The sequence below is a fragment of the Ranitomeya variabilis genome, chromosome 1, assembly GCF_051348905.1.
Source record: "Ranitomeya variabilis isolate aRanVar5 chromosome 1, aRanVar5.hap1, whole genome shotgun sequence".
Taxonomy (NCBI): Eukaryota; Metazoa; Chordata; class Amphibia; order Anura; family Dendrobatidae; genus Ranitomeya; species Ranitomeya variabilis.
The window spans coordinates 268226673-268370851 of NC_135232.1; the positions used below are offsets into that span (position 1 = coordinate 268226673).

The 144179-nt window shown below is 45.2% G+C and overlaps 1 protein-coding gene and 2 long non-coding RNA genes across 3 annotated transcripts; all 3 read left to right on the forward strand.

Annotated features, from left to right (window-relative positions):
* Positions 1 to 67789: 67789 nt before the first annotated feature.
* On the forward strand, positions 67790 to 84056 carry LOC143814697 (glutathione S-transferase theta-1-like). The gene is made up of 5 exons (XM_077293467.1): positions 67790 to 68031; positions 75496 to 75583; positions 81456 to 81606; positions 82675 to 82851; positions 83736 to 84056. The coding sequence occupies exons 1-5, from the start codon at positions 67917 to 67919 to the stop codon at positions 83931 to 83933; spliced, it is 729 nt and encodes a 242-aa protein (XP_077149582.1). The 5' UTR covers positions 67790 to 67916; the 3' UTR covers positions 83934 to 84056.
* An 18866-nt stretch (positions 84057 to 102922) lies between these two features.
* LOC143793919 (uncharacterized) lies at positions 102923 to 115137 on the forward strand. Its single transcript, XR_013220334.1, has 4 exons — positions 102923 to 104705; positions 114675 to 114777; positions 114849 to 114957; positions 115029 to 115137. It is a non-coding gene; the product is annotated as an uncharacterized LOC143793919 (long non-coding RNA).
* Positions 115138 to 115214: 77 nt separating this feature from the next.
* LOC143793921 (uncharacterized) lies at positions 115215 to 117554 on the forward strand. The gene is made up of 7 exons (XR_013220335.1): positions 115215 to 115317; positions 115389 to 115502; positions 115588 to 115662; positions 115784 to 115861; positions 115944 to 116158; positions 116240 to 116399; positions 116512 to 117554. It is a non-coding gene; the product is annotated as an uncharacterized LOC143793921 (long non-coding RNA).
* The last annotated feature ends 26625 nt before the right edge of the window (positions 117555 to 144179 follow it).

A 144179-nucleotide genomic window follows, 5' to 3' on the forward strand; every position in this document is an offset into this window, starting at 1 on the left:
TGACATGGCGTCCAATCTCAATTCCAGCCAATTCTACATTGAAAAAGTAAAACAACACTCCTTCTCTTCCAAGCTCTGCGGTGCGCCCAAACAGTGATTTACCCCCACATATGGGGTATCGACGTACTCAGGAGAAATTGCACAACAACTTTTGTGGTCTAATTTCTCCTGTTACCCTTGTGAAAATAAAAATTTGGGGGCAAAAAGATCATTTTTGTAGAAAAAATGAGATTTTTTATTTTCACGGCTCTACGTTATAAACTTCTGTGAAGCACTTGGGGGTTCAAAGTACTCACCACACATCTAGATAAGTTCCTTAAGGGGTCTAGTTTCCAAAATGGTGTCACTTGGGGGTTTCCACTGTTTAGGCACATTAGGGGCTCTCCAAACGCGACATGGCGTCCGATCTCAATTCCAGCCAATTCTGCATTGAAACAGTCAAACGGTGCTCCTTCACTTCCAAGCTCTGCGGTGCGCCCAAACAGTGGTTTACCTGCACATATGGGGTATCGGCGTACTCAGGAAAAATTGCATAACAAAATTTGTGGTTAAATTTCTGTTTTTACACTTGTGAAAATTAAAAAAAATGGTTCTGAAGTAAAATGTTTGCAAAAAAAAGTTAAATGTTCATTTTTTTCTTCCACATTGTTTCAGTTCCTGTGAAGTACGTAAAGGGTTAATAAACTTATTGAATGTGGTTTTGAGCAGCTTGAGGGGTGCAGTTTTTAGAATGGTGTCACACTTGGTTATTTTCTATCATATAGACCCCTCAAAATGACTTCAAAGGTGATGTGGTCCCTAAAAAAAACATGGTGTTGTAAAAATGAGAAATTGCTGGTCAACTTTTAACCCTTATAACTCCCTAACAAAAAAAAAATTGTTTCCAAAATTGTGCTGATGTAAAGTAGACATGTGGGAAATGTTATTTATGAACTATTTTTTGTGACATATCTCTCTGATTTAAGGGCATAAAAATACAAAGTTTGAAAATTGCAAAATTTTAAAAATTTTCACCATATTTCCATTTTTTTCATAAATATTCGCAAGTAATATCGAAGAAATGTTACCACTAACTTGAAGTACAATATGTCACGAAAAAACAATCTCAGAATCAGCGGGATCCGATAAAGCATTCCAGAGTTATAACCTCTTAAAGTGACACTGGTCAGAATTGTAAAAATTGGCTCGGTCATTAAGTACCAAATTGGCTCTGTCACTAAGGGGTTAAATACTCCTACCTACTTTTTACTAACTTACTAAAGCACTTTTTTTGGTTTTGTAACCTCATTGAGCTTTGAACTTCATAGCTAGGTGTATGCAATCATGAGAAAAGCTACTTAAAGTGGCCACTTGCAAGTTGTTCTCCTGTTTGAATCTCCTCTGAAGAGTGGCATCATGGGCTCCTCAAAACAACTGTCAAATGATCTGAAAACAAAGATTATTCAACATAGTTGTTCAGGGGAAGGATACAAAAAGCTGTCTCAGAGATTTAACCTGTCAATTTCCACTGTGAGGAACATAGTAAGGAAATGGAAGAACACAGGTACAGTTCTTGTTAAGGGCAGAAGTGGCAGGCCAAGAAAAACATCAGAAAGGCAGAGAAGAAGAATGGTGAGATCAGTCAAGGACAATCCTCAGACCATCTCCAGAGAGCTGCAGCATCAACTTGCTGCAGATGGTGTCACTGTGCATCGGTCAACTATACAACGCACTGTGTTTTTTGCCGCCATGCATAACGCCTTTTTGTATTACCAAACAACTCAATATAGGTTTCATGAGTCCACAGGACCTTCTTCCAAAAAGAAATTGGCTGCTCCAAATGTGATTTTGCATACCTCAGCCAACTCTGTTTGTGGCGTGCTTGCAGAAATGGCTTCTTTCGCATCACTCTCCCATACAGCTTCTCCTTGTGCAAAGTGCATTGTATAGTTGACCGATGCACAATGACACCATCTGCAGCAAGTTGATGCTGCAGATCTCTGGAGGTGGCCTGATGATTGTCCTTGACTGATCTCACCATTCTTCTTCTCTGCCTTTCTGATGTTTTTCTTGGCCTGCCACTTCTGACCTTAACAAGAACTGTACCTGTGTTCTTCCATTTCTTTACTATGTTCCTCACAGTGGAAATTGACAGGTTAAACCTCTGAAACAGCTTTTTGTATCCTTCCCCTGAACAACTATGTTGAATAATCTTTGTTTTCAGATCATTTGACAGTTGTTTTGAGGAGCCCATGATGCCACTCTTCGGAGGAGATTCAAACAGGAGAACAACTTGCAAGTGGCCACTTTAAGTAGCTTTTCTCATGATGGCATACACTTAGCTATGAAGTTCAAAGCTCAATGAAGTTACAAAACCAAAAAAAGTGCTTTAGTAAGTCAGTAAAAAGTAGGTAGGAGTATTTAAAACAAGAAAATGATAAGGGTGCCCATACTTATGCACCTGTCAAATTTTGTTTGAATGCAGATTGCACATTTTCTGTTGGTACAATAAACCTCATTTCAAGGCAGAAACATTACTGTGCCCAACAGTTATTAGATATATGAAACTGAAATAGCTGTTGCAAAAAAAACAATTTTTATAAAACATTAAGCTTAAGATTAATAGGGGTGCCCAAACTTTTTCATATGACTGTAAGTAGGGAAAAAAACACCCGTCTCTTTGTATAGGTACACTTAACTGTGCGAGACAAAATCTTAAAAGAAAGAAAGAAATCAGATTGTATGATTTTTACATAATTAATTTGCATTTTATTGCATGAAATAATAAGAATTTGATACTATAGAAAAACAGAAACCTTTGTTTGCAATGACAGAGGTCAGCCATTTCCTGTAATTCTTGAACAACTTTGGACCCACTGCACCAGGGTTTTTGGCCCACTTCTCCATACAGATCTTCTCCAGATCTTTCAGGTTTCAGGGCTGTCGCTGGCCATCATTTATTTTAGGCTACCTCCAAAGATTTTCTATTGGGTTCAGGTCTGGAGACTGGCTAGGCCACTCAAGGCCTTAGAAATTTGTGTTACTAATCCACTCCTTAGTTTCCCTGGCTGTGTGTTTCGGGTCATTGTCATGCCAAAAGACCTAACATCGACACATCTTCAGTCCTCTTATTGAGTCAAGAAGGTTGTTGGCAAAATCTCGCGATAGATGACCCTATCCATCCTTTCAATAGGGTGCAGTCATCCTATTCCCTTCACAGAAAAGTACTCCCAAATTGTGATGTTTCCCCAACCATGCATCATGCTTGGGACAGTTTATTGGTGTTGTACTCCTTCTTCCTCCAAGCATGGCAAGTGGACTTGATACCAAAAAGTTCTATTTTGGTCTCGTATGACCACATGACCTTCTCCCATGCCTCCTTGGATCATCCAGATAATCATCAGCAAACTTCAACCGGGCCTAGACATGTGCTGGCGTGAGCAGGGGGAATCTTCCGTGCTCTGCAGGATTTTAATCCACAACGGCGTATTGTGTTACTAACGGTAATGTTTTAGAATGTGGTCCCAGCTGTCTTCAGATAATTGACTAATTCCTCCCATGTAGTTCTGGGCTGATTCTTGACCTTTCTCAGAATCATCCTTACCCAACGAGGGCAAGATCTTGTATGGAGTTTCAGACCAAGGAAGACTGGCCGCAGGGCCAAACTGGCTATCTGGCAAATGCCAGAAGGGCCTGTTTAGTCATGAGCCTCCTTGCCTGCTTTGTTGTTAACATCGGTGTTCTCAATACATCTGTACTGTTAAAGGCTGAGTCACACATAACGATATCGTTAACGATATCATTGCAACGTCACGCTTTTGGTGACGTAGCAACGATCCCGCTAACGATCTCGTTATGTGTGACAGCGACCAACGATCAGGCCCCTGCTGGGAGATCGTTGGTCGATGGGAATGATCAGGACCTTTTTTTGGTCGCTGATCACCCGCTGTCATCGCTGCTTTCGGCAGGAGCGCTGCTAATATGCACGCGCTCCGGCCGAGAGCTTTCCTGCACTGACTGTGTCAGCGCCGGCCGTAAAGCAGAGCACAGCGGTGACGCTGTTACTGCCGGCGCTGACACATTCAGTGCAGGGAAGCTCTCGGCAGCAGCACATGCATATTAGCAGCGCTCCTGCCGAAAGCAGTTTTAACCCTGTGGACGCCGGCGGGGGACGTGACAGACATCAGAATGTGAGTATGTACTGTTTTTTTTTTTTACTTTTACAATGGTAACCAGGGTAAATATCGGGTTACTAAGTGCGGCCTTGCATTTAGTAACCCGATGTTTACCCTGGTTACCCGGGTGCTGCAGGGGGACTTCGGCATCGTTGAAGATAGTTTCAATGATGCCGAAGTCGTTCCCCTGATCGTTGGTCGCTGGAGAGAGCTGTCTGTCTGACAGCTCCCCAGCGACCACACAACGACTTACCAACGATCACGGCCAGGTCGTATTGTTGGCCATGATCGTTGGTAAGTCGTTTAGTGTAACAGTACCTTACGAGCTGTGACGAAGCACAAAGTCGCTGACTCCATCACTTACCCCAGCAGGCCACTGGTATCATTGGAAATATTGGTCTTGTAGTAAATCTTGCTTTCCTCCATCCAGGGTAATATTAGTAATATATCCCATATGGTGCTTGGGGACAAGGACAGCATGGGCCTGTGTGATTTCAATGCCAGGGCTGAATTTCGTACCCAGTCCGTACCTGATTGGCAGTCATCTTGTGTTTCTTCCATTTTCCAATAATTGTGCCAAACTGCTTGCCTATTGTACTGTTGCCCATCCCAGCTTTGTGCAGGTCTACAATTTTGTCCCTGATGTCCTTAGACATTTCTTTGGTCTTGGCCATGGTGGAGAGGTTGGAGCCTGACTGATTGTATGGACAGGTGTCTTTTATACAAGTAACGAGTTGAACGGGTGCAATTAATACAGGTAATGAGTGCAGAGTAGGAGGGTTTGTGAGTAGGAGGGTTTTTTTGTGACAGCCAGAATTCTTGCTAGGTGGTAGGTGATCAAATACTTATTTCATGCAATAAAATGCAATTATTTTAAAATCATACAATGCGATTTTCTGTTTTTTTATTTTTAGATTCTGTGTCTCACAATTGAAGTGTACCTAAAAATTACAGACTTCTCCATTCTTTGTAGGTGGGAAAACTTGCAACAACCCATCTAATCCACACAGGCAAATAAATCAAATCATAGATGTCCATAAAATAAGTTATGTAATAATGAGAAATGACACTGGGAAAAATTATTGAACATGCTTACTGAAATGTTATTAATACTTCTTATAAAAGTTTTTGTTCGTGCTGACAGCTTTAAGACACGTCCTGTATGGAGAAACTAGTTGCATGTATTGCTCAGGTGTGATTTTGTCCCATTCTTCCACTTAAATCCTAAATGTTCTGTGGGCTCCATCTATGAGCTCTGAGCAATAGTTCCTTCATGTTTTATTTGGTTCGGGCTAGGTGATTGGCTTGGCCAGCTGCAGCAGCTTTATTTTCTTTGTCAGAAACAAATTAAGTTTCCTTGGCTGTGTGTTTGGGATCATTGTCTTGCTGAAATGCCCACTCTCAATTTTTATCGTAATCCTCGTAGATGGCAGCAGATTTTTGCCTCAGTACACTTGTCTATTCATTCTTCCTTCAGTTCCATGAAGTTTGCATATGGCTGCTTAACACCCGCAGGGCCGTATTTGCCACTAGGCACTTGAGGGCACGTGCCTAAGGTGGGACAATGCAGGGGGCGGCACCTGAGCAAGGTTTTGTTTTTTTTAATTTAAGTCCTGCGTCACCTCCCGACCGACCGCCGCCCGCCTGCCTCCCACCCACCCTCCTTGAAGACGTCATACTCACCCTGCTCCAGCGATGCCTGGTCTCAGCGTCTGCAGCTCGTCCTGAGTGAGCGGTCACGTGGTACCGCTCATTAAGGTCATGAATATGCGCATATTTATGACCTTAATGAGCGGTATCACATGACCGCTCACTCAGGAAGAAGGTGCTGTGCCGGGAGTCGGGACAGAGCGAGAGGGATGTCGGCGCGGTGTGGGAAAGGTGAGTATAGGGGACGGGGGGATGAAGGAGGACAGTAAGCCACGCCATGCAAGATGGGAGCGGGGGGGGGTTGAGAGCTGAGCCATGCGTACAGGGGGGTGGAATATGAGCCATGCGTACAGGGGTGGGAATATGAGCCATGCATACAGGGGGGAATATGAGCCATGCATACATGGGGGGGATTTGAGCCATGAATACAGGAGGGGGAATATGAGCCATGCATACAGGAGGGGGAATATGAGCCATGCATACAGGGGGGAATATGAGCCATGCATACAGGAGGGGGGATATGAGCCATGCATACAGGAGGGGGAATATGACTCATGCATACAGGTGGGGGAATAGGAGCCATGCATGCAGGGGGGGAATATGAGCCACGCATACAGGAGGGGGAATATGAGCCACGCATACAGGAGGGGGAATATGAGCCACGCATACGGGGGGGAATATGAGCCACGCATACAGGGGGGGATATGAGCCACGCATACAGGAGGGGGAATATGAGCCATGCATACAGGGGGGGAATATGAGCCATGCATATGGGATGGGAGGGAGATGAGCCATGCATACAGGAGGGGGGTCATTATACAGTATGGAGCATCATGTGGGATCATTATACAGTATGGAGAACTGTGTGGCCATTATACAGTATGGAGCATCATGTGTGGCCATTATGCAGTATTGAGCATCATGTGGGATCATTATACAGTATGGAGAACTGTGTGTGGCCATTATACAGTATGGAGCATCATGTGTGGCTGTTATACAGTATGGAGCATCATGTGTGGCCATTATACAGTATTGAGCATCATGTGGGATCATTATACAGTATGGAGAACTGAGTGTGGCCATTATACATTATGGAGCATCATGTGTGGCCATTATACACTATGGAGCATCATGTGTGGCCATTATACAGTATGGAGAACTGTGTGGCCATTATACAGTATGGAGCATCATGTGTGGCCATTATGCAGTATTGAGCATCATGTGGGATCATTATACAGTATGGAGAACTGTGTGTGGCCATTATACAGTATGGAGCATCATGTGTGGCTGTTATACAGTATGGAGCATCATGTGTGGCCATTATACAGTATTGAGCATCATGTGGGATCATTATACAGTATGGAGAACTGAGTGTGGCCATTATACATTATGGAGCATCATGTGTGGCCATTATACACTATGGAGCATCATGTGTGGCCATTATACAGTATGGAGAACTGTGTGTGGCCATTATACAGTATGGAGCATCATGTGTGGTGGTCGTTATACAGCATTGAGCATCACGAAGGGCCATTATACAGTATGGAGCATCATGTGTGGCCATTATACAGTATTGAGCATCATGTGGGATCATTATACAGTATGGAGAACTGTGTGTGGCCATTATACAGTATGGAGCATCATGTGTGGCCATTATACAGTATTGAGCATCATGTGTGGCCATTATACAGTATGGAGCACTGTGTGTGGCCATTATACAGTATTCAGCATCATGTGTGGCCATTATACAGTATGGAGCACTGTGTGTGGCCGTTATACAGTATTGAGCATCATGTAGGGCCATTATACAGTATGGAGCATCATGTGTGGCCACTATACACTATGGAGCATCATGTGTGGCCATTATACAGTATGGAGCACTGTGTGGCCATATTTTTTTGTTTATAATTATTGTATATGATACAGTGTAATGAGCAGTGCTAATTGGCTGTGGTTGGGACGTGGATATGGGTGTGACTAGTTGTGAAATGGGTGTGGTCAGAGGCGTGGCCTAAAATTTGCCACGGCGCACTACGCGCGCCACAAACTTTATACCTCTTTCCCTTCAAAAGTTGGGAGGAATGGTACCGCATTTGCCAGATCACGGCAAGTGCCGCAAATCCCATAGGGAATGAATGAGGCCGAACGCAGTGTTGCCGTAAGTGATCCGTTACACGGCAGATGCAGAAAAACTGCCGTATCTGCTGCAAAAGGCGACTTTCACATCAGCGATTCTTGCCAAAGTCACTGCCAATAGTGTCATACTCACCAAAGGGGGAGGCAGCACTAAAAGTGCGTAGGGCAGCAGAAACTCTAAATACGGCCCTGAACACCCGGAGCTTTTTTCGGTTTTACGTCTTTGTTTTTCGCTCCCCTTTTTCCCAGAGCCATAACTTTTATTTTTCCGTCAATATGGCCATGTGAGGGCTTGTTTTTTGCGGGACTCGTACTTTTGAACGACACCACTGGTTTTACCATGTCGTGTACTAGAAAACAGGAACAAAGTGTGTTGAAATAAAAGTGCACAATCTTACACTTGTTTTTTGTTTGGCTTTTTTACTAACTTCACTAAATGCTAAAACTGACCTGCCTTTATGATTCTTCAGGTCATTACTAGTTCTTAGACACCAAACATGTACAGGTTCTTTTTTATCTAAGTGGTGAAAAAAATTCCAAACTTTGTTTAACAAAAAATAGAATTATTCTTACCGTTAATTCGGTTTCTAGTAGCCCACCACGACAGCACACCTGGAGGATGTTACCCCTTTCCTAATAGGGACAGGAAATGACAAGAGGTTAAATAACCCCTCCCTCATCCTCCCCTCAGTGTTATTATAAAGGACCACAGGAGAATGAATGCTTCAAATTATATTTATTCTTTTCAGAACGTATATTAAGCAAAGGGAGGGATTACTCCTGCTGTCGTGGTGGGTTACTAGAAACCGAATTAACGGTAAGAATAATTCTATTTTCTCTAGTAACCCCCCACGACAGCACACCTGGAGCAGTACCCAAGAGTAATTATTAGGGAGGGACTACAGCACTAAGGACTTTTTCTCCGAAGGCTAAGTCTTCTTTTGACATCAGGTCAAGCCTGTAATGTTTGGAGAACGTATGGACCGAGGACCACGTAGCCGCTCTGCAAATTTGCTCGATGGAAGCACTGGCTTTCTCGGCCCAGGAGACAGCTGTTGCTCTAGTAGAATGGGCTGTGAGCTTTCCTGGTGGTGGAAGGCCTTGAATTTGATAAGCCTCCAGGATTGCTCGTTTGATCCAATTTGCAATTGTGGATCTGGAAGTCTTCTTCCCTTTATTCTGGCCGAGAAGATGAATAAACAGATTTTGATCTTTCCTAAACTTCTCTGATGCATGAAGATAATAGAGTACCATTCTTCGAACATCCAAGGTATGGAAATGTTCCTCTTCCTCATTCTTTGGTTCTTGATAGAAAGATGGAAGAATTATCTCCTGCGATTTGTGGAAATCGGAGACTACCTTTGGGAGAAAGGATGGGTCTAATCGCAGGATAAGCCTGTCCTGAAGAATCTTCATGTAGGGCTCATTGATTGATAGGGCTTGTAGTTCACCCACTCTTCTGGCTGTTGTTATGGCTACTAGGAAGGTGGTCTTCCAAGCGAGTTTATCCATGGTTATGGAAGATAAGGGTTCAAACGGTGGCAGTGTAAGTCCTTTCAGGACTATATTCAGGTCCCAGGATGGAACTATATTTATGGGTCTTGGAGATATGCGGGATGCCGCCGTCATGAATCTTCTTACCCATCTATGTTCAGCTAAAGACTGGTCAAAATAAGAGCTCAAGGCTGCTACTTGTACCTTGAGGGTGCTGGGTCTGAGACCCTTCTCTAGCCCATCTTGTAGAAAATCCAGGATCTTGGCTAGGTTTGGCTTATCTGGGTTAGGTTGTTCAGGAGCACACCATGTGATGAACGTCTTCCAGATCTTATGGTAAATAGAATTAGTAACCGTTTTGCGGCTTTTTTGTAATGTTTTAATTACCCTCTTTGATAGTCCTCTAGTTCTCAAAATTGAGAATTCAGAAGCCAGGCATTTAGGTGTAGCCTCTTGGGATCTGGATGCAGTATTGGCCCCTGGTAGAGAAGGTCTTTGACCGGTGGAAGTGCTATTGGCCCATCTATCTTTAGACTGATGAGGGCCCCGAACCAACCTCTTTTGGGCCAAAGTGGAGCCACTAGGATCACCTTGAGTTTTTCTGCCCTTATTTTCTGCAGGACTTTTGGTAGGACTGGCAATGGCGGGAAAGCGTATGCTAGCGTGAATGTCCATGGCTGGACCAATGCGTCCACAGCTAACCCCGGATTCATCGGATCTAGCGAGAAGAACTGGTCTACCTTTGTGTTCTGGCTGTTTGCGAACAAGTCCACTTCTGGCTGACCCCATCTTTTGACTAGTATCTGAAAGACTTCTGGGTTTAGGCTCCATTCTCCTGGATGGACCTCTGTTCTGCTCAAGAAGTCGGCTTGTACGTTTATCTCCCCTTTTATATGTAGGGCGGATATGGAGAGAACATGTTCTTCGGCCCACGAAAATATTCTTGCTGATATTGTCTTTAGATCTTCGTGTCTTGTACTTCCCTGGTGGCGAAGGTGGGCAACTGTTGTCATGTTGTCTGAGTATATTTTTATGTGGGAATTTTGTACAAGAATTACCGCTGTTTTGAGGACTTCTTCCACTGCCTTTAGCTCTTTGAAATTTGAGGATTTTTGTGCTATTTCGGCTGACCAGGATCCCTGGAATATGTGCTGGTCTACCGTGGCTCCCCAACCTTTTCCACTGGCATCTACTGTTATGGTCACTGCTGGGACCTGCAACCAGGGAACTCCTCTTATTAGGTTCTCTTTTTGTAGCCACCATGTTAATGAGGACTTTACATGCGGTGGTATCCGGATCTTTTTGTCTAGAGAACCTGGGGATCCGTCCCAGCTTGACAGAATAAATGTCTGAAGTATCCTGGTGTGGGCTTGAGCCCATGCCACCATCTGGATGCAAGATGTCATGGTACCTAGAACCGACATGGCCCATCTTAGAGATACACACTTCTTGTCCCGTAATGTTCTTATCTTTGATGTAAGCAGGGACCGTTTTTGTTCGGGTAAGAAAGAGGTTTGTCTGTGGGAGTCTAATAAGACCCCTAAAAAGATCTTTGTTGTGGACGGAACCATATCCGATTTTTTGGGGTTTATCACCCAACCCAGGGATGACAGGATCTGGACTGTTGTCTGAAGGTGTTCCTGTAGAATTGGAACCGTGGGGCCCACTACCAAGAGGTCGTCGAGGTATGGGATTATGCATATCTGCCGACTTCTGATGTACGCCATCACCTCGGACATGACCTTTGTAAAGATCCTTGGAGCTGCTGATAGTCCGAATGGGAGGACATTGAACTGGAAGTGGTCTATAACTTCTCCCCTGGTGACTGCAAACCTTAGGAATTTCCGATAGGTTGGATGGACTGGGACGTGGTAATATGCGTCCTGTAAATCGATGGTTGCCATGACGAAGTCTTGCCCTATTAAGGGTACTGTTGATCTGATGGACTCCATTCTGAATCTTCTGTAGGTTACATATTGATTCAGCGGTTTCAGATTGATTATCATCCGATGGGTTCCGTTTGGTTTCCTTATCAGAAATAGGCTGGAATAATGGCCCTTGTTTCTTTCGTCTTTTGGGACTGGGGAGATCACATTGTTGATTAAGAGATCTTCTATCCCAGTTATCAGGGTGGACTGTAGCTTTGGTGTTGATAACGTTGTAGTTTTCATTCTTTTTTGGGGGTATGATGTAAACTCTATTTTCATCCCCTCTTTGACCAATTTTAAGGTCCACTGATCCACCCCGATCTTTTGCCAGACTGGGAGGAAGTTCGAAATCCGACCCCCCACTATGACGGCGTCATTGCTTTCTCTGGTTTTGGGGTTGTGAAAGAAAAAGATTCCTGTCTTTCCCTCCTTTCGGATAGCTCCAGCGACCTGTTTTACCCTTTCCTCTGTATTGAGGGGTATGCTCCTGCTGAGCGCGGAAGGGTTTTTTCCTAGGGTTTCTAGGTTCTGGTAAGGTCTTTTTCTTGTCTGAAGCCTTTTCCAAAAGATCATCCAAGGCTGGTCCAAACATATACTTTCCTTTAAAAGGAATGGAACACAGCCTCATCTTGGAAGTCATATCCCCAGACCAGGATCTTAGCCAGAGTGCACGCCTTACTGAGTTTGACAGTGCGGATGATCTCGCCGTCACTCTCACGGATTCTGCAGAAGCATCTGCTAAAAAGCCTGTTGCTTTCTGGAAGATAGGCAAGGAGGCCAGAATATCTTCTCTCGGAGTACCTGAGGACAAGTGCTCCTCTAGCTGTCCCAGCCAGCGATGCATCGATCTAGCAACGCAAGTGGATACTGAATTGATGCTCAGTAAAGATGCTGACGTCTCCCACGACTTCCTTAGTAGTCCGTCCATCTTGCGTTCCAGAGGGTCTCTCAGTTGGGAGGCATCCTCGAATGGTAGCGTGGTCTTTTTGGCTACTCTGGCAATCTGGACGTCCACTTTTGGGACTTCTGACCAGCATGACGCTGTTTCGGCATCTACAGGAAATCTGTCTTTAATTTCTGCTGGAGTAGTCAGCTTCTTTTCTGGGGATTCCCACTCGTCCAGAACTAAATCTCGGATGTTTTGGTGAATAGGAAACACCTGACGCTTCCTAGAACGAAGTCCTCCAAACATCTCTTCTTGCACCGAGTGGGCCGTCTTTTCTTCCTCAACCTCCATAGTTTTCCTTACAGCCGTAAGGAGTTCTTCCATATCAGATGAAGAGAAGTAGTATCTTTCTTGCTGGACAGTTTCAGAGTCCAGGGATAATTCACCCTCCTCTGGGGGTTCGTCCGATGTCTCTCCCTGAGAGTCCTCCTGCTCTTCCTCCTGTGGATTAAGTTTTCTTTTCTTAGCCTCAGGAGGGGCACTAGGAGATGGTGTAGGTTGGGAAAGAGTGGCTAGAGATGTTTTAATCTCCTGCTGGATTAAGGTTTTAATCTCATCTATCAGGGATGGCCGTTCCTCGCTGACAATTTTGTCTGTGCATTCTTTGCACAATGATTTTTTATATGAAGAGGACAGCTTCTTCATACAGACTGCGCATTTGCGGGTCATTTTTGTTTTGCTTCCTGATGTGGGTTCCTTGTCCCCCTAAAAAGGAAGGGGAGAAGGAATCATAAGACTACAACCCACATCAGGGAATGGACACCCGGGGCCAGATTACTCACTGGGGCCGGGATGGTGCTGTGTTCTGCAGGTGCAGAGCGCGAGGAAGTAGACATCTCCATAGTCTTCACCACACAGTGGTCCTACCTGCGATGTCTTCCTGTCCAGGGCCTGAATATATAGGCGACCGGACGTAGCACCTGTCCTCCTGCATGAGGACCTCCTCCTCCGGTGTCCGGAAGTACGTGGGGGGAGGACGCCGACGTCTTCCCTGCTATCTGCCTAGCGTTCCTGGCTGGAACGCACGAGGAACTTCCTGATTCAAAGAAGCCGGCGTCTGACGTCATATCCGGCCGCAGACCGGAAGTACCTACACGCGCGCGTGGTACGGAGGAGGAGAAGGGCTGGAGAGCTCCGAGAGGCCTCCAGCCGAAGAACGCCCCAGACCTTACCCGCAGGTGCGGAATGGCGGCGGTGAAGAGTCCCGAGTCAGAGGAGACGGGAGCAGCGACAGGGAATGGACGTAAGTCTGATCCCAGCTGCCCGGCCAGATTATCTGTATACCCCCCGGTGACCGCTGCCGGCACAGTGCACCTGGGATGACCTCTTCATCCCTAGTAGGGACAGGAAAGAACACTGAGGGGAGGATGAGGGAGGGGTTATTTAACCTCTTGTCATTTCCTGTCCCTATTAGGAAAGGGGTAACATCCTCCAGGTGTGCTGTCGTGGGGGGTTACTAGAGAAAAAAAGTGCGCAATTTTCCGATACCATTAGCATCTCCATTTTTCGTGATCTTGGATTGGGTGAGGGCTTATTTTTTGCATGCCAACCTGACGTTTTTATTGATGCCAATTCGACTACTTTCACACATCAGTTTTTTTGCGTCAGGCTCAATCCGGCGAATTTTTGAAAAAACGCATCTGTCGCCGGATCCGTCGCCGGATCCGACTAGCTGATCTGGGGGGGAGACCAGAATGGAAAATGCTACTGAACATGCTCAATTTTAAAAAACGGAATCCGTTGACGAATTCAGTCATTTGACAGATCCGGCGCCATAGACTTCCATTGTAGCAAACGCCGGACACCGCCGGATCTATCGCTGTCCGTTTTTTCGACAGACACAAAAAACGTTACTATGTCCATTTTCTCCGGCCGCTGGAAAACAAATTTTCGACGGATCCAGTGAAAAATTGATGAAACGTGAGGCCATCCGTCGCTAATACAACTCTATGAGAAAAAAAACTATCTGGCGACAACTTTTGCTGGATCCGTTTTTTTCAAAATTCGCCGGATCTTTTGATTGCCTGTTATTGCTTTTTAATGCAATGTTGTGGCGATCCTAAAAATGTAATTCTGACGTTTTGACTTTTTGTTATTAATTGAACAGGCAATTCTGAATGCGGCGATACCAAATATGTATATGTTTGAATTGATTTTTATTTTATTTTGAATGGGGCGAAAGGGGGGTGATTTGAACTTTTTATATTTTTTAAATTTTTTTTATATTTTTAAAAACTTTTTTTTCCACTTATGGCATGCTTCAGTAGTCTCCATGGGAGACTAGAAGTTGCCACAACCCGATCGCCTCTGCTACATAGGGGTCAAGATCAGATTGCCTCTATATAGCAGATTTACTCAATTGCTATGAGCGCCGGCCACTGGGTGGCGCTCGCAGCAAGTCGGCACTGACAACCATAGAGATCTCCAGGAGACCTCCGGTTGTCATGCCAACACACCGGAGACCCACGATCACGTGACGCAGGTCACCAGTGAGCGTATTTCCAGTGTGATTGCCGGAAGCGCTTGTTAAATGCCGCTGTCAGAGTTTGACAGCGGCATTTAACTGGTTAACAGCCGCAGGTGGATCGCGATTCCACCTGCGGCTATTCAGGGGACACGTCAGCTCACCGCCGCAGCCTACATCAAAGGGAGGGAGTGCGACAACAACGTATTATTACACCCAATGTCGTTAAGGGGTTAAAAAAAGCCCAACACCTTGATGTTCCCACCCACAAACTTCACTGTTGGTATCATTTTTTTGGGTGATATACAGTAACTTTTGGCCTCCAAACATATTGTGTATTGTGGCATCTAAATTTTCAATTTTGGTTTCATCTGACCAGACTATATTCTTCCAGTACTTCACAGGCTTGTCTAAATGTTGTTCAGCAAACTTTAAACGTGCATGTTTTTTGTTCAGCAATGGAGTCTTGCGTGGTGAGCGTGCATACAGGCTGTGGAGGTTGAGTGCATTACTTATTATTTAAAATAAAACAATTTTACCTGATGATTTTAGGTCTTTCTGTAGCTCTCCATATGTGTTTCTTGGCTCTTGGACAATTCTTCTGATAATTTTCACATTTCTGTCTGAAATTTTCCGGGGAATACCTGGTCGTGGACGGTTTATAGTCAAATTACATTCTTGAAATTTTCAGATTATGGCCCAAATCGATCTAACTGGGACCTTCAGTAGTTTAGAAATTCTTCTGTAACCAATCAGTATGTTTTTGCAACAATAAGGTTGCAAAGGTCTTGAGACAGCTAACTGGTTTTGCTCTCATCATGATTTCTTGTGTGTCTCCTTGGTAATGAGACATCTTTTTATAGGCCATCAGTTAAACCAGCTGATATTATTTTTCACTAAATGGCAGGATTGCATTCTAATTACTGATAGATTTCAGGTGGTGTCATGACTTTCCATGGCTTTTTGCACTTCTCTTTCTTAATGTGTTCAATACTTTTTTCCCTCTGTCATTTCTCATTATTAATTTCAAAAAGACTGAACACCACCTCCAAACAGAACAAGACAAGTGTGAACAGGTGCAAGCTGAGAAGACCAAGTCAATAAAGCTAAGAAAAAGGCTGCACTCTGATATGCTATAATATACAAACATTGAATACCGTATTTTTCAGATTATAAAACACACCGGACCATAAGACGCACTGAGGTTTTAGAGTAGGAAATTGGCAAAAAAAACTGAAGCAAAAAATGTGGTCAATTCTGTACTTGGTATCCCCTGTCCTGGTATATATGGCCCCTCTCATCCCCACCCTGGGGTCCATGGCCTCCTCATTCCTATCCTGGCATGCATGGGCCCCCATCCTGGTATGCATGGCCCCTCATCCTTATCCTGGTGTACATGTGCCCTCTCATCCCCATCCAGGTGTTCATGGACACTTATCCTGAAATGTATGGACCCCACACCGCCATCCTGGCATGCATGAGCCTTCTCATCCTTATCCTGGAATGCATGGCCCCTCTCATCCCCATCCTGATGTGCATGGCTACTCTCATCCCTATCCTTGTTTGCATGGCCCCATCCTTATCCTGGTATGATTGGCCCCCATTCCCGTCCTGGTATGCATGGCCCCATCAGAAAAAAACATTAAAAAAATTACACTTACCATTCTGCGCTCCCTCGCAGCGTCTTGTTCCGTTGCTAGCATCTGCTTTATGCTTGTGCCAGTAGCTGCTTTATGCTTGTAAGCAGCGCATAGCAGGGACGTCATGTGCTACCTACTAGCCGAGCACAGCTGCTGGAATACTCATTGCTCTGAACGCCGAGACTATGTGCGTGAAGGGCAGTGAGTATTCATTGCTCGCTCTTTAGTAGGGGCAGAGTCAGCCGCCGGCTTCCTGCAGCTGCCGGGTGGTCACTTGTGCCCACTACTTAAGAGAAATGAATATCAACTCATTCCACACCCATGGGCGACACCCATGAAAACTCGCTGCCCTCCATGCACATAGTCCCGGCATGCAGAGCAGTGAATATTCCGAAAGCAGTGCACTGCTTACTAACATAAAATAGCTGCTGGCACAGGAACATGACGCTGCAAGGGAGCGTAGAATGGTAAGTGTAATGTGTTTTTGTTGTTTTTTCATATAACGGTGACGTAAAGAAACAGTTTTGGTTTGAAATACTATCACATAAAACAGCATGTGTATTTCAGGCTTTCAAGAGTTTATTAAGTTCTTTAAAGAAATCCTGACCGCTGATACATGCTGCTCCAACAGCAGTCATGTAACAGAAACTTGCTCTATGATTTTGGCCTGGTATGTTTTAAGTGGCGGCTGGGAACCATGCTGCTTACATGATTGATCCAAAAGGCCAGACCTGAAAGGCTTTTCCCGGCCATGCTCAACTTGAGTGACATGTCTTTTCCCTGTGTGTGTATAGGGAAAGCGCTGCTACTCGAGGACCAGAGCCTGGAGAAGTCACTGGGGATAGGCATCTGTGAATAGTCATCCAAGCGCAATGGTCCCAGAATGGCGCTTACATGTATGTTTCATGCCTCATTCAGGCATCAGTGATTTTTCTTGTATGATAAAAAAAAAAAAACAACGGATTTTCATCTTTATTTTGTAATAGAGTTTTAGCAGAATTTGGTCAGTGTGTCACAGATAGCACACGTATCAAAACCTGCCATTAAACATAACTGATAGAGCCTGTGTCTAAGGCCGGGGACACACAGCGTATAAAAAAACGGTCCGTTTTTCACGGACGAGAATCGCACAAATGTTTCCAAAACAGCGATCCGTGTGCAGTGCGAGGATGCGATTTCCTCGCATCAAATGATCCTTTTGACATCCGTGTGACATCCGTATGGCATCCGTATGCCGAGATCTTCTCGCAAGCTTGCAAAACCGACATCTAATGGATTTATGTGCTCAAATGTTCGTTAAAACATATATACAGTATATATATATATCTATAATATAACGCTGGGAGCGTCACTCTGTCCAAAGCCTTTATAGACTGCGCAGGCGCGACGCTCCTAGCGTTACATTATAGTGTCAGGAAAAAAAATGGCGCCGGAAGGCGCGGACTGCCAGGAGCAGGGGGTCGGGAGCAGGGGGACATCGTCCACATATTTCCGCCCTGATTATGCTGTGGCACTTCATGCCACAGCAATTTATTACGTACGCCATTCCTTTCCGCCGCCATAGCAAGTTGTTCCTTACGCCATTCCTTTCTGGCGCCATTGTCTTGCTCCTCCTGGTGCCGGAATCGGCGCCTGAGCAGTCCGCGCTTTCCGGCGCCATTTTCTTGAAGACACATTGCAGTGTGTCTTCAAGAAAATGGCGCCGGAAAGCGCGGACTGCGCAGGCGCTGATTCCGGCACCAGGAGGACACAGAAAATGGCGGCGGAAATGAATCAGGTAGCGCAAGTAACAAATTGCTGTGCCATGAGGCTGTGGCACTTCATGCCACAGCTATTTGTTACTTACATATGAACTCGAGCGTGGGAACTTTTCCAAGGCTCCAGTTCATGAGGACATCCAGCAGAGGGCGCATCACCGCAACTCAAGGTAACTACAGGTCACCCTGCTTTCCTTTCAGTACCCGGGGTTTACAGGCACGAGCGAGTGCATTGGCGCAGCTCCTGGCTGTAAAATGATTTAACCCCTTCAGATGGATTTACTTCGTGGGACATAACGACAGAAGGTATGGAATATTGTTGTTTGTTTTTTTAACTTTGTTTCAGGACGATGGTCTTCAGGTGGATTAAGAGTCTAATAAAATATTACAACAACCTTTGTCTTTATTTCATTAAAATACTTTGTAATAATGTGTGTGTGTTTTATTAACCATTTAGTACTATTGGATTAATAATGGATAGGTGACATAATTGACGCCTCTCCATTATTAATCTGGCTTAATGTCACCTTACCATAGCAAGGTGACATTAACCCTTCATTACCCCATATCCCACCGCTACACGGGAGTGGGAAGAGAGTGGCCAAGTGCCAGAATTGGCGCATCTTCCAGATGTGCCTTTTCTGGGGTGGCTGGGGGCAGATGTTTGTAGCCAGGGGGGGCCAATAACCATGGACCCTCTCTAGGCTATTAATATCTGCCCTCAGTCACTGGTTTTACCACTCTGGCGGAGAAAATTGCGCGGGAGCCCACGCCAATTTTTTCCGCCATTTAACCCTTTATTTTACACGCTACAGCACCCACATTTTGCACATACACACTACTAACAGTAGTGTGGAATATGCAAAAAAAAAGGGATATGAGATGGTTTACTGTATGTAAACCATGTCTCACATCATGTCGGGTTTGTGAAGGAGAAATGAAAAGCCGGCAATTGAATTGCCGGCTTTTCTCTAACACCGGTGCGTATTTCTCGCAATGCACACGCATGGTCCGTGTGTAATCCGATTTGTTCTCGCACCCATAGACTTGCATTGGCGAGTCTCGGCCGAGATACGCTGACAATCGCAGCATGCTGCGATTTCACTCGGATCCTGAATACGGCGGAGAAAATATCGGATGATGGGAGCTGCACCATAGATCAACATTGGGCCGAGTGCTATGCGATTTTTTATCGCATAGCACTCGTCTGTATTACGGTCTAGTGTGACCCCGGCCTAATACATTCTGCCTGTGGTTCGAGCAGCATGTATCTGCTTTCAGGTTAATGGCTTACTGAGATTAGTAGTCCAAAAAGCACCACAGTATTTCGTTAATTATTCAGTAGGGAAACATGAAATGTACTAAGTGTGGGGTTTTTTTTTTTATATGTTTTGCAGTTTTTCATCTTTTTCTCCCTCCCAACATAACATGTTCTAAGTTTGGTGAAACTTTTCTTGCATGAAAAAAAAAATGAACCAAAAATGCTTGTATTTCTTGTTTAAAAAAAAAAGAGAAAAATCATGAAATTCATTTTTTTTTTTTCAAGCTAAAATAAATGTTGTAGCAAATATGATTCCTAAGGTTATGTGCAAGACTTGAAACTTATTGAACCATCAGAATCGCTGAGATAAAGTCCTCATTGTGTCCCTTGATTCAATTCTAAGAAATCAACAGCTCTGCCCTGAGAACTCTCTGCAGTGCATCATGAAGCTTTGACAATGTACAGTATAGCGCTTTCATTGCAACATGGACTTGTGAAGAAATCAGTAACCAGAAACTTTGTACACCATTTCCTGATTACATAACTGGGAACTGAGCCAAATAACCTTTTCTGTTATATTCTTTCAGGCTCAAACTGCTGATCCAGATAATATTTAACTGCTAGCATTTTTACAGTCAGAGGAGTAACAAGAGACTTATGGGCCCCAGAGCAAAATTTTGGACCTGGGCCCCCATCTTCCATTAGTTATGATGATTAGATGCTTGAGCCCCTGTAACTTTTGCTCGATCCTTTAAAGACAGTTTTCTCCCTTTAACAACCGCCAATACAAATTTTTAACGGCGGCAGTTAAGGATACTTATTCCTCAGCGCCGCTTTTTTAACGGCACTGAGAAATAAGCATATAACGCACCCCAGTGTCGGAAAATCTCCGGGGTCTTGGCCACCTAAGGTATCAGAGACCATGGAGAACATGATCAAGGACGGGTTTTTTACAGTCCCTCTCACGTGATTTCCGTTATTCACCGAAGAATGGGTATATAAAGTATTTAGTCAGCCACCAATTATGCGAGTTCTCCCACTTAAAAAGACGAAAGAGGCCTGTAATTGACATAATATGTAGACCACAACTGTGAGAGTCAAAATGAGGAAACAAATTCAGAAAATCACCTTGTCTGATTTGGCAAGATTTTGCAAATCATGGTTGAAAATAAGTATTTGGTCATTAACCCCTTCATGACCTTGGGATTTTCCGTTTTTCCATGTTCATTTTTTGCTCCCCTTCTTCCCAGAGCCATAACTTTTTTATTTTTCCGTCAATATGGCCATGTGAGGGCTTATTTTTTGCGAAACAAGTTGTACTTTTGAACGACTTCATTGGTTTTAGCATGTCGTGTACTAGAAAACGTGAAAAAAAATTCCAAGTGCGGTGAAATTGCGAAAAAAAGGGCAATCCCACACTTGTTTTTTGATTGGCTTTTTTACTAGGTTCACTAAATGCTAAAGCTGACCTGCCATTATGATTCTCCAGGTCATTACGAGTTCATAGACTCCAAACATGTCTAGGTTCTCTTTTATCTAAGTGGTGAAATAAAATTCCAAACTTTGCTAAAAAAAAAAAATTGCCCCATTTTCTGATAGCCGTAGCGTCTCCATTTTTCATGATCTGCGGTCGGGTGAGGGCTTATTTTTTGCGTGCTGAGCTGGCATTTTAATGATAGCATTTTGGTGCAGATACGTTCTTTTGATCGCCCGTTATTGCATTTTAATGCAATGTCGCGGCGACCAAAAAAAATGTAATTCTGGCGTTTTTAATTTTTTTCTCACTACGCCGTCAAGCGATCAGGTTAATCCTTTTTTTTTATTGATAGATCGGGCGATTCTGTGTAATCACAGAAACCCGGCGCACAGCCATAGAGAAATTACATATAGGGGGTGCATTTAGTAGAAACATAACCATGAAATAAGAAAAAAACACCACTATAATATGAACACCACCCAATAATAGTATAGCAAAAATTCCACTTTATTGGCACACATATTAAAACATAATTAAAATCACCACACTGCTATGATCATCCTGAGTATATAACATGGATCCCAATAAATCTCTATACATAATCTGGTATATAGAAGCACAAATATGCCCAATATATAGATCGGGCGATTCTGAACGCGGCAATACCAAATATGTGTAGGTTTGATTTTTTTTTTTTATTGATTTATTTTGAATTGGGCGAAAGGGGGTGATTTAAACTTTTATATTTTTTTTCACATATTTTTAACTGTTTTATTTTAACTTTTGCCATGCTTCAATAGCCTCCATGGGAGGCTAGAAGCTGGCACCACTCGATCGGCTCTGCTACATAGCAGCGATCATGAGATCGCTGCTATACAGCAGAAATGCAGGTGTGCTATGAGCACCGACCACAGGGGGTGCTCACAGCAGTGCGGCATCAGTAACCATAGAGGTCTCAAGGACCTCTATGGTTACCATTCTGACGCATCGCTGACCCCCGATCATGTGACGGGGGTTGGCGATGCGCTCATTTCCGGCCGCCCGGCCGGAAGCGCCAGCTAAATGCCGCTGTCAGAGTTTGACAGCGGCATTTAACTAGTTAATAGCGGCGGGTGAATCGCGATTTCACCCACCGCTATTGCGGGCACATGTCAGCTGTTCAAAACAGCTGACATGTCCCGCTTTGATGCGGGCTCACCACCGGAGCCCTGCATCAAAGCGCGGTATCTGACCTCGGACGTACTATCCCGTCCGAGGTCAGAAAGAGGTTAACAAGAGTTCATCTCAATATTTTGTTATATACCTTTTGTTGACAATGACAGTGGTCAAACGTTTTCTGCAAGTCTTCACAAGGTTGGCACACACTGTTGGTGGTACTTTGGCCCATTCCTCCATTCAGGTCTCCTCTAGAATAGTGATGTTTTGGGCCTGTTGCTAGGCAACACAGACTTTCAACTCCCTCCAAAGGTTTTCTATGGGGTTGAGATCTGGAGACTGGCCAGACCACTCCAGGACCTTCATATACGTCTTAAGAAGCCACTCCTTCGTTGCCCTGGTGGTGTGCTTCGGATCATTATCATGCTGAAAGACCCATCTACGTTTCATCTTCAATGCCATTGCTGATGGAAGGCGGTTTGAACTCAAAATCTCATGATACATGGCCCCATTCATTCTTTTATGTACACGGATCAGTCGTCCTGGTCCCTTTGCAGAGAAACAGCCCCAAAGCATGATGTTGCCACCCCCATGCTTCACATTAGGTATAGTGTTCTTTGGATGCAACTCAGCATTCTGTCTTCTGCAAACACAACGAGTTTTGTTTCTACCAAACAGTTCTACTTTGGTTTCATCAGACCACATGACATTCTCCCAATACTCTTCTGGGTAATCCAAATGCTCTCTAGCAAGCTTCAGATGGGCCCGGACATGTACTGGCTTAAGCAGGGTTACATGTCTGGCACTGCAGGATCTGAGTCCCCGGCGGCGTAGTGTTTTACTGATGAAGCCTTTGTTAGGGTGGTCCCAGCTCTATGCAGGTAATTCATTAGGTCCCCCTGTGTGGTTCTGGGATTTTTGCTCACTGTTCTCGTGATCATTTTGACCCCACGGGGGAATATTTTGCGTGGAGCCCCAGATGAAGGGAGATTATCAGTTGTCTTGTATGTCTTCCATTTTCTTATTATTGCTCCCACAGTTGATTTCATCACACCAAGCTGCTTGCCTATTGCAGATTCAGTCTTCCCAGCCTGGTGCAGGGCTACAATTTTGATTCTGTTGTCCTTTGACAGCTCATTGGCCATCACCATAGTGGAGTTTGGAGTGTGACTGTTTGAGGTTGTGGACAGGAGTCTTTTATACTGATAACAAGTTCAAACAGGTGCCATTACTACAGGTAATGAGTGGAGGACAGAGGAGCCCCTTAAAGAAGAAGTTACAGGTCTGTGAGAGACATAAATCTTGCATGTTTTTAGGTGACCAAATACTTATTTTCCACCATATTTTGCAAAATAAATCTTGCCAAATCGGACAAGGTGATTTTCTGGATTTGTTTTCTCATTTTGACTCTCATAGTTGTGGTCTACCTTTAATGTCAATTACGGGCCTCTCTTATCTTTTTAAGTGGGAGAACTTACACAATTGGTGGCTGACTAAATACTTTTTTCCCCACTGTACAGTCCCTGTCCAAATTTCCCCCCTATACACAGGTGTGTGAGGATAGGATTGTACTAAGGCCTGATCTAGCCTATCTTCTGTTACACCCGGTCCGGTCCCTGTACCTTCGCGGGGTCCCTGTCGGGACTCCCGCTCTGTGCCGGCTCAACGCTGTCTTGCTACAGCCTCTGCTTCCCCTTCCTCCTCTGCTTCCTGGCACACAGCCAGCAGGTTCTCGGCAGAGTGCTTAGGTCACGCGTGTTCACTTCCGGTCTCTTAAAGAGACAGCACGCATTTTTAAAAAAGTACTTCTTACCAATGGCGTGTTAATGATCACTATTTCTAGCCCCTCCACCATAAGGAGGGTGCCGGAGCAACAAGCATCCTCTGTTGCTAACTTTCGGTTTCTGCTAGCGTGTGCTTCTGTTTCTGAAGTTCTCTGCCAGTGCTCCGCTTACACTGTTTATCTCCACAGACTATCTGCTACACATTACCTGACTTTCCTGGACGACCTCCGATCTGTCTACTCCAGGTCTGCCTCATCCCGCCATTCAGCCATCCGTACCTCTGGACAAAGTCAGTATCGCTGGAACCAGCTTCTATCCATACCCCCACTACCCACCGGTTAGCTCCACGTCATCTGCTAACCCTGCCTGTCCATCTGTCCCGCTGGGACAGCTACCACCCGTGTCCCCCAGGCATTCCATTCTGACCCTGTTCGAGGGGTCTTACCACGGGTGTCTGGGGCTCACGTAGTCACGAGGTTCCACTTTAAACTTCAATAAAAACGAATGTGAACTTCACCATCTGTGCCTCCGTTTCCATTCGTTACATCTTCCCAAAGTGGTTCTTAAAGGGGTTGTCCACTACTTTCAGTTAACCCCCCAATGTATCCCCCCGGGGCCCCTAATGAATTGTGTAAATACCTTCTGTTGCCGTTTTCGCCTGTGAGCGGCGCTGTGGCAGCGGCTGAGTCCGGGTCACGTGACCCCCAGGCTGCAGCCACCGCTAATTTCCGCCAATGTCACGTCAATTTCCAGACCCAGGCTGCCGGTGCCGTGGCGGTGGCCGGTGCATCGGCGGCGGCCAGTGCCGTGGCAGCTGCGGCGGCCAGTGCCGTGGCGGCGGCCGGTGTGTCGTCGTCGTAGGCCGGTGCCGTGGTGGCAGCGGCCGGTGCAACGGCAGGGGTCTGCGCGGTGAAGGTCTGTGCCGAAGGTGCTGGAGTGTGCGGGGGGGGCTGTGCGGTGGTGGTGGCGGCGGCAGCGACTGTGTGCAGGTATCATCCGATGGGACTACAAGTCCCATCGGGCTCTGCCTGCTACAGTGACAGTGAGTGACACATTAGTCAATGAGTAGTAGTCCCATCATCCGGCTAATGTTTTGAATGTAAAAAAAAAAAAAAACCACACATATACAATACATACATAGAACACACATACAGAACATGCACCATACGACATGAAACATGAGACATGCAACATGCTACGACATGTGACAACATGCAACATGTGATGACATGCACCATGCAGCATGCGACGACATGCAACATGTGACAGCATGCAGCATGCGACATGTACCATGCGGCGACATGTGACAACATGCACCATGCGACATGTAGCATGCGACATGTGACATGCATCATGCGACATACAACATGTGACATGCAACATGCGACGACATGCAACATGTGACAGCATGCAACATGTACCATGCGACGACATGCAGCATGCGACATGTGACAACATGCACCATGCGACATGTGACAACATGCGACGACATGTTACATGCGCCATGTGACGACATGCAACATGCGACGACATGCAACATGTGACATCATGCGACATGCACCATGCGACATGTGATGGCATGCGACATTCGACGACATGCAACATGCGACGACATGCACCATGCGATGACATGCAGCATGCGACATGCAACATGTGACATCATGTGACATGCCACATACAGTTCATACATACAGTACATACATACAACATACATACAGACATACAGTACATATAACATAGATTACATACTCACCATCACTTGTCACTTTGTTCCCCGAAGCCAGTGTCACCTGTAAAAAATATTAAAATAATAAACAAACAATATACTCCCTGATCCGCAGAAATCCAATTAAAACGAGTGTCCCACGACGATCTCCCATGGAGAGCAGGAGCATCAGCTGATGCGACTGCTCTCCAGGGGCTCCAGGACTACAATGATGGAAGGTATCCTTCCACAGTGTATTCCTCACAATGTATTCCTACGCAATGTATTCCTGTGAGAAAATAGTCCTTAGTCTAACTTTTGGCATTGCTGTGTGAGAAAGTTCCCACGCAGCTTTTTGCCATAAAGTGAGACCAGTGAACTATAGTAACCTCTCAGTGATGCACTGCAGGAGCCATTGTCTCCTGTCAGTGTGTCACTGAAGGTCCTATAGAGCAGTGACATCACCCGATGTCACTGTTCTTAGGGGAGATCGTCGTGGGACACTCGTTATTAATTGGACTACGGTGGACAGGTAGTATACGGTTTATTATTTTACGTTTTTTGCAGGCGCTGAAGTATGGTAAGTATGGTTAAATGAAGAATATTAAAATACTTTTTTCCTAATGTGTGTGTGTTTTATTAACCCTTTATTACTATTGGATTAATAAAGGATAGGCGTCTCATTGACGCCTCTCCTTTTTTAACCCGGCTTAATGTCACTTTACAATAGCAAGGTGACATTAACCCCTTATTACCCCATATCCCACCGCTACACGGGAGTGGGAAGAGAGGGGCTAAGTGCCGGAATTGTCGCATCTTACAGATGCGCCATTTCTGGGGCGGCTGCGTACTGGTATTTGTAGCCGGGGGGGGGTTAATATCCCTGGCCCCTCTCTAGGCTATGAATATCAGCCCGCAGCTGTCTGCGTAGCCTATCTAGCTATGAAATATAGTGGGACCCCACGTCATTTTTTTGGGGGGTCCCCCTATTTTAATAGCCAGTAAAGGCTACGCAGACAGCTGCGGGCTGATATTCATAGCAGACTGCAAATATTGGCCCCTGGCCGTCGGCTTCCTCCTCTGGCGCAGAAAATTCTGCGGGAGCCCACGCCATTTTTATTTTTTTAACTGAAACATATTGTTCATTAATCCCTTTCTGTGAGCTAACGGAATAGTACTTCAGCTGGCAGTATCCCCACGCTTTGAGGTGGGCTTCGGCGGTGAGCCCACTTCAAAGCCGCAACATGTCAGCTGTTTTCAATGCTACAAAAAAAAAAATGTACGTGATCGCTAAACGGCATAGCGAGAAAAAAAAATCAAAAGCCAAAATTATGTTTTTTTGGTCGCCGCAACATTGCATTAAAAAGCAATAATGGGCGATCAAAAGAACGTATCTGCACAAAAGTCGTATCATTAAAAACGTCAGCTCGGCACGCAAAAAATTAGCCCTCACCCGACCCAATATCTCAGAACATATAGACGCTACGGGTATCGGAAAATGGTGCAATTATTTTATTTCTTTTTAGCAAAGTTTTGAAATTTTTTTTACCACTTAGATAAAAAATAACCTAGACGTGTTTGGTGTCTATGAACTCGTAATGACCTGGAGAATCATAATGGCAGTTTTATGCTGTATGCACACTTTGCAGATTTTGGTGCAGTATTGTCTGCACAAAATCTGCATCTCCTTGCAGAAAACGCAGCTGCGTTTTGGATGCATTTTTTCACTTTTTTTTCATGTTTTTGCGCGGTTTTGATGCGGGTTTTTTGTGTGGTTTTGATGCTGTTCTTGGTGCGGTTTTTGGGGTTGTTTTTGCGCAATTTTGATTCAGTTTTTGCTGCAGTATTTGGTGCGGTTTTTTGCGTGGTTTTAATTCATGTTTTTGATGCTTTTTTATGCAGTTTTTGGTGAAGTTTTGATGCAGTTTTTTGGTGCAGCTTTGATGCAGTATTTGGTGCGGTTTTGATGCAGTTTTTGGTGCGGTTATGATGCAGTTTTTGGTGCAGTTTTTGCACGCTTTTGATGCATTTTTTTATTTTTTGGTGCGGTTTTGGCGTGTTTTTTGTGCGTTTTTGTATGCGTTTTTCAAAGCTAAATAAAGATGTATTATTGAACAAAAAAAAAGATTTGTGATGTCATTTCTGTCCAACGTCCTCTTTTACATTTGTCCAACCCACACTCAATTACACACAGATAGACATATAGATGATAGATGAAATGGATAGACAGAGCTACATATAGATAGATCTATAGATGCATACATCTATCTATTCCTACATCCATCTATAGATATATCTGGATAGATATATCTATTGATAGATGTATGGATAGTGTAGGGTGTGTGTCCTCTGTCCGGATTACATCCGAATTAGCTGCAGATTGGATGCTGCGTACTTGTAGTCCCATTGGATGATCCCCGCACACACCCGAACAGTCTCACACACACCTGAACAGTCCCGCACACACCCGAACAGTCCCGCACAGTGCCGCACGCACCTGAACAGTCCCGCACACACCCAAACAGTCCCGCACAAACCTGAACAGTCCCGCAAAGCGCCGCACACATCCAAATAGTCCCGCACACACCTGAACAGTCCCGCACAGCGCCGCACACATCCGAACAGCCCGCAGACCCCATCCGCACACACATACACTCACACCGTCACTGCCCACACACTTCCCTCCTCCCGAACTGCAGCGTTTCCCGGACCCACATTCGCATCTAAACTGCAGATCTTTTTTACATCTGCGGTTTTGCTGCGGATGTGCCCGACTCAATGAAAGTCTATGGGTGCAGAAATGCTGCAGTTCCGCACAAAAGAAGTGACATGCTGCGGAAAAAAAAAGCTGCGTTTCGGTGCGGCCTTTTCCGCAGCATGTGCACAAGTCTGTGGCTTCCATAGACTTACATTGGTTGTGCACTACACTGCGGATTTGATGCAATTCTGTGCAGCAAAAAACCCTGCAGATCTGCAGTCAAATCCGCAACGTGTGCACACAGCCTTAGCATTTAGTGAACCTAGCAAAAAAGCCAAGCAAAAAACAAGTGTGGGATTGCACTTTTTTTGCAATTTCATCGCACTTTGACTTTTTTTCACATTTTCTGTTACACGACATGGTAAAACCAATGGTGTCGTTCAAAAGTAGAACTTGTCCCGCAAAAGACAAGCCCTCACATGACCTTATTGATGGAAAAATTATGGCTCTGGAAAGAAGGGAAGCGATAAACAAAAAAAGCTCCAGGAAATAGACATAGATATATAGATACATATCTATCTATCTATCTATCTATCTATCTATCTATCTATCTATCTATCTATCTATCTATCTATCTATCCCATATCTATCTATCTATCTAATTTCAAAAAAAGAGGCAGCACTTCATTATTCCAGTGAAGAAATGTGCAGGGTTTAATTTTCCCACATGTTCAGGCAACGTTTCAGCTCGCAATGAGCCTTTCTCAAGCAGTGAGTATGTCCATGTGCTTCATATTTATACATGTCTAAAACATCCTTAATTGTGTCTAATTATATATGCTTTATATGGTGCTTTTTAGATTACATCTCCATAAAGTGCATACATGCAAAAAGCATATGGCCGTCTTTGTGCTACTTAAAATATTTTAAAATATACTATATTTCCTCCTATTTCCTCACGTTGTACAGTACAATATGCATAAAGCTCTTTACTTTACCCTGCGGTAAACTAATGTGCCCTTGCAATTTATGGTACATTGGTGAAACAATGTGTGAATTTATAGTTAGAATGAACCAGCACCGGTACACCATTAGGAAAAAGAGAATGGACCTCCCAGTACCTAAACATTTTACAGAACACAACCATTCTGAAAAAGAGCTCAAGTGTAAGATCATAGATGTAGTGCCTATCCAGAGGAGAGGAGGGAATAGGGAGCAAATTTTAAAGAAAAAAAAACTTATGTGGATCTATGAGCTCAATACCCTCAGACTTAAAGGGTTAAACGTAGATTTCAAGATACATGCTATTGTCTACAAAGAATATGCGTAACTTGTTGATCAGATGATGTGAGGACGCTTTGGTACTGTATTAGAGTTATTATCTATAATAGAATATATCTCTAATTTTTATATTTATATTTCCTCATTTTTTCAGATGCATTGAGGTGGAGCATGAAAGTGTGGAGGACGAATAGGACCTTATGAAATTTCTTTAAATTCTCTTTAACCCCTTAGTGACAGAGCCAATTTGGTACTTAATGACCGAGCCAATTTTTACAATTCTGACCAGTGTCACTTTAAGAGGTTATAACTCTGGAACGCTTTATCGGATCCCACTGATTCTGAGATTGTTTTTTCGTGACATATTGTACTTCAAGTTAGTGGTAACATTTCTTCGATATTACTTGCGATTAGTTATGAAAAAAATGGAAATATGGCGAAAATTTTTAAAATTTTGCAATTTTCAAACTTTGGATTTTTATGCCCTTAAATCAGAGAGATATGTCACAAAAAATAGTTAATAAATAACATTTCCCACATGTCTACTTTACATTAGCACAATTTTGGAAACAATTTTTTTTTTTGTTAGGGAGTTATAAGGGTTAAAAGTTGACCAGCAATTTCTCATTTTTACAACACCATTTTTTTTTAGGGACCACATCTCATTTGAAGTCATTTTGAGGGGTCTATATGATAGAAAATAACCAAGTGTGACACCATTCTAAAAACTGCACCCCTCAAGCTGCTCAAAACCACATTCAAGAAGTTTATTAACCCTTTACGTACTTCACAGGAACTGAAACAATGTGGAAGAAAAAAATGAACATTTAACTTTTTTTTGCAAACATTTTACTTCAGAACCATTTTTTTTCATTTTCACAAGTGTAAAAACAGAAATTTAACCACAAATTTTGTTGTGCAATCTTTCCTGAGTACGCCGATACCCCATATGTGGAGGTAAACCACTGTTTGGGCGCACCGCAGAGCTTGGAAGTGAAGGAGCACCGTTTGACTGTTTCAATGCAGAATTGGCTGGAATTGAGATCAGACGCCATGTCGCGTTTGGAGAGCCCCTAATGTGCCTAAACAGTGGAAACCCCCCACAAGTGATACCATTTTGGAAACTAGACCCCTTAAGGAACTTATCTAGATGTGTGGTGAGCACTTTGAACCCCCAAGTGCTTCACAGAAGTTTATAACGTAGAGCCGTGAAAATAAAAAATCGCATTTGTTTTCACAAAAATGATTTTTTCGCCCACAAATTCTTATTTTCACAAGGGTAACAGGAGAAATTAGACCACAAAAGTTGTTGTGCAATTTCTCCTGAGTACGTCAATACCCCATATGTGGGGGTAAACCACTGTTTGGGCGCACCGCAGAGCTTGGAAGTGAAGGAGCACCGTTTGACTTTTTCAATGCAGAATTGGCTGGAATTGAGATCGGATGCCATGTCGCGTTTGGAGAGCCCCTGATGTGCCTAAACAGTGGAAACCCCCCACAAGTGATACCATTTTGGAAACTAGACCCCTTAAGGAACTTATCTAGATATTTGGTGAGCACTTTGAACCCCCAAGTGCTTCACAGAAGTTTATAACGTAAAGCCGTGAAAATAAAAAATCGCATTTTTTCTACAAAAATGATCTTTTTGCCCCCAAATTTTTATTTTCACAAGGGTAACAGGAGAAATTAGACCACAAAAGTTGTTGTGCAATTTCTCCTGAGTACGTCAATACCCCATATGTGGGGGTAAACCACTGTTTGTGCGCACCGCAGAGCTTGGAAGAGAAGGAGTGTCGTTTTACTTTTTCAATGTAGAATTGGCTGGAATTGAGATCGGACGCCATGTCACGTTTGGAGAGCCGCTGATGTGCCTAAACAGTGGAGACCCCCCACAAATGACACCATTTTGGAAACTAGACCCCTTAAGGAACTTATCTAGATGTGTGGTGAGCACTTTAAACCCCCAGGTGCTTCACAGAAGTTTATAACGTAGAGCCGTGAAAATAAAAAAATCGCATTTTTTCTACAAAAATGATCTTTTTGCCTCCAAATTTTTATTTTACCAAGGGTAACAGGAGAAAATGGACACCAGAAGTTGTTGTACAATTTGTCTTGAGTACGCCGACACCCCGTATGTGGGGGTAAACCACTGTTTGGGTGCATGGCTGAGCTCGGAAGCAAAGGAGCGCCATTTGACTTTTCAATGCAAAATTGACTGGAATTGAGATCGGACGCCATGTCGTGTTTGGAGAGCCCCTGATGTGCCTAAACAGTAGAAACCCCCCAAAAGTGACCCCATTTTGGAAACTAGACCCCCCATGGAACTTATCTAGATGTGTAGTGAGAACTTTGAATGCCCAAGTGCATCACAGAAGTTTATAATGCAGAGTCGTGAAAATAAAAAATATATTTTTTTTAACAATAAAGATTTTTTAGCCCCCAAGTTTTTATTTTCACAAGGGTAACAAGAGAAATTGGACCCCAAAAGTTGTTGTCCAATTTGTCCTGAGTATGCTGGTACCCCATATGTGGGGGTAAACCACTGCTTGGGCGCACGGCAGAGCTCGGAAGGGAAGGAGCGCCATTTTGGAATGCAGACTTTGATAGAATTGTCTGCGGGCGTTATGTTGGGTTTGCAGACCCCTAATGTACCTAACAGTAGAAACTCCCAACAAGTGACCCCATTTTGGAAAATAGACCCCCCAAGGAACTTATCTAGATATGTGGTGAGAACTTTGAATGCCCAAGTGCTTCACAGAAGTTTATAATGCATAGTAGTGAAAATAAAAAATATTTTTTTTTCCCACAAAAAAGATTTTTTTAGCCCCCAAATTTTTATTTTCACAAGGGTAACAAGAGAAATTGGACCCCAAAAGTTGTTGTCCAATTTGTCCTGAGTATGCTGGTACCCAATATGTGGGGGTAAACCACTGTTTGGGCGCACGGCAGAGCTCGGAAGAGAAGGAGCGCCATTTTGGAATTCAGACTTTAATAGAATTGTCTGTGGGTGTTATGTTGCGTTTGCAGAGCCCCTGATGTACCTAAACAGTAGAAACCCCCCACAAGTGACCAAATTTTGGAAACTAGACCCCCTAAGGAACTTATCTAGATATGTGGTGAGAACTTTGAATACTCAAGTGCTTCACAGAAGTTTATAATGCAGAGTAGTGAAAATAAAAAAATATTTTTTTTCCCACAAAAAAGATTTTTAGCCCCCAAGTTTTTATTTTCACAAGGGTAACAGGAGAAATTGGACCCCAAAAGTTGTTGTCCAATTTATCCCGAGTACGCTGATGCCCCATATGTGGGGGTAAACCACTGTTTGGGCGCACGGCAGAGCTCAGAAGGGAGGGAGCACCATTTGACTTTTTTAGCGCAAAATTGGCTGTCGTGTTTGGAGACCCCCCTGATGTACCTAAACAGTGGAAACCCCCAAATTATAACTCCAACCCTAACTCCAACACACCCCTAACCCTAATCTTAACCCGATCCATAATCCTAATCACAACCCTAACGATAATCACAACCCTAACCCCAAAACAGCCCTAATCTCAACCCTAACCATAACCCTAATCAAAACCCTAAATCCAACACACCCCTAACCCTAATCCCAAACGTAACCCTAATCCCAACCCTAATCCAAACCCTAATCCCAACTCTAACCCTAACTTTAGCCCCAACCCTAACCCTAACTTTAGCCCCAACCCTAACCATAACTTTAGCCCCGTCGTCACAAAAAAAGTTCAATGTAACCTTTTTTTTGTACGTCGCGTCCGCCATTTCCGCGCATGCGTGGCCGTAACTCTGCCCCCTCCTCCCCAGGACATAGACTGGGCAGCGGATGCGTTAAAAAACTGCATCCGCTGCCCACGTTGTGCACAATTTTCACAACGTGCGTCGGTACGTCGGGCCGACGCATTGCGATCGCCCCGTACCGACGCAAGTGTGATAGAAGCCTAAGGCTACTTTCACACTAGCGTCGTACTCGGCCCATCGCAGTGTGCCGGGCCGACGTACCGACGCTAGCGTTGTAAGCGCCGCACAACGGGTGCAGCGGATGCTGTTTTTTCAACGCATCCGCTGCCCCATTGTGAGGGGAGGCGAAGTTCCGGCCGCGCATGCGCGGTCGGAAATGGCGGACTTGTCGCACAAAAAAGTTACATGTAGCTTTTTTTGTGCCGACGGTCCGCCAAAGCACGACGCATCCGTCGCATGACGGATGCGACATGTGGCAATCCGTCGCAATGCATCGCTAATGCAAGCCAATGGAGAAAAAACGCATCCTGCAAGCACTTTTGCAGGATGCGTTTTTTCTCCGACGCATTGCGACGGAAGCCAAAAAACGCTAGTGTGAAAGTAGCCTAACCCTAACCCTAGCCCTAACCCTAACCCTAAATTTAGCCCCAACCCTAACCCTAACTCTAGCCCTAACCCTAACCCTAGCCCTAACCCTAACTCTAACCCTAACCCTAACTCTAACCCTAACCCTAATTTTAGCCCCAACTCGTCTTCTCCTGCCGGCCGGCAGATGGCAGCAGATGGCGGGCGCACTGCGCATGCGCCCGCCATAAGGAAACAGCCGGCTGGCAGGAGAAGACAGAAGAGGACCCAGGGACACCGGGTGAGTATGTTAGGGCCCCCGAATCCGAATCCCCCTATTTCTCTGTCCTCTGATGTGTGATCACATCAGAGGACAGAGAAATACAGATCGCTTTTTTTTTTTTTTTTTGCGGTCGCCGGTAAACTGTTAATTACCGGCGATCGCAAAACAGGGGTCGGTGCAAACCGACCCCGATCATGTTCTTTGGGGTCTCGGCTACCCCCGGCAGCCGAGACCCCAAAGATCTTCCGGGTGCCGGGCGGCGGGCGTACTGCGCGTGCGCCCGCCATTTTTTCCCGGAAAAAAGATGGCGGCGCCCATGGGGACCCACGAGGAGCTCCGGGGGAGGTAGGTAAGTATTGGGGGGCTATTGGGGGCCATCGGGGACCCTATTTCTCTGTCCTCCGATGTGCGATCACATCGGAGGACAGAGAAATTAAACGGCACATCGCGTTTTTTTTTTTTTTTGTTGCGACCGCCGGTAAACGGTTAATTACCGGCGATCGCAACTCGGGGGTCGGTAAAAACCCCCCGAATCATGTTCTCTGGGGTCTCGGCTACCCTCGGCAACCGAGACCCCAGAGAAAATCCGACTCTGGGGGGCGCTATTCACTTTTTCCACAGCGCCGTTAATTAACGGCGCTGTGGTTTAAGTACCCTTAGCGGCCGCCGTTAAAAGGCGTATCGGCGGTCGTTAAGGGGTTAAATAAATTAATGCATAGTAATATAAAGCATTGGTGTTTATTTATTAACTAATCCGTATGGAGATGGATAGTGGTTTGATCAAAAAAGAAAAAAACAACTGTATTAGAAAAAAACAGCTGTATTAAGAAACTGTGGTGCCGTCTATATAGACACATTAACATGTGCAAAAATAACCAGGACTAGGGTGTTACTACCTTTTGTGGTTATGGCTGCGGTATATTGACCCGAAAAGGTTAATTGCCGTACCCGAGTACTACAAGACTCCCAGAGACAGCCTGAATAAGGTGCCGTCCGGTGCGTCAGGGTGGGAATCTACACCTAAAATAAGTCCATATGGTACTAATATAACGCACAAGAAGCTCTATATAATGGTATAAACGAGAAGCCACAACAAACATGGCGGTATAGGGATGACGCGCGCATGCGCAAACAGGAAATGCCACACAATCTAGCTGATTGGCCGGCTATCCATCCCATAGTGGTGATGACGTATTGAGACATGCGCAGTAGGCCTAACAAAACGCAGAGAAACTATGATGGCGTCCTCCACACCTAACATGCGTCCGCAGGGTAAAGTAACTAGCTTTATGCATATTGTACTGTACAACGTGAGGAAATAGGAGGAAATATAGTATATTTTAAAATATTTTAAGTAGCACAAAGACGGCCATATACTTTTTGCGCGTATGCACTTTATGGAGATGTAATCTAAAAAGCACCATATAAAGCATATATAATTAGACACAATTAAGGATGTTTTAGACATGTATAAATATGAAGCACATGGGTACACTCACTGCTTGAGAAAGGCTCATTGCGAGCTGAAACGTTGCCTGAACACGTGGGTAAATTAAACCCTGCACATTTCTTCACTGGAATAATGGAGTGCTGCCTCTTTTTTTGAAATTATATGGAATTTGGATGATCGGTGGATTGGTGGTTGTCTGGGGGCCTTGCACCTGAAGATAAGTATCTCTGTGCTGTTCCGTTTTATTCTCTATCTATCTATCTATCTATCTATCTATGTAATGGAGTGTGGGTTGGACAAATGTAAAAGAGGAGGTTGGACAGAAATGACATCACAAATCTTTTTGAAGCTAGAGGAGGGAGATGAGGACGGGGTTGGGGTGTGTTTTGGAGTGGGTGTGGTAGGTTCGTGCTTAGTGGCAGTGCAATGCATCATGGAACTTGTAGTATTAGAGCACAATAACTCAGGAGAAAGGAAGTTGTCGATTAACCCCATGAGAGCTGGATCCAGCACTGAAGATGTGCTGCTACAGCATGATAAAAGGTAATATTGCTAAAATAAAGACAGTGGATGTTTTCAGTGGCACATAATAGCAAGATTTATGAAAAAAAGAAATAGTTATTGTCGTGGACAACTTCTTTAAGTTCTATAGGAGCCAAAAGATTACTCCTTTTGTAGCAATCCTAAGAAACCAGGAGAGGAAAAATTCCATGGCTTAGATGTAAGGAGGTCCCTGTTGGAGTATATGTCCATGACCAATCAGTGGAGGAAGGACCAGTCCCTATTTGTAGCCTTTCAGGGTAGCAGAAATGGATATGGGATATCCAAGGGTACCATTGCCAGATAGATCAGGGAGGCCATTAGTGTATCTTACACTACAAGTGGTGCTCCGATTCCTAATGGAATCAAGGCTCACTCCACCAGAGCCGTGGCAACCTCCTGGGCAGATAAGATCTGTAAGGCTGGTCCCTGGCCTTCACCATCTACTTTCTTTAAGCACTACAGACTTAATCTGAACTCCTCTGCTGACTTGACCTTTGGTAGAAGGGTTCTGCAAGCGGTGGTCCCTCCTTAAGGTATTTCAATTCTCCAGAAATCTCTAGGTATGAGGGGTGTTCATTAAAGATTTCCCCTGACCTACTTCTATTTATCACAGGAGGCTGAAACTGCACATGTGTAATGATATAAGTCTCTATAGGTTACAAGCCAATTTGCAACTCGGAACTGATAACGGTCTTGATTTTACAGGTGCTAAAGTGGTGTGAGGTTTGATAATGACCCCAGTGGAATACTGAGCAGTCATCAAGTTCCTTTACTTGAAAGGCCGCACACTAAAGGACACGTTCGATGAGATGAAAGAGGTTTATGGTGATGATTCTCCATCATATGATGTAGTCAAGAACTGGCACTGTCAATTCAAATGTGGTCGGAAATCAGTGCAAACAGCTCCAAATCCAGGACAACCCCACTCTGCTATTGATAAACACAGCATCCAGCAAGTGGAGGTCGCCATATTGGAAAATCGCCACGTAACCATTTGTCACCTATTCCAAATTGTTAAGATTAGTGGAGGTCCGTGGAAAAAATCATCCAAGACCATCTTCAGATGCATAAGGTATCCGCTCGCTGGGTTCCCCGGCTACTCCCACCTTTCCAGAAGCATGATCTCGGGCTCTATTGACAATGTGCCATGGAAACCAGGAGGACTTTTTCAACAGACTGATCACTCAGGATGAAAGCTGTGTCCATCACTATGATCCTGAGACTAAAGTCCAGTCGATGCAATGGAAGCATCATAACTCACCGCCTCCAAAGAAGGCACGTACCCCATCAGGTAAGGTCATGCTCACAGTATTTTGGGATCAGAACGGAGTAGTATTGATGGATTTCCTAGCAAAGCGTACCATGATCACTGGGGCATACTATTTATGCTTCACTGGTGCAGAAATTGCGGGAGACAATCAAAACCAAGAGACGTCGCATGCTCATCAAAAGTGTCGTCTGCAAGAGAATGCACCTGTTCACAACTCACATGTTGCCCATATGGAAGCATGCGCCTTTGGCTTTGAAATTCGACCGCATCCCCCTTATTCAATCGAACCTGCACCATCGACTTCCACCTCTTTCCAACAATGAAGTTATGTTGAAGGGCAAGCATTTTCCAGATGATGAGACTCTGATTTCCGAAGTCACAACGTGCCTTTTGGAGCAACCTGTTGACATCTACAAGCGAGGTGTTTACAGTTGCTTAAATAGATTAGAGAAGTGTGTGTCCCTAGGTAGCACCTATGTAGAGAAGGACTAATAACTGTGCCAAGTTTCATTGCTCTCAGTCCACAGGAAGTGGGGCACGGGAAATCGTTAATGAACGCCCCTCGTATGCTATCATGGGTGAAACGAAAATACCAAGGTTGCTTACCGCTAAACCTTTTTTCCAGAATCCGTATATTCCCCCCTTTTCTCACCTTAATGAGTATGCACTATAGTTTGTGTGTTTCATGATGTGGTGTTGGTAATATGTGTAAATTAACCCGGTGGTCCACTCATACTCTGTAAGCCAACTGTAGCGCGGGAGAGGAACCGCCCTTTGATTTCAGTAGGTTTCCTGTCCTGGCTGGGCAGATCCCCCTCTCAGGGGTGCTGTCGTGAGTTCTGGAAAAACGGCTAGTGGTAAGTAACCTTGGTGTTTTTGTTTGTTGTTTGTTGAGTATTTTCTGTCATATAGGCCCCTCAGTCACTTCAAATGTGATTGTGTTCCCTAAAAAATGGTTTTGTACATTTTGTTGGAAAAATGAAAAATCATTGGTCAATTTTTTAACGCTATAACTTATTAGCAAAAAAAGTTTCCAAAATTGTGCTGATGTAAAGTAGACATGTGGGAAATGTTATGCCTGAACTATTTTGTGTGACACCACTCTCTGATTTAAGGGCACAAAATTTAAAAGTTTGAAAATTGCTACATTTTCAAAATTTATGCCAAATTTCTGTTTGTTTTTTTTTCAATAAATAAATGCAAGACATATTGAAGAAATGTTACCACTATCATGAAGTACAATATGTCACGAAAAAAAAAAAGTCTCCGGAAACGGTGGGATCCACTGAAGCGTTTCAGAGTTATTTCACATTAATTAACACTGGTCAGAATTGTAAGATTTGGCCATTAAGGTCATTGGCTCATTCTAGGTAAAAATAAATAAATAAATAAATAAAAATAAAAAATTAACATAAGAACATAGATGTGACAGAAAATGCAGCAATAAAATAATTTTCTAAGTAACATTTCTAAATACTATAGTCATAATTACCAAAAATAGAAATGATCTCCTACATATTGTTACTGAATAAAATCCACCAGATCACAACCAATATACCAACAAATAAAAGGGATAAATACCACCAAATAATGGCTGAATTTAGCCATCTTCCTGTTAAAGGGGTGTTCTCAAGTTCGGAAACCAACGATACTGCATATAAGAGGCAAATACCGCCACACTCTGACCAGAACATTGTGTCATATCTATAAGGGTATATGCACACGTTCAGGAATTAGCAGCGCTTTGGATGCAGCGCCATCCACTATGCTGTAACATCTGGACTCTGTGGGTTGGACAGTGCGCAAGGACGTAGCGTCCAACCCGCAGCGTTTACTGATCGTGTGCACCAGGGCCGTTTCTTCAACAGGGCGGGCAGGGCGGCCACACGGGGCGCCGTGGGGCCGGGGGGCGCAGGAGAGGCCTCGGGCCCCGGTGGTCCCCTGCCCGCTGCTGCTGCTGTTTAAGGGCTGTCAGGGGCGCGGATGCCGCGCTCAGTGCTGAGCGCGGGCGCGCCCTGCCCGAACTCAGCTGCAAATCTGACAGCTGAGCGGTCAGATCATCGCCTCGCGTCGCCGCGCCCCCCCCCCCGCACCGCACATAATGGTTGCGGCCACCTCGGCGCCGCCACTCACCCATACCTCCCAACCGTCCCGATTTCAGCGGGACAGTCCCGCTTTGGCACCGGGGTCCCGCTGTCCCGCTTCGGGCATTTAAAATCCCGAATTTGCGGCCGCCGGTGAAGCCCCGCCCACTTCCGGGACGTAGAGAGAGCCTGTTTTTTTTTTTTTTTATATAAAAGCTGCCTCCTGACCGCCCGCGCAACACCCCCCCCCCTCCCGCCCCCTGTGCGGCGCTGCCACGCTGAAGGAGAGAGCCTGCAGCAATCAAGAAGAAAGGTCAGCGATTCACTACCTCTGGCTGTGTGTGCACGGAGCTCCGGCTTCTGCTCTTAGCTGCTATCCCGGCAGAGAAGGAGAGACGGGGGAGGTGCCGGGATAGTGCAGAGCTGTGAGCAGGAGACTGAAGACTTCAGCAGAGAGCTGCACATGGACATCAGCCGCCCCTGCATCACAGAGGAGATTGTGTGTGTGTGATGGCTGCGTGTGTGTGTGTGTGATGGCTGGGTGTGTGTGTGTGATGGCTGTGTGTGTGTGATGGCTGCGTGTGTGTGTGTGTGATGGCTGCGTGTGTGTGATGGCTGCGTGTGTGTGTGTGATGGCTGTGTGTGTGTGATGGCTGCGTGTGTGTGTGTGTGATGGCTGCGTGTGTGTGTGTGTGATGGCTGCGTGTGTGTGTGTGATGGCTGCGTGTGTGTGTGATGGCTGCGTGTGTGTGTGTGATGGCTGCGTGTGTGTGTGTGATGGCTGCGTGTGTGTGTGATGGCTGCATGTGTGATGGCTGCGCGTGTGTGTGTGTGTGTGATGGCTGCGTGTGTGTGTGTGATGGCTGTGTGTGTGATGGCTGCGTGTGTGTGTGATGGCTGCGTGTGTGTGTGTGATGGCTGCGTGTGTGTGATGGCTGCGTGTGTGTGATGGCTGCGTGTGTGTGATGGCTGCGTGTGTGTGATGGCTGCGTGTGTGTGTGATGGCTGTGTGTGTGTGATGGCTGCGTGTGTGTGATGGCTGTGTGTGTGTGATGGCTGTGTGTGTGTGATGGCTGTGTGTGTGTGATGGCTGTGTGTGTGTGATGGCTGTGTGTGTGTGATGGCTGCGTGTGTGTGATGGCTGCGTGTGTGTGTGATGGCTGCGTGTGTGTGTGTGTGTGATGGCTGCGTGTGTGATGTCTGCGTGTGTGTGTGATGGCTGCATGTGTGTGTGATGGCTGCGTGTGTGTGTGTGTGTGATGGCTGCGTGTGTGTGTGTGATGGCTGCGTGTGTGTGTGTGTGATGGCTGCGTGTGTGTGTGTGTGATGGCTGCGTGTGTGTGTGATGGCTGCGTGTGTGATGCATTTGTGTCAAAGCTGCATGTGTTTGTGAGCTGCGTGCGTGTGAGCTGCGTGCCTGTGTGTGAGCTGCGTGCCTGTATGTCATTATACAGTATGGAGCATCATGTGTGGTCATTATACAATATGGAGCATCATGTGCGGTCATTATACAGTATGGAGCATCATGTGCGGTCATTATACAGTATGGAGCATTATGTGTGGCCATTATACAGTATGGAGCATCATGTGCGGTCATTATACAGTATGGAGCATCATGTGCGGTCATTATACAATATGGAGCATCATGTGCGCTCATTGTACAGTATGGAGCATCATGTGCGGTCATTATACAGTATGGAGCATCATGTGCGGTCATTATACAGTATGGAGCATCATGTGTGGCCATTATACAGTATGGAGCATCATGTGCGGCCATTATACAGTATGGAGCATCATGTGTGGCCATTATACAGTATGGAGCATCATGTGCGGCCATTATACAGTATGGAGCATCATGTGCGGTCATTATACAGTCTGGAGCATCATGTGCGGTCATTATACAGTCTGGAGCATCATGTGCGGTCATTATACAGTCTGGAGCATCATGTGCGGTCATTATACAGTCTGGAGCATCATGTGCGGTCATTATACAGTCTGGAGCATCATGTGCGGTCATTATACAGTCTGGAGCATCATGTGCGGTCATTATACAGTATGGAGCATCATTTGCGGTCATACAGTATGGAGCATCATGTGCGGTCATTATACAGTATGGAGCATCATGTGCGGTCATTATACAGTATGGAGCATCATGTGGGGTCATTATACAGTCTGGAGCATCATGTGCGGTCATTATACAGTCTGGAGCATCATGTGCGGTCATTATACAGTATGGAGCATCATTTGCGGTCATACAGTATGGAGCATCATGTGTGTTCATTATACAGTATGGAGCATCATGTGCGGCCATTATACAGTATGGAGCATCATGTGGGGTCATTATACAGTATGGAGCATCATGTGCGGTCATTATACAGTATGGAGCATCATGTGCGGTCATACAGTATGGAGCATCATGTGTGTTCATTATACAGTATGGAGCATCATGTGTGGCCATTATACAGTATGGAGCGTCATGTGTGTTCATTATACAGTATGGAGCATCATGTGTGGCCATTATACAGTATGGGGCACTGTGTGGCCATATTTTTTTGTTTATAATTATTGTATATGAAACAGTGTGATCGGCAGTGCTAAATGGGTGTGGTTGGGATGTGGATATGGGTGTGACTAATTATGAATGGGTGTGGTCAGAGGCGTGGCCTAAAATTTGCCGCGGCGCGCAGAGCGCGCCGCAAACTTTGTCCCTCTTTCCCATCTTCAAAAGTTGGGAGGTATGACTCACCTCCGCTCCGCGCTGGATGAACAGCGAGAATGAACAGCCAGGATGAGGCAGCTCGGCCACTCCCACACTGATAGCAGGGGCGCCGCGCTCTCGGCTGAGCACGGGCGCTCCCTGAGACAGTGATCAAAGAGCTAAGCACACACACTATCACTGTCAGACTAGGCTGCCTGGCTGTTGCCAATTTCAATGCTGGACAGGACAGGCTGCAGTCTAGTCTGACAGTGGTAGCAGTATAGCAAAAATGCCCACCCCCTGCCTATGGATTAGTCCTTCCCTTCCCAGCAGCCCCATTTAGCAGTCTGAGCGCGCTCAGACTCAGAGGGCAGAGGGCACTGACACACTGAACAGGTGAGGGGGTCTGAGGGATGGGATGGGTTGGGCTAGCCTTTTTTTTTGGATGGGGACCCCCACACCTGCCCCCCCCCCAACCACCCTTGGGGCATGCTGATTTGGCATGCCCCACAGCATGAAACCCGGGAGGGGGCCCAGCTGACTTACCTCATCTTTGGCAGTCTGGTGGCATCCTCACCCAGGCGAGAAGTGTTGGAAAGAGTTATGGCAGTAACTGTATACCTGGCAACCAATAATTTAGCTTTTCGAGGATCGTCAAATACATTGTTTACACCAAATAATGGACATTTCCTTGGGCTTATAGAGCTTCTTGGAAAATTTGAACCAGTAATGAGAGATCATTTAAAACGAATTACTTCCCAGGAAATCCATACACATTACTGTGGAAATTTAATTCAAAATGAAATTATCTGCTTGATGGCCTCTCAGGTGAAGAAATGTATTCTAGAAAAAGCCAAAAGATCTAAGTATTTTTCAATAATGTTGGACTGCACACAAGATGCAGGTCACACTGAACAGTTGTCATACACCTTAAGATTTGTTGATATAGATGATGATCACGTAGCAATAAAGGAACATTTTATTGGCTATCGTCCTGCTACTGATACATCTGGGGAAAGTCTCGCCAATCTCCTTTTAGAAGAGATTAGTAAATGTGACCTGGAATTAGAAAATGAACTGGCAGAAAAGCTGAATTATTCGGAAGCTATTAATGCTTTTGCAGCGGCTAAATCTAGAAGAGTCAGTTTCTCATAAATCTGCAACCTACAATTTTTAGGATCTGTTTCCAAAATAATTAATAGATATTATTTACCTACAACTTTGTTCTCACCGTTAATAATTAGCATACTTGTCCCTTTTCCCCAAGTTCTATATAAGTTAAAGGCAAATTATAATTTATTAAAAAAAGGGAAGATACAAGCCTGCTCTCTATTTATTACTCAAGCCCACAAAAATAATGTTTATTATTTTCGGTGCCGGGGGGGGGGGGGGGGGGGAGAAATTTCCTACTCTCGCCCTGTGTCATTTTTGGGCTAGAAACTGCCCTGGTGTGCACCTACCCTAAGTCATCCCAAAAATAATTGTGTCACACAGCACCAGTCAAAACAATTGGAGATATTTCATTAGGGCTCATGATTAAGGCTATGTGCACACGTTCAGAAATGTCTGCAGAATTTCCCTGAACAAAACCGGACTTTTTCTGCAGGAAATCCGCTCACGTTTTTATTGTGTTTTTTGCGTGTTTTTTTTCTGGAGCTTCCCAATGCAAAAATGCGCAAAATTAATGAACATGCTGCGTTTTTTTACGGCGAAGCGTTTTTTTCTGCAGAAAACGGCCAAAAAACGCGAAAAATCATGAACGTGTGCTCATAGCCTAAGGCTAGGTTCAGACGGCCATATTCCAGTCAGTGTGCTGTCCTTGTGTTCAACAGACAGCAGACTGGTCTAATAACCTATGTGTCTGTGCGCACCAGTGATTTTTCACACAGGCTGATTGTTCATGTGAAAAGAATGGCAGCATGCACAAGTATGCTGCACCTGTCCACTATGCGACGGGCATGCAGAACCAGTTAATTTTCAAACATTAACTGCCCCATATTTATTTATTTCTTTGGCCAGCCATCTTAGGCGACTTTCACACATCAGGTTTTCACCATCAGATTGAATCCGGCTACTTTTGGAAAAAACGGATCCATTGTAAATTGTCGAAAACTGATGCAACGCATCCGTTTTTTTTTTTTGCCATATCCGACTAGCTGTTATCCGGGCAATAGCTGGTCTGGGGAAGAGGAGAGAGAGTTAGAGAGAGACCTGACTCTCTCTAGAATAGCAAAAATGCTGCTACTGGGCATGCTCAGTTGAAAAAAATGGATTCGGTTGTCGGATTCGTAATTTTACCACCCGTTTTCCGCCGCAACCGGCATTGTCCAGTTTTTCTTCGGACAGAAAAAACATTCCTAGGTATGTTTTCTCCGGTCACCGGAAAATGGATTTTGGATGGATCCGGGAAAAACGGATGAAACGTGAGGCCATCCGGCGCTAATACTAATAAGTCTATGAGGAAAAAAACGGATCTGGCTGCAAATTTTGCTGGATCCGTTTTTCTAACAATGATGGCGACAACCTGATGTGTGAAAGTAGCCTTAATCTGGCACTGTGGGAGAGGGTGGTTGAAGATTCTCACTCCACAACTGCTTACCTGTGTAAACATAAAATATGTTATTGGTCTTTTAGCCACTAGATGGCAGCGGTTTGCAGACTCAGGACTGTCACCTGTATGGCAGTTGGCACACAGGGAGATAACCAGTTTGAGCCGCCCCCAGCAACAGTTGGAAAACTGAAGGATGACTGAGAGTTGCAGGCAGCCATCTAAGTGCAGTTAGAGACAGATGTGACAGGAGCGCAGGAGAGTTAAGAAGAACGGATGTGTGCAGTGTGCTAGGAGCTGGTCAGATTGCTGAGGAAAAGTCAAACTGTTCCGCTGATTCCTGTCAGAGAAGAAGAATCACATTGGGGAGACGACTATGGTTCCACAAAGAGTTGGATTCCACCAAAAGCATTGGCTGTGACGTGAATGGCCTTCTGTTAGCCTGTCAGGCACAAACTGTGCTCCAGGTGACAAAGCCAGGATCCACTCCACAGTCTCCCAGCTAAATGACCATTCGGAAGATTAGGTATCCACTTCTGTGTTCTTTTAATGGGGGGTAAGTCCTGAGCTCAGGCCCCACCACAGGGATCCCGGTGGGTGCATGCACGCAGACTTTAGAGAGAGTTTGGCTCCAAACCTAAATTCTCAGAGACATTGCTTGCTAAGAGGGCGGTGTGAACCTTAGCTAGATATTCCCCTCAGTGGGTGAGCTTGTGTATAGATAGCATAACAGAATTGTAATTTTAGAGAATTGTTAAGTTTGTGAATCTCTGTGCTGCACCGCTGCAGAGGCTGCCTCTTGCACTTATCTAATTACACCCTTGCTCTGGGTAAGGCTACTTTCACACTAGCGTTTTTTGTATTCCGTCGCAATCCGTCGTTTTGGGTAAAAAATGGATCCTGCAAATGTGCCCGCAGGATGCGTTTTTTGCCCATAGACTTGTATTGCCTTTGGATCACTGGATGCGTCAGTATTTGGTGGACCGTCGGCACGAAAAAACGTTCAAGGGAACTTTTTTTGTACTTTGGATCCGCCATTTCCTACCGCGCATTCGCGGCCGGAACTCCGTCCCCTCCTCCCTGGCACTTTACAATGGGCAGCGGATGCATTGAAAAACTGCATCCGCTGCCCACGTTGTGTTGAAATTTCACAACCTGCGTCAGTACGGCGCGCCGACGCTTAGTGATGGACCCGTACCAACGCAAGTGTGAAAGAGGCCTAACTCCCAGTTACCGCATTAGGCAGAATTACAGGGCCTATCAGTTGTGCAGCGCAGGAGTCCTAGCTGATCTGGGCTAGGTGTGTGTGATAGTTAAGGCTAAGCTCACACGTTGTGAATTTCCTGCGGATCCGCAGCATTTTTTTCTACACGGAATCGCTGCAGATCCGCAAGTGATTTACAGTACAATGTAAATCAATGGGGGGGAAAAATGCTGTGCTAATGGTGCGTAAAATTCCGCACTGAAAGCGCAGCAGATTCAAAAAAGGACCATGTCAATTCTTTTTGTGGATCTGCAGCGTTTCTGCACCCATTGACTTGCATTGATTCTGTCAAATCTGCAGCAAAACCGCAGGATCTGTGGTTTTGCTGCGGAGTTGGGTGCAAGAAATGCAGATCGGGAAGGGGAAGTGTGTGTGGTCAGAGACTGTGTGTGCGGGGAAGATGTGCGTTTCTGTGTGTGGGCATTTGTGTGTGTCTGCGGTGGTCTGCGGGGCTGTATGTGTGTGTCTGTGGAGGGCTGCGGGGCTGTGTGTGTCTGTGTTTGGCGATCGTGGGGCTGTGTGTGTGTGGGGCTGTGTGTGCGGGTCTGTATGTAAACAGGCATCGTCCGATAGGACTACTAGTCCCATACGGCTATGCCTCCTACAGTGACAGGTAGCCGGATGATGGGACAGTATAGTCCCATCATCCAGCTACTGTGTTCAAGTGTAAAAAAATAAATAAATAACACATATACACATACAGTACACACATATAGACATACAGTACATGCAACATAGAGCACATACTCACCAATCACCTTGATCCCGAAGCCCTCGATTTTCCTGTAAAAAATATATAAATAATAAACCAACAATATACTCCCTGATCTGCAGAAATCCAATTAATACGAGTGTCCCACGACGATCTCCCGTGGAGGCCTGCAAAATCAGCTGATGTGACCGCTCTCCAGGGGCTCCAGGAAACAATGACGGAAGGTATCCTTCCGCACTGTATCCCTCCACCGCTGTAAGTACACACTGTCACTTGCGGCACTGCTGTATGGGAAAATTCCCACACAGCACTGCCATAAAGTGAGAGCAATGAACTACAGTAACCTCTTCAGTGATGCACGGCAGGAGCCATTGTCTCCTGTCAGTGTGTCACTGGAGGCCTATAGAGCAGTGACATCATACGATGTCACTGTTCTATAGGGGAGATCGTCGTGGGACACTCGTTATTAATTGGACTGCGTTGGACAGGGAGTATATGGTTGGTTTATTATGTTTTTATTTTTTGCAGGCGATCGATGGCATCGCAGGAAATAGGCATGGTTGTAAGTATGGTGAAATTAAGAATATTAAAATACTTTTTTCTGGCCGTGTCTTTTTTTTCAACTGCTTTACTACTATAGGATTAGTAATGGATAGGTGTCTTATTGACGCCTCTCCATTACTAACCGGGCTTAATGTCACCTTACAATACAAAGGTGACATTAACTCCTTATTACCCCATATGCCACCGCTACAGGGCAGTGGGAAGAGAGAAGCTAAGTGCTGGAATTGGCGTATCTTACAGATGTGCCATTTCTGGGGCGGCTGCGGGCTGGTGTTTGTAGCCGGGGGGCCAATATACATGGTCCCCTTCCTAGGCTATGAATATCAGCCCGCAGCTGTCTGCGTATCCTTTCTGGCTATAAAATATAGGGGGACCCCACATCTTTTTTTGGGGTCCCCCTATTTTAATAGCCAGTAAAGGCTACGCAGACAGCTGCGGGCTGATATTCATAGCCTGGGAAGATCCATGGGTATTACCTGCTTCCCAGGCTATAAACATCGGCACCCAGTTGCTGGCTATCCCACTCTGGACTTGAAAATTGTGCGGGCACGTACATTTTTTTTTTTCTATTTTTTTTTTTTTTAAACAGATATTGCGTTTATGGCCGGGGTCACACTTGCGAGAAACTTGCACGAGTCTCGCACCTCAATATCCGGCACTGCCGTCGACACTGGGACTGGAGTGTGTGGCTGCATGAATTTCTATGCAGCTTGAAAGCTCCTGTCCAAGTGCCGAAGGTAGTGCCGGGTATTGAGGTGCGAGACTCGTGCAAGTTTCTCTTAAATTGTGACCTCAGCCTTACGCAGATTTTTTTCTATCTATAGATAAATCTATAGATGTACGCATGACTCCCAAAAAAACCTGCGTGTGCATGCGTTAGTATGCGTTTTTGCATGCGTTTGCATTTTTCAGCGCATGCATTCGAAGATTCAAAGAATTTTGTTAAGTGGCAAATGCTGTTCCAGGAGAATTTCCTTGACAAAAGACACACCCAATGGGCGTGTCTCATGGGGATTCTGTATATATAGACCCCACACAGATGAAATCCTCACCTTTTGCTGCTGAATACAGCTACAAGATGGATCTTGGCATGGAGAGCTTGTATTGTAATCAGTATTTGAAATTGAAATTGGCTTTTGCCTTTGCTGTGGATTGCGAAGAAGAAGAGCAAGATGGAGAAGACGTCATCGTCGCTACTGGCAACACCCCATCGTTGAAGTCCAAGAGAGCCGTGGAGCCAACCACTCGTTGTACACCTAGCTGCATGCAAACCCAGAGAAGTTTTTCCACTACACGAGGATATCTGAGCAGAGCTTTGATGAATTGCTGTAACGTGTGCGAGGATCCATCTCCAGGTAGGACACGCAACTCCGTAGGGCAATTTCTTTTGGTGATCCTGAGGTACGTAATTTTGAAAAATAAACACGTCGTTTGTATTATTGTTAGAAAAGCCGTGTACTGACTTTTTTTCTATTTTCCATTCGTCAGATTCCTGGCTACCAGAGAGACCTTAGGATCTCTACATTTCCAATTCCGGATTGGAATGTCCATCCTTTCTGGGATTGTTGGAGAAACCTGCCGTGCTTTATGTGACGTTCTGCATGCAGAATTCCTCCCCCAACCCACAACTGAACTCTGGATGAAAAATGCATCAAAACTCAATGTAATTTTCCTAACTGTGTGGGGGCTCTGGATGGCTAAGATATTCGGATTCTGAAACCTGGAAGTGGATCTGAGTATTTCAATTACAAAAAATACTTTTTGATTGTGATTGTAGATGTTGAATGTCGATTTGTCAAAGTTGAAGTTGCCTCATTTGGACAAGGAAATGACTCACAGACTTTCAAAAACTGACATGGAACAACGTTTGTATGGTAATTTAAGTTTTCCACCGCCACAACCTCTTCCGAACACAGGACTGCCAATTCTGTTTGTTGTGGTTGGGGATGAGGCATTCAAATGTGTGCCAACCTTGTAAAACCCTACTCAAGTCGGGACCTGAATCACACCAAAAGGGTTTTCAACTGCCGACTGACAAGGGCATGTAGAACTGTGGAGTGTGCCTTTGGTTTACTGGCAAAAAACAATCAATCTAAAAACTGACACAATTGATGATGTGGTCAAAGCGTGTGTTGTTATGCACAATTTCATCATTTTTTTCAAAAGAGCGACTACAACTAGAACTTGACGAACCTGTTGATACCACTTTGCAGGATTACCGTGATCACCCTCTGAGGACTACAGTGGAAGTTGCCCACAAGAGGGACAAGTTTGCTGATTACTTTGTTTCGGATATTGGAAGTCTTGCAAGGCAAGACTATATGGTTTAATACACTTTAATTAAATGTTATATGTTTGCTGACTTACTATGTTATATCTTTGCTGACTTACTATATGTTTGCTGACTTTACTAATAATAAAACATCTCCACTTAAACACCCATTACAACTTGACTCAACAATACAATACACACGTATGTTTTCGCATAAAGAAACAAAGAAAACAGGGATTGTGCAAACAAAATACAAATTTTATTTAACAACAAACAATGGGTTTTATGTTTGGGGTCTGTATGATGGTGATATATTGTGGACCTTGGGGGTATTGAGCTGGGATGATTGGGTAACATTTGATGATGAAGGGGTTACAGGGGAAGGGACAATTGAAGGATAGGATCCTGGATGGGACTGGACACATTGGGAGTAGAAGACACATTAGGAGTTGAACTGTGGGAAGGGATAGACAAATTGGAAGGGGGACAACCAAGGGAAGATAGTGACATATTAGACAACAGAGACATGTTGGGAGGTGAGGGAGGAGGTGGTAGCAGCATATTTGGCCGAGATTTCTTGCTCCTGGTCTTACGGTGCGGCACATAGTCAATAGTTGGAATCCTTCTGAGTTTCTTTGGGCCTCTGTAGCAGTGCGTGGTGCTGGACTGTGAAGTGATGTGGATACTGCTTGCTGCAGGGGTGCTGCACTCGAGCGTGGTGGATGCTGCACTCTGGAGCGTGGTGGATGCTGCTTTTTGCAGGGCTGCTGCACTCTACAGTGTGGTGTAGCTATGAACTGGGGGAACAGGCCAGTGATGCTGTGCTTGGTGATGCTGGTAAAATCCGGCCTGCGGCTAATAGCTTCGGGACAGCTGCTGCTGTAATGCCTGGCTGCAAGCAGCCTGGCAGGCCGGCATGACATTCAGCTGGATTTCAGGCGTAAGTTTTTCCGACACGCCCTGCTCTATTGCTGAAATAAAATGTCTCGCCAGTTTCTGAAGGTTGACTTACAGACGGTCAAGGTGTCTGTGGATATCCTGGAAACGTGTGTTCACCTGATTGAACCCACTGTCCAGTCTATCTCCAATCACCTTTATCCCATCCTGGAAGACCGAGCTTAAGTGAATAAACTCCGCTCTCAGGCCCTCTGCTGCTGACGAGAAGTCTCAACAAAAGCAGTGGCAGAGGGCTGGGAGAGGGGAAAACCTGTCCCCCAGCCTGTGAATCCTGCCCGGTTGCTACATTGCTGGTGGATGATTGGGACTGTTGAGACTGTTAGCTGGTCGATGGGGGGCAGCTCCAACAGAGGAAGATCCGGGTTCTATAGTGCTGCTCCAGGTTTTTCGTGGAAAATAAAAGAAAAACATTACTAAAATTTTTTTAAAAGTTTATAATAGACAACAGAAAAGATACGTTTGCTGAGCAAGCGCAGGCCTCAGAAAAGACCACATATGGTTGTATTTGTACATCGAAAACTTTGGAGCAGCACCACTTTTAACCGCATCTCCTGTCTGATATCCTTATTAAAGCGATCCTTCATCAAACGCCAACAAACTTTTACTCTCTTCACTGTGAAGGGGGAAGAAAAAAAAATTGTCAAAAATGACAGCAACATTTACAGCAAAACAGAGACCACATTGCAATACTTAAAATCCTTTCTGACTTTTGGCCTTGTGTGGTCCCAATCATCCAACAGTGATCTGGCTACTTCTTCCCAGAGTCGTTGAATCAATACTGAGTCGGAATGATTACGATCACGAGGGTCCCACAACACTACACGCTCTTGAACCAGTGGAAAGAGTAGGTCATTGTCAATGACATGTTGACCTTCCTCATGTTGTCGAACCTATAGATCAAATAAAATAAGAAAAAAATTAGTAAGTCATACAGTTTTAAAGATACAAACCTGAAAAATCCAATTACAAGTCTGAGAATGAAAATAATGCTTACACCACATCTTTCCTCAGGAATTTGAACCCGAGGACCCTGGGAAGATTCATTGCCACTTGACTACTCCTGCACTTCCGCACAGGAAGGTTCCTGTAAAGAAAATACATGATTTACCATGTGTAGTAGTATTGCCAGTCAGTCAATACATATCAATTAGTATATCAACTGCAATTACATAATCGGTGTCGTGTCCACCCTGGGAAGCAGTCAGGTCTTCACTGGAGGACATGTTTGAAGAGCAGGCAGCAATCCAGGGTAAACACTTTCGAAAAGAACAGATAAGAAAAATTGAACTTGTAGAGTAGCCAAAGCAAAAAAAAAATTTGACGACCAATACTTACATTACAGACAGCAGTCCAACAGCACATCAGGCAGCACAGCACCGGAACAGCAGCTCAACACGGGGACTGCAGCACAGCAGCAGAAAAGCAGCTCAACACGGGGACAGCAGCACCGCACCAGAAAATAAGCTCCACACAGGGACAGCAGCATTGCACAGTGTACAAGTGAGTGTGAGACTGGGCAGAGCAACTTAGTACACACACTCATACTTACACAGGGCCACAGGAGCAATCTACAACAGGTAATCACGGAAAAGGAATCATCAAGCCAGGCAAGGAGTCCAGGACAGGAAAAACACACAGTCTAGAAGGAACAGAAAACAAAACATAAGTACAGAATGCAGTGAGAGACAGACATACATTTTCAAAGCTTCTAACCCACGCAGCACGCCATGGCTCAGCACCACCCTACATCTCCTCCCTCATATCAGTCTACCACCCTACCCGTGCCCTCCGTTCTGCTAATGATTTGAGGTTAACATCCTAAATAATCAATACCTCCCACTCCCAAGCCTTTTCACGTGCTGCGCCAATTTTTTGGAATGCACTACCCAGGTTAATTCGATTAATCCCGAAAACCCACAGTTTTAGATGTGCACTAAAAATGCATTTCTTCAGACTGGCCTACTGCCTTAACACATTAACCTAACTATCCCTGTGTTGCCCATTCAAAATTTTTACCATAACCAGGTTTTTTGCATCATGCTCTTGTACGCCTGATGCATTTATTAGCCTTCTGTGTCTATACTTTTATGTATTCTGGCTGATAACTGGTTCATGCAACATTACATGAACACCTGATTTCTTACATTATGGCTGGTCCAAACAATGAAAGCAATTACCGTATTTTTCGGACTATAAGACGCACTTTTTTTCCTCCAAATTTGGGAGGAAAGTGTGGGTGCGTCTTATAGTACGGATATAGCATGTGGGGAGGGGGCAGCAGCGAGTGGGATCGCACTGTTATCCCACTTCAGGATGTCCCCGCTGCCCGGAATCAGCTGCTGGGGAAACCACATGGCCCCACTGATTAAGTGCAGTGAATATTTATTAGCTGCTCCCCGCCCACCGATCAGCTGAGCGGTGAGCCGGGAGCAGCAAATGAATACTGCACTTAAGCAGCGACACACAGTTTCCCCAGCACTGATTCCGGGGAGAATCTGTGTGTCCGGGAAAGGAGGAGGCAGCAGCAGGGGCCAGGAGATCGCTGCCTACCTGCCTGTGCTGGACGCTGAGCTGTCTGGTGCACAGGGAGGACCTATGTGATGTCAGAAGTGGGCGGGCTGGAGCATCACATGGCAGCACAGAGCCCTCCCTCTTCTGACATCATCACAGGTCCTTCAGACTCCCACCTAGAATCTGCAGCTTCCTCTTATGTCCTGTGCTGTGGAAAGGCAACAACAACAGGGAGGGCTCTGTGTGTGTGCAGCCATGGGATGCTCCAGCTTTTACCTCACCACAGTGTGGCTGGCTGCCACAATTAAGAGGTCAGTCTTTACAAAACACAATAAAGCACTCTGCCACTCCTTTGGTGAACTATAACTCCCAGCATGTCATAGGATCTGCAGGACATGCTGGGAGTTATAGTTCTCCCATGGGATTTTAAAGCAGCACTCCAGTGTTATTTTGCAGTGCTGGAGTGGTGCTTTCACTATAAGCCCTGTGCCCCCATTCTTAGGGCTCATTTCCACATGCGAGGCACACGTCCATATCTCGCATGTGGAAACCAAGCTGTGGAGCCGGCACTCCAGAGCGGAGCGTGCGGCCGCATAGGAACACATGGAGCTGCACAGCTCCGCTCCAAAGTGCCGGCGCCACAGCTTGGTTTCCACATGCGAGATACGGACGTGTGCCTCGCATGTGGAAATGAGCCCTTATACTCACCCTCCAGCCTCTTCATATCGTACTTCACAGACACCACACTGGTCCCGCAGCTTCCAACATAATAACACACTATTATATATAATAACACCACATATAATAGTATGTTATTTATGTTATTAAATATTTTACCACATTTTTTTTGCTTCAAATATTTTTTTCCCTATTTTCCACCTCTAAAACCTGGGTGCGCCTTATAGTCCGGTGCGTCCTATAGTCCGAAAAATACGGTATTACCATCCACCTTTCATGTCTCCCCATTTCCTTATAGATTGTAAGCTTGCAGGCAGGGCCCTCATTCATCTTAGTATCTGTTGTTTATTGTTATGCTTAATGTCTATTGTCTGTACTATTCACCTCTAAAATGTAAAGTGCTGCGGAATATGTTGGCGCTATAGAAATAAAATTATTATTATAATTGATGCAGTGGAGGCACTGGTCTGGTATCCTGCATAAAGAGCCCCAGACACAGGACAAATTAAGGTAGGACCAAATCGATGGTGATAGCATGGAGAGTTCAGGTCCTTCCCGCTCTGCATCTGTGGAGCCCAGCTCTGTTCGGGTCCCTGTAAGTATACAGGCATTGGGATTCCATGGTGCAGGTACAGAGCATAAGAGCTTATTTCCTTCTCCCATTTTTTTTCAGGGGTACAAGGAACCTGCACCATGAAGCAAATGCAAGACCACGAGTCGCAAGTGCCCAACCTGTGCAAAAAAAACAAAACGGTATCTTCACATAGAAAGCCCCATGTCAAGAATGCATGGATAAATTTGTCAGAGAGGAGCAGCTCTCATTAAGGTATGAAATTAAAGGGATAGTCTGCCAGGAAGTACAATCCTCCCTGGCCTCCTCCCAGTCAGTACCTGCTCCTCCCAGTGCCCCTCCAGCAGCTAAAAAGAGTATAGTATGCTAAGAAGAGGATGCAGACTCTCAGGAGGAGATGTCCATACTGAAGGATCTTCTGGAGGAGGGTCAGCTAGTCCCAGAGATAGAGAAAAGCCAGGGACACTACTCCCGTCTGTTATTGATTAAAAAAAAACAAAAATAAGTGAACCATACAGAATCAACTTGAAACCCCTGAACCAATACATTATATAAAGGAGGTTCCAGATGGAATGCATCAGATCAACTGTTCCACTGATGGGAAAATTTTTTGCCATGGCTACAATCGATCTGCAGGATGCATACTATCACATCCCAATTCATCCAATCTATTAGAAATTTCTAAGGTTCGCAGTTTTCCAGGGGAAGCAGATAATACATGATCAGTTCAATGTCCTCCTATTTGTAATAACTTCGGTGCCACGGATCTTCACGATGACGGAAGATGTATTATGGCGGAAGTCATGGTTCACATCAGAACTCGAGTGATCTGTATAATACCATATGTCGACGATTTTCTGCTTGTGGCCCCCTCTATACCATTATTCCGGGAGCATCTACAAACGACGACCCAGATTCTGACATCTCTGGGGTAGTTAGTGAACCAACAGAAGTCGGATATGGTCCCACCCACAGAGAAGTTCCTAGGGGTTCTACTGGACTCCCATAGACAGACATCTTTTTTGCCCAAGCAGAGACATATTCAGTTAAAATCAAGGATAAGCATCCTACGGCGCAAAAGATCAATATCAATTAGGTTCGCTATATCAGTCCTCGGCTCCATGACGTCCTGCATCCCTACAGTGGCCTGGGCCCAAGCACACACCAGAACCCTTTAGAACTACATTCTGACAAATTGGGATGGTTCCCCAAAGTCCCTGAACAGGAACATTCAAATACCTACCTGGATAAAAGCCTATGGAGTCTGGATAAAAATAAATTTAAACAAATAAAGTGAAGGAAGTGCATAAGGTGAAGCCGAAATCAAAATAACAGTGTAAGAGTGAATGAATGAATAAATAGATCATATAGACCATAAATACTGTAAATTCCGTTTACCATATTTTTCGGACTATAAAACACACTTTTTTCTTCAAAAAATATGGAAGAAAAAGGTGGTGCGTCTTATAGTTCAATGTACCTGCTCTGGCTGTGGTGGGGGAGTGGCAGCAGCGAAGCAGCAGGTCACAGGAGGCAGGAACTGGCGACTGTGGCTAACTCCTGTGCCCGCTGCTAAAGAGAAATGAATATTCACTGCATTCCACGCCCATGGGAGTGGAGAGCAGTGAATATTCATTTCTCTTTAATAGCGGACACGCTGTTAGCTGCAGCCACCGGCTTCCTGCAGCTGCCGGGTGTTCGCCTGTGCCTGCTACTTAAGGGAATAACTATTCACTGCTTTCCACTCCCATAGGCATAGAATGCAGTGAATATTCATTCCCTTTAGTAGCGTGAAAGCCTGGCGGCTACAGGAAGCCGGTGGCTGCAGCTAATACTGTGCCTACTATTAAAGATCAGTGAATATTCATAGCTCCACACGCCCATAGTCCCGGTGTGGGCAGCAGTGAGTATTCTGGCAGCGGTCCTCAGCTTGTAAGCGCTGCATGACATCACTGCTATGCGCAGCTTACAAGCATAAATCAGCTGCTGGCATTGGGACAGGGCGCTGCAAGGGATCGCTGGAAGTTAAGTATAATTTATTTTTTTTTTACTGTTTTTCTGATGGGGGCCATGCATACCGCAATGGGTATGAGGGGCCATTCATACCAGGATAAGGATGGGGCCATGCATACCAGGACGGACATGGGGGCCATGCCTACCAGGATAGGGATGAGGGGGCCATGCCTTGCAAGATAGGTTTGAAGAGGCCATGCATACCAGGATAGGGATGAGGACACCATATATACCAGGATAGGGGAAATTAGTACAGAATTGCCTTTTTTTTTTTTTCTTCAATTTTTTTTCTAATTTCCTCTAAAACCTAGGTGCATTTTATGGTCCGGTGCGTCTTACAGTCCGAAAAATACGATACATAAATTATATTCCCCTTACATACAAGCTACATACACTGCATCCAGAATTATTAGGCAAGTTGTTTTTTGAATCGCATGATACTTTTTATACATGTTGTCCTACTCCAAGCTGTTTAGGCTTGAGAGCCAACTACAAATTAAGTAAATCAGGTGATGTGCATCTCTGTAATGAGGAGGGGTGTTGTCTAATGACATCAAAACCCTATATAAGGTGTGCTTAATTATTAGGCAACTTCCTTTTCTTTGGCAAAATGGGTCAGAAGAGAGATTTGACAGGCTCTGAAAAGTCCAAAATTGTGAGATGTCTTGCAGAGGGATGCAGCAGTCTTGAAATTGTATCTCTAAACAGCAAAAGCACAAAAAGAGGATTCAAAGATCCTCCAAAAATTAGAAAAAACAGCAAAACAAGGCAGAGGTTCTTACCCGCCTAGGCCTCCAAACAAATGCACTAAAAGGATGCAGTGGACCCATGTGGTTAAAATAGAAACAACACAGGTGCAGCATAACCGATGAGGCAGCCACTCACCAGCTACCAAACTAATGGAGGGGGTGGCTGCTTGGCACATTGCTGCACATAAAAACTTGTATGTGGCGCTGTTCACACAATGGAGATGCACAGCATCCAGGCAGGCCTAGTAGTGACACCCTTCTATTAGATCAGGCGGGCCTGCCCAGCGCTATCCAAATGCACCCCATGTGCACAGACACCACAGTTTACAAGCAGAAAATGGGCCCAACTGCACCCCGAAAAAAAGTGCAAAAAACACATAAAAAAAATTATGTGAGGTATCAGTTTATATTGTGGCCAAAATACGCAAGCTCATAACCCACGTCAAGGGTCCTCACGCTTGAAATTGCCAAACTTTTGAAGCGTGATCACAGAACAATCAAGCGTTTCATGGCAAATAGCCAACAGGGTCGCAAGAAGCGTGTTTGGCAAAAAAGGCGCAAAATAACTGCCCATGAATTGAGATAAATCAAGCGTGAAGCTGCCACTTGCCACCAGTTGTGCCATATTTCAGAGCTGCAACGTTACTGGAGTAACAAAAAGCACAAGGTGTGCGATACTCAGGGACATGGCCAAGGTAAGGAAGGCTGAAAAACGACCACCTTTGAACAAGAAACATAAGATAAAATGTCAAGACTGGGCCAAGAAATATCTTAAGACTGACTTTTCAAAGGTTTTATGGACTGATGAAATGAGAGTGACTCTTAATGGGCCAGAGGCTGGATCAGTAAAGGGCAGAGAGCTCCACTCCGACTCAGACGCCAGCAAGGTGGAGATGGGGTACTGGTATGGGCTGGTATCATCAAAGATGAACTTGTGGGACCTTTTCGGGTTGAGGATGGAGAGAAACTCAACTCCCAGACCTACTGCCAGTTTCTGGAAGACAACTTCAAGCAGTGGTACAGAAAGAAGTTGGTATTGTTCAATAAAAACATGACATCGGGTCTCCATTGCAGCTATCGGAACCCTGCGGCATGCTGCGGGATCTCTGATCCAAAGGCAGAGGGGCTGTCAGCTGAAGTGTGTCAGCAGTTCCTGCAAGATGAAGGCATTGAAGCTATGGACTGGCCCGCCCGTTCCCCAGACCTGAATCCGATTGAGCACATCTGGGACATCATGTCTCGCTCCATCCACCATCACATTGCACCACAGACTGTCCAGGAGTTGACTGATGCTTTAGTCCAGGTCTGGGAGGAGATCCCTCAGGAGACCATCCACCGCCTCATCAGGATCATGCCCAGGCATTGTAGGGAGATCATACAGGCACGTAGAGGTCTCGCACACTACTGAGCATCTTTTCCTTGTCATGAGGCATTTCCACTGAAGTTGGATCAGACTGTAATTTGATTTTCCACTTTGATTTTGAGTATCATTCCAAATCCAGACCTCCATGGGATATTCATTTTGATTTACATTGATCATTTTTATGTTTTATTTTTCTGAACACATTCCATTATGCAATGAATAAAAATTTGCAACTGGAATATTTCATTCAGAGATATCTATGATGTGGGATTTTAGTGTTCCCTTTATTTTTTGAGCAGTGTAATATAATGCACTCCCCATAGGCCTCCATATAGTATAATGCACTTCTCACAGGCAGACTCTATGTTGTATAATGCATTCCCCATATGCATACTCTATTTTATAATGCATGCCCATAGGCAGACTCTATATTGCATAATGCACCCCCCATAAGGAGACTCTATATTGTATGATGCACCCCCATAAGGAGACTCTACATTGTATAATGCACCCCCCATAGGAAGACTCTATATTGTATAATGCACCCCCCATAGTCATACTCTATTGTATAATGCACCCCCCATAGACAGACTATATATAGTATAATGCACCCCCCCATAGACAGACCCTATAGTATAATGCACGCCCCATAGGGAGACTCTATATAGTATAATGCACCCCTCACAGGCAGACTATATATAGTATAATGCACCCCTCATAGTCAGACTATATATAGTATAATGCATCCCCATAGGCCTCTATAGTATAATGCACCCCATAGACAGACTCTATAGTATAATGCACCCCCATAGGCAGACTATAGTATAATGCACCCCCATAGGCAGACTGTATATAATATAATGCACTCCCTTAAACAGACTATATAGTATAATGCACCCCCCACAGGTAGACTATATACAGTATAATGCAGCCCCCATAGACCTCTATAGTATAATGCACTCCTCCCATAGGCAGACTCTATAGTATAATGCACACCCCGTAGGGAGACTCTATATAGTATAATGCACCCCCATAGGCCTTTATAGTATAATGCACTCCCAATAGGCAGACTCTATAGTATAACACCCCCCCCATAAGCAGATTCTATACAGTATTATTATTATTATTTATTGTTATAGCGCCATTTATTCCATGGCGCTTTACAAGTGAGGAGGGGTATACATAATAAAAACAAGTACAATAATCTTGAACAATACAATTCATAACTGGTACAGTAGGAGAGAGGACCCTGCCCGCGAAGGCTCACAATCTACAACAGTATAATGCACTCCTGATAGACAGACTCTATATAGTATAATGCACTCCCGATAGGCAGACTCTATAGTATAATGCACTCCCGATAGGCAGACTCTATAGTATAATGCACTCCCCATAGGCAGACTCTACAGTATAATCCACCCCATAGGCAGGCTCTATATAGTATAATGCACGCCAATATGCAGACTCTATGGTATAATGAACCCCTATAGGCAGGCTCTACATAGTATAATGCACCCCCATAGGCAGACTCTATATAGTATAATGCACCCCCATAGGCAGACTCTATATAGTAATAATAATAATAATCTTTATTTTTATATAGCGCTAACATATTCCGCAGCGCTTTACAGTTTGCACACATTATCATCACTGTCCCCAATGGGGCTCACAATCTAAATTCCCTAACAGTATGTCTTTGGAATGTGGGAGGAAACCGGAGTACCCAGAGGAAACCCACGCAAACACGGAGAGAACATACAAACTCTTTGCAGATGTTGTCCTTGGTGGGGTTTGAGCCCAGGACTCCAGCGCTGCAAGGCTGCTGTGCTAACCACTGCGCCACCGTGCTATAATGCACACCCCCCATAGACAGACTCTATAGTACAATGCCCCCCAAATGCAGACTCTATAGTATATTACACTCCCCCCACAAACACAGGCAGAGTCTATAGTATAATGCACCCCCCATAGGCAGACTCTATAGTATAATGCACTCCCGATAGGCAGACTCTATAGTATAATGCACCCCCATAGGCAGATTCTATATAGTATAATGCACCACCCATAGGCAGACTATATATAGTATAATGCACCCCCCCATAGGCAGACTCTATAGTATAATGCACCCCCATTGGCAAACTATTATAATGCACTCCGGGTAGGCAGACTCTATGTAGTATAATGCAACCCCAAAGGCAGACTCTATATAGTATAATGCACCCCAATAGGCAGACTCTATATAATATAAAGCACCATCCATAAAAAATTAAAAATAAATGCAATACTCACCCGAGTCACCTTTCCTCCTGGTTCTTCTGCTGCTCCCACTGCCCGCACATCTTCGGACAGTGGACGGAGGTTATCGGGGCTGTAAACGGCCCCCACTGTAAGTCAATGGGACCTGCCAAGGTATTTTTTTTGTGCTTTTTTTTTTTTTACTGAAAATAAACGCTAGTGTTTTCTTAATTTCCTTATAAATATTTTTTAAAAAGTCTTGAACCCTATTAAAAAAAACTGCTGAGGAAATGACCCCAAAAACGCTGGCAAAACACGCTTCAGTATTACAAAACTTCAGAGAAAAGTAACGAATGCTGAGGCGTCTTTTGTTTGGAAAACAGACACGCAGTGTGAACATGCCCTAATTTTATACTAATGAGACTGACATGTGCTTTCTCACAGGGATAAAACTCTGATCTCCACCATAAAGTGTTTCTCTACGGGGAGGAAATTAGTAGACTCCTGACAGGAGGTTTAGAACAAGATGGCAGTGACCAGGATGCGTGAGGAATCTCGGCAGTGAGGAGTTGTGTCAGCCATGAAGCACCGAATTCAAGTTAGTCTGCAGTTAGCTATTAGATATTAGTTAGTTATTCGATTTTCATGTATAGCAGTTAGCTATGAGTTATTAGTTAGCTATTCGATTTTCATGTATGGCAGTTAGCTATTAGTTAGCTATTCGATTTTCCATGCATGGTGAATTATACATAGAGTGGATATTGTTTGGGTAAAATTTTGATCAGGACTTTGAGATGTTTATTTTGACTACTTGTGGTCCTGGGTTATTCACGTAAATCGCTTATGTCGCACATAATCAAACTCACTCAATCGTACGTAAGTTCAATTTGAAAACAGGTACCCTGGACCACTAGTACTCAAAATGACCAGCTCAATGTCCTGAATAATATTTGCCAAAAAAATTATCAACTCTATGTGTAGTTCAGAAGTTATTCACGTAAATCGCTTATGTCGCGCATAAACAAACACACTCAATCGTACGTAAGTTCAATTTGAAAACAGGTACCCTGGACCACTAGTACTCAAAATGAACACATCAAAGTCCTGAACAATATTTACCAAAAAAAATATCAACTCTATGTGTAATTCAGAAGTTATTCACGTAAATCGCTTATGTCGCGAATAAACAAACGCACTCAATCGTACGTAAGTTCAATTTGAAAACAGGTACCCTTGACCACTAGCACTCAAAATGAACATATCAATGTCCTGAACAATATTTGCCCAAAAAATTATCAACTCTATGTGTAGTTCTGAAGTTATTCACGTAAATCGCTTATTTTGCAAATAATCAAACGCACTCAATCGTACATAAGTTTAATTTGAAAAGAGGTACCCTGGACCTCTAGTACTCAAAATGAACACATCAATGTCCTGAACAATATTTAACAAAAAAAATATCAACTCTATGTGTAGTTCAGAAGTTATTCATGTAAATCGCTTATGTCGGGCATAATCAAACACACTCAATCGTACGTAAGTTCAATTTGAAAACAGGTACCCTGGACCACTAGCACTCAAAATAAACATATCAATGTCCTGAATAATATTTACTAAAAAAAATATCAACTCTATGTGTAGTTCAGAAGTTATTCACGTAAATCGCTTATGTCGCAAATAATCAAACGCACTCAATCGTACATAAGTTTAATTTGAAAAGAGGTACCTTGGACCACTAGTACTCAAAATGAACATATCAATGTCCTGAACAATATTTACCAAAAAAAAATCGACTCTGTGTAGTTCAGAAGTTATTCACGTAAATCGCTTATGTCGCGAACAAACAAACGCACTCAATCGTACGTAAGTTCAATTTGAAAACAGGTACCCTTGACCACTAGTACTCAAAATCACCATATCAATGTCTTGAACAATATTTACCAAAAAAAATATCAACTCTATGTGTAGTTCAGAAGTTATTCACGTAAATCGCTTATGTCGCGAATAAACAAACGCACTCAATCGTACGTAAGTTTAATTTGAAAACAGGTACCCTGGACCACTAATACTCAAAATGAACATATCAATGTCCTGAACAATATTTACCCCAAAAAATATCAGCTCTATGTGTAGTTCAGAAGTTATTCACGTAAATCGCTTATGTCGCGAATAAACAAACGCACTCAATCGTACGTAAGTTCAATTTTAAAAGAGGTACCCTGGACCACTAGTACTCAAAATGAACATATCAATGTCCTGAATAATATTTGCCAAAAAAATATCAACTCTATGTGTAGTTCAGAAGTTATTCACGTAAATCGCTTATGTCGCGAATAAACAAACGCACTCAATCGTACGTAAGTTCAATTTTAAAAGAGGTACCCTGGACCACTAGTACTCAAAATGAACATATCAATGTCCTGAATAATATTTGCCAAAAAAATATCAACTCTATGTGTAGTTCAGAAGTTATTCACATAAATCGCTTATGTCGCAAATAATCAACCGCACTCAATCGTACATAAGTTTAATTTGAAAAGAGGTACCCTGGACCACTAGTACTCAAAATGAACATATCAATGTCCTGAACAATATTTACCCCAAAAAATATCAACTCTATGTGTAGTTCAGAAGTTATTCACGTAAATCGCTTATGTCGCCAGTAAACAAACGTACTCAATCGTACATAAGTTTAATTTGAAAAGAGGTATCCTTGACCACTAGTACTCAAAATGAACATATCAATGTCATGAACAATATTTGCCAAAAAAATTATCAACTCTATGTGTAGTTCTGAAGTTATTCACGTAAATCGCTTATGTCGCAAATAATCAAACGCACTCAATCGTACATAAGTTTCATTTGAAAAGAGGTACCTTGGACCACTAGTACTCAAAATGAACATATCAGTGTCCTGAACAATATTTACCAAAAAAAAATCGACTATGTGTAGTTCAGAAGTTATTCACGTAAGTCGCTTATGTCGCGAACAAACAAACGCACTCAATCGTACGTAAGTTCAATTTGAAAACAGGTACCCTTGACCACTAGTACTCAAAATGAACATATCAATGTCTTGAACAATATTTACCAAAAAAAAATCAACTCTGTGTAGTTCAGAAGTTATTCACGTAAATCGCTTATGTCGCGAATAAACAAACGCACTCAATCGTACGTAAGTTTAATTTGAAAACAGGTACCCTGGACCACTAGTACTCAAAATGAACATATCAATGTCCTGAACAATATTTGCCAAAAAAAATATCAAGTCTATGTGTAGTTCAGAAGTTATTCACGTAAATCGCTTATGTCGCAAATAATCAAACGCACTTAATCGTACGTAAGTTCAGTTTGAAAACAGGTACCCTGGACCACTAGTACTCAAAATGACCAGCTCAATGTCCTGAATAATATTTGCCAAAAAAAATATCAACTCTATGTGTAGTTCAGAAGTTATTCACGTAAATCGCTTATGTCGCAAATAATCAAACGCACTCGATCGTATGTAAGTTCAATTTGAAAAGAGGTACCCTGGACCACTAGTACTCAAAATGAACATATCAATGTCCTGAACAATATTTACCCCCAAAAATATCAACTCTATGTGTAGTTCAGAAGTTATTCACGTAAATCGCTTATGTCGCGAATAAACATACTCAATCGTACATAAGTTTAATTTGAAAAGAGGTACCCTGGACCACTAATACTCAAAATGAACATATCAATGTCCTGAACAATATTTGCCAAAAAAATTATCAACTCTATGTGTAGTTCAGAAGTTAATCACGTAAATCGCTTATGTCGCGCATAATCAAACGCACTCAATCGTACATAAGTTCAATTTGAAAAGAGGTACCCTGGACCACTAGTACTCAAAATGAACATATCAATGTCTTGAACAATATTTACCAAAAAAAATATCAACTCTATGTGTAGTTCAGAAGTTATTCACGTAAATCGCTTATGTCGCAAATAATCAAACGCACTTAATCGTACGTAAGTTCAGTTTGAAAACAGGTACCCTGGACCACTAGTACTCAAAATGACCAGCTCAATGTCCTGAATAATATTTGCCAAAAAAAATATCAACTCTATGTGTAGTTCAGAAGTTATTCACGTAAATCGCTTATGTCGCGCATAATCAAACGCACTCGATCGTACGTAAGTTCAATTTGAAAAGAGGTACCCTGGACCACTAGCACTCAAAATGAACATATCAATGTCCTGAACAATATTTACCCAAAAAAATATCAACTCTATGTGTAGTTCAGAAGTTATTCACGTAAATCTCTTATGTCGCGAATAAACATACTCAATCGTACATAAGTTTAATTTGAAAAGAGAGCCCTGGACCACTAGTACTCAAAATGAATATATCAATGTCCTGAGTAATATTTGCCCCCAAAAATAACAACTCTATGTGTAGTTCAGAAGTTATTCACGTAAATCGCTTATGTCGCGAATAATCAAACGAATTCAATCGTATGTAAGTTCAATTTGAAAAGAGGTACCCTGGACCATTAATACTCAAAATGAACATATCAATGTCCTGAATAATATTTGCCAAAAAAATATCAACTCTATGTGTAGTTCAGAAGTTATTCACGTAAATCGCTTATGTCGCACATAATCAATCGTACTCAATCTAACAAATTTTGCCCCCAAAATTCAGAACTCTATGTATTTTTGAAGAATTATACAAAATATGCTAACTCCGCATGTGAAACATTTTATAGGTACCTCACTGTTTGCTATCACAACTTACTTGAAGTTTCCATAAGGGCTTAACCCACTAATCTATGTTTAATTCAAGGGTTGTTGAACAGATGCTAAGTTTGTGTGTGAAATTACACTTAATAAAGTTTTATGTCATTAAATTATTAATATGTAATTGTATCGTCATTCTTAACCTTTTTTTAACTTTACATCTTGGTTCTTGTGTAGACATGGGGATCAGTGGGTGCTCTCGTCCGCTGTCCCGACCGCCTTTACAAGGACAGCACGGACCATGGCTCATCCCAACTGAACGCCCAACCTCCTCAACAGTGGGTGGAACACTACTCATACAACACAGGGTGAGGGAATATTAACAATATTAAGACTTTCTTGGATCTCCAAACAATTAATGGCATATATCACACAACCAGCAAAACACAAAATGTAACAGGCAACAGTTTCTCACCCTTCCACTGGCTCACCAGGGATTATAATATCCGTTCATCAGAGCTTCCAGGGCTACTTACTCCAAGCCAGCAGTACCCCGCTTTCGGCGGGCACCCACCGAGAACGGAATAATGCCAGATTTAGGAAGCTGAGTACCGCAAATTCTGTAGTCAGGTGACTGGATTGTCCCAAGCTGTATACCATCCTTATGTAGTCTTTGATATCTCAGCCGAATCCTTGCATTCGATGCTGAAGTCCATGTAGTCTTATAATCCATGTTCGGTTATGGCCTGCCAATCGGATCCGCAGATCAAACATTGGTACCATGCAGCAAGAGAGACTTGGTCACTGGACAGTCCTTCTATACCCCTGAGCTCTCAATTCAGACTTGGGGCTTCATGATTGGTGGAATAAGAGTGTGCTAGATTGGCTAGATTCCAAGCCGCAAACATAATATCCTAAAGGTACCTTCACACTCAGCAACTTTACAACGAGAACGACAACGATCCGTGACGTTGCAGCGTCCTGGTTAGCGATCTCGTTGTGTTTGACACGCAGCGGCGATCTGGATCCCGCTGTGATATCGCTGGTGGGAGCTAGAAGTCCAGAACTTTATTTGGTCGTCAGATCGCCGTGTATCGTCGTGCTTGACAGCAAAAGCAACAATGCCAGCAATGTTTCACATGGAGCTAACGACCTGTGAGAACGATAAGTGAGTCACCGTTACGTCACAGGATCGCTCCTGCATCGTTCTGGAGCTGCTGTGTTTGACGTCTCTACAGCGACCTAAACAGCGACGCTGCAGCGATCGGATCGTTGTCTATATCGCTGCAGCGTCGCTGAGTGTGACGGTACCTTTAGTACTAATGGTGTCTAATAGAGATGAGATAGAGTCAGCCAATTTACATAGAATCGAGCAATACAATGAAAGGTTAGCATAATTGATTTATCTGAGTCTGTGACATGACTTTCCCTGGCAAAGGTAATTACATGAGTCAACAGGAAATGTAAACCTACACTCCTTAACCCCTTTCTGCCACTGGACGTACTATTCTGTCCATGTGGGGTGGCCCCTAATTCCCAAAGACGGTACAGTACGTCCAGCGCTATCGGCCGCGCTCACGGGGGGAGCGCGGCCGATCGCGGCCGGGTGTCAGCTGCCTATCACAGCTGACATCCGGCACTATGTGCCAGGAGCGTTCACGGACCACCCCCGGTACATTAACCTCCGGCACACCGCGATCAAACATTTGCCCCCAAAAATATCAACTCTACGTGTAGTTCAGAAGTTATTCACGTAAATCGCTTATGTCGCGAATAAACAAACGCACTCAATCATACGTAAGTTCAATTTGAAAACAGGTACCCTTGACCACTAGTACTCAAAATGAACATCTCAATATCCTGAACAATATTTGCCCCAAAAAATATCAACTCTATGTGTAGATCAGAAGTTAATCACGTAAATCGCTTATGTCGCAAATAATCAAACGCACTCAATCGTACGTAAGTTCAATTTGAAAACAGGTACCCTGGACATTCATATGTTCATTTTGAGTATTAGTGGTCCAGGGTACCTCTTTTCAAATTAAACTTACGTACGATTGAGTGCATTTGATTATTTGCGAAATAAGCGATTTACGTGAATAACTTCTGAACTACACATAGAGTTGATAATTTTTTTTGCAAATATTGTTCAGGACATTGATATGTTTATTTTGAGTACTAGTGGTCCAGGGTACCTGTTTTCAAATTGAACTTACGTACGATTGAGTGCGTTTGATTATGTGCGACATAAGCGATTTACGTGAATAACCCAGGACCACAAGTAGTCAAAATAAACATCTCAAAGTCCTGATCAAAATTTTACCCAAACAATATCCACTCTATGTATAATTCACCATACATGAAAATCGAATAACTAACTAATATCTAATAGCTAACTGTAGACTAACTTGAATCCGGTCCATGAAGCCACAATGTGACACCGTGCAATTAACCCTAATGGAGCCATAGGCAGCGCAATAGGTGAGAGCTTGGGGCGGGCGAGGCTCCGTGCCGTGGGCGTGGGCACTGCTGAGTAACCGGAGTCCCTTCCCGGAGCCTCTCACTGCCGAGTGCAGGACTGGTGTGTCATCATGTCGGCACTGACCTTGTACTTGGACCTGCTCTCCCAGCCCTGCCGCGCGGTGTACATCTTCGCCAAGGCTAACAACATCCCCTTTACACACCAGGAGGTGCTGCTGTTCCGAGGTCAGTCGGGGGTCTTGTGATGTGGGTGTGGGGGGCAGTTCTTGGCAAGAATCTTCGGAGACTTGCAGCTGCTGCAATGGTGGATTAGCCGTGTTCTCTGAATAGATGGTGTCAAAAGTGTGCGGGCTGATGTAAAGGATGTAGCTGGGTCAGAGGTGACTGTCCTCTGTGGCCCCCAGGGGCCCCTACACCGCAGCCTTGTAAGTCAGTGATATGGTAGATGATCATTGTACCGAGGAGTTCATAGTGCGGCAACGGCATAAGGGGCACAGATCGAGTGTCCGTGTGCTGTACGCTATTCCATCTTGGCGTTGTGCTTGGTGATATAAGGCTGCTTTTACACTAGCGTCGGCACGGGGCAGTCGCTATGCGTCGGCTCGACGTGCCGACGCACGTTGTGAAAATAATGCCCGACGTGGGCAGCGGAAGCAGTCTTATGACGCTTCCGCTGCCCCATTGTAATGTCCGGGGAGGAGGGGGCGGAGTTGCGGCCGAGCATGCGCGGTCGAAAATGGCGGACACGACGCACAAAAAAAGTTACATGTAACTTCTTTTGTGCCGACGGTCCGCCAAAACACGACGCAACCGTCGCACGACGGATGCGACGTGTGGCAATGCGTCGCTAATGTTAGTCTATGGGGAAAAAACGCATCCTGCAGACAACTTTGCAGTATGCGTTTTTTTCTCCTAAACAAGGCATTGCAACGTACAGCCAACAACGCTAGTGTGAAAGTAGCCTAAGGCTTGCATGCTGCTCGGCAGTGGAAATCCATATGATTGAGTCAGCTGAGTTACTGAACAGAGTTCATAGCTGAGTTATGGAATGGGCACATGTTAAAGGGAACCTGTGGTGCCAAAATCCGCTGTTAATCAGCAGGTTAACGGCTTTCTTAAGCCATGCGGCCGCCACACGGCGAACCACACTGACAGGAGGAAAAGGACTTTATCCATCCCTGCAACCTCCGGCTTCAGTCACCGCTCAGTAAACTGCGCCCCAACGCTGACTGACAGGCAGGGCCGGTTTTATAGAAAGTGAGGCCCCAAATGCTAACACATTGCACCGTCATACAGAAACGTTTCAGTTGTATTTACATGCGCTGATTTCCAGCCGTTAAATAAGTGTGATTGACAGTATTGAAGTCGTTTGACGGTTGTTCCCAAGTTTCTTTACACCGACTGAGGAAGAATGACTTGATACAGTATAATTATAATGCAGGTCCCATATAAAACTTATAGCATAATGCACTCCCCATGGTCATTGATAGAGTACAATGCAGCCTCCTCATAGAGTATAATGTAGCCCCCTAGGAGTATGATGCAGCCCCCCTCATAAACTATACTGCAGCCCCCAACAAACACAGTATAATGCAGGCCCCCCACACCCAGTATAATGTTGCCCCCTCAGAATACACTGCAGCCCCCCTCAGATTATAATGCCACCCCCATGATAGTATACTGCAGCCCCACTCATAGAGTATAATGCAGCCTACCCACACACATAGTATAATGTAGCCTGACACACACACACACACAATATTGAAGTTGTTCGACGCTTGTTCCAGAGTTTCTTTACACCGGCTGAGGAAGAGTGACAGGTAGTCCTTGATACAGGTACCATATAGAACATATAGCATAATGCACTCCCCATGGTCCTTAATAGAGTAATGTAGCCTCCCCAGAGTATACTGAAGCCCCACACAACAGTATACTTCAGCCCCCCCTCAGAGTATACGGCCTCCCCCCTTAGAATACACTGTGTTTGTGTGGCTGCATTAGTATACACAGTATAATGCATCCCCCTTCATAGACTAACTGTACTGCAGGACCCCCACACACAGTATAATGTAGCCCCCTCAGAGTATAATGCAGCCCCCCACACACAAACTATACTACAGCCCCCACAGAGTGACAAAGTATAATGCAGCCCTCCTCATCGAGTATAATGTTAGCCCCCCCGCATAAACCTGAAAGAAATATAGCGGGGGTCTCATGGCCTCATGGACCCTGTCATTTAATATGACTTTCTGTCAGAAGAAAGGTCAAATAAAGGTCAGGTCAGTCATCTCTGAAAGTGTGACACTGGTTTTATCCAGTTTTTTCTGGTATGTTTGGCAGCTATTGTAACGGTTTTCTATTGGCTGTTAGCAGCTTTGCCGCTCTTTTTTTGAATATATAAACACCTGTTTTGTGGTATCTGGTCATTCTGTCAGCGGAAGAAGATAAAGAAGACCCCACCCTCCCTCCCCTGAATTCTTGTAATTTTACTGTCGTGTAGTTTAATTGTGGGAAAATCACCCATGTCTGGGTGGATTGGTTTATTGGAAAAGTTTGGTACTTTGGTTTTATAATTTATGGAGTTTATTTATTGGTGATTAATTAATTTATGTAACCCTAAATAAACTACACGGCCATTTTTATCCACAATTAAAGCGTTTTGTGTTTTTATTGTATGAATGGGTTCTATGAGGCCATGCAGTCCCCCCATACACAGTATAGAGCAGCGCCCTGTGCAGTATAATGCAGCCCCCCAGACACGCACAGTATAGTCCTTTTGTCTGCCCTTATTCACACACTGAAGTCAACATTGACACATGGTAAGGTTTTAATATTAGTGTAGGACCGTCCCGATCAGGGTCACCTTGTCGACGGTGGGATGGCTTTTATGCTATTTTTTATAAAAAACAGTGTTACTAAGAACTGTTATTTAAATGCACTTTTGCTTTTTCCTTATTTAGTTACAGCAGGGTTTTTGCTCATATTCTCTTGAAAACCGAAGAGAAAAGAATGCGATCAAAGAGGCCAGTATAATACAAAGTAACAAAACTTTATTTATACAAATAGTATAGCAGAAATTAACAGTGGGTACTCACACAAAAACACATGTGCTGTCTAACGAATGAAAAAACGCGGGACATGGACTGATGGCGGCATAAATAATCAAAATATGTATATATCTGAAGTTGTATGACTAAAAATAACAACCCTCATAATAATAAATAATTATGGTGAGTCCAAAGGGATCACTATAATGTTTAAATGGCCGAAAATGGTGTAATAATAACATCAATAGACAAATCTGTCAATAATGCTGCCGTAAGTAGGTTGAGAAACATAGCGTACCTTATGACCACCAAAGTAATAGAGTGAGGGAGCCAGCCATCCAGACCACGTCACCCCGACGCGCGTTTCGGCAGAGCCTTCGTCAGGGGGCATATTCTCTTGTAGTTTTTTTTATACACAATGTAGTGCAGCCCCCCCCCCACACACACACGCAGTATAGTGCAGCCCCCACACACATGGTATAGTGCAGAGACACACAGACTATAATGCAGATACACACAGTGTAGTGCAGCCCACACAGTACACACATATACAAACACACACAATTCTCACCTCTCCTCCTTGTTCCCCACGCTGATCCAGGCTCTGCCTTCGGTCTTAGTAAGCTCCACTCCTGGCACAGCGTGGCGCACGATGATGTGACATCATCGTGCACTCCCTGAGTCACAAGCAGAGCGGGACTGATGGGAGAGGGAGCGTCAGCTGACGCTCTCTCCTCCATAACTGCTTTCAACTGTATCGGCGTCTATGATGCGTATAACTTGCATGTCCAATGGAGGGGTGGAGCTGGGCCCCATAGCGGCCGCGTGGTTTGCTGCTATTAGCGGCAATCCACTGGCTGGGGGCCTCTGGAGGAGAGGGGGCCCTAGGCAGCTGCCTGGTCTCCCTGCCCCTAACCCGGCCCTGCTGACAGGCAGCACATGAGTGCAGAGAATGCAGTTAACCCCATGTCTACAGGTTAATAGCTTTTTTTTACATGACAGGTTCCCCTTAAAGGGGTTGTCTGGTCTTGGGATACAAGTCTGGACTGCGCACTGTGAGGATTCTCCTGTGGCGGGTATGTAGCCACAAGTATCTCATTTGCAGCGACACAGTCACGTGCCGATTAGATGGTCGTGGCCTTAGAATGGCTATAGACTTGTACCCTAAGGCCAGACAATCCCTTTAAATATTTGCTGCAGACATTTCTGCACCAATAAGGCTGGTTTCACACTTGCATTTCGTTGCACTGTGGATGGCAGCGTACTTCCTCTTGTTTCCTCCGTGAAGCTCCGCCTACATCCTGCATTTCCCTGTGTACCTATCTTTAATATTGGGTATGCAGGGACATGCGTTGTATGCGGATGTGTCCGCATGCGGCAATTTGAGGTGTGCAGTGATCACACGGGAACGCAAAATTTCGCACAGATCAACTGTGTATAGCAGAAATGCTTACTTGCTATGAGTGCCGACATCAGGGTGGCGCTCATCACAATCTGGCAATGACAACCATAGAGGTCTGCTATAGACCTCTGTTTGTCATGCCGACCCATCGGTGACCCGCAATCATGTGACTAGGTCACCGATGGGTGGGATTAGTGATGCGCTTCCTGTAAGCACAAGTTAAATGCTACTGGGAGAGATTGACAGCAGCATTTAATTAGTTAACAGCAGCGGGTGGATCGCAGCTTTTGCAGGCACATGTCAGCTGTACAGATCAGCTGACGTGCTCAGAGAGGTGTAGACTCCGTGCCGGAGCTCACACCAAACAGGGGGAGTCTGGCATCAACGTACTATTACACACATGTCGAAAAGGGGTTAAGATCGTAAGAATGAGGATCCTGCAACCCCTTTGTATCCTCAGACGTGCCCCTGCAGACCTCCAAAAATGTTTTATACTTGCCCCATGCTGTGTGTAAATTGCACGGTACGTTCCAATGGGTTTCTCCATGTTAACAGTGCCACCCCGGTCCCTTCAAACGCCACTGCTTATAAGTGCATGTAAGTGGGTGACGTCTCTCCGCCATCCACGTAGTGCTTAGTCTCGCGCATGTGCAGTGGGTTACTGGCTGTTCAATAGGGCACAGTGAGGTGCTCCTGTGCAGCTCTCTGATTCCACTGTGAAGATACGTGCACACGCTGCGGAATTTTCCGCAGCGCATTTGCAAAATCCGCAGTGCAAAACCACTGCGGTTTTCACTGCGGATTTTTGTGCGGTTTCTTCTGCGGATGCCTCTGCGGGTTTTCAACTGCACTTTCCTATTGGTGCAAGTTGAAATCCACAGCGGAATCCGCAGAAAGAAGTGACATGCGTCTTCTTGTTTTCCGCAGAGAATCCGCGCGGATTTTTCTGCATCGTGTGCACTGCGGATTTTGTTTTCCATAGGGTTACATTATACTGTACACCGTATGGAAAACTGCTGCGGATCCGCAGCAAAATCCGCAGCGTGTGCACGTAGCCTGAAAGTGCGAGACTTAGGGCACTACATGCATGACTTACACAGGCGGCTTTTGGAGGGACTGGGGCGACGCTGACCACAATATGGGGACACCTGTTGAAATTTTCATAGAGCACAGGAAAAGTATAAAACACATTTTCGGAGGTATGCAAGGGCACGTCTGAAGATATAAAGGGATTGCAGGAACCTCATTCTTATGATCTTAAAGGTGATGGGCAGAGTTTATAAACAAAAATGACTGGTTCCCATTAATGTGTGCACATAGCCTAAGGGTACTGTCACACAGTGCAATTTTGATCGCTACGACGGCACGATTCGTGACGTTCTAGCGATATCGTTACAATATCGCTGTGTCTGACACGCTACTGCGATCAGACATCACGCTGCCTGCCGGCCGGAAAGCGAGCACAGCGGTGACGCGGTGACGTCACCGCTCTGCTTTCCGGCTATGGTGCTTACACAGTGCAGAGAAGCTGAGACGCCGGAGGACAGACACCGGAATGTAAGTATGTACTGTTTGTTTTTTTAACGTTTACGCTGGTAACCAGGGTAAACATCGGGTTACTAAGCGCGGCCCTGCGCTTAGTTACCCGATGTTTACCCTGGTTACCCGGGGACTTCGGCATCGCTCCAGCGCCGTGATTGCAAAGTGTGACCGCAGTCTACGACGCTGCAGCGATAACCATACGACGCTGCGACGTCACGGATCGTGCCGTCGTAGCGACGAAAATTGCACTGTGTGACAGTACCCTAAGGGTATGTTCATATGCAGCATTTTTGCTGTATGTTTCTGCAAATGTAAAGCTGCATTTTACAGTACCAGTAAAAACTGAGATTTCAGAAATTTCATGCACTCACTTGTCTAATTTCCTGACTGAATTTGAGCACTGCAGTGTTTTCTAAATTTGCAGCATGTCAATTCTTCCAGCATTTTTGCAGCATTTTGTCACCCATAGAAAGCAATGAGAAAAAGAAGAAAAAAAAAAAAAACGCAACGGTGTTGTTGACTAAAACCTAACTTTATTAAAAGGGGCATCCGGTCTAAGATGAATAGGCTGCAGTCTCTCTGTGTGACTGCAGACTTTTGAATCCTCCCAGCACTGTACTCTGCGAGGACTCACCGTTCTCTGTCTGAGGAACAATATCCATACTCCGGGCAGAGGCCGTCTAATGGGTGCCGGCCACTTGTATTGAATTTGTAAGGGTATGTTCCCACGGGCAGTAAACGATGCGGGTAGCACGCTGCGTATATCCCCAGCCGCCAACTCACAGCGGCCAGATGTTACAGCATAGTGGAGGGGATTTCATGAAGATCTGGAGTGACCCTTCACGGTTGACTCAGTGATTTTCAAATTGATCCACAGGGCGTTGCCGGCAACTGAAAATGACCAGACAGAGACGTATGTCTCTGTTTGGGGGGATCGAGCAGATCTATGACCCCCGTTTATTGTGTCACACTTTTCATAATCTTAGAAGATATACTTCAACCAATCAACATAAGAACACGCTCACAGTTCTTAACCTATAAGAATGCAGTAACAGTCTGTACGTCAAGGTCTTCATAGAACAATACACCTTTAGTCTCATGTCTTGTTCAGGTTGAAACAATCAAGGTCTCATAACAACTATGAACTTTTACTTAGTAACAAAAGTTATCTCACAACAGCAAGAGGGAGTCGAAAAGCACAAAATGAAGCCTGCTTTAATTTTTCTTAGTTTAACCCTTCACATCATCTCCACTATGCGTGCAGGGACGCCTCCGTCTTCCCTGCATACCCTGACATGCGGCACGTCTTTCCAGACTGCAGCATGCCTATTTATCTTGCGGAGATGCTCCGTCTTCGCAAAATAAAATCACCCATGCAATGTATAGGATGTGGTGATTCCGCATGGTTCAATGAACACATGCAGAATCACCACGCATACAAAAGCCGGCAGCGCTTTGGACGCAGCGGATATGTGCTATGTCCAAAGCTCTGCCAATACTGACCGTGGGAGCATACCCTAAGATAAAAAATGTGAAATTAAAATTACTGTATATATGTTATATCCTCATAATGCGATACTGATAGCAGCACATACTGTGCCCAAATTGTGAAGATGAACAGGTGTAATGATAAATCACGGTAGTATATTTCTGTAAATGTCCTGATCTCGATACAGAATATTTGGATCCTTTTTTTAGGAGATCAGCTGAAAGAAGATTTTGGCAAGGTGAATCAACTTCGTAAGGTGCCAGTTCTCAAGGATGGAGACTTCACAATGGCGGAGAGGTAAAGAATCATGTTAACCCCTTTTGTGACAGCCAATTTTGTACTTAATGGCCAGGCCAATTTTTACAATTCTGACCACTGTCTCTTTATGAGGTTATAACTCTGGAACGCTTCCATGGATCCCGGTGATTCTGAGATTATTTTTCTTTACATATTGTACTTCATGTTAGTGGTAACATTTCTTCAATATGACTTTGTTTATTAATGAAAAAAACGGAAATATGGCAAAGTTTGAAAATTTTGCAGTTTTCAAACTTTGAATTTTTATGCTCTGAAATCATAGAGATATGTCACAAAAAATTCTTAACAAATCACATTTCCTACATGTCTACTTTACATCTGCACAATTTTGGAAACAAATATTTTTTTGTTAGGAAGTTATAAGGGTTAAAAGTTGACTTTGAGGGGTGTACATGGCAGAAAATACCCAAAGTGACCCCATTCTAAAACTGCACCCCTCACGGTGCTCAAAACCACATTCCAGAACTTAATTAACCCTTTACATGCTTCACAGAAACTGAAGCAATGTGAAAGGAAAAAAATGAACATTTAGCTTTTTTTTTCACAAACATTTTATTTCAGAACCAGTTTTTTTTTGTAAAAACAGAAAATGAACCAAAAAATTTGTTGCGCAATTTCGCCTGAATACGCCGATACCCCATATGTGGGGGTAAACCACTGTTTGGGCGCATGGCAGAGCTCGGAAGGGAAGGAGTATTGTTTGACTCTTTCAATGCAGAACTGGCTGGAATTGAGATCGGATGCCATGTCGCGTTTGGAGAGCCCCTGATGTTCCTAAACAGTGGAAACCCCCCTCAACTGACACCATTTTGGAAACTAGAACTCCCAAGGAACTTACCTAGATGTGTGGTGAGCACTTTAAACAGCCAATTGTTTCACTAAAGTTTATAATGTAGAGCCGTGAAAATAAAAAAATCATTTTTTTTCCATAAAAATTATTTTTTTTAGCCCCCAATTTTTTATTTTCACAAGGGTCACAGAAGAAATTGGACCGCAAAAGTTGTCCAATTTGTCCTGAGTACGCTGGTACCCCACATGTGAGAAAAAACTACTGTTTGGGCACACCTTGGGGCTCCGAAGGGAAGTAGTGATGTTTTGGAATGCAGACTTTGATGGAATAGTCTGCGGGCATCATGTTACATTTGCAGAGCCCCTAAACAGTAGAAACTCCCCACAAGTGACACCATTTTGGAAACTACACCCCCCCAAGGACCTTATCTTGATGTGTTGTGAGAACTTTGAACCCCCAAGTGTTTCACTAAAGTTTATAATGCAAAGACGCAAAAATAAAAATTATTTTTTTTTTCCACAAAAATGATTTTTTTTTTAGCCCAATTTTTTTTTATTCTCACAAGGGTCACAGGAGAAATTGGACCGCAAAAGTTGTCCAATTTGACATCAGACGCCATGTCGCATTTGGAGAGCCCCTGATGTGCCTGAACAGTGAAAACCCCCAAATTCTAACTCCAACCCTAGCCCCAATACACTCCTAACCCTAATCCCAACCCTAACCACACCCCTAACCCTAATCCCAACCCTAACCACACCCCTAACCCTAATTGCAACCCTAACCCTAATTCCATCCCTAACCCTAATTCTAACCATAAACGTAATCCTAACCCTAACTTTAGCCCAACTCACTTAAGCTCAACTCTAACCCTAATGGAAAAATGGAAATATATATATATATATATATATATATATATATATATATATATATATATATATATATATATATATATATATATATATATATATATATATATATATATATATATAATATTTTATTTCGTTATTGTTCCCTATCTAAGGGGGTGATTTTTTATTTTGATCACTGTGAAAGTTCTATCACAGTGATCAAAATGAACCAATAGAAAAAATCTCCTATTGGTGCCGGCCGGCAGATCTAGGCAGGTGCACTGCGCATGCACCCGCCATTTTCTTACCAGAAGAAGACGTCAGCCGCCAAGACCATGGAGAAATTCTGACTCTGGGGGGGCACCATACATTTTTTTTCCACATCGCCGTTATGTCGCCGTGGTTTAAGTACCCTTAACTACCGCCATTAAAAGGCGTATTGCCAGTCGTTAAGGGGTTAAAGCAAATTTATCAAACTTATTTTTTTTTTTTAAATTCTAAACTATGTAAATATACTTTTTAAATAATTGTAGATTTTCTTTTTTTTACGTGAAAAACTGATGCAACAGGGCTGGATTTGTGCAGAAGTAATTATGAATGGAGAGGAGGTGATGTTAGATAATCAATTAATTTTTTTTTTTTTTTTATTTTTTTTTTTACTGAACATGTTATTGGAAATAAAAATAAAACAAATATCCTCCTCTGTCCCACCCCATGTAAAGTCTATTTCTGGAGGACCTGTCCCCTGTTGTATAGCCTAGATAAGTTTACTTAGTTATCAGTTCTAATTCCACCATTAATATATACATGTATATACTATACAAGTATAGTTATGTACATTAAGTATGTGAATGGTTTCCAGAGAGCGTATCTCAGGAAAAAAAAAAATGTGAATGGTTTCCAGAGAGCGTCTCTCAGGAAAAAAAAAAATAAAGGTACCGTATATACTCAAGTATAAGCTGAGGCGCCTAATTTTGCCACGGAAAACTAGGTAAGCTTATTGACTCGAGTATAAGCCGAGTATGCATTGTCCCCTTAACCCTGTCCTGGTATGCGAGGCTCCCCTCTGTCCTGTCCTGGTATGTGTGACCCCTCCCGTCCTTGTATGCATGCTTCCTATTACTAAAAAACAAACATCCTACTCACCCTCCAGCATGCTCTCTCAGCACCTCGTTCTGGCTTCCAGCAGCTCTTCCTGTGCCCGAGCGTTCAAGTGGTACCGCTCATTAAGGTAATGAATATTCCCTCCACGCCTATAGGAGTTGAGACGAGTGCATATTTATTACCTTAATGAGCGGTACCATGTGATCACTCAGCACAGGAAGAGCTGCTGGAAGCCAGCACCAACGAGATGTTGCAACGGAAAACTGGGTAAGCTTATTGACTCGAGTATAAGCCGGGTATGCATTGTCCCCTTATCCCTATCCTGGTATGCGTGGATCCCCCCGTCCTGTCCTAGTATGTGTGGCTCCCCCCTTCGCTGTCCTGGTTTGTGCTGAAAAACTAGGCGTATATACGATATTTTACATAAAAAATAAAATAATCGCTCGGATTGGATTTTGTTTCTCTCAGATGGCAGTTCTCACTCATTATTACTACAAAACGGAGTAACAGTATATTACCGTACATTTAGAACATTGGGATTGCATAGCAGATGCTACAAATCCATGTTTAGATCACTTCCTAACCCTTATAATCTTGGATTAAGTTGCTGTTACATTTTCATTTATGAATTAGATTTACTGACTACACATTGTAATTACTGTGTATTTTACAACGGGAATACAGCAGAAGATAACCCCTAAGGCTACGTTCACACTTTGCGGTTTTTGCTGCGTATCCGCAGCGGTTTTGACGCTGCGGATCCGCAGCAGTTTTCCATGCAGGGTACAGTACAATGTTACCCTATGGAAAACAAAAAACGCTGTGCCACGATGCGGAAAATTCATTGCGGAACCGCTGCGGAAAAAAAGAAGGAGCATGTCACTTTCTGCGGATTCCACAGCGGTTTTCAACATGCACCAATAGGAAAGTGCAGTTGAAAACCCGCAGAAGAATCCGCATGAAAATCTGCAGTGAAAACCGCAGCGGTTTTTCACTGCGGATTCTCAAAAACCGCTGCGGAAAAATCCGCAGAAGAATCCGCAAAGTGTGCACAAGCCCTAATGCTCCAGAAAACTTTTTTTTTTTTCATTTACCCCTAACGGTATGTTTACAGGATTGTTGCAGAAATATCTGAACTCCTATTTCTGAATTCATGCTCTTGTTGCAGAAACCTCACCATTCACATCTATGACTGCAAGGAGTGTAAAACATAGCAACCCTTTCCCATAATAATTGGGCTGCGTTACCAACAAAACACACAACCTTACCAGGTTGTTTTGAATAAAAATACCAGGAAACGCAAGTGTTGGGTTAAGTGGGTTGGCCACAGCTTTTATTTAACCAAAATACACATTACATTTGCAGCGCCCCAGAGTCCTGGTCGTTGCAGTACTGTTGCTCCGCCACTAAGGGGGGCTACGGTACGTCTGATGGCACTGAAGGAGTTCATCTGACCAGGTATCACAGACACCAATACATTTCACAGTCTGGCCTCCAGGGGGAGCTAAGGGCACTATACATTAGGCCACTCCTCACAGTCTGGTAAAACTGGGGGTTAGATAGGAAGTTAGTTCAGAAAGCTGACTGGCTTGGAACCAGGCAACACCTTGTGGCAGAGGGTGTTGTAGGGGAAGATTCAGAGGGGTCCCTGTCAGGGGTGGGATCCTGACAGAGGCCTAGCAACCAGAGAGAACGTTACGGGACCGCGCCTGCACGATATAGCGGCGGTACCCCAAGAAAGGACAAGAAGCGAGGTTTATTGTGCTGAGTGAGAAACGAGATCAACGCAACAAGGAGAAACACCAGTAGGAGTCGTGCTGTAAGACGAGGCAACATCCTACTGAGGTGCGTAACCGGTGGCCGGAACGCCGAGGAAGTACTAAGCTCCAAGCAATACTTCAAACCTACGGCAGGACAGTCAGTTATAGGCAGGCTGTCTCACCCAATTGACCTAGGAAGACACAGGGGGGTAACAACAGGAGTGGGGCGACGCTAGAGTCCCGGAAGAGCTCCGAGCCTCCCCGTCATACGGGTGCGTCCTAACCATAACATCTGGGGGACATGGAAGAACATCAGAATCGAGTTGTGAGGGAACACGAGAAACAGACACAACAGTTGTGGGGTACTATCCCGTAAGCACAGCAGGGGAGGACCACAACACACAAGCGCTAGAAGGTAGGCACAGATTTCCACCTGCAAAGGGAACTCTGGAGGTGCCATCGGACCGGCCGGACTTGCGCAGCCCGGTTAACCGTATTCCGGATTGAGGATCCTGAAGCCTTCAGTAAAGAGGTAAAGAGACTGCAACCTGGTGTCCTCGTTATTTATTGTGACCGGCACTTCACCGCACTACCACCACCATCCACACCTATTATTGGGCGCCCCTCAGCAGGGTCACGGACCGGGTCTAGCCACCGTGACAATCCCAGAACAGAGACTGAGAGGCCCGGTACCGGGTACCCCTCGGCCCTGCGGCAGTGGGGGCGCTACACATTCATTACCAAAAATCATTCATCGTCCATTCCCATTTTTTTATGCTTTTATACCAAAAGAAAAACCAAAGGCCAACCGCTGATGCACAGCAAGCCTTGCAAGAAAGCCTCATCGGGCTTGGACGAGAACCGCCATGCTGTAACAACTAACAAAACCATAAATCTTGCTATAAACCGTTAATTTAACACACAAAAAATAAATGCGGGTGGGTGGGCTCTTCATACTCAGGTAAACTGGCTGAATGTCCGTTGGCGCTCTTTTGCCCTCTTATCATCCTTATCAAACCACACCCCTATTTGCATAGGGCAGCCCCATTATTTCCCACACTTTTACCTAAGGGTACCAACCAAACCTCCCTCACAGTCCTAGGACATTTCCATACTTAGTTCAAGGCCCTCAAGGAATAGATGCTCAGTTCTCACAATAATAGTGTGTGAACAATGTTTAATATTGGCTTTTTATTCTTCGTGTCCTTGGTACTTTTTTCTTTTAACGACTGCCTAGTAATCCAGAACATGTGATAATCCAGCAACTATCAGGCCTTGTCAATGCTGTGTACATAATTATATATTTACCCTAATAGTTTGTGCTTACTCGGCTTTCATTCTCTTTCCAGCACTGCAATCCTACAGTATCTAGCTAACAAGTATAAGACCCCAGATCACTGGTACCCATCAGACCTCCAGAAACGTGCTCGTGTAGATGAGTACCTGTCTTGGCAACATGCAAATACACGTCCACACTGTTCCAGAGTGTTTTGGGTCAAGGTAAATGTGTCTTTAAAATAAAGAGCCCTAATCGGGTGAATAGATTTTTGGAATATGGATAGGCGTTTGGGTGGCACGGTCATCAGTCTCTTCTGGTGGATTGTTTGCATTGTGTGGCATATGAAGAAATGGAGGCCACACTTGCTCTGAAGTGCACTATTTGGAGTGATGGCTGTCACAGCTTCTTTTCCTTTGAACTACCAGGGTTGGCCAAATGCTGTACTCTGCTCCGGCAGTACAAGAGTGAGACTGGAGCAGTGGGGCATATGCCCAGCCATCGTTTCATTTAAAGGGATTTTCCTACAAACAATGCACATTTTAATCAATAGATCTTGGAATAATAATAATTTGCACAATTGGATGTGTTAAAATAAAATGTTCCTGAGCTGAGATAATCTTATAAATGTGCCCTGGCTGCTTACTGTGTAATGGCCGTGTCTCACCGTACAGGGACATGGTCAGATCAGATCACAGCTCCTGGGCAGGGGAGGAAGGAAAGACTATACAGATATTACAGCATGGGATCGCAAATGATTCTTTCTGTAAGGTAAAACATTTCCCTGCCTGTTTTTAAACATGTTTTACCTCACAGAAAGAATCCGCTGTGATCCCGTGCTGTCCTGTCTGTATCCTCTCTTTTGCTTCCCCCCCTGCCCAGGAGATGTGGTATGATCAGACCATGTCACTGTACATTCAGACATCCAGTACACATCAGGAGCACATTTATAAGATTATCTCAGCACGGGAACGTTGTATTTAAACCCATCCAGTTGTGGAAATTATTATTATTTCAAGACCTATTGATTAAAATTTACTCTATTTGTAAGGAAAACTCCTTTAAGCAGAGCAATTGAAAGCCCCAGTGTCAGGATAACGGGATTCCCAGTGGAGGGCCCTCTAAGCAAGTTATTGTGGTGCAAGGTTGTTTCAGTAATTCTATGGGCATCCTGCCTTTTATATCTGAAATGCATACTGTCAATTTGTGATCATAAATTAATGTACATTAATATTTATTACAGTAGGATGTAGATTTAATAAATTCCAAGTACTCCTTCCTTTTTGTTCCAGGGCATGACTCCATATATCTTTGGTCATGAAGCCGCACCTGAAAATTTAAATCCTGCTCTATCCGAGCTTAATGGGACGTTGACAGCCATAGAAACTAAATTCCTGCAGGACAAACAATTCTTTGCAGGGGATGAGATCTCCATTGCGGATTTGGTTGCTATTGTAGAGATTATGCAGGTGAGTATATCGTATTTGCTCTATTTTGTTTTCCCCCTAAAATCTCTATTGGACATCCACTGCTCAATCATTTAGTTGTCCAGTAGTAGACAACCACATTTTAAAAGGAACGTGTGAGTAATTCCTGCTGCTCAAACACCGGCAGAATGAACGATTGCAGCCAGGTATAAAATTATATGTAACACTCCAGTGTTTCTAGAAGGTATAGTTTGAAGAGCCGGCCCAGAACAATAGGCAGATACGAGACTAGGCCTGGGCTGCCCCTGGCTGTCTTTTCCCAGCCCCGCTCCAGGTGATTGACAGGTCTCTTTAGTATTGAAAGACTTGTCAATTGGCTGGCGTGGTCCTGGGAAAAGACAGCCAGGTACGGCACAGGACTGGTCTCATCTCTGTCTATGCTCCCCGGTCAGTTCTTCAAACTATTTAGAAAATTATACCTGGCTGCAGTCTGTAGCCATATTCTCATACATGCTGCCTGTGGTTTGAAAAGCATAAATCGACCGACAGATTCCTTTCAATGCTTACTTGATCTTTAACTCCTGCAACTTGAGCAGTTGATAGTTTACAGAATGGCTTAAAGACATCCAATCTAGGGCTACCTTATTTTATTTATTTTTTCTTTTTTAGTAAGGGCGGGCTGCCCTTTTTTAGTTAATAAAAGAATGGGCAGCCCTAGACTGGTGATTTTTCTAACTATGAATTGTCAGAAGTCTGCAGAACAGACCCAAATGCCCCGGGGCTAAACTTTCTAGCAAAAGTTGGGCTTGAACATCCGAGTTGTGTGACCCCGGCATGCAGAAAGTATTCGATCAGCTTGGTTTCTGCAGCATGAATTGGATGTTCCCTTTAATATCTAGCATATTATTACAACTCTTTATTTACAGGCAATTGCATGTGGGGTTGATGTTTTTGAGGACAAGCCCAAGTTGTCAGCCTGGAAGCAAAGAGTGGAGGAAGCAATCGGAGCAGATCTGTTCAAAGAAGCACATGAGTCAATAACTCGTTTCAAGGAGCATCAGTCACTCCCTCCTGAGATCAAAGAGCGATTTAAAGCCAGATTAGATTATTTCAATCGCAAATAGCCATTCCAAAGGTTCCAAGCTCCTGTACGACTCGTCTAATAAATGAGCAGGGAAGTGATCTGACTACATGCTGATACATTTCATAAGTGAGCAGAATTATTAAATTAAAAAAGTATGTTAAAAGGACTTTTTTTTTATTGCATTGAAAGTACTATGATTCCAGCTCTATGCATCTATAATTTAGGATTCAGATATTTTCTGCTACATTGGATTATTTTGTTGCAGTTCTCCTATTTCATCATCCTTGCATAGCCATCTTAGTTTTCCCCAACTGCTATGTACTACGGCTTTATCCCAGCTGCTGACCTAATTCCACAGGAAAAGGAGCTAACTGTCTACTCAACTTTTACATATACAGTGGCGAAAAAAAAGTATTTAGTCAGCCACCAATTGTGCAAGTTCTCCCACTTAAAAAGATGAGAGGCCTGTAATTGACATCATAGGTAGACCACAACTGAGAGTCAAAGTGAGAAAACAAATCCAGAAAATCACCTTGTCTGATTTGGCAAGATTTGTTTTGCAAATTATGGTGGAAAATAAGTATTTGGTCATTAACAAAAGTTCATCTCAATATTTTGTTATATAACCGCAATTACAGTGGTCAAACGTTTTCTGTAAGTCTTCACATTGCTGGCACACACTGTTGGTGTTTTTTTTGGCCCATTCCTCCGTGCAGGTCTCCTCTAGAGCAGTGATGTGTTGGGCCTGTCGCTGGGCAACACGGACTTTCAACTCCCTCCAAAGGTTTTCTATAGGGTTGAGATCTGGAGACTGGCCAGGCCACTCCAGGACCTTCATATGCTTCTTATGAAGCAACTCCATCATTGCCCTGGTGGTGTTCTTAGGATCATTATCATGCTGAAAGACCATCCACGTTTCATCTTCAATGAAATCGCACATCAAATTTTGGGGTCCATTTTCGCCTGTTACCCTTAGGAAAATACAAAATTTGGGGGCAAAAAAATAGTTTTGTAGTAAAAATGTGATTTTATTTATTTTTCTTTTTTTATGGCTCGACGTTACAAACATCTGTAAAGCACGTGGGATTTCAGGGTACTCGCCACACATCTAAATAAATTCCCTGAAGGGTCTAGTTTTCAAAATGGTGTCACCATGGGGATACTCCATCTCGCGGCCCCATGAAACGCAAGCGCCAGGCCGCCATCATAGAGACCACTTGTCAGAATATCCGTGTCAGTGGAAAAGCTGGGCATGGGCCCATGGGCTGGTATCGAGTTATACCAAAAGATATCAGCACAGGATTTACTTCATGTGTATGGGGACAAAGGTAATAAAAAACGTATGCCATAATATCACTAACTTTATTGTGGCATACAATATAAAAAAAAATGCAAACTAACAGTAGGAATGGATATTGTAATTACAGGCGTAAAAATAAGTTGTGTATACATCATAATATAAATGAAAGGTAAAGTGCTCTCTGCGGGAATAGATGCAACCTAAGGAATGAAACAGTTTTAATATTGATAGTATGAATAATTAGGTGCATGGGCAGGGTAAGAGATACCACCTCATTTATCTTCCATTAAATACCACATCTACATGCCTCATCCAAAGGTTATATGCTGGCGTATTGCTAAATATAAATAATAAAAAAAATAAATAAATATATATATATATATATATATATATATACTAAATAATTGTCTATGGGTCACTTCCGTCTTTTTGTCCTTCTGTCTGTCTGTCACGGATATTCATTGGTCGCGGCCTCTGTCTGTCATGGAATCCAAGTCGCTGATTGGTCTCGCCAGCTGCCTGTCGTGGCTGCCGCAACCAATCAGCGGCGGCCACAGTCCGATTAGTCCCTCCCTACTCCCCTGCAGTCAGTGCCCGCCACCCGCTCCATACTCCCCGCAGTCAGTGCCCGGCGCCCGCTCCATCATCCCCTCCAGTCACCGCTCACACAGGGTTGATGCCAGAGGTAACGGACCGCGTTTTGCCACGGGTAACTCATTCCGTTACCTCCGCTATTAACCCTGTGTGACCAAGTTTTTACTATTGATGCTGCCTATACAGCATCAGTAGTAAAAACATCTAATGTTAAAAATAATAAAAAAAATAAAAAATCATTATATACTCACCTTCCGCCGCCTTTGCCGCTCCTCGCGACGCTCCGGTGACCGCTCCATTCAAGCGGCAGGTTCCGGTGCCAAGGATGGTATGTGAGAAGGACCTGCCATGACGTCACGGTCATGTGACCGCGACGTCATCGCAGGCCCTGCGAGAAGGACCTGCCATGACGTCACGGTCATGTGACCGTGACGTCATCACAGGTCCTGCACTCATACCAACCCTGGGACCGGAAGCTGCCACTTGCACCGCACACAGGGCCAGGACTTCAAAGGGCCTTCGGAAGGTGAGAGTTTATTTTTATAGTGCTTTGGAACAAAGCACTATACTGTTATTCCATCGTGGATAACTTCTTATTATTATTCTTATTATTATTCAGTCCGCACGTAATGCGGCCCGAACCGCTAAACTCACGGACTCCAGTGAGGTGTCATTTCGAAGCCAGCGTTCCTGAGAGGTGTGCTAAGTATTTTTCGTGTCGATCGGATTTGTAGTTTTGGCGCAATTTGCGTTTGAAAAAAGTGTCTCAATGCGTTTCAATAGGGAAATTTTCCTATACGTTTATAATGGGCTGGTTTCTGAGGCAATTTCTAAAAATAACTGCCACCTGCCACCTGGCTGATTAGCTCATTGATATGCGCAGTCAGACACAGTTACTATGCCAACGCCTATGAACCCTACATCAGCCCACCAGCTCACAAGTTTTGTCAGATAATATCAGCTCTTAAAGTGACAGTACAGCACAATTCCAAAGCACTATCTGTAGTCTTATTATTATTATTACCAGATGGTGGCCTGATTCTAACGCATCGGGTATTCTAGAATATGTATGTCCACGAAGTATATTGCACAGCCGCGCAGTATACAGCGCAGAGCCGCGCAGCATACAGCGCAGAGCCCCGCAGCATACAGCGCAGAGCCCCGCAGCATACAGCGCAGAGCCCCGCAGCATACAGCGCAGAGCCCCGCAGCATACAGCGCAGAGCCCCGCAGTATACAGCGCAGAGCCCCGCAGCATACATCGCAGAGCCTCGCAGTATACAGCGCAGAGCCGCGCAGTATACAGCGCAGAGCCCCACAGCATACATCGCAGAGCCTCGCAGTATACAGCGCAGAGCCTCGCAGTATACAGCGCAGAGCCCCGCAGTATACAGCGCAGAGCCGCGCAGTATACAGCGCAGAGCCCCGCAGTATACAGCGCAGAGCCCCGCAGTATACAGCGCAGAGCCCCGCAGTATACAGCGCAGAGCCGCGCAGTATACAGCGCAGAGCCGCGCAATATACAGCGCAGAGCCACGCAGTATACAGCGCAGTCAGACCCAGTTACTATGCCAACGCCTATGAACTCTACATGAGCCCAGCACACAAGTTTTGTCAGATAATATCAGCTCTTAAAGTGATAGCACAGCACAATTCCAAAGCACTATCTGTAGTCATATTATAATTATTGCCCCGCTCACCCATTCGGACCCCGAGTGACCCCGCCCACCAAATCAGACCCAGAGTGGCTCCGCCCACCAAATCGGACCCAGAGTGGCTCCGCCCACCAAATCGGACCCTCAGGTGCCCCGCCCACCAAATCGGACCCAGAGTGTCTCCGCCCACTAAATCGGTCCCAGAGTGACCCCGCCCACCAAATCGGTCCCAGAGTGACCCGGCCCACCAAATCGGACCCAGAGCGACCCGGCACACCAAATCGGACCCAGAGCGACCCGGCCCACCAAAACGGACCCAGAGCGACCCGGGCCACCAAATCGGACCCAGAGCGACCCGGGCCACCAAATCGGACCCAGAGCGACCCGGCCCACCAAGTCGGACCCAGAGTGACCCGGGCCACCAAATCGGACCCAGAGTGACCCGGGCCACCAAATCGGACCCAGAGTGACCCGGGCCACCAAATCGGACCCAGAGTGACCCGGGCCACCAAATCGGACCCAGAGTGACCCGGGCCACCAAATTGGACCCAGAGTGACCCGGGCCACCAAATTGGACCCAGAGTGACCCGGGCCACCAAATCGGACGCAGAGTGAGCCGGCCCACCAAATCGGACCCAGAGTGAGCCGGCCCACCAAATCGGACCCAGAGTGAGCCGGCCCACCAAATCGGACCCAGAGTGACTCGGGCCACCAAATCGGACCCAGAGTGGCCTCAACCCTGAGGGGCTACAACTACCAAACCAGCGCCTGAGGGGCACCCAAGTGTGAAAGTCTTGCAGGGGCAGCCCGGGCACCATTCCAAAGCACTATCTGTAGTTCCTTCAGGAAATACCCATCTAGTTATTATTATTCAGTCCGCAGATAATGCGGCCCGAACCGCTTCACTCACAGACTCCAGTGAGGTGTCATTTCGAAGCCAGCGTCCCCAAGAGGTGTGCTAAGTATTTTTCGTGTCGATCGGATTTGTAGTTTTGCCGCAACTTGCGTTTGAAAAAAGTGTCTCAATGCATTTCAATAGGGAAATTTTCCCATACGTTTATAATGGGCCTGATTTCTGAGGCAATTTCTAAAAATAACTGCCAACTGCCACCTGGCTGATTAGCTCATTGATATGCGCAGTCAGACACAGTTACTATGCCAACGCCTATGAACTGTACATGAGCCCAGCACAAAAGTTTTGTCAGATAATATCAGCTCTTAAAGTGACAGCACAGCACAATTCCAAAGCACTATCTGTAGTCTTATTATTATTATTACTAGATGGTGGCCCGATTCTAACGCATCGGGTATTCTAGAATATGTATGTCCACGTAGTATACAGCGCGGAGCCGCGCAGTATACAGCGCGGAGCCGCGCAGTATACAGCGCGGAGCCGCGCAGTATATTGTCCAGTCACATAGTATACTGCATATCCCTGTTAAAAAAAAAAAAAGAATTAAAATAAAAAATAGTTACATACTCACCTACTGGAGCGGCCGGTACCTGATGCTTGTTGCACCTCCTAGAGCGGCCGGTACACGATGCTTGTTGCGCGCTCCGGTCCCAAGAGTGCATTGCGGTCTCACGAGATGATGACGTAGCGGTGTTGTGAGACCGCACGTCATCATCTCACGAGACCGCAATGCATGCAGCGCTGACTGGGGCGTCGCGCGGAGCGGGAAAGGCCGGTTCCTGATCCGGAGGGGCCACCGGAGGGTGAGTATGTAACTATTTTTTATTTTTTTAATTATTTTTAACATTAGATATTTTTACTATTCATGCTGCATAAGCAGCATCAATAGTAAAAAGGTGGTCACACAAGGTTAATAGCAGCGTTAACCGAGTGCTTTACACCACGGTCAATGCTGCCATTAACCCTGTGTGAGTGCTGACCGGAGGGGAGTATGCGGGCACCGGGCAGTGAGTGCGGGGAGTAAGGAGCGGCCATTTTCTTCCGTACTGTGCGCGTCGCTGATTGGTCGCGGCAGCTATGACAGGCAGCTGCCGAGACCAATCAGCGAACGAATAACGGTGACAGAAAGACCGAAGTGCCCTTAGACAATTATATAGTAGATTACCCCGCTAACCAATTCGGACCCCGAGTGGCCCCACCCACCAAATCGGACCCCGAGGGGCCCCGCCCACCAAATCGTACCCCAAGGGGCCCCGCCCCCAAATCGGACCCCGAGGGGGCCCCGCCCACCAAATCAGACCCCGAGGGGCCCCGCCCACCAAATCAGACCCCGAGTGACCCCCGCCCACCAAATCGGACTCATAGTGACCCCGCCCACCAAATCGGACTCATAGTGACCCCGCCCACCAAATCGGACCCAGAGTGACCCCGCCCCCCAAATCGGACCCAGAGTGACCCCGCCCCCCAAATCGGACCCAGAGTGACCCTGCCCACCAAATCGGACCCCGAGTGACCCCGCCCACCAAATCAGACCCTGAGGTGCCCCGCCCACCAAATCGGACCCTGAGGTGCCCCGCCCACCAAATCGGACCCTGAGGTGCCCCGCCCACCAAATCGGACCCTGAGTGACCCGGCCCACCAAATCGGACCCAGAGTGACCCGGCTCACCAAATCGGACCCAGAGTGACCCGGCCCACCAAATCGGACCCAGAGTGACCCCGCCCACCAAGTCGGACCCTGAGTGAGCCCGCTCACCAAATCAGACCCCGAGTGACCCCGCCCACCAAATCGGACCCCGAGTGGCCCCGCCCACCGATTCGGACCCCGAGTGACCCCAAACACCGATTCGGACCCTGAGGTGCCCCGCCCACCAAATCGGACCCTGAGGTGCCCCGCCCACCAAATCGGACCCTGAGGTGCCCCGTCCACCAAATCGGACCCTGAGTGACCCGGCCCACCAAATCGGACCCAGAGTGACCCGGCTCACCAAATCGGACCCAGAGTGACCCGGCCCACCAAATCGGACCCAGAGTGACCCGGCCCACCAAATCGGACCCAGAGTGACCCGGCCCACCAAATCGGACCCAGAGTGACCCGGCCCACCAAATCGGACCCAGAGTGACCCGGCCCACCAAATCGGACCCAGAGTGACCCGGCCCACCAAATCGGACCCAGAGTGACCCGGCCCACCAAATCGGACCCAGAGTGACCTGGCCCACCAAATCGGACCCAGAGTGGCCTCAACCCTGAGGGGCTACAACTACCAAACCAGCGCCTGAGGGGCACCCAAGTGTGAAAGTCTTGCAGGGGCAGCCCGGACACCATTCCAAAGCACTATCTGTAGTTCCTTCAGGAAATACCCATCTAGTTTATTTTGTCTTTTTGTCTGTATACTACGTGGCTCTGTGCTGTATACTAAGCGGCTGGGCAATATACTAAGTGGCTGGGCAATATACTAAGTGGCTGGGCAATATACTAAGTGGCTGGGCAATATACTAAGTGGCTGGGCAATATACTTCGTGGACATGCATATTCTAGAATACCCGATGCGTTAGAATTGGGCCACCATCTAATATATATATATATATAATACATACGTACCTCTATAATAATTATATATATAAAGTGCAGAATAAAGGTGCAGGAATAAGGTGTAATTGACCCTTCTACTATATAAATGTCTAAGGGCATTTCCGTCTTTCTGTCTGTCTGTCTGTCGCGGTTATTCGTTCGCTGATTGGTCTCGGCAGCTGCCTGTCATGGCTGCCGCGACCAATCAGCGACGCGCACAATCCGGAAGAAAATGGCCGCTCCTTACTGCCCGCACTCACTGCCCGGCGCCCGCATACACCCCTCCGCTCACCGTTCACACAGGGTTAATGGCAGCGGTAACGGACCGCGTTATGCCGCGGTGTAATACAGTCCGTTACAGCTGCTATTAACCCTGTGTGACCACCTTTTTACTATTCATGCTGCCTATGGGGCATGAATAGTAAAACGAAGGTTAAAAATAACAAATAAAATAAAAAAACGTTATATACTCACCGTCTGTGGGCCCCTCGGATCCAGAACCGGCTTTTCCCGCTTGCGACGCTCCGGTGACTGCTCCATGCTGCGATCTCCCGAGATGATGACGTTGCGGTCTCGCGAGACCGCTACGTCATCATCTCGCGAGACCGCAGCATGGAGCAGTCACCGGAGCGTTGCAAGCGGTAAAGGCCGGTTCTGGATCCGGAGGCTCTGGAAGGTGAGTATATAACGTTTTTTTATTTTATTTCTTTTTTTTAACAGGAATATGATGCCCACATTGCTATATACTACGTGGGCTGGGCAATATACTACATAGGCTGGGCAATATACTACGTGGCTGGGCAATATACTACATAGGCTGGGCAATATACTACGTGGCTGGGCAATATACTACATACGCTGGACAATATACTACATAGGCTGGGCAATATACTACGTGGCTGGGCAATATACTACGTGGCTGGGCAATATACTACGTGGCTGGGCAATATACTACATAGGCTGGGCAATATACTACATAGGCTGGGCAATATACTACATACGCTGTGCTATATACTACTTGGCTGTGCAATATACTACTTGGCTGCGCAATATACTACTTGGCTGCGCAATATACTACGTGGCTGCGTAATATACTACGTAACTGGGCAATATACTATGTGGGCTGCGCAATATACTACGTGGGCTGCGCAATATACTACGTGGGCTGCGCAATATACTACGTGGGCTGCGCAATATACTAAGTGGGCTGCGCAATGTACTGCGTGGGCTGCGCAATATAATACGTGGGCTGTGCTATACACTACGCATACATATTCTAGAATACCCGATGCGTTAGAATCGGGCCACCATCTAGTATTATATAAAAATGGAAGTGTGCTCAGTGGAAGATTCCCAAAATATGCAGACTAAGAAGAATTATAAATAAAAAAAAAAACAAAGCTGCTGCCATTTAAAGCTGTATTCAGTGTCATAGGTCCTAGAATACTATCTTTTCCCCACAAACGAGGAGCTTAGTGTAGAAAGAAAAGAAAAATGAAATGAAACGTGACCTAAAAATTAACACATACCTTAAATACTGATATAGTGATAAAAATGAAATAACTACTGCAAAGTTTCATATAAGTCACATGAGCTAATAAAGTGCAAGATGTCATAATTACAGAAAATGAACCAAATTATGAAACAGTAGATTCAATTAATATATATACCTGATGGCATAGAAGCATGCATACAGAAGTTCCACAGTATTATCTTATGTGCCCCAAGTGGTCATAGCTCAGGTCATACACAAAATACAAAAAAGGACTATCTAAAGGATCCAGGTAAGAACATATATTGTACAGTTCAAAACGACTGTCTGATGTTGCCAAATTAGTCCAATCGAATATATGTGCCCTTCCATTAATATCAAGGCAGTCGTCCATTGAGTAATTTATACTTCAGTTCACATGATGTCATTCTGATGCAATCCTGCCAAACTCCAAAATCTAAATTAAATGAAAAAGAAAGGAATGAATACATGACTAAATAAAGTAAAACTAATGATGATAACATGAGTAAAGGAAGGAATATAACAAGATAAAATGAATAAAAGCTACCCCAACCCCTAAAATAATTAATAGATACCCACATTACAAAAAAACCCAAAGACGAAATTTTTATTAAGACTTGCTGTAGTAAGTGTTGAGTCCGTATATCCAACGGCTCTCAGCCTGGGCTAGAATTTTAAATTGATCCCCCACTTCTTGATCCAAAAGAGATCTATTTTGTGTGACATATCTCTGTTATTTACGGGCATGAAATTTCAAAGTTGAAAATTGTGAAATTTTCGAAATTTTTGCCAAATTCCCAGTTTTTTTCACAAATAAACGCAAGTAATATATCGAGGAAATTTTACCACTAACATGAAGTACAATATGCCACGAGAAAACAATGTCAGAATCACAGGGATCCATGCAAGCGTTCCAGAGTTATAACCTCATAAAGGGACAGTGGTCAGAATTGTAAAAATTGGCCCGGTCATTAACATGCAAACCACCCTTGGGGGTGAAGAGGGTAAAAGCTGATGGGGGGGAAAAAAAAAACATCTGCGGAAATTCTGTGGTCTTATTTAGGAAAAAACACTCCTGCAATGATGTCATCACATTGCAGAAAACAAATAGGGTAGAGGTTACATGTGTGCATTAGACTCTTACCTTCTCAGTCTCTACATCTTTACAGTCTAAGGCTTGGTCTGTAGTATGTACAATCTAAGAGATTGGTTCTGCCACTTTCTAATGGAGATTGTATTGTATAGGAGTTTATGGTGGTCTATGGCAGGATAGAGTGTCTATAAGTTCATTTTATTTAACCCCTTAATGACCGCCGATACGTCTTTTAACAGCGGCAGTTAAGGGTACTTAAACCACGAAAAAAGTGTATAGCGCCCTCCAGAGTCGGAATTTCTCCGGGACCCGAGACCCTAGAAAACATGATTCACGTCAGTTTCTACCGACCTCTGTGTTGCGATCGCCATTATTAACGGTATAACGGTAACCGCAAAAAAAGTCTGATTTTCAATTTATTTTCTCTACTCTGATGTGATCGCGAATCAGAGGAGAGAGAAATAGGGTCCCCCTAGGGTTATGGATAGGGTTAGGATTATGGATAGGGGTGTGTTGGGGTTAGGTTTGTGGATAGGGTTAGGTTTGTGGTTAGGGTTATGGATAGGGTTGGGATTAGGGTTAGGGGTGTGTTGGGGTTAGGTTGGTGGTTAGGGTTATGGAAAGGGTTGGGATTACAGTTAGGTTTGTGGTTGGGGCTTTGGTTGGGTTAGGGTTAGGGGTGTGTTGGGGTTAGGGTTGGAGTTAGAATTGGGGGGTTTCCACTGTTTAGGTACATCAGGGGTCTCCAAACGCGACATGGTGCCACCATTGATTCCAGCCAATTTTACTGAGCCCTGCCATGCGCCCAAACAGTGGCTTTTCCCCACATATGGGGTATCGGCATACTCAGGAGAAATTGCACAACAAATTTTGTGGTCCATTTTCTCCCGATACTTTTGTGAAAATAAAATAAAATCGTTCCAAAGTAAATTTTTTGTGAAAAAAGTACAATGTTCATTTTTTCCTTACACATTGCTTTACACTGTGTTCCAAATTATTATGCAAATTGGATTTAAGTGTTATAAAGATTTAATTGTTTTGTTTTTCAAATAAACTCGTGGATGGTATTGTGTCTCAGGGCTCAATGGATCACCGAAATCAATCTTAAACACATGTGATAATTGGTTTTCCAGGTGATTCTAATTAAAGGAAAACTACTTAAAAATGATGTTCCACATTATTAAGCAGGTCACAGTTTTCAAGTAGCATGGGAAAGAAAAAGGATCTCTCTGCTGCTGAAAAGCATCAAATAGTGCAATGCCTTGGTGAAGGGATGAAAACAGACATTTTCCAAAAACATAAGCGTGATCATCTTACTGTTAAGAGATTTGTGGCTGTATCTGAACACAAATGTATTTGTGCTGATAAAGGCATAATGAGGAAGATTTCTGCCAGGCAAGTTCATTGGATTAAGAGAGCAGCTGCTAAAAAGCCATTACAAAGCAGCAAACATATTTGAAGCTGCTGGTGCCTCTGGAGTCTCTCGAACCTCAAGGTGTAGGCTCCTTCAAAGGCTTGCTGTGGTGCATAAACCTACTATTCGGCCACCCTTAAACAGTGTTCACAAACAGAAATGGTTGTATGGGGCCCACACATACATGAAGACTAATTTCCAAACAGTCTTGTTTACTGATAAGTGTTGAGGAACCCTGGATGGTCCAGATGGATGGAGTAGAGGATGGTTGGTGGATGGCCACCATGTCCCAATAAGGCTGCAACGTCAGCGAGGAGGTGGAGGAGTCATGTTTTGGGCCAGAATCATGGGAAACAGCTGGTGAGGCCCTTTAAGGTTCCTGAAGGTGTGAAAATGACCTCTGCAAAGTATATAGAGTTTCTGACTGACAACTTTTTTCTATGGTCTAAAAAGCAGAAACGTGCCTTCAGGAGCAAAATCATCTTCATGCTGACAATGCCCCATCTCATGCTGCAAAGAATACCTCTGAGTCATTGGCTGCTATGGGCATTAAAGGAGATAAACTCATGGTGTGGCCACCATCTTCCCCTGACCTCAACCCTATAGAGAACGTTTAGAGGATCATCAAGCAAAAGATCTATGAGGGTGGGAGGCAGTTCACATCCAAACAGCAGCTCTGGGAGGCTATTCCAACTTCATGCAAAGAAATACAAGCAGAAACTCTCCAAAAACTCACAAGTTCAATGGATGCAAGAATTGTGAAGGTGACATCAAAGAAGGGTCCTATGTTAACATGTAGCTTGGCCTGTTGGGATGTTTTGGCGTTAAATAGCTTTTTTGTTCAGTGAATGTGACCTCCCAATGCTGCAAATTCCACAAATGAGCATTTTCAGTTCTTTAAAACATATCAAATGTTTAGAAATTCTACTGTGCATAATAATTTGGAACAGTGCATTTTGAGTTTTTATTCATTTTGGAGATTATACTGTTATCATTGGGAGGTTTCTTCAATAAAATTTGATGTATAATCTAACGGGTGATGACTTTTATTAGACTGACTGACTGTCATTTGCACCGACCATTTAGGAAAATCTGATAAAAATGTAATTTGCATAATAATTTGGAACATAGTGTAGTTCTCATGAAGCACCTGAAGGGTTAATAAACTTTTTGAATGTGGTTTTGAGCACCTTGAGGGGTGCAGTTTTTAGAATGGTGTCACTTTTGGGTATTTTCTGTTATATTGAACCCCCAAAGTAACTTAAAATGTGAGGTGGTCCCTAAAAATAATGGTTTTGTTAATTTTGTTGGAAAAATGAGAAATTGCCGGTCAACTTTTAACCCTTATAACTTTTTAACACAAAAAAAGTTTCCAAAATTATGCTGATGTAAAGTAGACATGTAGGAAATGTTATTTATTAACCCCTTTCTACCATTGGACGTACTATGTGGGGTGGGCCCTACTTCCCAAGGTCGGAAAAGTACGTCCAGCGCGATCAGCCGCGCTCACGGGGGGAGCGCGGCCGGGTGTCAGCTGACTATCGCAGCTGACATCCGGCACTATGTGTCACGGACCACCCCCAGCAGACTGCGACCAAACATGATCGCAGTGTTCCGGCGGTATAGGGAAGCAAAAGTGTCTGTTGTCTGCAAGAGAATGCATCTGTTCACAACTCATATGTTGCCCATATGGAAGCATGCGCCTGTGGCTTTGAAATTCGACCGCATCCCCCTTATTCAATCGAACTTGCACCATCGGCTTCCACCTCTTTCCAACAATGAAGTTATTTTGAAGGGCAAGCATTTTCGAGATGATGAGACTCTGATTTCCGAAGTCACAATGTGACTTTTGGAGCAACCTATTGACGTCTACAAGCGAGGTGTTTACAGTTGCTTAGATAGATTAGAGAAGTGTGTGTCCCTAGGTAGCACCTATGTAGAGAAGGACTAATAACGGTGCCAAGTTTCATTGCTCTCAGTCCACAGGAAGTGGGTCAGGGGAAATCGTTAACCCCTTTACCCGCAAGGGTGGTTTGCACGTTAATGACCGGGCCAATTTTCACAATTCTGACCACTGTCCCTTTATGAGGTTATAACTCTGGAACACTTCAACGGATCCTGATGATTCTGACACTGTTTTCTCGTGACATATTGTACTTCATGATAGTGGTAAAATTTCTTTGATATTACCTGCATTTATTTGTGAAAAAAATGGAAATTTGGTGAAAATTTAGAAAATTTTGCAATTTTCCAACTTTGAATTTTTATGCAAATAAATCACAGAGATATGTCACACAAAATACTTAATAAGTAACATTTCCCACTTGTCTACTTTACATCAACACAATTTTGGAATCAAATTTTTTTTTGTTAGGGAGTTATAAGGGTTAAAAGTTGACCAGCAATTTCTCATTTTTACACCATTTTTTTTTTTAGGGACCACATCTCATTCGAAGTCATTTTGAGGGGTCTATATGATAGAAAATACCCAAGTGTGACACCATTCTAAAAACTGCACCCCTCAAGGTTCTCAAAACCACATTCAAGAAGTTTATTAACCCTTCAGGTGTTTCACATGAATTTTTGGAATGTTTAAATAAAAATGAACATTTAACTTTTTTTCACAAAAAATTTACCTCAGCTCCAATTTGTTTTATTTTACCAAGGGTAACAGGAGAAAATGGACCCCAAAACGTGTTGTACAATTTGTCGTGAGTACGCCGATACCCCATATGTGGTGGTAAACCACTGTTTGGGCGCATGGGAGAGCTCGGAAGGGAAGGAGCGCTGTTTGACTTTTCAATGCAAAATTGAGAGGAATTGAGATGGGACGCCATGTTGCGTTTGGAGAGCCACTGATGTGCCTAAACATTGAAACCCCCCACAAGTCACACCATTTTGGAAAGTAGACCCCCTAAGAAACTCATCTAGATGTGTTGTGAGAGCTTTGAACCCCCACGTGTTTCACTACACTATATAACGCAGAGCCGTGAAAATAAAAATTATTTTTTTCCACAAAAATTATTTTTTAGCCCCCAGTTTTGTATTTTTCCAAGGGTAACAGTTGAAATTGGACCCCAAAAGTTGTCCAATCTGTCCTGAGTACGCTGATACCCCATATGTGGGGGGGAACCACCATTTGAGTGCATGGCAGAGCTCGGAAGGGAAGGAGCGTCATTTGGAATGCAGACTTATATGGATTGGTCTGCAGGCATCATGTTGCGTTTGCAAAGCCCCTAATGTACCTAAACAGTAGAAACCCCCCACAATTGACCCCATATTGGAAACTAGACCCCCCAAGGAACTTATCTAGATGTGTTGTGAGAACTTTGAACCCCCAAGTGTTTCACTACAGTTTATAACGCAGAGCTGTGAAAATAAAAAATCCTTTTTTTTTCACAAAAGTTATTTTTTAGCCCCCAGTTTTGTATTTTTTCAAGGGTAACAGGAGAAATTGGACCCCAAAAGTTGTTGTCCAATGTGTCCTGAGTACGTTGATACCCCATATGTTGAGGTAAACCCCTGTTTGGGCGCACAGGAGAGCTCAGAATGGAAGGAACACTGTTTTACTTTTTCAACGCAGAATTGGCTGGAATTGAGATCGGACGCCATGTCGCGTTTGGAGAGCCCCTGATATGCCTAAACAGTGGAAACCCCCCAATTATAACTAAAACCCTAATCCAAACACATCCCTAACCCTAATCCCAACGGTAACCCTATTCACACCCCTAACCCTGACACACCCCTAACCCTAATCCCAACCCTATTCCCAACCGTAAATGTAATCCAAACTCTAACTTTAGCCCCAACCCTAACTCTAGCCCCAACTCTAGCCCCAACCCTAGCCCTAGCCCTAACCCTAATGGGAAAATAGAAATAAATACATTTTTTTAGTTTTTTAATTTTTCGCCAACTAAGGGGGTGATGAAGGGGGGTTTGATTTACTTTTATAGCGGGTTTTTTAGCGGATTTTTGTGATTGGCAGCCATCACACACTGAAAGACGCTTTTTATTGCAAATAATATTTTGGTCCACAGAGTCATGTGAGGTCTTGTTTTTTGCGGGACGAGTTGATGTTTTTATTGGTAACATTTTCGGGCACGTGACCTTTTTTGATCGCTTTTTATTCCGATTTGTGATTGGCAGCCATCACACACTGAAAGACGCTTTTTATTGCAAATAGTATTTTTTGCGTTACCACATTTTGAGAGCTAGAATTTTTTCATATTTTGGTCCAGAGTGTCATGTGAGGTCTTGTTTTTTGCAGTACAAGATATCGTTTTCAGCGGTGCCATGGTTATTTATATCCGTCTTTTTGATCGCGTGTTATTGCACTTTTTGTTTGGCGGTATGATAATAAAGTTGTTTTTTGCCTCGTTCCTTTTTTTTTTTTGCGGTGTTCACTGAAGGGGTTAACTAGTGGGGCAGTTTTATAGGTCGGGTCGTTACGGAAGCGGCGATACTAAATATGTGTACTTTTATTGGTTTTTTTAATTTAGATAAAGAAATGTACGGTATTTATAGGAACAATATATTTTTTTTTGGGGGGGGGGGGAATTTTTTTACATTTTTTTTACACATGTGAATATTTTTTTTTTTACACTATAACATTGCCCCAGGGGGGCATCATGTTATAGTGTAAGATCGCCGATCTGACAACTTTGCTGTGCACTGTGTCAGATTGGCGATCTGACGTGCACAGATCCTGGAGGCTTCCCGGCGCCTGCTCTGAGCAGGCGCAGTGAAGCCACCTCCCTGCAGGACCCGGATGCCGCGGCCATCTTGGATCCGGGCCTGCTGCAAGGAGGAGGAGGTAAGAGACCCTCGGAGCAACGTGATCACATCACGTTGCTCCGGGGGTCTCAGGGAAGCACGCAGGGAACCCCCTCCCTGCACGATGCTTCCCTATACCGCCGAAACACTGCGATCATGTTTGATCGCAGTGTGCCGGGGGTTAATGTGCCGGGGGTGGTCCATGACCGCTCCTGGCACATAGTGTCGGATGTCAGCTGCGATAGTCAGCTGACACCTGGCCGCGATCGGCTGTGCTCCCCCCGTGAGCGCGGCCGATCGCATATGACGTACTATCCCGTCGGTGGTCATACGGGCCCACCCCACCTCGACGGGATAGTACGTCAGATGTCAGAAAGGGGTTAATGAACGCCCCTCGTATGCTATCATGGGTGAAACGAAAATACCAAGGTTGCTTACCGCTAAACCCTTTTTCCAGAATCCGTATATTCCCCCCTTTTCTCACCTTAATGAGTATGCACTATAGTTTGGGTGTTTCATGATGTGGTGTTGGTAATATGTGTAAATTAACCTGGCGGTCCACTCATACTCTGTAACCCAATTGTAGCCGGGTAGAGGTACCGTCCTTTCATTTCAGTAGGTTTCCTGTCCTGGCTGGGCAGATCCCCCTCTCAGGGGTGCTGTTATGAGTTCTGGAAAAAACGGGTAGTGGTAAGTAACCTTGGTGTTTTTGTTTATTGTTAGTTGAGTATTTTCTGTCATATAGGCCCCTCAGTCACTTCAAATCTGATTGTGTTCCCTAAAGAATGGTTTTGTAAATTTTGTTGGTAAAATGAAAAATCACTGGTCAATTTTTAAACGTTATAACTTCTTAGCAAAAATAAGTTTCCAAAATTGTGCTGATGTAAAGTAGACATGTAGGAAATGTTATGCCTGAACTATTTTGTCTGACATGACTTTCTGATTTAAGGGCACAAAAATTAAACGTTTGAAAATTGCTAAATTTTGCCAAATTTCTGTTTGGTTTTTTTTCAATAAATAAATGCAAGTCATATTGAAGAAATCTACGCAAAGAACAAAGATATGCACAACAGTGGGATCAACCATCAATATTAACTTTTATTGAACATGAAATCACAAGGGACAGTAACAAGGACACATAGTATAAAAACAATTAAAAGAAAAGACCAACCCAGGTCCCCTGATGAAGACGCTCCAGTAGCGTCGATACGCGTGGGGCCTTGGTCCCCCCCTATGGACTTTTTTTGGTAATCTCTATTTGCACTTTAGCTTTGGAATTTGCACAGTTTGGATATTTTCATGGTCATGCCTATCCACACCAGGATCAGGGATAAGCCTTTATATGTATTAGGATTGGGGCAGACCTGAGATACGCCATAGGGTCTAGGACTCTTTTTTCACCCTTATATTTATTTTTTGATATAGGGTTGGTTACTGATAAGTATGTTGACTATTATCATCTATGCAAACTGGCAGTTCAAGGCTGAGGTTGGCTGGCAGTATAGGCTGTTAATAATTTTTTAATTTTTTGATATTTATGTACTATTTATATACACCTGTATTTATCTTGTATATACCTATACTGGTCCGGTGTTTTGTTATTCAAGATTATCTAGGGGGGACCTGGGTTGGTCTTTTCTTTTAATTGTTTTTATACTATGTGTCCTTGTTACTGTCCCTTGTGATTTCATGTTCAATAAAAGTTAATATTGATGGTTGATCCCACTGTTGTGCATATCTTTGTTCTTTGCGTAGTTTTCATATGTTGTTATATGCACGTGGTTGATCCCTGACTCACTATTTTTGTGCGGTGCCCGCCATTTCTCAAAAAAAAAAAAAGTCTACGGAATCGGTGGGATCCACTGAAGCGTTCCAGAGTTATTTCACATAAATTGACGCTGGTCAGAATTGTAAGATTTGACCATTAAGGTCATTGGCTCGTTCACTAAGAGGTTAAAAAAAAACAAACAAAAGAAATAAAAAAAAAAAAAAATTAACATAAGAACATAGATGTGACAGAAAATACAGCAATAAAATAATTTTCTAAGTAACATTTCTAAATACTATAGTCATAATTACCAAAAATAGAAATGATCTCCTCCATATTGTTACTGAATAAAATCCACCAGATCACAACCAATAAACCAACACATAAAAGGGCTAAATACCACCACATAATGGCTGAATTTAGCCATCTTCCTGTTAAAGGGGTGTTCTCAAGTTCGGAAACCAACGATACTGCACATAAGAGGCAAATACCGCCACACTCTGACCAGAACATTGTGTCATATCTATAAGGGTACACTCACCGGCCACTTTATTAGGTACACCATGCTAGTAACGGGTTGGACCCCCTTTTGCCTTCAGAACTGCCTCAATTCTTCGTGGCATAGATTCAACAAGGTGCTGGAAGCATTCCTCAGAGATTTTGGTCCATATTGACATGATGGCATCACACAGTTGCCGCAGATTTGTCGGCTGCACATCCCAAAGATGCTCCATACAAGGCAGGATGGATCCATGCTTTCATGTTGTTTACGCCAAATTCTGACCCTACCATCCGAATGTCGCAGCAGAAATCGAGACTCATCAGACCAAGCAACGTTTTTCCAATCTTCTACTGTCCAATTTCGATGAGCTTGTACAAATTGTAGCCTCAGTTTCCTGTTCTTAGCTGAAAGGAGTGGTACCCGGTGTGGTCTTCTGCTGCTGTAGCCCATCTGCCTCAAAGTTCGACGCACTGTGCGTTCAGAGATGCTCTTAGGCCTACCTTGGTTGTAACGGGTGGCGATTTGAGTCACTGTTGCCTTTCTATCAGCTCGAACCAGTCTGCCCATTCTCCTCTGACCTCTGGCATCAACAAGGCATTTCCGCCCACAGAACTGCCGCTCACTGGATTTTTTTTCTTTTTCGGACCATTCTCTGTAAACCCTAGAGATGGTTGTGCGTGAAAATCCCAGTAGATCAGCAGTTTCTGAAATACTCAGACCAGCCCTTCTGGCACCAACAACCATGCCACGTTCAAAGGCACTCAAATCACCTTTCTTCCCCATACTGATGCTCGGTTTGAACTGCAGGAGATTGTCTTGACCATGTCTACATGCCTAAATGCACTGAGTTGCCGCCATGTGATTGGCTGATTAGAAATTAAGTGTTAACAAGAAGTTGGACAGGTGTACCTAATAAAGTGGCCAGTGAGTGTATATGCACACGTTCAGGAATTAGCAGCGCTTTGGATGCAGCCCCATCCACTATGCTGTAACATCTGGACTCTGTGGGTTGGACATTGCGCAAGGACGTAGCGTCCAACCCGCAGCGTTTACTGATCATGTGCACCTACCCTAAGTCATCCCAAAAATAATTGTCACACAGCACCAGTCAAAACAATTGGGTGCCCTGTTGGAGATATTTCATTAGGGCTCATGATTAAGGCTATGTGCACACGTTCAGAAATGTCTGCAGAATTTTCCTGAACAAAACCGGACTTTTTCTGCAGGAAATCCGCTCACGTTTTTATCGCATTTTTTGCGTGTTTTTTTCCTGGAGCTTCCCAATGCAAAAACGCGAAAAATTTGAAAAATTAATGAACATGCTGCGTTTTTTACAGCGATGCGTTTTTATAGCGTTTTGTTTCCGCAGAAGACGGCCAAAAAACGCGAAAAATCCTGAATGTGTGCTCATAGCCTAAGGCTAGGTTCAGACGGCCATATTCCAGTCAGTGTGCTGTCCTTGTGTTCAACAGACAGCAGACTGGTCTAATAACCAATGTGTCTGTGCGCACCAGTGATTTTCACACAAGCTGATTGTTCATGTGAAAAGAATGGCAGCATGCACAAGTATGCTGCACCTGTCCACTATGCGACGGGCATGCAGAACCAGTTAATTTTCGGACATTAACTGCCCCATATTTATTTCTTTGGCCAGCCATCTTAGGCGACTTTCACACATCAGGTTTTCACCGTCAGACTGAATCCGGCTACTTTTGGAAAAAACAGATCCATTGCAAATTGTCAAAAACTGATGCAACGGATCCGGGGTTTTTTTGCCGTATCCGACTAGGTGTTATCCGGGCAATAGCTGGTCTGGAGAAGAGGAGAACGAGTTAGAGAGAGACCTGACTCTCTCTAGAATAGCAAAAATGCTGCTGCGGGGCATGCTTAGTTGAAAAAAAATGGATTCGGTTGTCCAGTTTTTCTCCGGACAGAAAAAACATTCCTAGGTACGTTTTCTCCGGCCACTGGAAAACGGATTTTGGATGGATCCGGCAAAAAGCGAATGAAACGTGAGGCCATCCGGCGCTAATACTAATAAGTCTATGAGGAAAAAAATGGATCTGGCTGCAAATTATGCTGGATCCGTTTTTCTCACAATTCGCCGGTTTGTGCCTGACGGCGACAAACTGATGTGTGAAAGTAGCCTTAACCTGGCACTGTGAGAGAGGGTGGTTGAAGATTCTCACTCCACAACTGCTTACCTGTGTAAACATAAAATATGTTATTGGTCTTTTAGCCACTAGATGGCAGCGGTTTGCAGACTCATAGGACTGTCACCTGTATGGCAGTTGGCACACAGGGAGATAACCAGTTTGAGCCGCCCCCAGCAACAGTTGGAAAACTGAAGGATGACTGAGAGTTGCAGGCAGCCATCTTGAAGTGCAGTTAGAGACAGATGTGACAGGAGCGCAGGAGAGTTAAGAAGAACGGATGTGTGCAGTGTGCTAGGAGCTGGACAGATTGCTGAGGAAAACAAGTCAAACTGTTCCACTGATTCCTGTCAGAGAAGAAGAATCACATCGGGGAGACGACTATGGTTGCATACAGAGTTGGATTCCACCAAAAGCATTGGCTGTGACGTGAATGGCCTTCTGCTAGCCTGTCAGGCACAAACTGCGCTCCAGGTGACAAGCCCAGGATCCACTCCACAGTCTCCCAGCTAAATGACCATTCGGAAGATTAGACAGCCACTTCTGTGTTCCTTTAACGGGCGGTAAGTCCTGAGCTCAGGCCCCACCACAGGGATCCCGGTGGGTGCATGCACACTTTAGAGAGAGTTTGGCTCCAAACCTAAATTCTCAGTTAGGCTAGTTTCACACATCCGTTTTTTGGTTTCAGGCTAAATCCGGGCAATTTGTAAAAAAATGGATCCGGGGCAAATTGTGAAAAACTGATGCGCCGGATCCGTTTTCAGCTGGATCTGGTCTTCTTTAATGCGCATGGATTTTTTGACTTCCTGGTTCCGGGGAAGAGGAGAGAGAGAGCGAGAGAGAACGGGAAAATCTGCATGCTTTGTATGGAAAATGCTTTGAAAACGGGATGCTGGCGCTGGATTTATTGTTTCACACCTCCGTTTCATGTGTTTTTGGCCGATTCCATCACTGTGTGTTTTTTTCGCCGGACAAAAAACGTTGCAGTGAACATATTCTCCGTCCGCCGGAAACGACTATTTGGACGGATTCGGAAAAAAATGGATGAAACGTCTGGCCATCAGGCACAATCCGTTGCTAATACAACTCTATGGGGAAAAAAAACAGATCCGGCGTAAAAAAAACGGATCCGTTTTTTTTCCAAAATTGCCGGATTGTGCCTGAAACAAAAAGCCTGATGTGTGAAAGTAGCCTTAGAGACATTGCTTGCTAAGAGGGCGGTGTGAACCTTAGCTAGATATTCCCCTCAGTGGGTGAGCTTGTGTATAGATAGCATAACAGAATTGTAATTTTAGAGAATTGTTAAGTTTGTGAATCTCTGTGCTGCACCGCTGCAGAGGCTGCCTCTTGCATTTATCTAATTACACCCTTGCTCTGGTTAAGGCCTCTTTCACACTAGCGTTGTTCGGCGGACGTCTAAAAGCGTCGTTTTGTGAAAAAAAACGTATCCAGCAAATTCTCCCGCAGGAGACTTGTATTGGCGACGCATCGCAACGGATTGACACGCGTTGTGTGTGACGGATGCGTCGGAATTTGGCGACACGTCATCTGGAAAAAACATTGATTGTAACGTTTTTTGTCTCCGCCTAAAAAACGTGTCGCAACGCATCCTGCGGCATGTGTCGTTTGCTACAATGGAAGCCTATGGACGCAGGATCCGTCGAGACACGTCGTACGACGCAATGCAGCGCTGCAATACGTTTTTTTACACTGAGCATGCTCAGAAGCAGGATTTTGTTGCCAATTGGCCAGACACCCCCAAATCTATATAAACCTGACTTGGGCCTTCAACCCCACATATGCAAGCAAGAAGCCTACATGAAAGAAGCCTTCCAGCAAGACCCCAGCCTGCCAGCAAGACCCCAGCCTGCCAGCAAGACCCCAGAGTGCCAGCAAGACCCCAGAGTGCCAGCAAGACCCCGGCCTGCCAGCTACACTCCAACCTGCAAGCTACACTACAACCTAAACTCCTGCCACACCAGACTCCAGCCACTATAGAGACAGTGTGAGTATTGCCATTTTATGTGTGCATCTGTGTGCATGTGTCTGTGTTGAGGAGAGCCATAAGATCAAATACTTAATTAACCTCAAGACATAAGGTAATTGAGAGAAGCAACCCATAACATGTTTTGTTTAACCTTACATAAGTTTTCCTCAGATCAAAGTGAGACACTAAAGATGGCCGCCGTCTCCTGTACCAGAGCCATGTGCTCTGGTATCCAAGATGAACAATGAAGACACTAAAGATGGCCGCCATTTCCTGTATCAGCATGCCGTGTGCTCTGGTATCCAAGATGACGCCCACCTTGATGACCTCATAGATCCACCCACAGCGACGCCCACCCTGATGACCTCATGGACCAACCCACCCTGATGACCTCATGGATCCGCCCATGGACTTGCTCATTGCCCAACCCACTAACCAATGGAATACATCCGATCACTCCCATTTTAGAGCTAACCGAGCCCCCTTACAGGAGATATATAACATTGTGTTTGACTAATAAACTCCCCTTCTTGGAGCTGAGCCACACATTGATCAAGGAGAGTTACAGCTGACTGTGTCTGGTGTATTTCTTTAGTGCACATGATCAATATCCATTAGGCCAGGAGTAGGCAACTAGTAGGCAACTAGAGAATTGAACATTTTATTAATTGTTCAACCCTAATATTTGCATGTCTGTGCGTGCATTTGTGTCTGTATGACGTACCAGCCAGCAGAGGAGAACCCTGAGGACTGGCGAGTGGAACGGCTGGAAGCACTGAATACCCCGAACCTGGAGACTGATCACTTCCTTAACAGAACACGGTAAGTCTGCTGATTTTTATAATCTGTAGTCTTTACCTGTGTCCTTCGGGGTATCCTGCGCAGATTGCCTGACCATGTCCGGTTTTCTTGGTATCTGTAAGACGGCAGAAAGGTCTCTCCGCTGCTGGTCATTTAATTGCAAGAACCGTCACATATTTTAGTTGCCTGCTGCCTGTTACATGTTGTGAAGAGGGGAGATGACTAGTAGTTAAGAGAAGCAAGTTTTTTTTTCTACAGAGGGAGAGGCAAGTGATAAAACAGGAAGAGCAAGTTTGTGTTTTGTTTTTTTACAGAAGGAGATGACTGGTAGTTAAGAGAAGCATTGTGTTTGGAACAGGAAGAGCAGGTTTTTAGGAAAGAAAAGAAGCAAGTGTTTACAGAAGGAAAAGCATGTGGTAGAACAGGATAAACAGGTTTTTAGAGAAGCAAGCAAGTGTAGAAAAAAATAAAAATAAATAAATAATAATTTTTGTCTGTGGTATACGGTTGTCGCCTGTGATAAGATTTTCAGTTCTGTATAAGAGAGACTAGGACCTGGAGTGATTGACTCGGCCTAGGGGTGCCCGGTAAAGCTTGGAGTGATTGACTCAGTTTGGGCATAATAAATTGTGTAGCGGCTCATTAAAACTTGGAGTGAATGACTCAGTTCGAGCCAATTAAATTTATAGTTTTTCTTTTTTTTTGCCCCGTGACATCGAGTGAGTGACTCTGCACGGGGACTGGTAAGTTAGGGAGCAATTTGACAAAGTAGGGAATAATTGGTTTGTAAAGTACGGAGCACGGAAGTCAGACAGGGACCACGTGACAAGAAGCAATAGGAACTGAGTACTGCAGACTCAGTTCCCTTTAGAATCTCAGGTTTGAGTTATCTCCCCCGTCTTATTGTTTGTTTGGTGTTTGTTATCTTGATAGATAGATATATATACTGTATATCTATAGAAAGATGGAGAAATTAATGCAGTTCTGCCGTATGGGCACTAAGTCAAATTCAGATGGCAAGTTAGACTCATGCACATTAGTGGAAATTGTGTGGAATGCCAGAAGGAGGGATGGTTACAGCCCCTGGAGTGGAAGATTGTCTTAAAAAAAAAAAAAAAAAAAAGAAAAGGTATCCTAGAAGATAATGGATTGTTGTCTATTGCTAGGGCAGGAGAAAGAGTCTCTGGAAGTCTGTAGAAAAAAAACAAATAAAAAATTGGAATTTGGGTAGAAGAGAAAAGGAATAGAAAGAGTAGAGTTTTGAGTTGTGTATTACAAAAATATATCCTGTGAGCGGCCACCACCGAATAATGGTGGCCCAGAGCCATGTGCTAAATGTAATAGCGGCCATTTTGTGGATGGCAAATGTAATTCTGACGGCGGCCATTTTTGGAAGGCAAATGTAATTCTGATAGCGGCCATTTTGTGGATGGCAAATGTAATTCTAACGGCAGCCATTTTGGTGATGGCAAAAGGTGTTAATTCTAACGGCAGCCATTTTGTGGATGGCAAATGTTTTAATTCTAATAGCGGCCATTTTGTAGATGGCAAATATGCTAATTCTAATAGCGGCCATTTTGTGGATGGCAAATGTGCTTATTCTGATGGTAGCAGCCATTTTGTGGATGGCAAATGTTTTAATTCTAATAGCGGCCATTTTGTGGATGGCGAATATGCTAATTCTAATAGCAGCCATTTTGTGGATGGCAAATGTTTTAATTCTAATAGCGGCCATTTTGTGGATGGCGAATATGCTAATTCTAATAGCGGCCATTTTGTGGATGGCATATGTTTTAATTCTAATATCGGCCATTTTGTGGATGGCAAATGTAATTCTGGCGGCAGCCATTTTGTGGATGGCAAATGTGCTGCTCCTGGTGGTGAACATCTCAGATTAAGGCTATACACCACATCACTAAATCCTTGTTACCCAGTAATGACCACTGATGGCCAATACTATATTCCTTCGGGAAGTGAACAGACTTTACCCATGTTTCCTATCTCAGTGGTTTCCAATGAGGCACCAACCCTTTCTACTGTCACTTCCACTGCCAATTTAGCTGCACACCCACATGAGATGCTCCAAGCAGCAGCCTCTCCTCCCAATGCTTCCAACTACAACAACACTCTCACGCAGTCTACCTAACCCTATACCTGGTACCTCACAGGCAGTCTCGCAGCCAAGCGCACACCTGTATGGGACGGTGGCAACTGTAACAAGGGGGGTTCAATCTGAGAGGGGGATACCAATAGCAGAGGAAGCACAAAGGGGAGGGAATGGTGGCAACCTATTTTTGAAAAAGAACTTCCTGAGGGACCCTTGTTAGTGGTGGGAAAGGGTGACATGACAATGGAGACAGACGCTATTGTTAATGCTGCCAATTCTCGGTTAGAGCACAATGGAGGTGTAGCTAGAGCTTTAGTGGAAGCAGGAGGGGCGACTATTCAAGCTGACAGTCAAATCATTGTTGAGTCACATGGTCAGATAGCTGTTGGGGACATAGCGGTGACTAAAGCTGGCAATCTTCCATGTAGAATGATCATACACGCTGTGACCCCTACTTATGACCCTATTCATCCAGACGTTAGTGCTCAACAACTTCATGCAGCAATAACTCGCATTAATGAGGACAGGACTGTTAAAGCTTTTAAGACTGCCTGCGTCACCTGGAGCCCACACCATGATACTGGAGCTGCCCAAATAGAGCCCCTCATTCCAGGACTGTTACCTCCTCCTGCTCCTCATACAAAAGTGATTACATCTGCACTCCCGGTGCCATCTCTACTCCCGCCTCAGGTGCCACCGCCAACAGTGCCAATGCTCATGTCTGAGGAGCCCACCATCTGTGTCAAGTTTACACCCCAGCAAGCTGCTACTCTGTTGAACCAACTTCCAGATCCAGAAAAACAGCTGATGCCTTACTACAGAAGCATGCTTCAAATCCAAAGGACTTACTCAGCCACGTGGCAAGATCTCATTTCCTTGCCAAATCTTAAAGCAGGCGATGCATATTGGCCTGTTATGGATATCGTGTTCAATTATGCCTCACTTGCCAGTGACGAGACATGGGCCTCGGATGAGTTGGCTGACCTATCACTTATTGTCGCCAAAGGATTCCAGATGCCTCCAAGCTGATGCAGCCATTGTACGATAACCTCAAGACGTCAGCGTTTCCACTATGTACCAAATCCGTGGAAGCTTTCTACGTTGTTAAACAGGCCGTACAGTCTGCACCAGCTCTTGGAATCCCAAATTCTGATATCATCTGAGGACATCCAGTTTTCTTAATGGCTCCACACGACATAATTGCTATTCTGGGAACCTAAACATCTGTTGGTGCAGCATCATATGAGACTCCAATGTTCGCTCTTGGTTCCGGATAATGTCACTCTTGTCCGCTGCAGCATCTTCAAACTGTCCACGCTGCTTCCTCTTTCCAGGGGGGATGTGGATGATGATACTGATGCTCTCGGAGAAGATGCCTCTACACACTCAGAGGATCATGACTGTCTCGAACAAATGCAGGAAGAAGTAGCCTCCCAGAAAAACGTGTCTGAAGACCCATTCCCACATGCTGACCTGACGTTCTTCACTGATGGTTCCAGATTTGTAGTTAAAACAAGAAGGTTCCATATGGGATATGCCATGGTTACACATGACCAGGTCATCTCAGCCGGATCCCTACCACCGCACGTCTGTACAAGAAGCGGAACTTAAAGCTTTGACGTTGGCTTGTCAGGAAGCGACGGAGAAGGTGGTCAACATCTACACGGATTCAAGATACGCTTTTGGAGTGGCTCATGACTTCGGCAGTATCTGGGCAGCCAGAGGATACCTAATGTCCAGTGGAACTCCTGTAAAACATGCTGCTACCATGCAAGAACTTGTGGTCACTCTGGATCTACCTTCAGAGGTTGCAGTGATTAAGATCGAAGCTCACGGGAGACTGGATTCTCCAGAAGCAAGGGGGAACTTCTTTGCTGACAAAACAGCAAAAACCTATGCTGCAGATCCCTTTGAGAAAGAGAAAGCAGCGGTGTACATGTCACAAGACACTGAAGAAGGGCCTAAATGCTCTCTCTTGAGGATTATCCATCTACATCAAGACATCAGATGATGAAAAGAAGTCATGTCAAGAAGGAGGAGCTAAAAAAAAAGGATAAGATGGAGTCTGGAGGGTGAACACAAAGGTCTACCCCATAATCTGTACCCCTCGGTGACAGAATGGGCACATGGTATCACCCACAGAGGCAAGAATCAGATGAATGACCTAATTTGGAAGACTTATATGGCACCTGGAATTTCTACTGTCACCCAAAATTATTTCAAGTCCTGCCTTGTTGTGTGCAGCATGCAATCCAGCACCACCTCAGAAAGTTACTCAGAAACATTTGGCTAAACCACTTTATCCCTTTCAGGGAATTCAGATTGACCACATTCGAATGCCAAAAGTAGGGAAGTACGAGTATGTACTGGTAGTGACTGACATGTTCTCAGGATGGCCCGAAGCCTATCCAGTAACAAACATGACTGCCAGAGTGACTGTTAAGAGACTGATGACTGAAGTAGTCTGCAGATATGAGGTCCCAGAGGTAATTGAGAGTGACCAAGGACCTGCGTTCACTGCAGCACTGACTAAGGAACTATGGACACTGGTGGGATCGGATTTGGGTTTACATACTCCATATCACCCTCAGAGCCGTGGGAAAGTAGAAAGATTGAATGGCACCTTGAAAAATAAAATACTGAAAGCCAGTCAGGAGGTCAGACTTCCTTGGACAGACATTTTGCCCATTGCCTTATACTCAGTCAGAAACACTCCAAGGGGTCCCACTAAACTCACACCATACGAGATTCTTTTTGGGGGGCCTCCAAGGTTGGGTCAATATTTTCCACAACAGCTAGCCTTAGGAAGTGATACTCTTGTAAATTATGTAATTGTTGTTACTAAAGAACTGTCAGTAACACATGTACGAGTTTTATCATCCATTCCAGGTCCAGATTCCAGTGAAGGTACCCATGCTTTCCAACCTGGTGACTACATGCTTGTAAAGAAGGGTATACATAATTAGTCCATAAATATAGCATAACACATTCAAAATTACTAAATAACACAAGACCTCTCTAAGAAACTCATATAGATAGGCCACAAGAATGTATAGTTAAAAAAATACAAACTTTATTTCAAACAAAAGAGAAAAAGTATCTCAATCATAATTATAAACACATGAATGTAATGTTAATGATGCCTCCAATCTAACATAGGTCCTGGTGAAAAAAAAAATACTGTATGGATTTTTTTCACCAGGACCTATGTTAGATTGGAGGCATCATTAACATTACATTCATGTGTTTATAATTATGATTGAGATACTTTTTCTCTTTTGTTTGAAATAAAGTTTGTATTTTTTTAACTATACATTCTTGTGGCCTATCTATACGAGTTTCTTAGAGAGGTCTTGTGTTATTTATGCTTGTAAAGAAGTTCATCAGAAAGACATCCCTGGAGTCGATATTTAAGGGTCCCTACCAAGTGCTCCTGACTACTCCTACTTCGGTCAGGGTTGCTGAGCGCCTCCTGGATCCATCTCTCACATTATAAACTTGTTAGATAGTTAGGGACAGAGTAGGATCTGACCTGCTTGTCAAAGTCCAGCTACAAAGGGAGGTTTTCCACAAGGGAAAACTTGTCTCAAACTGGTGAAAACTCCAATTCCCCCCTCCCGGGCAAGACAATCAGATCTAAGATGTGTATTTCAGGGTGAGTCACATGTGTATTTTATGTAACCATGGAGATGGGAGATTGGAGAGTAATAGATCCAGCAGGTTGGAAAGTCCCGAGGACATGGGTAATGCGCACCGATATACCTCCTCGGTATACCCATAATTAGTCACACATTCTCTGGTGTCTATAGCATCCATATTGTCATGAAGCTTCTGATGTCATAATAACACTTAACATCGGTGGGTTAGGGAACCACGGTGGGATCAAGATAAAAAAAAAAAGGTGGTTAATAAAGTATTTAGGGGGGACTGTTGAGGAGAGCCATAAGATCAAATACTTAATTAACCTCAAGACATAAGGTAATTGAGAGAAGCAACCCATAACATGTTTTGTTTAACCTTACATAAGTTTTCCTCAGATCAAAGTGAGACACTAAAGATGGCCGCCATCTCCTGTACCAGAGCCATGTGCTCTGGTATCCAAGATGAACAATGAAGACACTAAAGATGTCCGCCATTTCCTGTATCAGCATGCCATGTGCTCTGGTATCCAAGATGACGCCCACCCTAATGACCTCATAGATCCACCCACAGCGACGCCCACCCTGATGACCTCATGGACCAACCCACCCTGATAACCTCATGGATCCGCCCATGGACTTGCTCATTGCCCAACCCACTAACCAATGGAATACATCCGATCACTCCCATTTTAGAGCTAACCGAGCCCCCTTACAGGAGATATATAACATTGTGTTTGACTAATAAACTCCCCTTCTTGGAGCTGAGCCACACATTGATCAAGGAGAGTTACAGCTGACTGTGTCTGGTGTATTTCTTTAGTGCACATGATCAATATCCATTAGGCCAGGAGTAGGCAACTAGAGAATTGAACATTTTATTAATTGTTCAACCCTAATATTTGCATGTCTGTGCGTGCGTGCGTGCGTGCATTTGTGTCTGTATGACGTACTGACTACAGCAAGAGCTTAAAACCTGAATATAACCAGAGGCCTGCCATCGTCCTGCAACAGCTAGTGTCCTGCTAGAGTCCAGATCCACCCTGAGGCCTGCCACTATGAAGACATCCAGCTACAGCCGGAGGACTGCCAACCTTTTTTATGTGTGTGTGTATGCGTCTTGTGTTTGGGTTCGCCTGTGTGCTTTTGTGCATCTGTGTGTGTTTGCATAAAGCTTGTGTCCTTTTGTGTGTATTTGCGTACGGCTGTGTGCTTATGTATGCCTGCACCTGCCTGCACCTTATGCCTGCGCCAATGTTATGCCTCTGCCTGTGTTATGCTTGTGTTATGCCTGTGTGCTTTTGTGCGTGTGCATGCATCTGTGTGCTTTCAGGCATGCTTGTGTGCGTCTTGGTGATTGCATGTGCATGCGTCCATGCCTTTTCCTTTTTTCTGATGTATTTGCCAAGTATAGTGGTCTGTGCAGCATGTGGTTTCAATGTGTGAGCGTGTGTTGCGTGCTTTTTTTTTTTCTTTTTAAAATTGTTGCTTTTTTTATTACTGTTGAAACCATTCCCAGTTGATGTACTTGTATTTAAAATAAAGAGCATTTTAGCTCCTAATTGTGATAAAAAAAAAATAGAAATTAATAAAATGTTTAAAAAAAAATGTCCGTAGTATCATTTCAGAAAGGTAAATTTAAAACTGATGTATGTACAAATGGTTACACATGCAATACAGAGTTGGTTGAGGGTTTATTTTTAATCTCGGTAATTTTTTAAAGGTTTTTTTTGGGGGGAGGGGGAATTTTTCAAGGGATGTTTGAAAATCAAATATGTGGTAAATATCTTTTAACATGGTGGGTTTACATTTAAATTAATTTTTTTTTGTATTGGGTGGGTGGAAATGGTTAGGTGCATCGTGTGTATTTTTTGGGGGGTTTGGTTTTTTTCTCTGCATTAACATTGCTCACATCATTAGCAGGGTGGTTATCGTTCAATATTACCTAGTTCGGGGGTTTCGTCTAACTATAAATTCTTTATACCTACACATCCACCAGGAACCAAAGACCACCCAGGCACCACAGCCACCTCTGGCTACCAGGAACCACAGGCCACCTACCAGGGACCACAGACGTGCACACAGCAAGGCAGTTTCCAGATGTAAGGTTTGAAGACCCAAAATCTGCCAATTCAATGTGAATAGCAGATTGCAAGTGTCTTTTAACTTACAGAGCCACCAGGGACCACAGCCACCTCTGCCACCCTCAAGGGACCACAGCCACCTCTGCCAGCCACAAGGGACCACCACATTGTGCATACACAGCAAGGCAATTTCCAGATGTAAGTTTTGAAAACCATAAATCTGCCAATTCAATGTGTATAGCAGATTACAAGTGTCTTTTTACTTACAGAGCCAACAGGGACCACAGCCACCTCTGCCACCCTCAAGGGACCACAGCCACCTCTGCCAGCCACAAGGGACCACAACATCGTGCATACACAGCAAGGCAATTTCCAGATGTAAGTTTTGAAGACCCTAAATCTGCCAATTCAATGTGTATAGCAGATTACAAGTGTCTTTTTACTTACAGAGCCAACAGGGACCACAGCCACCTCTGCCACCCTCAAGGGACCACAGCCACCTCTGCCAGCCACAAGGGACCACCACATCGTGCATACACAGCAAGGCAATTTCCAGATGTAAGTTTTGAAGACCCAAAATCTGCCAATTCAATTCGAATAGCAGATTGCAAGTGTCTTTTAACTTACAGAGCCACCAGGGACCACAGCCACCTCTGGCCACCAGGAACCACAGGCCACCTACCAGGGACCACAGCAAGAATGTCCGATTCTGATAGCCCTCCTCCAACGAGACAGCGTGTAGCGTAAAGTTAAAAAAGTTTTTAAATTTGTGTGTTATGTAGTTTAAATTTCTGTTAATCACTACATGCATTAATTATGTTTTCCCAGGAAGCTGAAGCAGACGAGTGGCTCTCAGAAGGGGACGAGATGGGTGGAGAAATACAAGGAGCGGGCGCACAGAGTGTAAGTTGACTCGAAACAGTTGCTTCACACATCACAGTGCACCCAACACAAAACAGATCATCATACATAACTACACATACAACATATACCTATATAAAAGATAACTATTTCTTTTATTTAGTCTGCTGCACATTCACGCCTGGAGGATCCTCCCATCCACTCCCGGAGTCGACGTGGTCGCCGCCGCGGTCACCCAGCAGTGAGTATTTTTTTTTTTTTAATTTTGCTGTAGTTTTTTGTTTCAGTGTATTAATTATTTTTTTTGTTTGTTCTATTTTCAGTCTTCACAGAGTGCTCACGACTCGGATGTTGATGAAGTCACCGGAATAGATGTCGAGCAAACTCATTGAGGAGGTGCGCGAGCGGGAGCCTCTGTGGGATATGGGTCACCGCTGGCATTCTGACAAACATGTCACCCGTCGGCTCTGGGAGGAAGTAAGCCGGAACGTTTTGCCGAGGTGGGAGGACCTTGTTCCAAGGCAGCAGAGTCAAGAATGTAAGTATTCACTTATCAGTTATGTTTTGAACTGAATGGAATGTGTTATAATAACACTTGCTTTTATTCTTGTCTTTACAGGTGAAAAGGTTAGGAAGCGGTGGCGGTCACTCAGGGATTGCTTCAAGAGGGAGTTTAACCAGGAGATGCAGGCCCTGAGTGGTTCATCAGGACGGTGAAGGCACCGATACAAATACAGCCGTGCCCTGTCGTTCCTGAGACAAAGTATGCTGAATAGAATGTAAGTATTCAACAGCCCATTCAATTAGCAATTTTACCTGTATAACTTGTTTTGGTTTCAGTCAGGTACTTTTCCCCTATCAATATATTGTTTTTCTTTCTTTATTTCACAGCACCTTCTCTAGTCATCGGGCGCCTGCACCTACCTTGGACCCCTCTGGAGCGATCTCTCAGGAGTCCGTCACCGAGGGCCACGTCGGTAGACCCCACCCCTCTGACTCCTCGTCTGGCCCTTCCAGTACCTCTGCCCCATCCACCTCCACAAGCACTGGAGCAGCATTGCAGCCCTCATTACTTGAATCTGCTGGTCAAGACGTAGCGTTCCCTTTACCACACCCCTCTGATCCTGCCACCTCTAGACCACCATTAGGTTCGTGGCGGCAGCGACAGAGGGGTCCGGAAATGAGCTATGCTCCTGAGTTCTTGCATCTGAATGCATCCTTCCAAAGCTCTTTCAAAATTTTGGGAGAGCAAGTGACTGCTGGTTTCAACATGGTGCAAGCACGCATCAGTGAAACCAGCCGTGAAACCAGCAGTCACTTGGATAGGCTGCATTCAGATGCAAGTCAAGCTCCAAGCAACCTTTTCTTTCAATCTATGCTCAGGAGCATGGAAAAGCTAAGTGTTGACGAGCAGATGCAGGTAATGAACGACTGGCATGCTGCTCTACTGTGGGCCTTATCAAAATCAAAAACTCCCACACCTCCCCACACAGCCACTACTACTTTCCCACCCCAGTCCCAATTCCCACCCCAGGCCCAATTTCCACCCCAGGCCCAATTTCCACCCCAGTCGCAATACCCAACCCAGTCGCAATACCCAACCCTGTCGCAATACCCAACCCTGTCGCAATACCCAACCCTGTCGCAATACCCAACCCAGTCGCAATACCCAACCCAGTGCCAATACCCAACCCAGTCCCAATACCCAACCCAGTCCCAATACCCAACCCAGTCCCAATTCCCATCCCAGCCCCAAATCCAAGTGTCTTCCCCAATGTTTGTCTTCCCCAATGCGTTGAAAAACTGCATCCGCTGCCCACGTTGTGCCGAAATTTCACAACGTGCGTCGGTACGGCGCGCCAACGCTTAGCGATAGACCCGTACCGACGCAAGTTTGAAAGAGGCCTAACTCCCAGTTACCGCATTAGGCAGAATTACAGGTCAGGCAAATTATAGCATACCCGATAGAACAGAACATACTGGGCCTATCGGTTGTGCAGCGCAGGAGTCCTAGCTGATCTGGGCTAGGTGTGTGTGATAAGGCTATGTGCACACGTTGTGGATTTCCTGCGGATCCGCAGCATTTTTTTCTGCACAGAAACGCTGCAGATCCGCAAGTGATTTACAGTACAATGTAAATCAATGGGGGGAAAAAAAACGCTGTGCTAATGGTGCGGAAAATTCCGCACTGAAAGTGCAGCAGATTCAAAAAAGGACCATGTCAATTCTTTTTGTGGATCTGCAGCGTTTCTGCACCATTGAATTGCATTGATTCTGTCAAATCTGCAGCAAAATCGCAGGATCTGCGGATCGGGAAGGGGAAGTGTGTGTGGGCGGAGACTGTGTGCAGGGAAGATGTGCGTGTCTGTGCGGGGGTATTTGTGTGTGTCTGCGGGGCTGTATGTGTGTGTCTTTGGAGGTCTGCGGGGCTGTGTGTGTCTGTGTGCGGCGATCGCGGGGCTGTGCATGGATCGTGGGGCTGTGTGTGTGTGTGGGGCTGTGTGTGCGGGTCTGTATGAAACAGGCATTGTCCGATAGGACTACTAGTCCCATATGGCTATGTTTCCTACAGTGACAGGTAGCCAGATGATGGGACAGTATAGTCTTATCATCCGGCTACTGTGTTAACCACTTAGTGACAGAGCCAAATTTTTGAAATCTGACCAGTGTCACTTTATGTGGTAATAACTCTGCAACACTTCAACAAATCCCAGTGATTTTGAGATTTTTTTTTTCATGACACATTATACTTTATGATAATGGTAAATTTAGGTCAATATGTTTTGTATTTATTTATAAAATATATCAAAAATTTGAGAAAAATGTTAAAAAATGAGCAATTTTCGAAATTTGAAAGTTTATCCCTTTAATCCAGGTGGTCATACCACAGCAAACCATTAATAAATAACATTTCCCACATGTCAGCTTTACATCAGGACCATTTGTAAAATGTTATTTTATTTTCTTAGCATTTTAGGAGGTTTAAAAATGTAGCAGCAATTTTTCATTTTTTTCAAGGAAATTTACTAAATGTATTTTTTTAGGGACCTATCCATGTTTGAAGTGACTTTAGGGGTCTCATATATTGGGAAACCCCCCAAAGTTATATCATTTTAAAAACAGTATCCCCTGACATATTGAAAATTGCAGTCAGGTAGTTTATTAACCCTTCAGGTGCTTTACAGGAATTCGTGCAAAGTGGTATGACAGAAATGAAAATGTGTATTTTTACCACCTAAATGCCGCTAACTTCTGAACAGATTACTATAGCAGTCAGACTCTAAAGGTACCTTCACACTAAACGATATCGCTAGCGATCCGTGACGTTGCAGCGTCCTGGCTAGCGATAAGTTTGACAGGCAGCAGCGATCAGGATCCTGCTGTGATATTGCTGGTCGTTGCTTTAAGTTCAGAACTTTATTTGGTCATCAGATCGCCGTGTATCGTTGTGTTTGACAGCAAAAGCAACGATGCCAGCGATGTTTTACAATGGTAACCAGGGTAAATATCGGGTTACTAAGCACAGGGCCGCGCTTAGTAACCCGATGTTTACCCAGGTTACCATCGTAAATGTAAAAAAACAAACAGTACATACTCACCTTCTGCTGTCTGTCACACGTCCCCCGCCGTCCGCTTCCTGCACTGACTGTGAGTGCCGGCCGTAAAGTACAGCACAGCGGTGACGTCACCGCTCTGCTGTTAGGGCCGGCGCTCACACAGTGCAGAGAAGCGGACGGCGGGGGACGTGTGACAGACAGCAGAAGGTGAGTATGTACTGTTTGTTGTTTTACATTTACGATGGTAACCTGGGTAAACATCGGGTTACTAAGCGCGGCCCTGCGCTTAGCAACCCGATGTTTACCCTGGTTACCCGGGGACTTCGGCATCGTTGGTCGCTGGAGAGCTGTCTGTGTGACAGCTCTCCAGCGACCACACAATGACGCTGCAGCGATCGGCATCGTTGTCGATATCGCTGCAGCGTCGTTTAGTGTGAAGGTACCTTAAGGCCGCTATTTGGTCATGAATTGCCATGGCAAACATCAGGACCACAAAATCATGATCTGAGGGCACCAATAGGGATAAAGAGGAAGCCCCTACAATCTGTTAACCATTTATAATGATGTAGTCACTATTAACAGCAGCATCTAAGGGGTTAAACAGATTTGGATGGTGCAAACAGTGATCGTGGCTGATACAGCAAGTTGTCAGCTATAGTGTACAGCCGACAGCTGCTCGATTGTCACCTGTATGGGGAGGCTATTCTCTTATATCTCAGGTCAGTTAAAATACGTATTGGCTGTCATTAAGGTGTTAAAGTGTAAAAAAACAAAACACATACACACATATAGACATACAGTACATACAACATAGAGTACATACTAATCACCTTGATCCCGAAGCCCTCGATTCTCCTGTAAAAAATATTAAAATAATAAACCAACAATATACTCCCTGATCTTCAAAAATCCAATTAATATGAGTGTCCCATGATGATCTCCCGTAGAGGCCTGCCAAATCAGCTGATGTGACCTCTCTCCAGGGGCTCCAGGATACAATGACGGAAGGTATCCTTCCGCACTGTATCCCTCCACTGCTGTAAGTACACTATAGTTCATACTGTCACTTGCGGCACTGCTTTGTGGGAAAATTCCCACGCAGCATTGCCATAAAGTGAGCTACAACCTCTTCAGTGATGCATGGCAGGAGCCATTGTCTCCTGTCAGTGTGTCACTGGAGGCCTATAGAGCAGTGACATCATACGATGTCACTGTTCTCCACCCACACCCAGACTCATAATAAAACAGGTGGTCAGGAACAGTATCCCCACCCCTGTGCGTATAACTCCCAATAGGAACTATATAAGAGGAGGACAACGGGAGTATGTATAGAAAAGTAACAATTTTATTTAAAAACACACATTTAAAAGACACCAAATGAATGTACCAGGAATCCATATTATATCCCATAATATATATGCGCCAATGTCCTGCGCAGTACCTCCTTTCACTCTTCAGATGGAAAAAGAGAATTCCAAATTAGGGAGTACATCTCTTGCAGTAGCGAGAATGTGGTGTACTATGCCACGTGTGGCTGCCCACTAATATATGTGGGTCTGACGTCCAGGGAACTGAGAGTGAGAGTGAGGGAACATGTGCGAGGCATTGGCGCAGCAAAAACGGTGGAGGATTTGTCTGAGTTAACCACCATTCCCAGGCACTTTAGAGAAGTCCATAATTGTGACCCACGGAGTTTTAAGGTGCGTGGGATTGATGTGATACATATGGGGATAAGGGGTGGCAATGTCAAAAAAATGCTGGCTCAGCGGGAATTGAAATGGATTGTCACCCTGAATACAGTTAAACCATATGGTTTAAATGAAGCTCTAAATTTTGCCCCATTCCTGTAAGGTCTGAGTGATTTAAGCCTATGGAAATTTATTGGTGTGGTTTTTCCCTCTTTTCTGTTGTTTTCTCTTCTTTTTTTTTAACGTTGTATTTTTCTTATTTGTTTTGTATTTAGTGATTTTATTATATTGCATCTAAATATCCTGGTTGAAGAGGGACGCATCCTAATCTATCATGCTAATGATGACATCACACTTCGCTGCAACTGCGGAATTGGAATATTGCTTAAATTGCATTTTGTATGTTATAATGGGCATTGTACAGACTGTATAGTTGCGGTGTTGAATAATAGAATATAAAATTATAAGTTTGTGGTAGGGTGCAAATTATAGGCTGCAGTGCGCATGTGCTCACTTGCCTCCCCCCCTTCACCTCCAAAGTCCGGCCACGGTGCATCTGTGATTGGCTGTTTGGTTGCTGGGGTCACCTGGCTGCCATTCACTGTTTTTCAGACGTGGGCCGGCCCGCGGGGCGGAGAGCGGTGGACACATGCGCCGATACAAGCAGTGGTGTGAGTACCCGGTCACATGACTGTCATGTGATGCAGGTCCTACAGGATATAAGGTTAGGTGTTTGAGGAAATGACACTTCCCCTTGAGAAAGCCGCTAGGATAGCAGCGAAACGTGCGTCGGGGGTGACGCTCAGTCCAGGGATCCTCATGTGGGTAAGATTGTGCTTGTGCTCTGGGAGGTGGATTTTCTGACGCCGCATGGCTTGGTACTCTTGCTGCTCCTCCGGGCACTCTCCATGTTAATCTCCATTGTGGATCAGGTTCTTGTATTGGCACCTTTTCTAACTTTATAGTTGCACAAGCTTATATGTATTACTGCGGATATAAGGTGGTCAGTGGGAACTGGGTCCACTTGGTAGGATTACATGGAGTTACCGCACATCTTCTCTTTGTACATTCCAATGGTTGGTTGTTAATATGGGATATAATATGGGTTCCTGGTACATTCATTTGGTGTCTTTTAAATGTGTGTGTTTTTAATTGTGTTTTTCAATAAAATTGTTACTTTTCTATACATACTCCCGTTGTCCTCCTCTTATATAGATGTCACTGTTCTGTAGGGCAGATTGTCATGGGACACTCGTTATTAATTGGACTGCGTTGGACAGGGAGTATATGGTTGGTTTATTATTTTATTTTATGCAGGCGATCGATGGCGTCGCAGGAAATAGGCATGGTTGTAAGTATGGTGAAATTAATATTAAAATACTTTTTTCCGGCTGTGTCTTTTTTTTAACTGTTTCACTACTATAGGATTAGTAATGGATAGGTGTCTTATTGACGCCTCTCCATTACTAACCAGGCTTAATGTCACCTTACAATACAAAGGTGACATTAACCCCATATTACCCCATATTCCACCGCTACAGGGCAGTGGGAAGAGAGAGGCTAAGTGCCGGAATTGGCGTATCTTACAGCTGTGCCATTTCTGGGGTGGCTGCGGGCTGGTATTTGTGGCCGGGGGGGCCAATATCCATGGTCCCCTTCCTAGGCTATGAATATCAGCCCGCAGCTGTCTTCATAGCCTTTCTTGCTATAAAATATAGGGGGACCCCACTTTTTTGGGGTCCCCCTATTTTAATAGCCAGTAAAGGCTACGCAGACAGCTGCGGGCTGATATTCATAGCCTGGGAAGATCCATGGGTATTACCCGCTTCCCAGGCTATAAACATCGGCACCCAGTTGCTGGCTTTCCCACTCTGGACTTGAAAATTGCGCAGGCACGCAAAATATTTTTGAAATTTTTTTTTGTAAACATATTGCGTTTATGGCCGGGGTCAGACTTGCGAGAAACTTGCACGAGTCTCGCACCTTAATACCAGGCACTGCCGTCAACATTGGGACCAGAGTGTGCGGCTGCATGAATTTCTATGCAGCTGAACGCTCCTGTCCAAGTACTGACAGTAGTGCCGGGTGGGTATTGAGGTGCGAGACTCGTGCGAGTTTCTTGTAAATTGTGACCTCGGCCTAACGCAGAATTTTTTCTATCTATAGATAGATCTATAGATGTACGCACGACTCCAAAAAAAAGCTGCGTGAGCATGCGTTAGTATGCGTTTTTGCATGCGTTTGCTTTTTTCAGCGCATGCATTCGAAGATTCAAAGAATTTTGTTAAGTGGCAAATGCTGTTCCTGGAGAATTTCCATGACAAAAGACACACCCAATGGGCATGTCTCATGGGGATTCTGTATATATAGACCCCACACAGATGAAATCCTCACCTTTTGCTGCTGAATACAGCTACAAGATGGATCTTGACATGGAGAGCTTGTATCGTAATCAGTATTTGAAATTGGCTTTTGCCTTTGCTGTGGATTGCAAAGAAGAAGAGCAAGATGGAGAAGATGTCATCGTCGCTACTGGCAACACCTTATCTCTGAAGTCCGAGAGAGCCGTGGAGACTACCACTCGTTGTACACTGAGCTGCGTGCAAACCCAGAGAAGTTTTTCCACTACACGAGGATGCCTGAGCAGAGCTTCGATGAATTGCTGCAACGTGTGCGAGGATCCATCTCCAGGTAGGACACGCAACTCCGTAGGGCAATTCCTGCTGAGGAACGTCTTTTGGTGATCCTGAGGTACACAATTTTCAAAAAGAAACACGTCGTTTGTATTATTGTTAGAAAAGCCATATACTGATTTTTTTTTTCCTATTGTCTATTCGTCAGATTCCTGGCTACCGGAGAGACCTTAGGATTAGGGTTGAGCGACTTTTACTTTTTGGGGGTCGAGTCGGGTTTTGCGAAACCCGACTTTGTCAAAAGTCGAGTCGAGTGAAATCGGCCGATCTTCTTGAAAAGTCGGGGTCGGGAATCGGCCGAAACACGAAATCCAATGCAAGTCAATGGGGAAGCATAGTCGGCAGTGAGTGGAGGCCAGGAAAACACCTACAGTGCCCATTTTTATGCCAAAAACATCAATTCTTGTTACTTAAGCTTGTCAATCTTAATTTACCTTATAATAATAGGTAGCCATTGAAAATTTGGGGGTCATTTGGCTAAAATTGTGGGGGGTAGGGCTGGTTCAAGTTTTTAGTGGGCCCAGAAAACGTGGACTACATCACGGCGGTGGAGCAGTTAGAGGTAAATATTGCAACGTTGCAAGTGCTGTGATCCTGAGCAAGCAGGGGGTCCCACTCGTTCGCATTGGCACTGGCACAGGGCCCCTCACAGTACAGCGGTGTGTTTGCATGACGGGGGCGCCTCCCACCGGCAGCGACACTTTTGCGTACTATGAGGGGCCCTGTGCCAATGACGTCGCCAACGAGTGCCCCCCCACCACCTGATGAAGGAACCTGCACTTTCTCCTGCACCTTCCTCTTTGTCCCCGTGTAAGGTGGTATAGTATGCGGGAAGAGGAACCTGACTTTCAGCAGGGTCAGAGTCAGGCTGTGTAGAGTGCAAAGGGAATGTAGTGGTCTGGGTCAATGTACCAGCGGGCTCATCTAGCAGTGGCTGGGCAATGGGCAGGATGAGGAGGAAACACAGATCTAGGCCCAAATAATAAAGTGGCCTAAATGTAGTTCCAAATTGGTAACAGGACTAACCAGGCAGCATTGCTTTGTTCAGTGGAGGACAACTGTAATGAGAGGCTGACACAGTGAGAAGGGCCAAATAAGTAACTAGGCTAAATGCAGTTCTAAATTGGTAAAAGTAGGAAACAGGCAGCACTGCTTTGTTCAGTGGAGAACACCAAGCAGCGGCAGACACCGTTATTAGGCCCCAACCAAACTAGTAGGCCAACTGCAGTCTTACATTAACAACTACCTAATGAGAGCCTGAAGGTTGAAGCTCAAGAAAACCAAACAGGAGGAAACCCAGGAGCGGCAGACACCGTGACTAGGCCCCAACCAAAGTAGTAGATCAACTGCTGTCTTATCTAAACAACTACTTAATCAGAGCCTGAAGGTTGAAGCTCAGACAAGGAAACCTGGAGGAGAACACCAAGGTGGAGGAGAACACTAAGGAGCGGCAGACACCATGACTAGGCCCCGACCAAAGTAGTAGGGCAACTGCTGTCTTATCTAAACAACTAAATCAGAGCCTGAAGGTTGAAGCTCAGACAAGAAAACCTGGAGGAGAACACCAAGGAGGAGGAGAACACCACGGAGCGGTAGACACCGTGACTAGACCCCAACCAAAGTAGTAGGGTAACTGCTGTCTTATATTAAAAACTACTTAATGAGAGCCTGAAGGTTGAAGCTCAGACAAGGAAACCTGGAGGAGAACACCAAGGAGGAGGAGAACACCAAGGAGCGGCAGACACCGTGACTAGGCCCCAACCAAAGTAGTTGGGTGTCACGATTCACACCGTGACTGTCAAGATCCCTTAGCCGCTGCCCACAATATGTCACGGATTGGGGTGACTTTAGACCAGCAGACGGCTATCACATGTGCAGGGGCTTATCCTAGTTATCCCTCCACTGCCACAATGTGATGAAAAAACACCCACGAGGCTATTGACCTCTTAGTTTACAGCAGGGGCTTATTTTAGGTATCCCACTGCTCTTCAGTATACCATGAACTGCAGGGATTTGTGTCTATCCCGCTTACAGTTCCACTTAACACTTGCAGCTCTCTGGCGCCCCCCTTACTCTCAGGTCAGATTAGGTACTGCACCTGGGGTAATTAGTCGCCAGAAACGCTGCCTGCTATGTACTGGCTATTGGGAACACTGCAGCGATGCGATAACTACTCCCACTCAGGCAGGAACAATAATTATCAAGCCGCAGTCGCTACAGTGACCCCCCAAAAGCCGGCACACGGTCGCTGCCACCAGCTCCAATTGAACGGGTCTGGAGCAAACCCCAAAAAACAGTAGCGTAATTCCCTTCAGAGACAGGGTACGGTTTAGGGCAGGAAGAACGAACTAGTATTAAATAGGATACCCCATAAATGATTTTAGGCAGTGTTTATAAAATATTTTACAAAGATGTTACAAATGAGACAATTGCAAATATGTACAAGGTAATTATAAAAATAAAAGGATTAAAGGAAGAAAAGATAACTCACATGTTCTTAGATCATTGCATTGCAGGCAACAGGCTAGGAGCTTTCCATCTATCCCAGTGCATTGGGCACTCGCAGTCTGGTCGCTTCAGGTAAAAACTCACAACTCTCCTCTCTTGGATGCCTGCCAGCACTTAAAACCTACAGTCTGTGACCTCACAGAAAGGGCTTGGTTTTCCAACTCCTCCTACCTCTTCGGTTTCACTAACTGGGCATTAAATATATCTGATGCCCGTATCTTCGCTACAGAACATAAAATAATCGCACCATACCCATCGTTCATCTCATAGTATCGTGGGCATTCCGATGAGATCAAATATGCCCTGTCTGGGATACATATTTACAGAGAAATCCCTACTTCTTCACCAGATGGAGTTAGACGCCCGTATTTAGAGTGATGCGTAGATCCTCCGAGTGTGATTATGACGATATATTTTGGTGTTCGTAACTTAAACGGTTTGCATAATATCTTCCAAAAACAGAACAAAGAAATCCCATGCATTCTAGAAGTTTCTCTAACAGTTCCTGCTAACACAAATTTCTCTTGCAGCTATGCCCGTCGTAAATACCTTTCGTCAATAAAACTCCCCCACAAGGCAAGCTCTTCTACACAGACAGCTAGAAACACAGGGAAAGAAAGAGAACCAGAGAGAAGGGGGGTTTAGCCCCCGCATGCTAGCAGGAAAACTAACTTATGATATTTCATACCATATCGTGACACCTCCCCCTTTTAGCGTGCGCTACGGCGGCAGGACCTCTCGGTATGCCTCCATGCGCACCTCCGTGGGTTCACCCTGGCGGGAGAGTCCATCTGCATTACCATGCTCTTTGCCCGCTTTGTGTTTAACGGTGAAGTCAAATTGCTGAAGGGCAAGGCTCCAGCGTAGCAACCTGCCATTGGTTCCACACATGGTGCTTAGCCAGCGCAGAGGGTTGTGGTCGGTCACCACGGTGAAGGTGCGACCGTACAAGTAGGGCTGCAAGCGCTGCAGGGCCCAGACTATGGCCAGGCACTCCTTCTCGATGGTGGAGTAGGCCACTTCCCTCGGCAAAAGTTTCCGGCTCAGGTACAGCACGGGGTGCTCTTGGTCCTCCGAGTCAACCTGGCTGAGCACAGCACCAAGGCCAAACTCACTGGCGTCGGTCTGTACCAAGAACGGTCGACTGCTGTCGACTGCTTTCAACACAGGGGCGTTGCACAGTGCTGTTTTCAACGCCTGGAAGGCCCCCTCACAGCCATCTGTCCAGTTGACGATGTGGGGTAGCTTCTTCCTGGTGAGGTCCGTCAAAGGTTTTGCCAGGCTACTATAGTGCTGCACGAAGCGCCTATAGTACCCTGCAGTGCCCAGGAAGGACATCACCTGTTTCTTGTTCCTGGGAGTGGGCCAGTTCACGATCACGCCCACTTTGTCAGGCTCCGGTTTCAGGGTGTTTCCACCTACCCGGTGCCCCAGGTAGTGAACCTCCCTCATGCCCATCTGGCACTTTCCCGGCTTGATAGTCAGTCCTGCTCGGTGAATTCGCCCGAGCACCTCCTCGAGATGCTGCAGGTGTTCATCCCAGGAGGGACTGAAGATGGCAATGTCATCTAAGTACGCCACGGCGTACTTCTCCAGTCCCTGAAGCAGGAGATTGACCATCCGCTGGAAAGTGGCAGGGGCATTCTTCATGCCGAAGGGCATGACCGTGGACTCGTACAGTCCAAAGGGTGTGATAAAGGCGGACTTCTCCTGCGCCTCGGGGCTCAGGGGAATCTGCCAGTATCTGCGACTCAGATCCATTATTGTCAGGTATTTTGCACCAGCTAACTTCTCAAGCAGCTCCTCTATGCGTGGCATTGGGTGCGCATCAGAGGCTGTAATGGCGTTGAGCCCCCTGTAGTCCACGCAGAACCGGGTGGTCCGGTCCTTCTTTGGCACGAGAACTACAGGTGAGGCCCACGCGCTCTTTGACCGTCGAATCACCCCCAGCTGTAACATCTCATCGATCTCCTGGCGCATAATCTGCTGCACCTGGTCAGAGATTCGATAGGGTGTTCGCCGTAGTGGGGCGTGATTCCCGGTGTCCACCTCGTGGACCGCTAACTCAGTCCTTCCAGGCCGGTTGGAGAACACGACCCGGAAGGGTTCCAGTGTGGTTTGCAACTGCAACCGCTGTGGTTCATCTAGCGAGGTGCTTACCTCCACGTCCTCAATGGACCCATGGGCCTTGGCTTGGGCCAGCATGTCCAGGAGGGTGTCTTCCTCCCCTTCTTCGGGTGCGCTGCAGACCGGTAGGACGAAAGGTTCACGTTCGTGATGAGCCTTCATCATGTTGACGTGAAAGGCCTTTCGCCTACCCCGAGTGTGGTCAAGCGTGACCACGTAGGTGACCGGGTTGAGCTGTTGGTGGACGACATACGGGCCGTCCCAGGCTGCCTGAAGCTTATCCGTTGGTACAGGAACCAGCACCCACACCTTTTGACCCACGTGGTAGGTCCGCTCCCGGGCGTTCTGGTCATACCAGTGCTTCTGATCAGCCTGAGCCTGCGTCATGTTGTCATGCACCAACTGCGTCAAGGTCTGCATCTTGTCACGGAAGCGCATGACATACTCCACTATGGACACTTCAGAAGGGTTCGGCTCCTCTTCCCAGGATTCTCTTACCAACCCAAGGGGTCCCCGGACTCGCCTGCCGTACAGGAGCTCGAAGGGGGAGAACCCCGTCGAGGCCTGCGGAACCTCTCTGTAAGCGAATAGCAGGTGTGGGAGGTACCGCTCCCAGTCGCGCCCTTGTGTCTCAACCAGCATGCGTAGCATCTGTTTGAGGGTACCATTGAAGCGTTCACACAAGCCATTGGTCTGTGGGTGATACGCACTCGATACCAGGTGCTTCACCTGCATTTTCTTACAGAGAGCCTCCATTAGGTGAGACATAAATTGGGTCCCTCGATCAGTAAGCATTTCCCTGGGAAATCCTACACGTGAAAAGATGGCCAACAGGGCATCCGCCACCTTATCTGCCCTAATTGACGACAGAGCTACTGCCTCTGGGTACCGGGTAGCGTAGTCTACCACAGTAAGAATATATTGCTTTCCAGAGCTGCTGGTGACGGCCAGCGGGCCCACAATGTCCACCGCAATCCTCTGGAAAGGCTCCTCTATCACTGGCAAAGGGATCAGGGGAGCCTTAAGAGCAGGCCCCGCCTTCCCCACTCTTTGACAGGTGACACAGGAGCGGCAGTAGTTTGACACATCTGTCCCCATCTTAGGCCAATAGAAGTGTTGAGACAGCCGGGCCTTAGTTTTGCTGATCCCCAAGTGTCCAGCTAGCGGGATCTCATGGGCAATCCGCAACAACTCACCCCGGAATTGCTGTGGGACGACCAGCTGTCTTTCCCTCAACCACTCCTTTTGTGATTCTCCGGGTACTGTCTCCCGGTACAACCTTCCTCCTTCCCAGAACACCTTCTCCTTATCAGTCTCGGAGAAGCGCGTCCCGGCGAGTTGTCTCAAACTCTCTAGGCTCGCATCTGTGTGCAGAGCGGCCTGAAACTCCTGGCTAGGGGAAGCCAAAAGCGATGTCAGGGTCCCTTCCCCACGGGAGCCCTCTGGGACCTGCACTGGGTCCACCTCTGGTTCAGTCACACTGATGACTGAGGAGGGTCCGGAAGGCAGACAGGTATCTGCGTTCCGGGCACTCTGACTGCGGGTGACAGCAGCTACGTAGGCTGTCTCCCCGGGGATTTCTACAGACCCAACAGCCGACGCTGCTATGGGCTCTACCTCCCCATCCACCCCCGTTACCTCAGGAGCATTGCTACTTATGGGCCAGTTACCTTCCTCGGTGGCACTGGTCAATTTCATGGCGTCACCTGTCTCACGGTTCCCATGTATCTCCCCATTTCTTGTAGCACCGACACTTGCCCCTGCTAGGGGTTCCTCAGCCGTCTCACTCCGCAGAGCAACGTGGCTGAGCACTCCTGTACCTATGGACACATCAACTTTTACAGAAACATCATTATCAGATACAGTTGGCACAGGTACAACATTTTCACCATCAATCCTAGGGAAAAAATGGTTAGCAGATGCATCACTACAAGATAAAGCATGGTCAGGTAACACATGCGATTTCCCATCATCATCATCATCATCATCATCCCCAGGGTTAACTTTACCCTCATTAGTAGATTGGGGAGGAGGGTCATCCACGAAGTATGCAACCAACCTCCCCAAATCAGTCCCCAACAAAACATCAGTGGGCAAATTATCAGACAGCCCCACTTCCTTCACCCCGCTCCCAGCACCCCAATCAATAAAAACCCGGGCCATCGGTAAGGGACAGCTGATGCCCCCAATCCCAGTGACAGTTAGGGTTTTCCCCGGAATGATTTCTTCAGGGGCCGCCAGTTCGGGTCGGATGAGGGTTCGTTCAGCCCCGGTGTCCTTGAGGCCTGTAGCAACACGACCTCCCACAGTGACATGCTGTACGTTATCACACCCCCTCCCAACCACACCACCCACCAAAAGAACGGCTGCATTAGGCCCTGGGGCCTGGGATGAGGGGTTCTTCTGCCTGGCTGGACATTGGTGACTGAGGTGTCCAGTCTGCCTGCAGTGGTAACACTGGCGAAGTTCGGTGGTAGGTCTGGTGCTGTTGGCCACGGGGACAGGACCTCTGGTGTGTTGGCTGGCAGGGGTACTGGCGTTGGCTGCAGGCTTACCCCCTCTCCAGCTGGTGGTGACTGGCTTCCGCACTTCCGATCTACGGTTGGCCTCATAGGCATCAGCAATCTGCGCTGCTTTCGTCACATCGTTGGGTTCTCTGTCCATCACGAACTGTCGCACTTCAGTTGGGCAAAGACGGAAGAACTGGTCTTTGATCATCAGGTCTCGCAGCTGTGTAAAGGTGGTCACTGACAGTCCTTGGGTCCACTGGTCAAAGTGGGTCCCCAGTCTATGCACCACATCACTGTAACTGTCGTGTGGGCCACGTAGGAGGGTCCGAAACTTTTTACGGTACACCTCGGGTGTAAGCTGGTACTTAGCTATGAGAGCCTGCTTGATGGCCTCATAGTCACCATCTTGTTCTTGAGGGAGTGCAGCAAACGCCTCCAGAGCTTTTCCTCTCAGCCCTGGTGTCAGGTATCGTGCCCATTCTTGTGTAGGCAGCTGGTACTGTCTGCAGGCTTTCTCAAAGGCCCGCAGAAAAGTGTCCAAGTCCCCATCCTTTTCCATAACAGGAAAGTGGTCGGGCCGGGGCTTTGGTGTCTGAGCGCTGCTGGGCTCACGGCTCTGGGCAGTGGAAGGGTTCCCCCCCCGCCGGAGCATCTCCAGTTCATGTTCTCGCTGGGCTTGGCGCTCGGCTCGCTGGGCCTGGGCCTCTCGCTCGGCTCGCTGGGCCTCTCGCTCGGCTCTCTCTGCCTCTCGCTGGGCCTCTCGCTCGGCTTGCTCCTGGTATTGCTGGATCAGCTGCAGACGTCTCTCTAGGTCATCTGCAGAGCATTGTTGCAGAGCCAGCTGCAGGCGGAGGTCTGCGCCCCCCTGGTTGCCAGTAGGGCCCGTATTCTGTGGTTGGACCTCGGCTGCAGCACCATGCTCGCTTGTGCCGGCTTCTGCGGCCTCTGGGCTCTGTGGCCTGGCTTGGTCTGCTTCAAATTGCACCAGTTCAGCGACCATTTGAGCCTTGGACTTGTCCTGGGGTTTCAGGCCATGGTACATGCATATCACAGCAAGAGTGTCCCTCTTCTGCTGGGTGTACCAGGCTTCTCCTTTCGTTGCCATGGTTGCCAAATAAAAGATAGAATAGAAAAACGAAGAAAAAGGGAGGGGATAATCACCAGTACACACAATTGTCTCAAGACTAATAAACACTGAGTTCGTTCTCCAAACTTATTTGCGCAGAGTTCTCGCAAGAACTTCCTGCAAGTTTTTAGTGAGAGGAATGATTACTCAAACCAAATCACTAATGCTCTAATATCCCACTGCTGCCACCAATTTGTCACGATTCACACCGTGACTGTCAAGATCCCTTAGCCGCTGCCCACAATATGTCACGGATTGGGGTGACTTTAGACCAGCAGACGGCTATCACATGTGCAGGGGCTTATCCTAGTTATCCCTCCACTGCCACAATGTGATGAAAAAACACCCACGAGGCTATTGACCTCTTAGTTTACAGCAGGGGCTTATTTTAGGTATCCCACTGCTCTTCAGTATACCATGAACTGCAGGGATTTGTGTCTATCCCGCTTACAGTTCCACTTAACACTTGCAGCTCTCTGGCGCCCCCCTTACTCTCAGGTCAGATTAGGTACTGCACCTGGGGTAATTAGTCGCCAGAAACGCTGCCTGCTATGTACTGGCTATTGGGAACACTGCAGCGATGCGATAACTACTCCCACTCAGGCAGGAACAATAATTATCAAGCCGCAGTCGCTACAGTGACCCCCCAAAAGCCGGCACACGGTCGCTGCCACCAGCTCCAATTGAACGGGTCTGGAGCAAACCCCAAAAAACAGTAGCGTAATTCCCTTCAGAGACAGGGTACGGTTTAGGGCAGGAAGAACGAACTAGTATTAAATAGGATACCCCATAAATGATTTTAGGCAGTGTTTATAAAATATTTTACAAAGATGTTACAAATGAGACAATTGCAAATATGTACAAGGTAATTATAAAAATAAAAGGATTAAAGGAAGAAAAGATAACTCACATGTTCTTAGATCATTGCATTGCAGGCAACAGGCTAGGAGCTTTCCATCTATCCCAGTGCATTGGGCACTCGCAGTCTGGTCGCTTCAGGTAAAAACTCACAACTCTCCTCTCTTGGATGCCTGCCAGCACTTAAAACCTACAGTCTGTGACCTCACAGAAAGGGCTTGGTTTTCCAACTCCTCCTACCTCTTCGGTTTCACTAACTGGGCATTAAATATATCTGATGCCCGTATCTTCGCTACAGAACATAAAATAATCGCACCATACCCATCGTTCATCTCATAGTATCGTGGGCATTCCGATGAGATCAAATATGCCCTGTCTGGGATACATATTTACAGAGAAATCCCTACTTCTTCACCAGATGGAGTTAGACGCCCGTATTTAGAGTGATGCGTAGATCCTCCGAGTGTGATTATGACGATATATTTTGGTGTTCGTAACTTAAACGGTTTGCATAATATCTTCCAAAAACAGAACAAAGAAATCCCATGCATTCTAGAAGTTTCTCTAACAGTTCCTGCTAACACAAATTTCTCTTGCAGCTATGCCCGTCGTAAATACCTTTCGTCAATAAAACTCCCCCACAAGGCAAGCTCTTCTACACAGACAGCTAGAAACACAGGGAAAGAAAGAGAACCAGAGAGAAGGGGGGTTTAGCCCCCGCATGCTAGCAGGAAAACTAACAACTGCTGTCTTATCTAAACAACTAAATCAGAGCCTGAAGGTTGAAGCTCAGACAAGAAAACCTGGAGGAGAACACCAAGGAGGAGGAGAACACCACGGAGCGGTAGACACCGTGACTAGACCCCAACCAAAGTAGTAGGGTAACTGCTGTCTTATATTAAAAACTACTTAATGAGAGCCTGAAGGTTGAAGCTCAGACAAGGAAACCTGGAGGAGAACACCAAGGAGGAGGAGAACACCAAGGAGCGGCAGACACCGTGACTAGGCCCCAACCAAAGTAGTTGGGTAACTGCTGTCTTATATTAAAAACTACTTAATGAGAGCCTGAAGGTTGAAGCTCAGACAAGGAAACCTGGAGGAGAACACCAAGGAGGAGGAGAACACCAAGGAGCGGCAGACACCGTGACTAGGCCCCAACCAAAGTAGTAGGGCAACTGCTGTCTTATATTAAAAACTACTTAATGAGAGCCTGAAGGTTGAAGCTCAGACAAGGAAACCTGGAGGAGAACACCAAGGAGGAGGAGAACACCAAGGAGCGGCAGACACCGTGACTAGGCCCCAACCAAAGTAGTAGGGCAACTGCTGTCTTATATTAAAAACTACTTAATGAGAGCCTGAAGGTTGAAGCTCAGACAAGGAAACCTGGAGGTGAACACCAAGGAGGAGGAGAACACCAAGGAGCGGCAGACACCGTGACTAGGCCCCAACCAAAGTAGTAGGACAACTGCTGTCTTATATAAACAACTACTTAATCAGAGCCTGAAGGTTGAAGCTCAGCTTTTTCAGTGGAGGACAGCGTGATAGAGTTGCGCAGACAGACAAAGGTAGTATGTGTTAACTAAAAAAGTTTGGTCTGTGCAGTTGTAAATTGGTTACAGGGGTACACAGGCAACATTGGTGTGTTCAGCGGAGGACAATTGGATGGAGGGACCGCAGACAGACTTCATAGGCCCAAAATAATAAAATAGGCTGTATGCAGCTTACATTTGGCCACAGGGGTACACAGGCAGTATTGGTGTGGTCAGTGGAGGACATTTGGAAGGAGGGACCGCAGACAGAATTCCTAGGCCTAAAGTAATAAAATAGGCTGTATGCAGCGTAAATTTGGCAACAGGGGTACACAGGCAGCATTGGTGTGGTCAGTGGAGGACATTTGGAAGGAGGGACCGCAGACAGAATTCCTAGGCTTAAAATAATAAAATAGGCTGTATGCAGCGTAAATTTGGCAACAGGGGTACACAGGCAGCATTGGTGTGGTCAGTGGAGGACATTTGGAAGGAGGGACCGCAGACAGAATTCCTAGGCCTAAAATAATAAAATAGGCTGTATGCAGCTTACATTTGGCAACAGGGGTACACAGGCAGCATTGGTGTGGTCAGTGGAGGACATTTGGAAGGAGGGACCGCAGACAGAATTCCTAGGCCTAAAATAATAAAATAGGCTGTATGCAGCTTACATTTGGCAACAGGGGTACACAGGCAGCATTGGTGTGGTCAGCGGAGGACAATTGGAAGGTGTGTCTGACACAGTAAGTAGTCCCAAAAACAAAATAGATGTTATTGTCTCCCAAAAAAAACAACCCCCCCCCCCCAAAAAAAAAAGGGTGGCATACTTAGGTACAGGGGTGTGCTCCTATGCTGACTTTCTGATATTGTAATTTGGCGCAAAGTATTTAGTGGTGTAAATGTAAGACCGGGCCCCTGACTATTTTAACTAGCATCATACATGTCAACAAATTGTTATTGTCTGTGCCAGCCATTGAAGGATTTCAGCGCATAGACTAAACAGTGGTGGAGCAGTGAGAGATAATTTTGCAAGTGGTAGAGCACAGTTTGACCTGGGTGGGGGGAACTCTCTCCTGGGCGGCGGTACAAGCCCAGGGCCCCTCATGTTACAACGGTGTGTCTGACATTGGGTGCGCGCCACCACCGCCAGAGACACTTCATTGTACTATGAGGGACCCAGTGCCAGTGCCGTCGACCAAAAGTGGGCACACCCACCTCTTCAGACAAACGGCACTCTGACGGGTGTTTGCGCCAAGTGGCGAGACCACGGCCCCGTGGGGGGAGTTAGGCCATTTAGGGAGATGTAAACATGTCGTGTGCTGGACAAACAGCAGCAGCAAATTAAGAGATTGGAACAGTCAGTAATACCAGTCTCAAAGCAAGACCTTTTAACAGGAAAGCTAGGTGTCAGCCGGGAAAGGTGGGGCAAAATAATTTGAAATCCATGAGTGGTTGATTTTAATGAAGGTTAGATCATCAACATTTTGGGTAGCCAGACGAGTCCTTTTTTCGGTCAGTATTGAACCAGCAGCACTGAATACTCTTTCTGATAGCACACTAGCTGCTGGGCAAGCAAGCTCCTGCAATGCGTATTCGGCCAATTCAGGCCAGGTGTCTATTTTGGATGCCCAGTAATCAAAGGGGAATGACGGTTGAGAGAGAACATCGGTAATGGAGGAAAAATAGTTAGTAACCATACTGGACAAATGCTGTCTCCTGTCACTTTGAATTGATGCTGCAGTACCTTTCGTGTCTGCGGTCATTGCAAAATCACTCCACAACCTGGTCAGAAAACCCCTCTGTCCTACGCCACTTCTGATTTGTGCACCTCTAACACCTCTGCCCTGTTGCCCCCTGCAGCTCGTGTGAGAACCATCACCGGCGCTGTGTGCTGGGAATGCCTGAATCAAATGGTCTACAAGAGTAGCTTGTTTGGTTGCCAATATTTGTTCGAGGTTCTCATGTGGCATGATATTTTGCAATTTGCCTTTATAACGAGGATCAAGGAGGCAGGCCAACCAGTAATCGTCATCGGTCATCATTTTTATAATGCGTGGGTCCTTTTTGAGGATACGCAAGGCATAATCCGCCATGTGGGCCAATGTTCCAGTTGTCAAGTCAGTGCATATGCTGGGTTGAGGAGCACTTTCGGGCAAATCAACGTTTCTTGTCTCCCTCAAAAACCCTGAACCCGGCCTTGCACCGCCAGCACTTTCTATTGCCCCCTGAGAAGCTTCCTCATCCAAAAAAAACTCTTCCCCATCATCCTCCTCGTCCTCCTCCTCTTCGCCCGCCACCTCGTCCTGTAGACTTCCCTGAGCAGACAATGGCTGACTGTCATCAAGGCTTCCCTCGTCCTCGGCTGCAGATGCCTGCTCCTTTATGTGCGTCAAATTTTGCATCAGCAAATGCATTAGGGGGATGCTCATGCTTATTACGGCGTTGTCTGCACTAACCAGCCATGTGCATTCCTAAAAACACTGAAGGACTTTACACAGGTCTTGGAGCTTCGACCACTGCACAGATGACAACTCCATGTCTGCCATCCAACTGCCTGCCCATGCATGTGTATCCTCCCACAAATACATAACAGCACGCCTCTGTTCGCACAGTCTATGAAGCATGTGCAGTGTGGAGTTCCACCTTGTTGCAACGTCGATGATTAGGCGATGCTGGGGAAGGTTCAAAGACCGCTGATGGTTCTGCATACGGATGGAGTGTACGGGCGAACGGCGGATGTGAGAGCAAAGTCTGCGCACTTTCAGCAGCAGGTCGGGTAACCCCGGATAACTTTTCAGGAAACACTGCACCACCAGGTTTAAGGTGTGAGCCAGGCAAGGAATGTGTTTCAGTTGTGAAAGGGCTATGGCAGCCATAAAATTCCTTCCGTTGTCACGCACTACCTTGCCTGCCTCAAGATGTACAGTGCCCAGCCATGACTGAGTTTCTTGCTGCAAGAACTCGGACAGAACTTCCGCGGTGTGTCTGTTGTCGCCCAAACACTTCATTGCCAATACAGCCTGCTGACGCTTGCCACAAGCTGTTCCATAATTGGACACCTCGTGTGCAACAGTGGCAGCTGCGGATGGAGTGGTCGTGCGACTGCGGTCTGTGGACGAGCTCTCGCTTCTGCTGGAGGACGAGGAGAAGGAGGGGGGACGAACGCCTAGAGCCAACTTTTTCCTAGACCGTGGGCTATTCAGAACTGTCCTAATATTACTGTCCCCTCTGGACCCTGCATCCACCACATTAACTCAGTGTGCCGTGATGGAGAAGTAACGCCCCTGGCCATGCCTACTGGTCCATGCATCTGTTGTCAGGTGCACCTTTCTACTCACAGATTGCCTGAGCGCATGGACAATGCGTTCTTTTACATGCTGGTGGAGGGCTGGGATGGCTTTTTTCGAAAAGAAGTGTCGACTGGGTAGCTCGTAGCATGGTACAGCGTAGTTCATCAGGGCTTTGAAAGCTTCGGTTTCAACTAACCGGTAGGGCATCATCTCTAACGAGATTAGTCTAGCAATCTGGGCGTTCAAACCCTGTGCACGCGGATGCGAGGATGAGTACTTCCTTTTCCTAACGAGAGTCTCATGTAGGGTGAGCTGGACTGGAGAGCTGCATACGGTGGAACAAGCGGGGGTGCCGGCGGACATGGGTGACTGAGAGAGGGCTGGGGATGGTATTCTTGATGGTGCCCTACATACAGTTTTTCCGACCACGAACCTGGTGATTCCCTGACTGCTTTTGCCTTGCGACGAAACCGCCACATTACCTGCAGGTGGTGTGGTAAACAGTGGGCTTACAGTGAGGGAAGGGATGTCACGTTGCTGACTAGCTTCATTGTGAGAGGGTGAAACAACGTTAAGGGACGTTTGGTAGTTTGTCCAGGCTTGCAAGTGCATGGTGGTTAAATGTCTATGCATGCAACTTGTATTTAAATTTTTAACATTCTGACCTCTGCTGAAGGTCCTTGAGCATTTCTTACAGATGACTTTGCACTGATCATTGGGATCTTGGTTAAAACAATTCCAGACTGCACTCTTCCTATCGGATACCTTTTCAGGCATTGCACACTGAACTACTTTAACCTGATGGCCACGCTGTCCTACAACTGGTTTTGGTTTTGCCACACGTTTTTTTGGCCAGATACGGGCCTGCCAGATGGAACCTGTTGCGATGTTGATGCCTGCTGCGGCTCCTCCTCCTCCGCTTCAGAGCTACTGCTGCCTGCACCCTGTTCCCCCAATGGCTGCCAATCGGGGTCAACAACTGGGTCTTCTATGACCTCCTCTTCTATGTTCTGTGCACCTTCCTCTGGGTCACCGTGTAAGCCGGTGCTATAGCGTTCGTGATGGGGCTCCATAGTCTCATAGGGGTCAGATTCAGGATCAGTACACTGCGAGGGCAATGTTCTGATCTGAGTCAAAGGAACAGCATAATAATCTGGCTGTGGCTGTGCATCTGTGCACTCCATGTCCGATTCATCTTGTAATGGGCATGGCCTGTTAACAATTTCCCTTTCTAACCCAGACACGGTTATGTGTAAAGAGCTCCATGGAGTAACCAGTTGTGTCGCCTGACGCATCCTTCACTGTTGTTCTGGGTGAAGGACACAAGGAAGCGACTTGTTCCTGACCGGGAGCATCCACTGACGACGCACGGCTCTGACATTTGGCACTTTCCGAGGAGGAGGCGAAAGAGCTAGAGGCAGAGTCAGCAATGAAAGCCAATACTTGTTCCTGCTGCTCCGGCTTCAAAAGCGGTTTTCCTACTTCCAGAAAAGGGAGCCTTCGAGGCCTTGTGTTGCCAGAAGATGACGCTGGCTCAACAACTCGAGACTTAGGGGCTATATTGCTTTTCACACGGCCACGACCACCTGATGCTCCAAGACACCACCACTACCATCATTACCAGCTGGCAATGAACGCCCACGGCCACGACCTCTTCCACCAGACTTCCTCATTATTGGAAAAATGTAACCTAAATAACAATTGTTAGGTGGTCCGGTAAAACCAGGTAGAAGGTGTACATGAACTTGTTGTGAATTTAAATCTCCCTTTTTTATGTGTGGGAGAATGCAGGGAAAAATCAGGCCCACTGTATTACACTACACTGTTTGATTGGCAGACAGAGGCTGGCAGATATGACACTAACAGGACTGATGCAGATGCACACACTGGCAATAGAAATGTCCCTTTTTTATATGGGAGACAAGGGATTTAATCAGGCCCACTATATCACAGTATAGTTCCTGCGGCACAAAATGACTGACAGCACAGACAGCACTTGCACAGATGCACAGAGTTGGCAAGATTATTCTCCCTTTATTTTAATTTTTTTTTGGGATATGAGAGACAAGTGATTTAATCAGGCCCACTGTTATACAGTAGGTTTTCTGTGGCAGAAAAACAAAGACAGATGCCACACACAGGACTGGCAGTAATGCAGATTTGCCAATCTTAATCTCCCAATTTTTTTTCTATGGGAGAATTAGGAAAAAATCAGGCCCACAGTTATACAGTAGGTTTTCTGTGGTAGAAAAAAAACCAGATGCCACACACAGGACTGGCACTAATGCAGATTTGCCAATCTTAATCTCCCAATTTTTTTTTGTTTTATGGGAGAATTAGGAAGAAATCTGGCACACTGTTATACAGTAGGTTTTCTGTGGCAGAAAAAAAAGACAGATGCCACACACAGGACTAGCACTAATGCAGATTTGCCAATCTTAATCTCCCACTTTTTTTTGTTTTATGGGAGAATTAGGAAGAAATCTGGCACACTGTTATACAGTTTGTTTTCTGTGGCAGAAAAAAAAGACTGATGCCACACACAGGACTGGCACTAATGCAGATTTGCCAATCTTAATCTCCCACTTTTTTTTTTTTATGGGAGAATTAGGAAAAAATCAGGCCCACAGTTATACAGTAGGTTTTCTGTGGCAAAAAAAACAAAACAGATGCCACACACAGGACTGGCACTAATGCAGATTTGCCAATCTTAATCTCCCACTTTTTTTTTGTTTTATGGGAGAATTAGGAAGAAATCTGGCACACTGTTATACAGTTGGTTTGCTGTGGCAGAAAAAAAAGACAGATGCCACACACAGGACTGGCACTAATGCAGATTTGCCAATCTTAATCTCCCACTTTTTTTTTTGTTTTATGGGAGAATTAGAAAGAAATCAGGCACACTGTTATACAGTAGGTTTTCTGTGGCAGAAAGTGGCTTGAAGAGATATAACAAAAAAAGTGACTGTACTACAATTACTATCTCTCTACAGTAATCTCAGAAAAGTGTGGCAGGCAGCAATAAAAAGGAGTGCTGCACACAAAAGTCAAAAGTGTGGACAAACAAACAAGATAGCTGTGCAGAAAGGAAGGAGCAACAGGATTTGTGCTTTTAAAAAAGCAGTTGGTTTGCACAGCGGCGTACACACAGCAACGCAGCTATCAGGGAGCCTTATAACCTACAGAGCTGTCGCACAGAAATGTAGCCTCCACTGTCCCTGCAAAGAAAAGGTGGTGTTGGACAGTGGAAATTGCTACAGCACAAGCGGTTTTGGGGTCAATTTACCCTGCCTAACGCTATCCCTGCTTCTGACGAAGCGACAGCATCCTCTCCCTACGCTCAGATTAGCAGCAGTAAGATGGCGGTCGGCGGGAACGCCCCTTTATAGCCACTGTGACGCCGCAGAAAGCAAGCCAATCACTGCCATGCCCTTCTCTAAGATGGTGGGGACCAGGACCTATGTCATCACGCTGCCCACACTCTGCGTGCACCTTCATTGGCTGAGAAATGGCGCTTTAAGCGTCATATGAAACGCGACTTTGGCGCGAAGATCGTGTACCGCATGGCCGATCCCACGCTGGGATAGGATCGGGTTTCATGAAACCCGACTTTGTCAAAAGTTGGCGACTTTTGAAAATGACCGATCCGTTTCGCTCAACCCTACTTAGGATCTCTACATTTCCAATTCCGGATTGGAGTGTCCACCCTTTCTGGGATTGTTGGAAAGACCTGCCGTGCTTTATGTGACGTTCTGCATGCAGAATTCCTCCCCAACCCACAACTGAACTATGGATGAAAAATGCATCAAAATTCAATGTAATTTTCCTAACTGTGTGGGGGCTGTGGACGGCAAAGATATTCGGATTCTGAAACCTGCTGGAAGTGGATCCGAGTATTTTAATTGGAAAAAATACTTTTTGATTGTGATTGCAGATGTTGAATGTCGATTTGTCAATGTTGAAGTTGCCTCATTTAGACGAGGAAATGACTCACAGACTTTCAAAAACTCTGACACGGGACAACGTTTGTATGGAAATAATTTTAAGTTTTCCACCGCCACAACCTCTTCCGAACACAGAACGACCGCCAATGCCGTTTGTTGTGGTTGGGGATGAGGCATTTCAAATGTGTGCCAACCTCGTAAAACCCTACTCAAGTCACACCAAAAGAGTTTTCAACTACCGACTGACAAGGGCACGAAGAACTGTGGAGTGTGCCTTTGGTTTGCTGGCAAAAACCAATCAATCTAAAAACTGACATAATTGATGATGTGGTCAAAGCGTGTGTTGTTATGCACAATTTCATCCTGGCAAAAGAGCGACTACAATTAGAACTTGATGAATCTGTGGATACCACTTTGCAGGATTACCGTGATCACCCTCTGAGGACTACAGTGGAAGTTGCCCACAAGAGAGACAAGTTTGCTGATTACTTTGTTTCGGATATTGGACGTCTTGCATGGCAAGACTATATGGTTTTATACACTTTAATTAAATGTTATATGATTGCTGACTTACTATGTTATATCTTTGCTGACTTACCGTATATACTCGAGTATAAGCCGACCCGAGTATAAGCCACCCCCCTAATTTTGTCACAAAAAACTGGGAAAACTTATTGACTCGAGTATAAGCCTAGGGTGGAAAATGCAGCAGCTACCTGTGAATTTCAAAAATAAAAATAGATGCTCCATACCATTCATTATGGCCCCATAGCTGTGCCATATAGTGCTCTGCATCATTCATTATTGCCCCATAGCTGTACCATAGAAAGCTGTGCCATATAGTGCTCTGCACCGTTCATTATTGCCCCATAGCTGTACTGTTAAGATCTGGTGACCTTGGAGCCGCATGGACTTTCTCTGGAGTAGGTGGAACCTATACTGACCGCAATCCCTAAACTGACACCGCAACTAGAAGTAGCCGTGGGGTGTACCTAACACATTCTAGACACCTCGACACAGCCGGAGGACTAAATACCCCTATAGATGGAAATGGGAATTCTATCTTGCCTCAGAGCAGCCCCCCACAAATATTGACTGTGAGTATAAGAGGAAAGACACACAGGCGGAAAACAGGATTTAGCAAAAGAGGCCACTCTAGCTAAATAGAAAAGGATAGGACAATACTAAACGGTCAGTATTAAAACCCTAAAAATATCCACAGCAAATAATACAAAATTCCACCATCTAACTAAAGACATGGAATGTATATCTGCATCTCCTGAGAATCCAACTTGACTGAATAAATCCAAACACAATCAAGCTGGACTAAGAAAAACAATGAATAGTACTGAATTGTAAAGCACACTGAATGTGTGCTGCAGAAACAAAACCAGACACCTATCTTTGCTGATTTTGGCAGCAGGGCAGGAGGAACCAGACAGAGATGCAAACCCTCCAAAAACAATGGACAACTGGCAATGACTAATGAATCCTGCACACCTAAATAGCCCAGTCAGAGCTGCAATCAGGAGAAACACCTGCCCAGGATTGCAATCCAGGGACAACTGCATTACCACCAACAACTACCGGAGGGAACCCAAGAGCAGAATTCACAACAGTACCCCCCTTGAGGAGGGGCACCGAACCCTCACCAGAGCCCCCAGGTCGATCAGGCCGCGCCAGATGAAAGGCACGGACCAAATCAGCAGCATGGACATCAGAGGCAAAAACCCAAGAATTATCCTCCTGGCCATAACCCTTCCATTTGACAAGGTACTGAAGCCTCCTCCTCGAAAAGCGAGAATCCAAAATCTTCTCAACCACATACTCCAACTCCCCATCAACCAACACAGGGGCCGGAGGATCAACAGAGGGAACAATGGGCACCACATATTTCCGCAATAAAGATCTATGGAAGACATTATGGATAGCAAACGAGGCCGGAAGGGCCAATCGAAAAGACACCGGATTAATAATCTCAGAAATCCTATAAGGACCAATAAACCGAGGCTTAAACTTGGGGGAAGAAACCTTCATAGGAACATGACGGGAAGACAGCCAGACCAGATCCCCAACCCGAAGCCGGGAACCAACGCACCGACGACGGTTAGCAAAACGTTGAGCCTCCTCCTGAGACAACACCAAATTGTCCACCACATGAGCCCAAATCTGCTGCAACCAGTCCACCACAGAATCCACACTGGGACAGTCAGAAGGCTCAACCTGCCCTGAAGAAAAACGAGGATGAAAACCAAAATTACAAAAGAAGGGCGAAACCAAAGTAGCCGAACTAGCCCGATTATTAAGGGCAAACTCGGCCAATGGCAAGAAAGCCACCCAATCATCCTGATCAGCAGACACAAAGCATCTCAAATAAGTTTCCAAAGTCTGATTAGTTCGCTCGGTCTGGCCATTTGTCTGAGGATGGAATGCGGAAGAAAAAGACAAATCAATGCCCAGCCTAGCACAAAAGGCCTGCCAAAACCTAGAAACAAACTGGGAACCTCTGTCGGACACAATATTCTCCGGAATACCATGCAAACGAACCACATGCTGAAAAAACAACGGAACCAAATCAGAAGAGGAAGGCAATTTAGGCAAAGGCACCAAATGAACCATCTTAGAGAACCGGTCACAAACAACCCAGATAACCGACATCCTCTGAGAAACCAAAAGATCAGAAATAAAATCCATAGAAATATGCGTCCAGGGCCTCTCAGGGACCGGCAAAG

Bases quoted from the DNA above. Each gene is read 5' to 3' on its own strand.
- LOC143814697 (XM_077293467.1), top strand. From the start codon at position 67,917: ATGTCGGCACTGACCTTGTACTTGGACCTGCTCTCCCAGCCCTGCCGC. The intron at 75,584-81,455 runs GTAAAGAATCAT...TTCTCTTTCCAG, and splicing joins GACTTCACAATGGCGGAGAG to CACTGCAATCCTACAGTATC. The intron at 82,852-83,735 runs GTGAGTATATCG...CTTTATTTACAG, and splicing joins CTATTGTAGAGATTATGCAG to GCAATTGCATGTGGGGTTGA.